This window comes from Atractosteus spatula, chromosome 11, assembly GCF_055471065.1.
Source record: "Atractosteus spatula isolate fAtrSpa1 chromosome 11, fAtrSpa1.hap1, whole genome shotgun sequence".
In the NCBI taxonomy this organism is placed as follows: domain Eukaryota; kingdom Metazoa; phylum Chordata; class Actinopteri; order Semionotiformes; family Lepisosteidae; genus Atractosteus; species Atractosteus spatula.
This window is the reverse complement of record NC_142716.1, coordinates 42,777,526-42,889,156: the sequence shown is the minus strand read 5'-3', so window position 1 is coordinate 42,889,156 and position 111,631 is coordinate 42,777,526. Positions and strand designations below refer to the sequence as shown.

At 40.0% G+C, this 111,631-nt stretch overlaps 4 protein-coding genes across 9 annotated transcripts; 3 read left to right on the top strand and 1 right to left on the bottom strand.

Moving 5' to 3' along the window:
* The first annotated feature begins 436 nt into the window (after positions 1-436).
* Positions 437-13,157, top strand: sstr2a (somatostatin receptor 2a). The gene is made up of 2 exons (XM_088928089.1): positions 437-1,032; positions 5,361-13,157. The coding sequence occupies exon 2, from the start codon at positions 5,409-5,411 to the stop codon at positions 6,531-6,533; it is 1,125 nt and encodes a 374-aa protein (XP_088784215.1). The 5' UTR covers positions 437-1,032; positions 5,361-5,408; the 3' UTR covers positions 6,534-13,157.
* A 2,929-nt stretch (positions 13,158-16,086) lies between these two features.
* cog1 (component of oligomeric golgi complex 1) lies at positions 16,087-29,466 on the top strand. 6 transcript variants are annotated; one of them, XM_088927858.1, is made up of 15 exons: positions 16,088-16,415; positions 18,009-18,253; positions 18,881-19,062; positions 19,454-19,624; positions 20,460-20,616; positions 20,913-21,123; positions 21,423-22,214; positions 22,854-23,000; positions 23,674-23,835; positions 24,003-24,127; positions 24,482-24,590; positions 25,149-25,258; positions 25,662-25,746; positions 26,250-26,287; positions 28,354-28,537. In XM_088927858.1, exons 1-14 carry the CDS (start codon positions 16,107-16,109, stop codon positions 26,256-26,258), a joined length of 2,814 nt encoding a protein of 937 aa, XP_088783984.1. In that variant the 5' UTR covers positions 16,088-16,106; the 3' UTR covers positions 26,259-26,287; positions 28,354-28,537. The 6 variants fall into 6 exon arrangements, with proteins under 6 accessions (XP_088783979.1, XP_088783984.1, XP_088783985.1 ...); XM_088927859.1 differs by having other exon boundaries at positions 26,250-26,291; XM_088927855.1 differs by having other exon boundaries at positions 28,326-28,425.
* Positions 29,467-30,130: 664 nt separating this feature from the next.
* On the bottom strand, positions 30,131-65,577 carry LOC148824098 (regulator of G protein signaling 9-like). The gene is made up of 20 exons (XM_088927269.1): positions 65,510-65,577; positions 64,800-64,892; positions 61,211-61,307; positions 55,910-55,960; positions 55,022-55,128; positions 54,617-54,668; positions 53,462-53,520; positions 52,335-52,411; positions 51,543-51,624; positions 49,888-49,950; positions 41,217-41,246; positions 40,270-40,331; positions 39,021-39,134; positions 37,518-37,633; positions 37,046-37,133; positions 36,278-36,416; positions 35,814-35,896; positions 34,776-34,899; positions 32,211-32,698; positions 30,131-31,401 (listed from the first exon to the last, which is right to left on the bottom strand). Exons 1-20 carry the CDS (start codon positions 65,513-65,515, stop codon positions 31,245-31,247), a joined length of 2,088 nt encoding a protein of 695 aa, XP_088783395.1. The 5' UTR covers positions 65,516-65,577; the 3' UTR covers positions 30,131-31,244.
* A 2,784-nt stretch (positions 65,578-68,361) lies between these two features.
* LOC148824097 (guanine nucleotide-binding protein subunit alpha-13) lies at positions 68,362-101,512 on the top strand. The gene is made up of 4 exons (XM_088927498.1): positions 68,362-68,713; positions 78,075-78,301; positions 89,921-89,971; positions 96,354-101,512. The coding sequence occupies exons 1-4, from the start codon at positions 68,431-68,433 to the stop codon at positions 96,924-96,926; spliced, it is 1,134 nt and encodes a 377-aa protein (XP_088783624.1). The 5' UTR covers positions 68,362-68,430; the 3' UTR covers positions 96,927-101,512.
* Positions 101,513-111,631: the final 10,119 nt, after the last annotated feature.

The window sequence follows — 111,631 nt, the reverse complement described above, 5'->3', positions numbered from 1 at the left end:
ACACAATCCTCCTACACTGCTGTTTGACCACATTATTTAATCGTTTTCTGTGTTGGTGGACATTATATAAAAATAGAAAAATGTAATGAGAACAGTAGTGTTTTAAGTTTAGGACGGTTAATTCGCGATTATGATCACATATGAACCGCAAATCTGTTACCCGTTTTAAAAAAATGTGTTAAACGAACTGCAGAGATAGTTAAGAATTTGCGTTGTTAAGCCTTGAGAATGAAATAAATAACTGATATTTACAAATAAATGTTTTTTTTTGGGGGGGGGAGCTGAAAAGGAATTAAGCCGCAGCGTTTGGACAACTGTGTGCACCCCACCCCCAAAAGACCTATAAAATGTATTTGCTTCTGCAGCAGGTGATCGAGCGTCCCCCGAAAACCTGACGTCAAGACGAACTGTGAAGGCTCTGGTGCTCTGGAAACAGATGAGGCTAGGGACATCGTGCCGGTAGCTCCATCTGCGTTTCAAGCTGGAACCTACTGTACCGCAGAAGCAGCCCACAGCTGTTTCCCAGTGCACTCTCCTGATGGCATCAGGTAGTAAAATGAGATGAGCGCGCTATCGCTCCCCTTCTTCACACGGCAGCATAGAAGGAACGTCTTCAGATCAAAAAGGCTTTGGGTACAGGCGGCTTCGGTGCAGAACGACGAGTCTCTTTTGGCTCCGAGCTTTTAACGGCTATCTGGTTATATTCATTTAGACCGGCAAGATATGTTCGGAAACAAATAGTGACTTTGACATTTTTTTCAGGGAAGAGCACTTGTTACTTTTTTTCTTGGCAATAGCGTACCACTTCGAAGAAATCCTTCTTTAGTGTTATAATACGAGCTTTTAGCGCACAGGTGTATGATAAAGTAGAATACATAGAACCTTAGGGATTTGAAGGCAGAATGCTGGCATTCTTCGGATTTTTTGGCTTTTCCATAACTGTTAACCAACCAAAAAATGTTCAATGTATATTTTTTCCTCACTAGAATGGATTCCATGTGGCAAGAGGGTTTTGCATCCTTTTAACTAAAGGTAAGAAGTTGAATAAAGCACTTTTATTGTGGCTGTAACTTCTCACTTTAACACTTGTCAGCATGTACTGAACGATTTTTTTTCTGTTGCTATGGTGAAATTAACATACCTTCAAATGCAGGCTTTGCTCAATTCTTTCCTTTATTTTCCTCAGCCTCCGCAATATGTTCACTTACTGTAGGAGCGCACATAACTAATTTCGAAGTGCTATTTAGTTGAGATGTCATACTACTACGTTCGTGGACAAAAGAATCTTTTGAATTTTATTTCAGTTATAACTGAACCAAGACTACTTCATTTTACTGACAGTTTTAGTATTGTACCGTAGTTCACTGCAATGGCTTGGCTTGACATAATGCTTTGAAATGAATCGCAACAGAGAATACATTTATATACCATTCTCAGGTAAGGTTTTAAGAATGGAATGTACAAGTGAGAATTTAAGAAGGTTTTTCGCTTTTAAGTGTCCATGTTATTTCATTGCACGACATCTTCGTTGTATAAGATGCAATTAAATGTAAAAGTAAAACCTGTTCATTAATGATTCAATAGGTTATGACACATGGGGTTAGACTATATACTTTACTCTTAGTTTTTTTGCGCGCTCTGTGTGAAATTTTCTGGTTAGAAATGCATGACAGTTTTATTTTTCAAAGGCTGATAAAATAATCTTGAAAATGAATTTCGTGCGTCATCTTATTGTTCTGAAATATATTTAAGATTCTATCTAACGGATGAAAAACAATAATAATACAACCTCACAACCTCACAAAGAGTTACAATGCACTGGTTTGATTAAGTCTGGACTTTTTTGGATCATACTACCAAGGACTTGAATGCAATTGTCTGGACTTGAAAATTATCAGTCGCTGAAGATGCGGTTTAGACGGTCGATTTCATAGACCACTGTTTCTAAGTCTGGTCACTCTTTTCCTGGTTTACTGATAGTAATCGTCTTTACTTTTATACTGCACTTAAATTATTACAAACCGCTTTCTAATCTCTTAAAAATCATGGATATTTCTGGTACAAAAACTGATACTATTTGGGTAGGTTTTTTTTCCACCATTTCTTGAACGTTTTGGTATTACATCAATCAAATAGTGCATTAGGTTCTGTTTTTGGTGTTACTGGAGCATAAATTGAACATAGTGCAGTCATATCTAGATAATAGGCTACAAATGGGCAGACGTTTTTATGTTAGTAAGACCCTGAGTCATCATTACGCACCAGAAGGTTCTGTACTATGTTTCTAATACAATTGCTTACTTCAGAATAAGCCACTTTGAGGGTTCCAAGTTCCATATGTCTTGTATTCTCTTAAACCATAATTTTTGTTCTGTATCTCTTAAGTGTAATTTATTACAATCTAACTCATACTGTGTTCATTATACTATATAATATTCTTTCTTTTCTGGTAAACTTTTGAAATATTTTTGAAAGTGCATATATTTGCATGAAAAGGATGGTTTAACGAGAATACAGTACGTACAGGAAGATTTTTACTAAGCTATGTTTGCCTTTAATTAGAATAAGTAATACCTTGACTTGATATATATATACGGTATTGTCCTGAAATTCTCAAATAAAAAACGTTATGTTAAGCAGATCTTAAGTCAATTCTCTAAATTATGCTTGTCAGTGGGAGTGGAGAATGAATGCAAATAGTCTTGTCTTCTCCCAGGAGATTTATAGATCCCATGGCACACATTTAAAAAAAAGCAATCAGTGCAGATCACTACCTCGAACATACATCAGAAAAGCCCTCAAATTTAGCCTGCAGCAGTTATTTTCCAGATCTCTACAACTGTGTACTCTATGCAAAAGAAATACTGCAGCGCACTAATGGTATGTTTTCTCTAATCTGAGAATCATTTTCTATTTCTACAATGATAAAATCATGAGCTAGTATACCATTTCCTTCTATATCCCTCATTTACTATAGCTTAAGAGAGCTGCCATACCACTGACAGATGCCTGTAGTTTTCACTTGCAAGGTTGCCTGAGCTAAACCAGGCATATCAATTAGAGACTCCCAGTTCATACTGTTGCCTTTACCTTATTCATTGTATAATTACTTAATGATAACTGCTACTAATTGGAATAAGTTTCTTTGTACACTCATGAAACCAGTCCTTTATCAAAACAATGCTAAGAAATATCCACACAACCAGAATAATCTATTACATTGTTTAATTTTAAATATTGAAGTATTCACTCTTGTACTACTAATATTAATAATATAATTAACATTGCCTGCTGATATACAGACATAAGTATATATAAAGAAGACCCTCTCTTCATCTTATTTATGCAATGTCATAAAGAAAGCAATTCATTGAGTTTCACTTGTATGTGATTTGAGAATCAGCAGTTCCATTATACAGTACTCTATTCACTACCAATTTGTTTTCTATTAAACATTCAGCACTGAAATTGCAGTAAAATCATGTTGATCATTTTTTATTCTTCTGTAAGCATCATCCTAAAATAAATCTATTTTGCCATACGTGATTAGAATCTTTAAGTGTTGGTCATACTCCTCTGATATGCTGATTCCGCTGCTTATCTCTGCAGATAAACTGCCATTTATTTAAAATCTAAAGTATTTAGCATTAAGTATTTTTTTTAATTAAGGGTAATCAAGAAAACAATAAAAGTATCTGTGTTTGAATTCTTCTGGTATAGCCTTTGTTCTTAGTTTCTACATAATTCATAGATAGTTAAAGGCTGTGATTATGGTGCAGATTTTGATATGTACAGTACCACTTGTAGACTGTTAACATCAAGAAGAAAATAAAAATGTCACGGTATAAATCCCACTGCTACAAAACAGAACTGGGAAATAACATCATAAAAAATTGACATCAGATTATTCTATAAAGGTTGTATGCTGGTTAATATTGATGAAACCATAATTAAGTTGAAAAGAGAGTGTTTAATCCTCTGTGTTAATCCTCACTGATTAATATAATATTTTATATACTGTACCTGTGCCCCTGTATTACACTGTTTAATATAGGTTTTACATAATAGGTTCACTGAACAAAAATGCTTTGAAGTGGACAAAGAAAAGGAACTAGTAAGAAGTGTTTGATCTGGAAACAGATGCATGGAAATATAGGAACTATAGGAAATCAATACCCGGTTGGTTCTATGGGCTCATTCATGAGAGAGATGCAAGGTGGGATCCTTAGACACCTTTCCCAAGGGGACAAAACTCAGAAGGAGAATTTAGAGTAGCCAGTCTAACCTAACCTGCATGTCATTTGCATTTTGCACCTGAAAATCCATACAAACACAGGTATAACATATAAACTCCACACAAGTTGTGCTTGGCAGAAATAATCTGTTAACAACTACTAGACAGATGTAAATATTATTTTCCCCTACACGAGCAAGACAAAATAAAATCAAAAAGCACATTAACATTAAAATTCTAAATAGAAGGAAAAGATACTGGAAATGTTTGTATCAAATCTAACCAACAGAAACACAGTCAATTAAAAAGATACACCATGTCAGAGCTCTGAAAAACCAGTTTGGAATAAAATGAAAAAGAGCAATTTCCTCAACCCTTAATTGCACCAATATTAGTAAAAATTCAGAAACCCACTGTTAATAAATTGATTTTAGTCGTGTGCAGATTAGGCTTTTGTCAATAACTTTTAATATCTAGAGCACTTGAATGAAATAACTTACTCATGCAAAACTTATAGGTTTTCTTTGATCTATCCATACATCACATTTTTTAAAGTCTTTCCAGATTAGCAGCATCATTTTGGTAGAGTAGTGACCAAAATTGAGTACAACTATAGAGAATATCAACACATTAGGGTTTGCCACATGATATAAAGACCTTCTGCAGGGAAATCAGTACCACACTTTACCTTGAAATATTTACATTATATCAGCCTTTCCATATATATTCCACTTGGTCTTATAACCTGTAGCTTTTATGGAAGTCGTTTATTGACTTAATTGTTTTACACCAGCATTAAAGACTGTTGAGTGATCAGGCAACTTATCAGTCTTCTCATAAAGTGATAGGGCCTTAGGGTTAAACCTTGTGGTTTACCAGCCCAGTTAAGGTTTTCATAATTCCTAATCTTCTTACAGTTACCTTCCCATATATATAGCGAGTAAGAGAATGCATCTTAATTTGGTTATAAAAGTCTAAAAAGCATCAGAAGGCATACATGCTTACGAATGTCCACTGGTATATCAGTTTGCTAAAGCAAAGTGAAAATATGTCAGATTCTGGATATTTACTTAACCAACTTTATGTCATATTGTATTAACGATCTTGTTTCTTACCTAATTCCTAGGCCAATGTCATACATGAAGTATATAAACAACTGAAGGAAATAGGCAAAATGGATCCTGAGACTTTCTCTGCATTCCCAAACCTAACAGACCCCTGGATGTATGATGGCTTAATCATGGGAAATGAGTCTACGAACAACACAGGAGGCAAGACTGAAATCTTTCCAGACCACAACTTCGACAAGACAACCACCATGGTCATCACGTTCATGTATTTTGTGGTGTGTGCAGTGGGGCTTTGCGGAAACACCTTGGTCATCTACGTCATCCTACGCTATGCCAAGATGAAGACCGTCACCAACATCTATATCCTCAACTTGGCCATCGCGGATGAGCTCTTCATGCTGGGGTTGCCCTTCTTTGCCATACAGCTCGCACTTGTCCACTGGCCCTTTGGCCAAGTCCTCTGCCGCATAGTGATGACAGTGGATGGACTAAATCAGTTCACCAGTATCTTCTGCCTGACAGTGATGAGCATCGACAGGTACCTGGCCGTGGTTCATCCCATCAAGTCCACCAAGTGGAGGAAGCCCCGCATGGCCAAGATGATCAACTTGGCAGTCTGGGGGATCTCTCTGCTTGTCAATCTGCCTATTATTATCTACAGTGGCTTGCTGACAAAGAACAACACAAGCAGCTGCACCATAATTTGGCCCAATCCGCCAGAGGCCTATTACACAGGCTTCATGTTCTACACCTTCTTCCTTGGGTTCTTTCTGCCCCTGATGGTCATCTGCCTCTGCTACCTGCTCATTATCATCAAGGTGAAGTCCTCGGGAATCCGGGTGGGATCGTCAAAGAGGAAGAAGTCAGAGAGGAAGGTCACAAGGATGGTCTCCATTGTGGTGGCTGTTTTTGTGTTTTGCTGGCTACCATTCTACGTCTTCAATGTCACCTCTGTGACCGGCACCATTAACACCACACCCATGCTTAAGACCACCTTCGATTTTGTGGTGGTCCTGGGCTATGCCAACAGCTGTGCAAACCCCATCCTCTATGCCTTCTTGTCTGAGAACTTCAAGAAGAGCTTTCAGAATGTCCTGTGTCTTAAGAAGGTGGGAGGCCTGGATGATATAGACAGGAGCGACAGTCGGCAGGACAAGACCCGGATGATGAATGATGCCACGGACACTCAAAGCACACTGCTAAATGGAGACCTGCAGACCAGCATCTGAGTGAATGGAGGATTGCTAAGTTTAAAATATGTTTCCCCCCCTCCCACCACCAGTATGGAAATGGTTGATTAAGTGTCAGAACTTTAGTGATGGAAGACTTGCTGTACACTTACTGCACACAGTGGTACTCTGGGACACTTTGAAGCCTTTGTGTCTGATGCACCAGGCAACAGTGCACACCGAATAAGCTGTGTCCGATGTGAATGGTCCTGTACCCTGTGGTTGTGTAATACTTTTTCCCAAGGACAGTAGGAGGTTATGGGTTTCAACACAGACATTTTAACTTATTTAGAAAGAAAGATTAATAATTTATTCACCCGTACTGCTTTTTACTGTTTATACGGAGAGGTGAGTCTTGATCATTCAGAAATCACGGACTGCACAATGAAAACTTCTTTCACTGAATGTAAAGCAGTAATAGCAATTTTGGAAGTTTAGTCTTTCTAACGTTCAGAAATATTTAAGCATTATAGAGGTATCTTAAGAAAAGAATGTCAATTTAATAGAAAAAATGTTCTCAGTACTGCAAATTCATTTATAGAGATATTCATTATTTTGGGTTTTTATCTCAGGCCCCTCTGTGGAAGACAAAAATATATTTTTAAATATTTCTTCTATTTTAAAGAATACAGTAGCACTATCACAGCAGAAGAGATTTCCAACACTTATTCCAACAATAAGAAACACTACTGTATCCATGAAGTGGCTCTAATTTCTACTGTTAGTGTCATGGACATCTGAAGGGTGCAGCATTTTACTTTGCCTGTGGGTCTGTGTTATGGTGCATTGTTCTGGTTTAATCTGCCACTGTTACTCATACTGCTGAGGCGTGTAATTCAGGTTAAAAGCATTTGATGAAACCTAGAAAGGGTATTACCTTTTGACAACCATTTGTGTTCTGTTACTGCAGTAGGGCTGTACTTGGTCTGTTATCTGACACTTTTTTCACAAGACATTAGAATGTGCTGTCATCTTGTTTTGTAGTAGAAAATGCTCTTTTTCAGGTGCACCTTACTTCATTACCAAAGTTAGTTGCTCATGTTGTGGAAATCCACATTTTTATCCTGGGCAGGAGACGCTACCTCCAGCCTGTGTTAGACTGCAGTGACCATCTGGAATTATTAAATATAACATTGACGCATTTCAAGTATTAGCAATTCAATGTGCGTGTCCTGGTGCTGTTCTATGGTTACATGTAGCAGCTGATTAATTTTGCCAGGTGATCCAAGCCTTTTGGCAATGTACAAATGAGCTCACCTGCTATCTGGATTAAATTCTTGAACCAGACTATACAACCAGTACTGCAATGTGGAATAACGTTTAGATTAAAATTCCATTCTCAGTTAGGGCTGCTCTAATTTGCCATTAATAACAATTAACATCTGGGAAAATTAAATCCCTAGTAATTACACACAACAGTAAAAACTGCAATTCTCCTGTTAAAGCTGTATAGATGTTATTTAATCATGATCATGTATCTAAAAGCAAAGCAATAGCATTCTTTTTTAAACACAAAAGTTTTGTTTTTTTGTGCATAGTTTTCTGATGTTTGTCAATATATTGATCCATCCCGAGCAATTCATAGAGCAATGTTTGGGATTAATGTGGAGTGATAAGTTACACTGTATCCATTATTATAAAACAGCCTTTTTGTTATTTTACATGTACACTATGCTTATAAACACAACTTTAAAATGCTTATTTAAATTAAAAAGCATACGTGGAAAACTTGATTGTAACTTATACTGTCAACTGTTAGCTTTTAATCCTTTAACTCTGTAGAAAAATAGTGATTATTCTGTCTCTCAGAATACTGAGGAACTTGCAAAGTATTATTATAATAATGCTAATGGATGTGATTTTTAAACATCAAAATAAAGGGCCTCCGAGAGAGAATCAGTCTGGAATAGAGGATCAAAATGTGCAAAGAATTTATCAAGCACAAAGTCAACAAAAAATGTACTTTGATAAAAAGGAATAAATGATGCCACAGGGCTTAAATGCTATTGATACTATACAAGTAGGCCACTTTATTTCCTTTGATATTATTGCTATTCGCTGGTGACCTCTCCACAGCAGATTGAAAATAGATGGATTGTTGCTATTGGTATTATACATATGGCTACATTTCTAAAAAGATGTAACCACAAACCTCTATCTCCTCGCTGTGGGTGAACATTCTCTTTTAAAATCTAGTCCTAAAAATGTAGTCTGTCCTGAGGTGACAAGTGTAAAATACTCCATGTATATAAAGCACTTGTATGATAAGTAGAATTTGGTTAATATCTTACTGATTTTCTGTTAAAAGATGAGTTTAAACCAGAAGAAACTGAAAGTGTGGACAGGAAAAGAAACCAACAGAAAGACAGTGCCGATTGTGATTCACTCTATGATGTACAGTATATTTACATCTTTGTCTAGCTTTTGACTTTTTATGGGAAGCTGGAAGTTTTAGGCCATCTTTCTGGGTGTGGAGAGGCTGGCAATGTGGAAAGATGTTTTTGTACAAGCTTGTGTACTAAAGGTATAAAAGAATGTTCCAGCCCAAAATGTACTGTTGTGTTCTCATGTCCCTGAGATGGTCTCCTCAAAAAACAACAGAAAGGAGAAATAATGTTGAAGAACAGGACTTCCATAGTTATGTTAGCATAGGTTGTTCTAGTAGAGATCTAGTTCACTCAGTAAAAACACTTTGCAAGTTCAGTTCTCTTTCTCCTCCCAATCCCTCTAATATTTGTGAAGGGCTAGAACATGTGCTCTTGAGTGCAGCGTTCCTACTTAACAACTATTTGTCAACTATTCTGCCGAACTTTGATAAATGGCAGGGACCTACAACTTGTAAATTGTGCCTTTTATTGTCTGGTACTCCTCCCTCAAGGAAATCCAGAATCATCACTTTTTTGTTTTGCTCCATTCCCCCCCTTCCGCATTGTTGCCTATTGTTTACACAATTATTGTGTTTTTGTGTCTGGAAATTATCATAATAGACTTGAGAGTATGACCTGTTTTCCTGCATTCATCATTATTCTGTTTCTCCGGCTACATCCTGCTCTTGGGTTGGTGTAAAATTCTTTACCTCTAATTGTGAAAACATGCTTAAATTATTTGATTGTTGCAAGCAACATAAGACTTTACACAATATGCTCTTTCCATCTCTAGTAATTGAAAACATTAATGATAATGCATTGCATTTAAATGCATTGAGCTCCATGTTCTGTCTCGAAGCTTGCTGTTCAATATCTGCTTTAATGTATATGTTGTTTGTATTTATTGTTTATTTAATCTTTTTGAAATTGCTTGTTAATCTGCCTTTTTTTTTAAAAAAGTGCATTGCCTGGAAAAACCTAATTGTAAATCCTAAAATCCTTCTAAAAATCATCGCACACTGCAAGTGCTTCTTCACTTTAGTTAAGCTCAAAGAATATATTTTAATAGAAACTTATTAAGAAATCATTTGTAATGAAGCTGAGTTGGAGACAGCAGAGTGCTACATGCCAGTGAGTGCAGCTGACTGAAATGCTGCAATATTTCTCTTTTTTTAATATAAAAACAAACTAACACTTTTTACTACTATTAACATTCATGTCATGGGAGAATTCTACATACTGTACCAGTCTATATATATTTATATATCCCAGAGGAACAGAATACCTGTGCCATGTAAACAAGTAGGATATAAGTATACAAAGCAGTTGGACACAGAAGTGAACTGAACAGGAACATTTTTTATGTTGCAAAAACAGCCTAACCCCTCTTTAGTACTCTTATTAGATTTCTTCTTTATCTCCTTATCAGGTCAAACAGCAGCTCTGCTTCCAACTCTCAAACAGAAGCATTCATTGTTTAAAGTCCAGTACAGAATCCAGTCTCTGCCGATCTCCTCCTTCCTCTTACCCAGAGGCCTTATTCTTCTCTCTGTCCTTCTCCCATCTCGCCCAGGGTCCTCCTTCCTCCTCTCCTCCTCATCCTCCAGGAAGACTGTCCTGCTTCTCTCTGATCAAAATACCACCAGGAATGTTCCATCGAGATCCAGATGTATTTTACATCTACATATATTTATATAGATACTTTTTCTAAAATAATTAATAGAGTGATAAGTTTATATAAAAACTGAGCCTCAAGGAAAAACATTGACTTTAATATTTACCATTTGGCTCCAAGATTGCAAAAAAATCATTGCAGGGCTGGCAATTCTATTTATTTATATTTCCCTCCATCACCATAGGAACAAAAACTAGTTTTAAAAGCCAGAGGACTGTGGCAATTAAAAAAAGGGCCAAGGATTGGGCCTGGATACCCGCAGTTGTTTGTGTAATGAAGTGTTTTCCATTCCTAATCCTAAATGAATTCTCCTCCTGACTAGGTGTTACTAGTAAGTATGAACTAGTCCCCTGGGTTGACCCCATCTGTACTTATCATTTTTAATTTTCATTATACTTGGACTCTCAGTCCTTAAGTATATAAACGGCATTGCCTTGGTTCTGGACTGAAGATTTTCCTTCTCAGTAGAAACTACGGGACCAACAAAAACATCAACATAAAAGCACCAGATTATTAGGATTTTCACAGGATCTATGAGTGAACCAAAAAGTAAATTGCACTCATATTGTAAACATTTCATTGTGTATTTTGATGCTGAAAATGCATTCACACACAAGAGAACAAAGATTTGTCCGCGATTATGTACAGGCTTTTAGCATCAAAGCAGAGCAAAGATTCAGAATGTGAAAATATCTTGGTTTTGTTCAAATCTCTCAAAGCTTCATTATTAGTGTGCAAATGGCATACATCAGAACAGTGGAGTGGGAAATGAGCACTTTATGCATATGTATGGAACATTTATAATACAGAACCTATTACTTGTGTTGACTTCATTTCAGAACTTGGCCAGGTCTGTGATCTAACCAGACAGGACATGTTTACTTCTCTCCTTTCATCTCTGTTTTTATTATTCTTTCATGGTTTAATGCACCACACTTAAAGGAATCACACAATTTACAGACAGGATGTCAGCTGGATTAGGATAGAAAGCCTTTGGGGAAAGCTAATATTGGTTTAAGCCCTTGTGGAGCGGAACTCATACATTTTAGATTTAGATAAGGACAAATCTGTTATTCTGACAGCTGACGGTAAGCAACATGCCCTAGGTTTATCATAGTATCTCTATGGATTTTGATTTTAAAAGACTTCTCTTTATTTTGCACATCACATACAGGGTATCGAGATCCACAAATGAATTTTCAAATTTTCCTGATCATAATCAAAATTCTTTTTCAGAATCTGTTTTTATTTCCAGCAACACATCAGAAGTACCCGATTCCCTGTAGCACTCTGCAATATTTTGTAAAATACCACTTTTCTTATATAAACTTTCTTTTGAAACTGTTGGAATAATTGTCATTTTTAGCTGTCCGTTTTTAACGGGCCAAATGTTATAGCAGAAAATATTTAAAAATGTTGTGTTTCAGTGTTTAAAATAATAACTTTTTTTTCGGTCAACCCAAAATTGATATGCTATATATATGGGAAATAAAATAAAAGATTACTTTATTTCTCCCTCTTCTATTTTCCATTCCACGCTCTAAAGGATGTAGGAAAGGTGGTAACTACATTCTACAGGAGACTACCTAGCTTATTAGATACTTCATTCATACTATATTGTGGAGCACAGAACTCGATATATAGTAATATAATATGCCGCATGATTTTTGATGTATTAAAGATTATACAAGAAAATCATACAGCATATGTCATACTGTATACTGTATGTATACTGTATTAACAACCTTGATTTGTGCAGACAGTGCTGTTGATCCCATCTAAAGTCTGTAAGACAATGGGAGTATTAGATGTTTATGTGTTTTTATTGGCTTGTTCACATTTCATGCAGATATCCAATGAAATCTTATGTTATTGAGGTATGCAAGCCTCCCAGATTGTTTAACTTGATCATAAGACTAGCTTTGGACCCCTGTAAATGCTCAAATATGACATACCGTGCTTAAATAAAATGGAAAATTACCCCGCCACTCATCTAAGAAACTTTAAATACATATGTACAATATATAGAGAAAGATTTTAAAACAAAAAATATTGCTGTATTTTGTTTTATTAAGCTAAGGGTTTAAACTATTGAGACTTTGGCCTCATTTACAAGGGAACATTGAAACAATGAATGAAAATGAAAACAATGAGCAATTAGATGTATAAGAGCTGTAAGACTCACATTGTGCAACCAGACAGAAGTGAAATAAGAAAATATAGATTAGTGCCTGAGCATTTAACATAGCCAAAAACATACATGAGGGAGAAAGCAATTTTTTTCTGATTTCACAAAATACAATTGTAATTGTAATCACACTGCCCGAGACACACTGCAGAGGCTCCAGGGAAAGGACAACTTGTGTAGTTCATTCTGTGCCCCTGACTCATTCAGCCCCTGACTGACTCCTGCCAAATGCTCATCACACACTGAACTGCGCTTCTGTACAGTGAAAAGAACTTACACACTGTAATTCTGCTTGTCTCCGATATGTGCTCCTGCCAAATGTTTTTGCTTTTGTAAATATGTGAAATGATTACGATTGTTATTAGTTGGAAATAAAAAGGCACTGCATATTACAGTTTGTGAGTGTCTTTTTCCTGTGGAGTTTTACATTTATCAGAAAGGACTTTGTTCAACATTTATCAGAAAGGACTTCTGATATTTGCCCAAGCTAGCAAATCTAAAAATCACGAGGTAAGCTACAGCACTTCCAGTACCAAGGTTAAGCACAGCTGAAAAAAATTGTATATTTGAGATCTTAAGGCTGGAATCATAACTACAGACTCATAATTAATATAGTATGTTCAGAGACTACACAAGGCACAGGCTCTGGAGTCTGGCTACTCTTTTCTTCCCTGAAAAACTTCATTTTATACCAGACTGTTAGTAAGCAATACTATTCTCAAGCAAACAGCAATCCAAGTGGCTGCTGTTTCTTTTATTATTTGTAATACCATCCAGAACTGTTCTGCGTCTGGATGTTTGCTTTATCGCAATATTAAAACATACTTATTTGAGGTTTGCCTGCTTCACAGTCCTTGTCATGCTCACAGGCTGATATTGTTTTCTGCTTACCTGTACGATGTAAATATTAAACAGCTATTATGCTCCCCTTTAACTGTGGACAGACAGTATCTCAGGGTCGAGGCACTCTTGCTGCTCATTGGGTTTTTTATGTTTGCATATTTTGCTCAGCTCAGTCTCTTTTTCTGATACACCTGTTATTTTTTATCCCTGAATAAACTTAAGACAGGCTTTCATCGATGCATTAATGCTTTGATGGAAATGTGCAAGTCAAAAGAGCAGAGGTAGTCCCTTGTGCTATCCATTATTCTGCTCTGGAAGGTTTCCAGGACTACTCCAGCAAGATACCAAGCCAAGTGCAATGCTCAGGGATGTTTGTAGCCCATTATTTATTTAAACTCCTATTATTGAATTTCTAGTGCCACCTATTGAACAAATGCAAACAGTTCAATTAGCAAAAACAAAGAACGTTATGCATCCAGAATTCTGAAAGATGTATATGATGTATAAATATTTCATTCCAAAATCACATCTTGTGGCATCTGTAGGTTTACGTAATGATTTTCCCAGATTGTAGTTTCACTCAAGATAAGGCAATACTCAACTTCTATTTATTTTAGCCCAGATGTTTTCTTAGCAAAAACAAACAAGACTTCGCAATTAGATCCATATTATTTGCTTTTTCTCATGTTTTAGAAAGCTAGACTTACATGATAATTTACATTAATTAATTTAAATGTAGCTGGAGTGCTGGCACCTGTGTCCTGGCTAAATCCCCCTTGAGACTAGCCAATCTAAATTCCCCTTTTAATTCACCTCTTAGAGGGAAACTGCAGAGCTAATTTTATATTCTGGGCTCAGCATTGATGAGTGTGTTTCAAACCACGGTAAATGTAAAATGATAATAGTAACTTGTAAAACTTCCAATTTATATCACCAAATTGACAAAATGTCCCCATATACACACCGCCATGTTCTGCGATACAGAACAAGGCAACAAAACCTCCGATGAGGTGAAGCGGCCCTGTGACATTGTAAAGAAGCAGACTTGTGATGACATCTCTCTTAATCCAACAGAAATATTGTTCTTTACTTCAAGACGGTTTTGCCGATAAAAGGAACTTACATGTTAACTATGTATGCAGATCCCGGTAATATATCTGCTGCACAACCTGTACTTTATTTGCTCGCACATCCCTTTACATTAGTCATTACAGTGACTAGCGAGCAGGAAGGGCAGCATCACGTCACAATTCGTGGGGACTCCTGCTCTCACATGTGGCAAGACCAAGGTTTGCAACAACATGGCGATCTATAGTGCTTTCACAGAGTTAACGATTTGGTGTTAATTCAAAATTTGTTACATTTTTCTATACCATCAATGAATTTATTTTGATACCAAGATATTAGGCCTGATATTTTGTGTTCTGACGTATTAACAAACTTACAGCATTGTAAAAAATGCTACTGTCTCGTGAAGAACTAAAAACTGTTATAAACTGTTACAACAGATTGGTTGCCATGGGTGTGCTGTACTGATGATTGAGAAAGTAGGTCCCCTCTTCTATATAAAGCACTTTGGGATCCATCTGGATAAAAAGAAACTGCTGTACAGATGCAAGTGATTTGTGTGGTTATTCGTATAATTATCTTTAACACACTCAACATTTTTGGGAAGGAAATACTGATGCACAGATCCAAGGGCACATCAAAGCAGGTAGTTTCCCCAGTAATTTTAGAAACCATTGAATGCGTGACAATTACAAGGTCTATTAACTGCATGCATCGATTAGATAAGTCTGCTTCTAATGAATGTGTCATCATTTGAAAAGGGCAGATCATTTCATGGCGAAGTGGAGTTAATTCAGAATGATTATCTCAAGGGATAGGACCCGCATAATTACAGGCCTGGACGAAATGCATATGTCATTATAACTAGAAAATTCCTTCAGTAAGTGTTTCATTATCTCAAATTAATATGATTTTTGGTCACGGTTCATAAATTATTTTAATTTAATTTGATCCTCAGTGACTAGGAAGACTGAAATTTCTCGCTTCCTCGAACAAATTTCATACTTTCAGCGTGGGAGGGCTTCGTGCGAAAACAAACTGTTTTCCTTGATCTTGATTTTTAACGAATCAAGATAATGTCTTAGACTTCCTTTAAACTCCCGTTTCGCAATGTCAAGTAAACAGATGTTTTGGAATCATTCAAAAGAATCAGAAAAAAACACCCAAAATCTATACAGTCTGATGCAGCGTTTTAAAACTTAAATTTTGCATCGCTTAGTGGTCTCGTAAATGATCATACATTTAACATTGTTAAATGCACCCATACCTACTGCAAATCCGAATCCTTACATTTGGGCTCCAACTAGTGGATTATGAACGATATACAAAGTCTTTACCCCTGTCACGTGATGAAGGTCTGACTGCCTGCTTTATGCATCCAAAATCCTGTTCTGAGGTCGGACCTTCCGGGTTGTCGGGTTGTTATTCCAGCAATGGCGGCTGTGCCAGCTCATTCGCTCCGGATCTCGGAAATCGGAGACCCGACTGCCCTGTTCGAGCGTTACAGTGCCGATGAGATTCGAGGTATAGAGCGCAGGGTGCGGGGCGAGATCGAGCAGAAGAAAGAAGAGTTGCGGCAGATGGTCGGGGAGCGCTACCGGGACTTGATCGAGGCCGCGGACACGATAGGCGAGATGCGGCAGTGCTCGGAGAGCGTCGTGCAGTCGATTCAGGACATGTATCGCTACTGTCACCAACTCAAACAAGGAAAAAATCCGTCTCTGCCTGTCAGCAGGTTGGAAGTAAGTGACGTGGCCGTCGTCGGGTATTTTAAAAATGCCACTGATCGAAGTGTCCTATCGTTTACAATGCTGCCTTACAAAACGGTTGCTTTTGATGGGTTTGCAGTTTTCGACTGCTTTCCGAAAAGGCGACTTTGCAGCTCTACTGTTGTCCGATGAATATTACTGTATGGACAGCTAGTGCACATGCCACCTGCCTTTTGTTGTGACCGATAAATCCACGGTATTGCACACACACGTTACAACAGGAGATCGTCTGTCGTTTAACAGCACTGAAAACGACACCAGATTTATTTGGCAGCAGATGTTGTCAAATCGGTAGTCGCAAAGGATGATGTTTTAAAAAATGTGAGATCTCTGTTGTTTTCTATTGGAGCGGCTGGAGATCGTAGTTATGAGGTTCAAATTTGTCATTGACAATCTAACATTCCAGCTGCAGCAAAAAATACAACCTGTATCAACACTGACTTGATCTTTTGACACGCACTAATTATTTAACTGACTATAACGTTGGGCAGAAGTACATTTGTGTTTGGAATACATGTAATTTGCAAATATTTCGCTAAGTGTCGCTGCTGGATCAGATTAAGTCTGGCGTTCATATGTTCAATATTTCTAATGATACATTTGGGTAATATTTAGCCTTTCAGTGTCACAGGGAAGCTAGCCTGGCACACTTACTCACAATCCTTATTAGTAATTTATTTAGTTACCTTAATCACAGCTAAAGCCACTAAAGTCAGAAATGGGATTCTATTCCCTTAACTATGTGTAGATGTAATTCAAGAAGATAAATACCTTGGAAATGCTACAGTATGCAAAGGAACAAGTAATTCTTTCTTGTTATCCCGCTACTTTACCTTTGCCTACTGCCCTGTCTCTCTCACACCTGAAGAAGGCCCCACGGCCGAAACGTTGTGTTCTCTTTCTTCTTTTTTTCAGCATGGAATAAACCTATTACTTGTTCTTTTGCAGCCTATGCATGCTGACGCAGCTACCCACCTGAAATGCTACAGTATGTCTTGGAGAAGTCAAATGAAGGTGGCCTGAAATAGCCTGCTGTCTTTTCATCTAAAGAAAAAACAAAGTTCCTGTTGAAGGAATGTGAACATTGATTCAATTAGGAACATGAAATCAGTTGCAAACAATAAGGATGCTGTTTGGTCCGTGTAGTCTATTTAATCATCTGTGGCTTATTGATCTGAGGACCTCATCTAGCTTTTCATTTAAGGGGATTCTTTAAGAAGCCATGGTATCGGCTTCAACAGCATGGCTGGATACTTTTCCCCATACTCCTACAGCCCTCTGTGTAAAGTGCCTCCAAAAAAGGGGTATGGAGATCTTTTTGTGTTAGCAGAAAAATCTCTATTATATTTTAAAAAGCTATAAATACAGTTAGTACTATAGCAAAAGCAAAGCTATATGAAACATTTTTGCCATAAGGAAAGCCATTAAGAGAAATATCGTTTTTTCAGAATGATCCATAAAAGCTCTTATACAGGAGAGGAACACTCGTGATCTGTTATCTCTATCCCTGGCAACGTTACAGTATTTGATAGATGGCCGTCTGTACCTCTGTCTCCTGTGCTGCAGAGCCAGCGCCAGTCTCAGGAGAAGTTTTACAGCATGGCTGCCCAGATCAAGCTGCTGCTGGAAATCCCAGAGCGGATCTGGAGTGCGATGGAGTCTTCCCAGTACCTCCACGCCACCCGGCTGTACCTGCTCTGCTGCCACCTGCACAGCCTGCTGCAGCTGGGGGGCGGAGGGCCGAACTACAGCCCAGTGCTGGCCCGCTTTCCCATCCTGGTGCGCCAGGTGGCTGCTGCTGGCCACTTCAGGTAAGCACTGCCCCCTCTGCCAGCTAGAGACACCATCGGGCACCAGTGTGCCCTGCTCGTTGCTCCGCTCCGCTCCGTTCCCTACAGGGTGCAGTCTTCTCACCAATGTCTGACTGGGAAAAAGGTGTCAGTTCCACCTTGCAGTGTTATATGCTCTTTGTTTTTAATGTGTTCATTTTGTTACCTCTTTTCTTTCTAAATCTTTTTTCTTGCCGTAAAGCGCTTTGAGAAGTTATTTTTTGAAGTCGCTATATGAAATCAAGTGTAGTATTATTATTTGCCCCTTGTTTGTTTTCTGTTTCAGTTTAATACAGTAAATATTGTTCTTTACTGAAAATATTGATAGTATGGCAGGTATTAAAAATAACTTTGGCTTCAGCACACAGTGAACATAATGTGCCAAAACTTCTCTGGGCATTTAGCCACCTAGTGGAATCTTTGAGTGTTTGATTCAGTTGTTTTACTTTATGGAATAGCTTATGTAAAGAAATTAATTTGAAGTAGAAATTAAGGATACCTTCATAACGATTTTTTGGCCTTTGCGCGTAACGGGTGGAAATCAGGGCTCAGAAGCTGACTGTCATTTTTTTATGTCCACTATTTTGCGACTGGTCTGTGTATTTTCAGGTCCACCATCTTGCTGGAGAGTAAATCTCTCCTGAAGGGCCAAGTGGTTTCAGACCAGGCCATTGCAGAAGCCCTGGTGTCCACCATGCTCCTAGAGGACAGCTCGCCGCGGCAAGCCCTTGCTGACTTCCTGTTGGCCAGGAAGGCCTCCATCCAGCAACTGCTCAACCAGCCCCAGCATGGTGCGTACCCGAGCCTGAGAGCCCGTTGTCTTTTCACTCTGCCTTTCAAGCAAACCACAATGTTTCTGCCCTCATGGTAGCTGTGATTGTAGTTAACATTGTCCAACTTCTCTGAATCCCTGTCAGAAATAAAAGAAGTGGTGCACATCTCAGGATTTGGAAGAGTGTGAATTTTCTCAGTGCTGAGGATGTTAGTGTCCTTGCGTATATAGAACAAGGCTTCCAAGTTCAAGTAACAAGTACAAAGTGGGTTTTCCCCCCCCTGCTGCTTAGATTGCATTATCCCTTTGCCTTGAATGAGCCCCTTTGCGTTTTCAGTATGCATCAAGAGGCAATTGTCATTGTCCTTTATCTTGCATTGATTGATTAAACAAACAATGTTGACCTCCAGGTGCTGGTATCAAGGCTCAGGTATGTTCTCTGGTGGAGCTGATGGCCACTACACTGTACCAGGCCTATGCCGTGTTTTGTACTCCTCCTGAGGGCAAGCCAATGGAGCCACCCCTGAGCTGCGGCCTGCTGTTTGCCACACTGGAGACTGTGACCGGAACTGCACCCGCTGGTATGCACCCCCCACCCCCCCTGCACTGGGAGACTAGTAATAGTAATTCATAATATTTCCTTACACTTATATAGCACTTTTCTGGACACTCCACTCAGCTATAGTGCGCCAGTATGCTCACCACACATCAGCTATTGTTGGGGAGGAGAACAGAGTGATGAAGCCAATTCATAGACGGGGATTATTAGGAGGCCATGACTGGTAGAGGCCAGGACACCAGGGTAGCACGCCTACTCTTTTCGAGAAACACCCTGGGATTTCTAATAACCACAGAGAATGGGGACCTCAGTTTTACTTCTCATCCGATGGACGGCACCATTTTACAGTAGAGTGTCCCCATCACTATACTGGGGTATTAGGACCCACACAGACCACGGGGTGAGCGCCCCCTACTGGCCCCAGTAACACCACATCCAGTAGCAACCTTAGCTTTTCCCAGGAGGTCTCCCATCAAAGTACTGTGCTGACCAGGCTCACACCTGCTTAGCATTAGTGAGCCGCCAGTTGCGAGCTGCAGGGTGATATGGCTGCTGCCTAACTAGTAATGTGCTGCAAAGACTGTATGAATGCATTAGAAAATAAATGCAAACGCATAAACTAATTTGCAGTGGGTAAGGTCGTTGCAGTTCATTACAAAATATCATTTGTTTTAACCTTCAGCCATGGAGATTTAGAATGCAGTTGGTCTGTGCCTTGTCTCTTCATACATCTGTGCAAACGTAAAGAGAGGAGATTCTGAGTAAGCCTCTGAGGCATTTGGGGCTCTTCTTCTTTGCAAAGCTCATGAGGTAACGGTAGGAAAACTGCTTCTGGGCTTTGCATCCTTGGTGTGCAGGGAAAGAGAAGAAGGTCCTGCAGGGAGAGATGAGCTCAGGCAGCTGGTTCAAGTACCTTCCGTCCTCTGTGACCGACTTCCAGCCGACCCTGCGGACCCTGGCTCAGCCCATCCAGCCCGAGCATCTCAGAGACACGCTGCGGCAGTGGATGGACACGTAAGGGAGAGAACATGGGCACGGGGGAGGTTTTTGGCAACTTAATAACATTAAACAGGGAACAAGGAAGAACTGGCTAGATCTATGCGATTTCCTTTGTGGTCATAAGAACCTATGGGTGGAATTGTTTTGTTTTCTCCAGTGAACATCAGGCTTGAACAGTTTACCTTTTTTTACTGTAAATCCATGAGGTGACCCAGCAAGCAATAGTCCAGTTTTAGGGAAGGAAGTCTTTAGAGGGGGGGGGCATACAGTTAATGAGATGGTCACCCTCTCGTGTAACGCGATGGCCGCAGGTGTAAAGAGGATATCTGCTGTGGAATCAGCGGCCTGCTGGTCTACGTGAAGAGCCTGAAGGGCCTGGCAGCAATCCGGGATGCTGTGTGGGAGCTGCTGACCAGTGACGCCATCAGCCAGCACTGGAGCGTCATTTGTCAGCGGCTCTTAGAGCGCCCCCTGTCCTTCTGGGAGGACTTCCTACAGCAGCTCTTCCTCCAGCGCCTGCAGGTTGGTTTCATTCTCTTTTTAAGTGCGTTGTCTTATGTAACATGAGCTGCAAATAAAGTAAAATCCTGATATTTTAATCGGTGTGCTGCAAGTGGTATTCTTCCAAACACAGACCATAGATCCGTCACCCTTCTTTGTGAGACAATTGGACGTGCTGCACCAGACAGGCATTTCAGCTTAACATGACCCAGAAAATGAAACCGGTTTTCCTCATCTTAGAATTGTCAAAACTTCAATGGATGATTTTACTTTTAATGGATGTATGAATGAAAATGGCGGACCTATTTCTCTGCTCCCAGGCTCTTACTCAAGAAGGAATGGAGGAGATCTCGAGCAGCTCCAGAATCCTGTTGACCTCATCCCTGCGGGAACTGGAAGGGCAGTCAGGTCCCGGGGGCCCCAGCAGGGCGACGCAGTTTGAGGGTGACGTAGCCTCCTTTCTGTGGTCCGAATCGCCCAACGACCTGCTGAGTGACGCGGCCTGGGTGAGCGTGTCAGGCCGCAGCCCCCTGCTGAAAAGTGGCCTGTCTATGAAGACCCAGGCCTTGACCCCCTGTGTCCAGAACTTCTGCTCCTCCCTGGACTCAAAGCTCAAAATCAAGCTGGAGGACCTTCTCTCCTACTTGCCCTCTGAGCAGACCACCAAGGAGTCTGCCGAACCTCTTCCTGTCGCGTCCTCCTCCTTTGACCGCTTCACTGATGCCAGCACTGTGGAAGAAACCGTGCGAGAGCACTGCCTGGTCTGCGTGCGCAATATCTTGTCTTCCGTGCGCTCCGAGCTGAAGGCTGTGCAGGACAAGTTGCTGAGCTCTGGCTATGCAGGAAACAGCTGCCTCAGTTCAGTGCTCTTCATGGCAAGACTCTGTCAGTCCATGAGCGAGCTCTGCCCCAGCCTGAAGCAGTGCATTCTGGGGAAGCAGGGTGGCCCAGATCACATGGTGAGAGACACTTCCCGTCAGGGCAGGAAGCTGGGCAAAGGCTCCAAAGCGCCAGAGATTAGCCCTGCACAGGCCAGGTGGGCGGATCTGAGGGAGGAGCTTCTGTTATGCAGCATGGAGGCTTACCGCATCTGGAGCTCCGCCCTCACCAAGGTTTGTCCAATCAAGAGAAAGCAATTGTGGGCGGTGCAGTGTTTGTTTATAGTTGTTTAGTTTAAGTTGACTATTTAGCTAGGCCGTTTTTTTTAAGGATTTCAGGATAAATGTCATAATTTTTTTACTTAAGAGGTTGTAGGGGTCTGGAACAAGGTACTGAACCTGCTGTCTATCCTGTTTAAGGAAACGCCTGAATGAGATGCTCCAATCAATTAGCTACTAGAAAGAAATAGGGTTAAAAAATGAAAAAAACAAACTTTCACCTTTTCTTATGAGACAAACTATTGTAAAACAAATCCTAGGAAGACTAACACATGGAGGTAAAATTATTTTTCAGTTAAATTTCTCTCCTGACAAGGAAGAAAGAATTCCATGAAGGGAATAGGTTTTGACTATCACATTTAAAAGCTTAAGCAGGAGGAACTCAGTTTTTAGAAAGCAGTTCAGTTCACCTCTAGTTCATTATAAAACATTTGGTTTTGCATTTATTTTAAAAAGATTGTGCAGATGTTTCTTTCATTTAAAACTGAAATTATTACGAGGCGGCAGTCCAGGAGAAGCAATACAGCAAGTGCATGTTTTGCCTTTGTTTGCGTTTCTTTTTCTTTTTGACCTGTTGTTTTGTGCTTCTCTCAGGCTCTGGTCCAAAACTTTGCTGGCAGACTTCACTCGAGCTCCGCAGGCTCCATCCTGGAAACAGCAACTAACTGGGAGGAGCTGGAAATTCAGGAAGAGACTGAATCAGGGAGCAAAGTGACCTCCAAAATCCGTCTTCCCGTTCAGGTGAATCAACAGCCGGTGACAGCTGAGCTGGGGGCAGGGATTCAGTCTAAAACTCTAGGAACTGCGGGCAGGAACTTGCAGTGCTCAGTCCTAATCTTTCCTTGTATATGTCTGTGGGAATATTGAATATCTCTGCATCTGTAATTCAACAAAGGTCCAGACAACAAAGAACTAGCATAAATTAGTAACCTTTCTCCACTGCTACAAAACTATTTAGCTGACATTTTTATCTAAAGTAACTTACCAAATTATACACTACAGCTGGGTGTTTTACTGGAGCAATCAGAGAGTAGTAACTTGCTCAGTAGTACAACAACAATGTCTCACCTGTGATTTAAACCCACAAACTACCAGTTATGAGTGCAGTACTCTGATAGGTGCTTCCCACAGAATGTAGTTTTATTCCACCCTCTTGCTCAGACACAGGTTTGTCATGTGGGTTAATATGTGCTGGTTAGTCTTATGCAAGTGTGCGTCCTCTGTGGATCTGTAAAAGATCTGAATTCCAGTCTTTTCAAAACCAATTATAAAAAAACTTTGCAGCAAACAATGTACATATGTTACTGTTTAAAGCTCTCTTTCTAGGATTTGATTCAGGTTTTTGATTTCCATCTTTTCCCCTTTAAAGGCTTGAGAGAGAATAAGTTAAAAATGCATGTCTGTGTCTTTGCAGCCCTCATGGTATGTGCAGACTCTTCTCTTCCATCTGTGCCTGGAGGTCAACAGGATTGGAGGTCACGCACTGCCAAAGGTCACCCTACAGGAGCTGCTGAAGGGCTGCCTGGATCGGGTCGTCACCGAGTACGAGAAGCTGGCTTTGGAAAAGCACAACAAGGTGAGCTGGACAATAGTCCAGGAAAGGGCTGACTGTCCCTGTGCCAATGAACAGAGAACGCAACAGATCTACTGAGTACGGCTACTCAGTACAACACAAAAATAAATCCATTTGCATTTTCTGTGCCACCTGCAGAACCTCTGACACTTGAACTTTCCCCCTTTCAGGACCCTGCCTTCCTCATGACTCAGAACCGGGCCTTGCAGCTGCTGTTTGACCTGCGCTACCTGTCAGTGATTCTCAGCGCCAGGCAAGAGGAGGGAAAGGCCTCTCGTTCCCACCAAGATCCCAGGTACCCAACACCTCCTGGGGAGACCTTCGCCGGAGCCTCTGCCTTGCAGAGCCGCTTCCTGAAGAAAGACACAAGTCGCACCTTGAGTGCTCCTTTAATACTTTTATTTTCAATTATTGCCTTTTACTTAATTGACATCCCAAGCCAACACTTCCTTATGCAGTTTAAAATGAAACCTTGAGTGGTTTCCAGTAATGTTTTGCTTCACATTGAAACCTGAGGCCTCTGCCCCGAGCCTAGGAGATAATTGTTCGGGTGCTCGGTCTACTTGTGCCAATTTGTGGAGGTTTTTGTGTGCTCCTCTCCTACCTCTCTCTCTCTTTCGCTAATCACTGCTCCTCTTTTCTCCACCAGGATCCAGCAGGTCTGTGATTGCCTGGAGGGCCATATTGATCCTTTTGACTTGGATGTCTTCACCCCCCCACTCAACACTAATCTGACCCGTCTCGTCCAGAGGACCTCTGTACGTACCTCAGCATGGCCCCGTGGACACTGCACTGGGCCTCAGGCTGCACATACGGTCTTTCTGCAGTTAGAAAAACTGCCACACGGCAATAACGAACCGAACATTTCATTTTGTGGGGTTATGTTTTTTTTTTGGTGCCATATCATAGGAAACTTTTTGTAAATTAACTGTAGACAAAAACTCGCCCTGAAGACCATTTTGGCACTATGTGATTGAGACGCCTAATATCCAGGGTTAGAAAGAAACTTTAAAATATATTTTGTCTATATTAATAGTACTGTTTAATATGCAGAACTAGCAGGTAGACAGGAAAGTATCAGATTGATGGAAGGTGGTACTTGAAGAATGCTGGTAAAGGTTTGTTACAAGGGGACAATTGTTGTCATTCATAGACAGTAACAAAAATACATTTGGTGCTGTTTGAACTGAATTACAGTGATGTGCATCCCATCCATTCTTGAGAGGGTATTATCAGTAGTGCAGCCTGCTAGATCGCAGGACTAGTCATGGGTCTGTAAAACTGGAATTTCATGCGCTGTGCTATCTCCTGTGCAGGTGCTGCTGGGGCTACTAACAGGCACTGAGAAGCAGTTCAGCTCCAGGGGGCCCAGTGTTGGCACACAGGAGCCGTACAACATCCTGCCCCTCGCCAGCAGTCAGATCCGGTGAGTGGAGCTCCGATACTGCAGCTTCGCCCTGGAGACACATTGGCCACTAACCTGCAGTGGAGCTTTTAGAACAGACAGCTAGAGCCCTGCATGGTGCCCATCAGGCCATCGTCTTAGGCCTGCTCTGAAAGGAACTAATAGAATTCAACTGAGTTGATTTACAAGGCTCACCGGGAGGGAACCGCTAAACCGCAGCAGTATATCAGAAATCTCAAATTCAAATGAGACTTCAGCACAGATCTAGATACATTTCCATGGATTCCCCTCCTGTTTTTACTTATTATCTATGCATGTCATGAAGGAAATCTATCAAGTTCAGTTGTGCCTAATCCCAGGTTCAGAAAGCATGGCTCGTTATGGAGTGGCGGTCATCGTGACCAAGGCTGTTTGATTTCCCCAGGTTCGGACTCCTGCCCTTGAGCATGTCCACTTCCCGGAAGTCCTCCAAGCCTGCGTCCCGGGGCTCTGAAATCTCCAGGACCCAGGTTAGGACTGGGGGAGTCAGGCAATGGGGGGGGTCTGTGGTAGAAAACATCCAGCATTTCACCCCAGATAGACTCTGGGTTCATTTATACATCCTGCACCTGTAACGGTGCTGTTGTTATACGATGCACATCTGTTGGGAAACCTCGTCTAAACTGATTAGTCAATACAAGGTATAACCAGACACTCACTGTTCACCACCTTCTGTACTCAGAAACAGCATCTCTGCCTCAGCGTAAAGATTGGAACATATCACACATTGGCTGCTTCTATTAAATTCATCATGGATATTATCAAGATGGCCAGTTCACAGTAGGTTTGTCCTTGACCTACGTTATTTTACATGAATGATTTTGTTCGAGACCAGAATGTGTGGCTCTTGAAGTGATAGTGCTCAGAGAAGAATAATTGCGTTTCTCCTCTGCTTAGTCAAAGTCAATGAGCTGTTTTTTGATTAGCAGCTCTGGATCACAGTTAAATGCTGTCTGCTTTTCTCTGGTTCCAGCTATTCTGAGAGCTCTGTCGGGGAGCCATAAAGGACTGGTGTGTGGGTATTTACAGAACGTGTGCAGTGTGCTCCTGCCTTGCCTCCGGCTTGTCGGAGTTTTCTGTAAACGTGTGTCATATGTAGTTTGTTTCTTCTCAGGTTATTTTCTATTGAAAATTGACAACCCAAACACAACAGAAGCTTACAAATGAGAAATGCAATTTGATCATTCTAGTTTATTTCATCAGCTGAAAGTGAATCCAACTTTTAAAACATTTCCATGACATTTCTTAATTGCTTTAGTGATCTGATCAGGGGGTGGGCAACCTATTTCACATGAGAACTTTTAATTCATTTGGTTTCCTTTTTATTTTAAATTGGTTTTAATCTTAAGCCCAGGGCTGTGTGCCTCTGTATTTACTCAAATCAGGAAAAGGAGAGATACATCATTGTGGTAATAGAGATGACTGTTAAATTTGGATTGTTTTGGAAAAAGTTTAAATTCATAGGCATCTGAATCCATTGGAATGCTGCTAGCAGCTTCCAGTAGGTTAGAAAATGAGTTTCTAATTGTTAAGGAATGTGTTGCACAGTGAATACGTTACACTAACAGTGAAGGAAGAGAAATACTTTAATGTGATTCACTGTGAAATACGAAGTCATAAGCCATGTAACAGGTCAAAGAGGAAAAAGATCAAGTCCTGATTGAAAGCCTGATTGTCAATGCTGCAGCACTGTTTCACAGATGGCTGGTCATTAACAGTAGTTAAAATGAAAGATCTGAAATGTGCACTCGTATGTGGTGCACTCTGAGGCAGAATCTCTGATCAGTCTCATCCCTTAGGATCGCATTCACAGACGTTCCTGTGGCACAGCTGGCTGCAGTATGTAGACTTCTTCACTTTCACTTGAAATAAAGTCTCAGGTTAAAAACATGCAGTGATTTTTAATGTAGATTTAAAATTGCATTTCTTATCTATTACTAAATAGGTCTATACACCTTTCAGCAGCCCCTGATACAAAATGATACAAAACAGAGAACCTTCTCTGCATGAGTTGTTTTTCTGCCTGAAATGTTTTGCATGAAGCTGCCTTGACGTACATCTTTTCTCTCCTATTTTGAGGAATTTTCGTAACACATTTGAAAGCGAGACAGCATTGAGAAAATATTTGTGACTAGTTGCGTATTTGCCTAAACATTGGAGAGTCATGAGCTTAGGGCAATGATATATTTAGACTGTAAAAATCAGCTGTTGAATTCATGTAATTTTGAAAAAAGTAGTGACATTGTAATTGTAGAAAAGCTGGTGGGCTGTGTTTCTAATAATGAACAGGGAAGAGTGAGTCATGCTGTGGTGCTTTTGGTAGAAGGATCTATAGCTCCCTCTACCGGACAGACTGGTACTCTGTCACAGTTGAAAATAGCACTTCCTAATTTAGACAGTAGGTGGGATAAACAACTTGTAACAATTTGGCATATACAGCTGTGTTTAAAGATGCACAAATGTCATAATTTGTGTATACAAAAGTTAGGTTGTGTATTATGAAGAATATTTTAGAATTTTTTATGCATATATTATTTCATAGAGATTTTTTCACTGTTAACATAGGTTAAAAATGTACCAGAAGTTTGTACTATATTCTCACAGAGATCCTATCTGTTCCAGCCAGAAGCAAAACTAGCTCAGTGCCTGCACTGCATTTTCACAGGATGTGATACTCAATGTTTATGCACTTTGCCTTCAGTCTTCATTTGCACTAAGCAAACTAAGTCTGATAAAATATATAACTGACCTTCAAGCTGCTGTCTTAGTTCTTTACCTCATTGAACGTAGTTTTTAGGATTTTAGTCGTATATGCTGCCATCTGAGAGCGTGAAAATGAGATTTGTAATCTGAGGTTTTCAAAGTAGTAAAACCACAAAGCCTGGACAATAGCAGTCTTAAAATCTGAGCCTACAAGTGTGATGAACATGGGCTGAGGACCTGTTAACTCTAACTCTTCTGTCACCGAGCTCATTCTGTTTTTGTCCACCCCTCATGGTACAGCATCGCAGCTCTAAATATCTTCCCCCAATGTTGTGTTCCATTAAAGGTTGTCCCTGCGTCTTCTGCCCTACCAGGAGAAACGTTCCGACCTGGAAACCTGTTCAGACAGCTGGCGTCTCAGGAGGAGGAGCCCACAGGCCCCTCCCTCTTCAAACTGGGCTGGCTCTCCAGCATGGCCAAGTGAAGCTTTTAGAAGATTTTTAACATGTGTATAAAGTTTATAAAAAATAAATATATATATATAGATGTATTACTAAACTTTGGTTATGTCATGTTTACCTCTGCAGACTTTAGCCCTGGAAAATCTTCACACTTTATACATGATCAAAGGCTCATTCTCTCACTGTAAATCACTTATTGAAAAATTTTACATTTTTGTGTTTCAGTTGTCCAACGGAAATAATGCAGAACTTGATACCATCTGAAATAATGGAGTGCTAAAGAAAAGTACAAAAATCCATGCAAGAAACCTCATTCCACTCTCACTGTTCCCTTAAAGCTGCGCGGCCGCGCACCTTTTGTTTTGACGGAAAATTTTTTGACTGCGACTGTGAATGTCGACCTTTACGTGTATCTACGGTTGTGGCTCTAGCCTTACTTATTTACTGTTATACATACGCACTATATAATGCTTACGCCATTTACTGTATACTATATGTGTACTGTGTTACTGTACTATAATGTGTAGCGTCATTGTGAGGCGTTGCGTAGAAAGACAATTGTATATTTGAACCGTCACTTTTCTTGCGACAAGCGCAGATTGCGAACGCGGATTCAGTCTGATCAACATGATAAAAACAAAGTCTCGAAGCCGGCTGAAAGAGTTACATTTAGACGTGCTCATGGGAATTTAATCGTACCAAAACAATGGGCAGAATATTAATCTCGACAAGGTGTACACTGGATGGTTGTCATTGAGAGACAGACGCCAGAAATGATAACTGAATAATATGGTTGTGTACAGCACAAGTTAGATTTAATTTTCAGTTGGTAGGATAGAAGTGAAGACTTCTATAATTTTCAGTGACATACTGACTTGCTATTTTTTATAATGATGAGTGAACTGTTTAACTTGACTGTCGAAGTTAAAGATATGCAATGCCTGATTTTCATTATAGTCGCAATGTTGTGAATAATAAAAGTCCACAGTCACGTTTTGCATTAGCGTGCAGTATACTAAGTGCGTAAGTAAGTGGTTTATTGCAATTCACATCAATCGACTGTTGAACAAACCTCAAACTAAATATCAGAAAATAAACATTTGCACATTGTAAATGGCATCTTCAAGAACTTCATAAAAGTTTCACACATAATTAATGACAATACCAAACAGCAAACAATCAAAAATTCAGATAATGTGGCAAAACAAATAGGCCTCCGTGGGAGTCATTCAAGACAACTTTGCGATAGATTATAGGTAGTACTTGAAAACGTCTCTTAAAACTACATATTGTAGGTACTTCCTTTAGTTTAGCTGGTAAACTATTGCAAACTTTCACAAGATCAGCAACAGCAGTACATGTCGTTATGCCCCATGGGCCTTGCCTGGGGTCTTTGAGTGGATCACTGAGCTCTCACATGGGACTGTTTGAAGCCGTGTGCCTCCTGCACTACAGCTTTTTTACGCTGCCCAGGTCATTAAATTAAATTAAATTATCTGCTCGGCAGGAAAAAAAAATTGAGGGAACATAACCCACTTTTCCTGCAACAGTACTCAAAAACACATTGCTTAAAAAGCAGATCATAATACTGAACTGAAAGTATTTTTTATGTACAGTTATGTCACAGTTTGGAGCAACCTGATTACAAACTAACGAGCAAGAGAAAAACGAGCCATTATGCATACACTGTTTTAATTATAGTTTTATTGAGGCACTTGCACAATCTAGATATCACCATGGTATCATTTTGGAAAATCTTCACATTCTTTAACTTGTAAATAGTTTATCTGTGTTAAGATATTACATTCAGGCAATATGATTTTCTTCCAAATATATATGGATATTTATTAAAAATAAGTGAGGAGATAATACAATGATTCTGTGCAGACCTCTATATAAAAAACTGTAAACAAATGATATACAAAAGCCCGATTTAACAGTATCTACTGGCAAGAATAAACATTATTCTATGTAAAAAGTCACATTTGTCAGCTATGAGTTTACACAGGAAACTTGTTGAAAATCTAAAATAAATTACTTGACGACAAACTTCTCAACAATCAACAGTAAAGCCAAAACGTTTTTTTCCAACCAGATTTTTTTCTACAAAACCCAATAGGAACGGCACAAATTCTAAAGAACTCTTTCAGATGTCATCTCTCATCGAAGCTGTACCAGAAGATAGCTGCAATCATTTTTACCGCAAGTGGAATTCGCAGGCAGGTCATCTCATTTGCAGCACTGGACTGGATTGGTTGGGGTGGCAGTAGGAAAGTGCAAAAAAAAAAACTGAATATTGGAATTAATTAATTTATACATAACAAAAAGCTCTACTGGTGTTAGGTCCAATTTACTTCTGTATTTCTTAGTCCTTAGTCTCACGGTAGAATGAAAGGGAATTAAAGGGGCAGTCTTGGTTCCACAACTAGACTATCATGCACCTAGACTAGACTGCAACTAGACTATCAAGCAAAGTTATCTGCTTTGGGTTGATCTGTCAATAAATAATGATCCTGTTGAGTTTCGCTGCAGCAGCTTTAACATACAGAATCACAACCAACCTGTTTGGTGGTGCGCATACACTGCCTACACTATTGTACGTTTTACAAACAGAAGGCTAAGGTTGAAGGTTGTTTTGGCTTCTGGGATACTGTGTACCTCTAATCCATGGAGCTCACACATGTGGATTTACCAGAAAATGTGCCTTTGGAAGAGTCAGTCCTGCCCCAGAGAAGAAGCGTTCAGCAGGAGTCCGGAGGCGTCCGCCAACACCTGCCCTGCTCTTCTGTCGTTGACCCTGCCTGTCATCCTGCTTTGCCTTCTTCAGTGACAGTCTCCCAGGGACAGATGACCTCCTTTACGGTGGCCCTTCCTACGCTGGAACAGTCCTCCTCCTCGTCCTCCGAGTCGATGGGGTAGATCCGGCACTCCGGGGGGATGTCCACTTTGATCTGGAAGAAGCTGGGATCGGCGAGGATCGTAAATCAGTACAGCCACCACTGACGGCCTACTGCTGCCATTGCTGTCATTTCAGTGGAGTTCTAACGAACGTTTGCTGGGGATGAAGGGTGCCAAGCTAATTCAGCTCAGCTGCCGCAACTTGCAACTTATCCTGACGTAACTGCCTCAGTCCCCATATATACCATACACCACCCTCTCCTCTTCCTCACTCGTTTTTGTATCCCTCCTCCACTCCTTGGTTGCCTTTTCACCAAGCATGGGGGTCCTAGGCTCCCCGTCCTGTGGCTGGGAAGTTGGCCAAATGGGTTAGTCAAGTGGGTTAAGCCAAAATCTCTGCTAAATCCAATAAATGATTCTACTGTCACATAATCTTCAGCTGCTGTCATTCCTTAAATTATTACCTTTAGGCTGAAGGGTTAGAAACTGCACCTTGAAAAATCATTTCAGCTGTATCAATGCTAAAACTCATAGTGGCGCTGTTGTTGTAGAAGCCAGTACTCTGTACCCAACTGGGTTTTATTTAAATATACTGAGAGACAAATCAGTATTGAAGCCAACAGCATTAGTTGAGTTTTTAATGTCTCTCAGCATAGTATAAGGTTAGTTTGTAGATTTGAAATAGAGGTGAGAAGGACGGAGTTCTTTCTGCAATTCATAAAAACACAAATGTAGCCAATTATATAATAATTCGTGATATTCTTGAACATAACCTAAATTCCTTAATTATCATAAAATTGATTTATATCCATTATGTTAGATGCATTTATTTAAGAGTTCTTCTGCCGCTCACTAAGGGAGAGCTGACTTACTTGGCAATTCTTTTTGGCTTCGGCTGGGGCTGAGATAGCGGCTCGTGGTTGAGGGGCTGAATCCGGCCACTGGCGACAGAAGGGCACTTGGGCGAGAGGGTGGCGAACACGGGCGAGGTGGCGCAGCCCCGTTTCAGGAAGCGGCTGAAGGAGAGCGCCACGCGAGATCTCTGGGCCGGCTGCCTGGCTTCTTCGGGTGGTCCGTTGATGGCACTGGAATCGGAGCCGGCCGACAGCTCCGTGTTCTCAGCAATGGAGGGGAACTGAGCCGACGCGGAGCCGCCGGTGCCATCGAATTTCCTTTCCGAGGCGGGCGTGCTGTCGATGGCCAGGCTGATGGGGGAGGGGCAGGCAGCACTGTTGGGCAGGGTGATGAGGCCGGGGGAGGGAGGCGGCAGCTCGCAGGGTGTGGGACTGCTGGGAGAGAGAGGCTCGCAGATTCCTGTGTACACAGCCAGGTGAGGCACAGGTGCAGTAAACTTACACAGCTGCAGGACAGTATGGGGAAGAGGAAAGGACTGTGTGAGGAGTGTAGGGAGAGGCAATCAAATGGGACTAGAACATGTTAAATGCAATATTTCCTGAGCATTGCACACCTCGACAAAGAGTTTAAAGGGGGATTTGCAGTCCCAATTTCTCATACTGGATATTAAGTCATGGTAACAAAATAAATTAACGGTATTGCAAAATTTTACAAATTCCTAATTTAGCACAAAAACATGACTTTTGTGAAAGTACTATAAGACGTCATGTTGTCACAAACCCCTTGTTTTGCCACGGGCGAGAACGAGGGTTTGTGCAAATTGAGACATGAAGCTGCCCTTCCTGCTCACTAGTCACTGTAACGACTAAGGGGATGTACGAGCAAATAAGTACAGGATGTGCGGCAGACATTTCACTGCAGAAATGTTCCAATATGATCTGCATGCAGAGCTAACAAGTTGTATTTGTCCACAAAACCACCTTGAAGTTGAGAACAATATTATAGCAATTCAAATGTGTCATGTCAGGTAGGAAAGGAATCTTGCAAAGTGCTGAGAGGAAACTTTCCTGTTGATCTACCCCAGCTGCCACGTAATACTGTGCCTTAACGTGCACACCTTCACTTGCAAACAAGCAACCCACCCAGTGTAAGAGGATAATGAGTTTACTGTACATACACAGCCAGACTTCCCATTCAACAGCTGTGGTTTGATCCCAGCTCCACATCTTTCCAAAGAAAATACAGTCAGCCAAATTTAGAAAAAAAAAGCACATGACATATGGGAGACAGACGACAGAGAAAATGGCACAGAAACACAAAAAACAAAAGTTTTTAATTCATGGATTTTATTGGACGGATGGGCACAGATTACACTTTGAAATTTCTTTTTGGTCCCTGAAGGAAAACAAAATCTTTCACAGCGAAATTGAAAGTAAGCCAGTGTAAATGATCCACAGTAACACAGTGAGTGAAGGACATACAAGGATGATACAGAGTGCTAGAATGACACTGACGATACTGCTGCAATGTCTGAAGCACAAATGTAAAAAATGACATAGTTAACAGTCTGAATTGTAAATCCCCTGGCAAGAAACACTGCTATCATATCTACCACGTCAATGACCTGTAAGCCTTGGGTTTTGAAAATATGTATTTAGAATCCCTGAATATAAATTAAGTTAACAAATGCTGAGTATACTCCAACTCTTGTTTTTCCTAAAACAATGTAATACGACTTTACTAAGAATCCAACTGAATTCTAAAGTCAGCCTTCTTCTGGTAAAAAGCCTCTGATTCTGAGGTTCTTTGCTGACAGCTCAGAATCAATTTGCATAGTCCTTTTTACACATTTTAAATGACCACCACAGTTAAGCAAACTTGCCCTTTTAAACAAATTGATTACAAATCAGCACTTAGCGGAGGTTAAAGTATGAATTGTGCCACCTGCTGATAACCAGACAGGCACACTAAATCATCTCCAAGTGTAGCTACTGTAAGTAGTGTTCTGTGGGGCGTTGCAACCCTTAGTGCCATACAGGTGGAAGATATTCTTAAACCCAGAAATCAAAGTGCTCCAGAACCCATTTAAGAATGGAGCCTGATGAAAACAACAGAAAACCTGTATAATCAGCTGTTTGCTAATTACCTAGTGACCCAGTTGACTGTCTTGGGTGCATTTTCCTCTATAAGCTGCAATTCTGAAGGAGATTTTTTTGTACAGCCCACAGCTTCCTGTGGTGGATCATGACTTCCAAGTGCTTGAGCTCGTACACAACAGAACAATCGCACCTCTTGCACCTATTCTTGCTCTCTTTCCACCCAGTGAAAATCCAGAGGAAAATAATGCATTTTTTTTTCTAGTCTTACTTTCGTACGCCTTTTATGAAGAAGAAAAGCAGTGCTTCTGACACCTTGGAGTCTCCCTACTGACAAGCAAACGTTTTGCTATTGATTGCTCTCCACAGGCATCTACCTTAATCTACCTTACTGCCTTTATCAACACAACTACGCTGTGGTCAGAACTAAGTCTTCTGGGGCGGCTCCTGCTTGAGCTGGTTACGGCGGTCCAGTTTGCTCATGACCTGCGTGATGTCCACAGGGGCGCTGGCCGCCGCCTTCGCCTTGGCTTCCTCCTCCAGCTGCCGCAGGATGACCGGGCTGGGGCTGGAGCGCCGGTGTTTCCTGTTGAACCCGAACTTGCCCTCGCTGCGGAGAGACGCGGGACAGTGAGACCCCCTCCCGCCCTCAACACGGGCACCAATGCACCAGCCTGCAGTACGGCTCGACTCGGGAGAGCCAACGCAAAATTCTTAGGAGGCAAGTGAGAAATATCAAATTCGTGGCACAAGCCTTGAACAGGCCAGCTAGAAAAAGGACCAAGGTGATCGTGTTGAATAAAAAAAAACAATCCTAAATATACTTTAATGTCCATAATGTGTAGTCTGTAAAATTCTGTAGTGAAAGCTTGTTTTTGATAATAATACAGTACAGTTGTACGCTGTCAGTAAATTGTTTTGACACATTTTTGAGCACTTGATAAATGCTGCAATTCACCACAGGTGCCTGACAAACGTGCATGTGAAGAATATGTTCCACATCATAATTTTAGATCAGCATATTTCACGGTTTCCATCATCCTGTCCATAAATAACTCAATAATTCTCATAAGACGTTTGTTTTCCGGAATTAGAAAAGCGCATCCCCCATCATCTTAAAGGAACACAGTGACTGCACCTCTTACTGTATGCCTATTGTTTAACAGGATGTGCATTAAGTAATCAGGCAAGCCCAAATGATCTAGATATTCAGCTACATTTAGTTGTACATTTCCCACCCTGCTCTATTTGTGAAATTTCTGAAGTCGTGTTTTATTCCTGTTTTGCCCTATTGTCAGCTGGTGAAATATACTAAATTAATTTAAGGAACATAATATGTCAGCACGTTTAAATCTTGAACATGCAAATTATTTCAAATGTACCCAGCCACTGCCCTGTCTCTGGTATCATGCATAAAGGAGAAGCTTTCAATCAATCAGTAGACCCATTCCTGAGGTTGTTATGATTTTAGCTAATGTCTGTAAAAATGGGGCTGAAGCCTGTGATTTGTTTGAGATATCTTACTTCAATTTCGTCTCATCTGGAATGATTGCCTTCTTCATGGTTTCTTTAAATATAGGAGACTTCATGTACCTCCCAAAGGAATCCTGTAATTGAGAAAGTACTGTAGTTAATGATTTGCCAATGGTTTCTGACTTTAGAGACTCTGCAACCATGGACACTTTTAATGTATCATTTAGTTTTACCCTTGTTTTTATTTGGACATTTTACAGTGTTATTTCATTTTACTTCTGCTGTTTGCTTTATGCATTTTCATATTTATTAGTACTTTTAAATCCTTTGAGAAGAAATAACCACTAGTTGTTCCTTTGTAGCTTGTGTGTTAATTCAGGCCTCTGATATAATGTCTTCAGCACTTTACCAGAATATAAAAATGGTGGAATCTAACTTTAGGCCACATGCAGAATTTGTAAGCATGAGCATTTGAAAACCATTACAAATCAAAATGCCAGGACCAGACTATGCACCTTCTTCATAAGCATGTAAATGTGTGTCTGCGCAGCATCCAGCACATAACGATGAGGATGCTTGAGGCCTTTCACTGTGATGTCCATCGTCTTTCCATCTATGTTAATCCAGCGCCGTGCCCCAGGAGCCAGGAAGGTCCTGCATTCATGCACACAAATGTAATGAACAAATACAAAAGGCACTGCTGCCCTTAATAACACACACAAATACAAACCAATTCTCCTGGACTAATGGTTTTTGCCAGTGAAGTTTTTAAGGTTTCTCTCATCTTGTATGTAAGTGCCTTTTAAAAATACACCATAACATTACATACCTACATACCTTTAATGAGAATTGAGAAATTGTTTACAGGGGTAAGGCAGGTATGTTTTGCTAGGGTTTGTGAAAGGTAGTGGGATACTACAACCGATGCCAAATTGGGCCAGATTTTGAAGATAACTTTCCTACATTTGGATTTGATTGTGACTGAATATTCTCTTCTCATAGTCTTTTTTGTGTTCTTATGAAACCTTCATATGAGTAAAAAGTAAATGTAATATTTCTCTCCACCAAAATTCAAAACTTCTGGTGGGACTGAATTATTTGATATATCTACAGTATGATAAAAAAAAGAAAACTGCATGGTACTCAACATGTCTGTCTCCAGATTATTTCGATCAGAACTGAGGTAGGAACGGGTTTGTATACTGTACAAATGTGGGGATTGACTTGGACAGTTTCACCCCTGTGTTTACTGGCTCCTGGCATGACGGTGTTGGCGAGCTCACTTGTAAATTTCCTCAGCTTTCTCTTTCACTTTCGTCTGATCACCAAACTTCAGGTCCTCGCAAGCTTCCCAGAAGGCCAAGTTCTCTCCTACAATCACATGGAACATCTAAAGTTAACTTTCCATGGCACTCACCTACCACCTTGGTAACTATTGTTGCATAACCTATAGGTCATTATCACAAGGTCTGTGATGGTATTCTGTCAGTCATATAATTAAAGCAAGTAACTAAATCAGCAAACCAAGATTCTGATAAAGAACCCTCTAGGATACAAATAGTTAAAGCATAGAGCATGTATACTTGACAAAGTCTGTCTTTTGCTATACTTCCCAGCACCATTATATCTCTTCCAACCAACTTGTTTAAGACCTCGACATGAGGATTCTTCAAGACATTCTCAGACACTTAAACACTGAATCAACAGCAGACCTAACCAGAACATTGATGGTGACCCCAAAGTCACCCCACGTACCACTGAATTCCTTCTTCAGGAAGAGCTGGAAGTCCTGCCGGCCACGGGGGTCACTCAGCAGCTCCTTGAAGCTGAAGGTCCAGCGTTCCACACGCAGCTTGGTGGGGTTCTCCACCCTGAGCCAAATGACACAAACCTTTCAGGTACCACTGTAACCTTCAAAGAGCATTTTAGACCCAATACCCACAGAAGGTATTGCCAGTGATAGTAGGGCAAGAACAGAGAAAGGAGAAAGTGGCCAGCATATCTTTATGGCTGCATATCTTTACTGCACCAACAAACAGATGTGTCAGAATCCATCTTTTATCATTCTCCAATACCACTTGAAGAAAAACAAATGCAGAACCTTGAAAATATTATATTCCGTAAAAAAGAATTGTTTTATATTAGCAAAAAAATCTAATAGCAAGACGGAGCCTATCCAGAACAGAGGGTACAAGAGAGGGACGGGAAGGTACTGAGTCTCTTCTCTTCCCTGGGATGGCACCTCAGTCCACTACAGGGCCACAGTTAAAGTGACAATATTAGAATAATCAGTCAATTACTGCTAGAAAATGCTGGGCAATGAAACAATATAACATAATCCTCAGCCCCTTCTTCTCGGTGAAAGTCACAAAGAATGAAACAGCTCATTTGATGACTGTGCACCAGTAATTATCACCAAGGTGCCTGATTTCAGCAGACATCGCTGCTCTTGTCATGGTGATTGCATGTCACCACCATCCAAAAAAAGAAATAGTTATCTGCTCAACATCTTCCACTCAGTGCTTCAGATGTTCACAGAGTTTGTTTGTTTTGTGTTTCATGTCATCACTTCTTTGGAGGAATCTAAAATTAATGGCCGGGGATGCATTAAATACGCCTTGCGCACCCAGGGCCAACTCCAGAAGTGTAGAAGAAAAGGAGGGACTATTCCTTGGACAGAGTGCCAGTCCATTACAGGGCACACGCTGGGGCCCTGTGTTCAATCCTATCTGCATGGTATTTGTATGTTGTCCCCATGTTCTTACGCTCTGGAGTAAGTGTGTGCGTGTCTGTGTCTGTCTGTGCCCTGAGACGGACTGGCGTCCTATCCAGAATGCATCCTGTCTTGCACCTGTTGCTTGCTGGGATAGACTCCATCTCCCCTGTGACCCTGTATTGGATAAAGCGGTTAGAGAACTGATGGATGTTTTGGGGTGGATGGGGGAATCCGAAGCATCCACAGAAAACCCAAGCAAACACAGGGAGAACACACACACCAGACAGGGAGTTCCAGTCTGTAATCAATGCTGAAAACCAGGCAGCCATTCTCATCACCACACAACCCAAACACTATGCCCCACAAATAAATAAAAAAACTAGCTCACTGAATGAGTCACGAAAAGGAAACGTGCACAGAGAGGCAATGGGTCTGAGGCTATTACAGAAATGAAGCTTTTGTGTGTGCACTGGGTTAGTGATCAATAGGGGCCTTAATGTTCTTTGTAATGTCTGCATTGCTCAGTGCTGAAGGGGACTTACATTGGCATATTGAGCTCCCAAAACATAGTGTCATCGGTTATCCAAGGGTTGCTAGGGAGACAGCCGGCCATGAAAGGATCATGGTTTTTGTACTGCTCGCAGTACTTGACAAGCCTGTGAGCACACAGAGACAAGAGATCCTACTCAGAAATACTAGTCCTGCATTATAAGCTGAGACAAAGACACCTTGTTCACTGAATTTTAATGGTTACAAGTTAAAAAATAAGGAAAACAGAGTGAAAGAGGAGGACCTTTGAAATAACAGTGGTCCGATTTGTCTGTTATAAATCTATAAATCTTGTGTTTTCTCATCAGACATGGAGCTTCAGATTTAGTCACCCTATAAGTGAACACAAGTATGTGTGACATGAAAAACCCATACGGGACTTATAGAGGACAGTCATTGCAGCTACATCAGTGTTCAGAACAGTGAATGCAATTGCTTTTAATGAAAAAAAAGTAGACGGGTACAAACTGGTCCCAAAAGTGCTTTAAAAAGTTATGGATGGATGGATCTTTGCCCGGTATGCCTTCCGGCATGTAGGGGCAGCAACATCCTGTTGCTGTTACCATAACATTAGTTTTTTACAGGACAGGGTTGTTAGCCTTGTGCCCAACCTCCAATATGGAGGACCTGGCACCAGACGTGGGACACAACCCACTACCCTGAGATTATGAGTCTCATGCTCTACCAACAGAGCTAGCCGTGGCACTTAAAAAGTTTAATTAGCTACAATATAATACAGAAATTACACCATGGTAAATAAAGGAATCAAAGCTCACAAGTCATCCATGCATGTAATAAGTATCATGAAATCATAAAGGTAACAGAACAGATAAAATATAACTATAGATGTACTGTAGTTGTGAATTAATGTATGAATTAAAAACTGTAGTTTGTACCTTCATATTTTAAATGTTGTGACTAATAAACAAACGCATTATCTTGCTGGTTAGGTCTAAACAAGAACTTTAAAGGAACTATAGCCAGTCATTTTATTTTTATTCATTTAACAGATTCATGAAGTTCTAGATATTCCAAAGCCTACATTTTACAAATTCAAAAAACAGTCAACCATAAAATACATATGTATTGGAATGCAGCCAAATATATGTTAGATATCAATGATAACTCATCATAATCTGAATGTCTTCAATGTAAATTATCTATATACCATGAGTAGTCACATTCTAACACCTACAGGATCTCTGCAAATAAACTCCCCAGAAGAGTTTGAAAAGGACCTACCCCCCAATGGAGACTGAAGACTTGACTCTTGACTTCATGAGTGACTGCTGACTAAAAATAATCTGTAAAACAGAGAGACAACACACTATGATACAGTAATGCACTCTCTCTCTTTCCTAGCGTTAATCCCGCATCAGCAGGGTCCGCTTGTCGTCACACCAGTCTCCATTTGGTGGTTTGAACCAAATCTTTGAGCTGACGTTGCCATTAACTGCAACCGAGAAATACTCCAACCGGCGCGTCGCTCCGCCTGTCGTCAGAGTGGGAGGGGGGGGGGAGGAGAGCAAAGTAATGTAACCAATTCATAGAGGGGGATTATAAGGAGGCATGGGAAATTTGGCCAGGACACCAGGGTTACACCCCTACTCTTTTCGAGAAACACCCTGGGATTTTTAATGACCACAGAGAGTCAGGACCTCGGTTTTACGTCTCATCCGAAGGACGGCACTTATTTACAGTATAGTGTCCCCGTCACTATACTGGGGCATTAGGACCCACCTGGACCGCAGGGTGAGCGCCCCCTGCTGGCCCCACTAACACCTCTTCCAGCAGCAACCTTAGTTTTTCCCGGGAGATCTCCCATCCAGGTACTGACCAGGCTCACACCTGCTTAGCTTCAGTGGGTATGATACAGTAATGCACTATAACGCACTATATCATGCTGTATTATATTGTGTTATTCTGTATCATACTGTACTGTTTTGTATTGTGTATTGCAAATGGTTTTGCTCTACCAGCGTAAGTGTCACACCAATAAAGCTGATTTTGAACTCTTTGAACACACTGGAATGTTTGCCTACTGTATGTGTTTTGGGTAACATCAGCAGTTTGCCCATACTACAGAAGTCTCTTCCTTGCTCCATCTTATTTTCAAATAGCAATTTAAAATAAATGAATCATTTAACCCGAAAAAAACTGTAATACGGGATTAGGAGAGACAACATTACCTCTCTTCTGTAGAAATCGTATGTTTTCTTCTGTAAAACAATAAACACAAAGAATGTGGTGAAAACACAAAACTTAATTTGAGCATTGTTCACATATTGTTTCAAAGCTTCACGCTACAATAGAAGGTGCCCCGAAATGCAGACAGCAGCATGGGTGACAGACAGGAATATTGAGCAGATACTGCAACTGATGCATCACTGTGAACCAACTAATCCATTTTACTATGGAGTTTGCAGTTTGCCCACAATAGAAATTAAGGGCTATTATCTCTAACTGTAACATCAGTATTACACTATGCAAGGCAGGCTTCACTTTCTTCAGTAAGCAACGGCTTGAAAAAACATAGATCCCACTGAGGCTGACAATGACTTAGTACAGGAAAATGCCATTTAAACAGTCTAAAAATGGATTCCTCTTTTCCTGTGACACGACAAAAGCCCATGTATCATAGAGGGTGTGATCTAGTTAAAACATGTTTATCTGAACTGCAGTTATATTTTCAGAAATTGTAAAGTTCCAACTTTTTACCCAGATAGGCAAAAGATTTGTTCTTACATAAGGCAATGTTTTGCATTGTACTTCACTAGAAATATTTAATTTGGTCTTACATTTATGGTAAAATGGGAAAGCATCTAAAATCATATAAGCTACCAATATATTGTATCTACAGTATATTGGATCTATCAACAGACATATATCTAAAGGACTAGATGATATCTGAAAAGATCAAAAACACAACAAGATGATGCTTTGATACTAGTGACAACTAATGAACTGTCAAGCTTGGGTGCAAGAGTATAACTATCTAGTAGATTGTCAAAACATGGTGAATCAAGAAATAATTAATTGTAGAAAACTTGTATTTTCTTAACTTTTGATAGGTAGAAAATGTAAGAAATAGCTTTAAGCACGACATCTATACAGAATTACTGTTCCTATGGGGCTTTTTCCAGATTTCCAGATTTCTACAGGAGACTTAATCTGATTCTCAGTGTCAAGTCACCTGATGAACAGTTCTGATGAAATCCCTGATTCTTTATGTACCTTTTAATTGCACTCCTAACTGCTTTTAACTATTTATCACAAGGGATCTAACAGAAACCAGTGACAAAAGTTAATATGCTGACTTACCCAAGTACATCTTAAAAAAAAAACTCTTAAAAAAGTTTTACTTAAAAACATTATGCTGTGCTCCCATTTCCTATCCTGCTCATCAATTAAATATTCCCAATGTGAAGCAAATGGCTTTGTGCCGCTTATTAAGGCTATCTGTATCATTTCCTGCTTTTAAGGGAACAAGCATGAGTTCATACTAAGACTCAATGATGTTTTTTGGGGAAAGGGAGGCATTATTCACTAGACAATAGAATTAACTGTTCTGTTGTAAAAAATAAATAAATGACACGTTTCTTGCACAACAATTATCTGAAATTCTGCCTGGACCTCCCCTGCTGTGTTATAAAACTATGGGATTCACACTAACATTCTGGGACAGATCTTACTAAAACTGTATGATCCAAATTACTTCAACCCAGTAAATCTCTCCAATTTCGTCACATAAAAAGGTATCTGTTTTTAAAAGGTCAAAAAGCTACTCTGTTACAACAAGTCTCAAAACACTGTCGCAGCCTCTGATCTTTAATAACTTACACAGCTTATAACTGAGTCATGGTAAGAGGCAATATATATACCTTTTTGAAAGGCTTGAGTGCTGTAGAGGCTACTGTTATTTGCTTTAAAAGCTGCCATCATGCCGGGGAAATTAAAACATATTTCTGATGAAGCTTTTGAAAATGAAGGAGCTCTCCTTTTTCATCTTGGGAACATACGGCACAATGAATTTTAAAGAGCAAGCCAGGAGAGGTTCAGGATTTGCATTTCACAAAAGTGAGAGAGCGCCCGGCCTCTTACACTGAGTACTTCCATTAGCATACCAAGTGAGCACGTCCTGCATTTAAAGAGGGGAGATTCTTTTATTGACTTTGGCTTCAGGATGGAAGGATGACAAGAAAAGCAAAAGTCCAATTAATAAAGTTTCAGATGCCATTAAGCCATCATCCTTGTTAGCATTATTAGCAGTAATTTGGACTCAGTATGTATTCAGCACAAAGGTAACCTGCCTGTGCGGAATAAGCCATTGCACTGTATTCTATCTAAACAGAGATGATTATGAAAGCAGAGCGGCACAAAACAAAGTATGGGCAACACAAAAGGAACTTAGAGATTCAGTTTAATCAAATGTAACCTTGGGATGGAGTATTCAATGCACTTAAAATGTATGCATTAAAAAGCATAATTTTTTTGTTGTTTTATTGCCAGAATTTCATATTCTAAGTCACAACATTGAAGTGATTCCCAATCAATGCCAAAGTCGGCACACCCCATCTTTATCTTCTGACTATATCCCAGGAAGGATATTCAGTTACTTGGATGTGGCAATGATTACGTTATGTCTGCTTTCTGAATTACATGGAATTGGTGATAACCTGCTCACATTTTTAATTTTACATCCTTGGAATTGTCTATAACCCCTCAATCCTTGACTTGCCTAGGAGTTTGGAATGCAGTCACGGCAGCTTTTGTATCGTTAACATGAGAGAGACAGCTGCAAGGATCTGCAATACAAGGATGTCCATGATGACTCTAGCCACCCAATCTTGACAGCCCTAGGCCAGTTCTACAATGATATGAACACACAGATTTCCTCCTGATGAGGTTGATGTACAGTATACAGGGCTACCAGCCTTTGACATTTATCCCTAACAAAAGTGCCAGTTTCTAAATGACTCTTGTGCCACATTAACAATGAAACTGTCTGCAATGAGCCTCTGACACCATGAACAGAAAAAGCATGCTTTCTGTCCCCAGTAAGGTGCAGATTTCTGTCGGAAAAAATAAAAAAATCAATAGCAAAGTCTCTAATAAATTCTGCAATTCACTAGACCTTGTTTCTAAAAAATGTCAGCATTTGTATGATATGTTAAATTTAGCAAGACCTGTCTCCAGAGAGAATGCTGTCTGTTAATAAAGCAAGAAGAGTGAACCGATCACATCCGCCTTCTAGTGACAGGTAAGTGATCAGATGTATTTATCAAGTCTCTAGCTGGAACAAAACTGCGATCTTTGAGAATATTTTTTTTTTCATAACCAGATAACAGATGGATGCAGTCTAACCATTCTATTAACAACTCAAAAGCCAGCTATGACATGGCAGAAATTAATGTCAAAAGCTGGCAGTCATGGATCTGTAGAAAGTGTCCTTTCCATCCCCAGTACGCTGTGTAAGCCCTCTGTTTGGAGATGACTGTGACAGTGTTCCAGCTGCAGTATGTCAGAATGAAGATAGCTTATTCTGGCTGAGGAACCCCCTTAGGAAACTGGTACTGAGCTGCCCAGACTGACGGGGGATGGAGGGGGGTTGAGTTTGTGGCTAAGCAGATGGGCTGCAGTACTGAGCGTCTTCTGTACAATGGCAGGCTCTAGGAGGGATTCACAGAAAACAGAAGGAACAAAATCTAAATGGAGAGAAAAGAAAGAAAAAAAAGATCAAATGAGTAATGTAGAAAAACACAACATCTGTATAGTCATGAGAAATTAGATTAACAATACCACATGCATGACTAAAGAAGGATGAATTTTTGGAAAGGTAAAAAATAAAAACAATACAACTACAAAACTAGAACTTTTATAATATTTTCTTATCATCAGTAATACAATTAAAAACACCTGAAATTCAAAACAAGATGAATTTGTAATTGTTTTCAGGAAAATAGGGATACCACAAGTCTTGCCCATCCACTCAACTACTTTTTATCAGTGAAATTGACATTGACAATTGACAATCATATTTCAAATGTTATAAAAGCGCTGACAAAACAGCTACCTCAGACCTCCTTCCATTTAACCAATTAATTCCAATTCCAATTCCAAATTAATTTATCCAATTCCAATTATTTGTCCATTTAACATTCCATTTAAAACGGGTTTGAAACAGGAGTGAGCTGTGTAATTTGACTTGTACTGCAGGCCTTTCAGAGGAATCTCTTGCCGGGTAACGCATATTTTTAGATTTATAAATCACCTGAAATTGTACTTCAAAATGTGGAAAACGTGTTCTGTGATCAGGAACACAGAACTTTAAATCTACCAATATGCTTATAATGACAGGCAAAGTTTCTCTAAATAAGTCTATTAAATGTAGTTATATTTAAGTGTGTCAAAGTACCACAAGCACAAGACTTCAGAGCTGGAGTGCAGCTACATACTGCATAGTGTTTAGCACAGCAAGTGCTTTGTTAATATAAATTAAGATGACATTAATCACTTATGGAGTTCTCTTTCCTGTTCTGATCAATGGCCTTTGTTTTCAAACAAAATACTAAATTAAAATTCAAAGGCTGCATTGAAGGAACAATATTCATGATTTTTTATTCATTTATATAAAGGCACCTTTTGACAATCCGGAATGTTTACCTGATATACTGCCTTGTGAATGTGTGTGTTTCTTTTAAGCAAGTCACCATAGAGTGAGAACTGCCAGCTTTTTGCTCTTCCTGATCTCTCCCCTACATCTCTCTCCCTCTCTCTCACTCTCCTATGGACTATGAGGTTCAAAGGAAATTCTGTGTGTCAAAGTCTTCTAGTAGCTCCTCTGTTTGGAGATAAGGCAAGCTGCCTCGCAAATGTAATGAACTGACGGAGCTGTCAAAGAACAGAAGAAAATGGATTGAGTCTGGAAAAAAGGGATGCTTTGTCTCTCCGTGTTTGTTCAGGTGCTATTAAGACAGCATTGACTGTACCTGCTGAAAAAAACAGTCAAAATGCCCTTTGAAAAATTGTTAGCAGTAGAAATTTACTCCTTTTTTTAGTTTTTCTGCTCCTTTTTATATCTACAAATTCGATACAGCAGCCATTTATTTCAGTTTGAAGTAATGCGTATTTCCCAGAATGAGAAGATTCAAAGAGAAAGATGGTCAGAGGTGCCATCTGTACAAATAAAACTTTAAAGAAAAGGCTACAGACGATTTGGTTTCTCCCTCAGTTTTCATGGCAACCACTACTCTGTGGGCCTACGCAATTATCTGTTGCTATGCATGGCCTGTTGACAGCTGTGACATTGAAGCACCTTCAAGTAAATGGAGAAATCAGCATGAAGGTGGTATGGTGGCTGCAGGCCTTAATGTCCCTGGAATTCCAATATAAAACATGTCACAGTTAATATAGCCAAGCACACATCATCTCATTCCTGCTTTCTGTGGGCATGACTGTGATTCAAGTGACAAAGCATTCACTGCAGTTATTGCTTCTTTTACATTTGGAGGGTAGTGCATTACAATGCATGTAATATATACTTTGAGCTTTAACCTCTGTGTGCTCATTCTGACGGTTTCTTTTTTATAATAGTTTCCCAAGGGTGAAGCTTGTCCTTCAGATGAATGTTCTAGTAAGTGTACTGGAAGAACTCCACTGTTTAATACACATATAGTATATACGCACATATAAAAAAACAAGATAATGTGCCTGTATGATCTTTCTCAATGGGGCTTTCAGTTGTAGCTTTCTGGGTTGAGTGTTGTCAAGGTCAAATGATGAAAAGCTGCTCTGGTAGTTTGTAGAAATAAGTGTGACACCATGCAAGCCCTTTATGACATTGTGCCTAAGAACAAACTCTGCTCTGACACTGCTCTCCATCGTTAAACAATCTATCGTTAACAAGTCTCTCAAGAAACACAAAGGCATTTTTATAAACTATCCTCTACCAAGGCATAGGTTATTGCACTATAAAGAAAAGAACTCTTGACTTTACAACGGCAAAATAAACTTTTTCACTCTATACCAATGTTCTCAACCTAGTATCCTTAAACATTTGGAAGATAATGTACAAATAAAGTGTGTTAATAAAAAGGGAACAGCTGTTCTGGTCAGTGTTCTATCAGTGTGGCCCAAATCTGAGCAAATCTGTAATCCCCCAGACTCAGAGTAGATCTAAGTGGCAGAGAGCATAGGGCCTCCTCTTATTCATATCTTCCTCTTATGTTTTTAATCTGGAATTGACATTTATGTATTTCTGTCATAGCACACATCGCCAACACTTGTGTCCATACGAGGAAGTGCAGTACTGAGACTCCTCAAACCTGCTCATCCACCACCCATCACGGTGATGTACAGGTGGCTCTGTGCTGGCTGGTATGGTCACTGCAAGCTTGCAGTCACCTGGAGAGTCATAGCAGTCTCTGCTCCGCTGGGAGCCAATACAGCCCTTGGCTGCTTTATCGCAACCCTTTGCGGAGAGTGACGTGACACACGCTCTAACTCACAACATCTGAATCATGATGAACAATTACTGAGGAGCCCCACTGAGCAGATGTGACATTGTACAATGGTATGGAGTAAAAGTGCTGAGGTTCTTAAGATCATAAAAAGATCACACTGTACTTTGGCATACAAGTCTGCACTACTGAGATCAACCAACATAGGTGGTTAAGAGTATTCAAAGACTTCACTACTAATGCCTTGCTTCTTATATTGGGGAGCTGATGATAATATGGGGCATTTGGATAAGTATCTAGCACAGCAGAGTTAATTCTCGGTCTACTCCACATTTTGTGCATCAGCAATAAGTGAGGAATAACGCAAGAGGGGAATATGCAAAACACCCACTTGGAATACATCTCATAGTGAAAGATGAGACTGTCACGTTGACGTCACTCTACAGGAGATTCAAGACGGCTTTTGCCAGTTTTTTAGTACAGATAAGATAAGATCACTTTATTAGCCATATACAATTTCTTGCATTAGGAATTTGTCTTTTTCGCAAATCCCAGCTTGCTCTCCATGAGACACACAGACAGGGAGAGAGAAGCTTGGGGTCAGAGCGCAGGGTCAGCCATTTATACAGCGCCCCTGGAGCAGTTGGGGGTTAAGGGCCTTACTCAGGGGCCCAACGGAGTAGGATTCCTCTGCCGGCCACAGGATTTGAACCGGCAACCTTCCAGCCACAGATGCAGAGTCTTAGCCACAGTGCCAGCGCTCCGCCCATTGGTGCTTGTCCGGGCAGTGCCAGTCAAGTGATGCACATTTTACATGATGGTGTCAAAAACAGTGCATACCAAAACAGACCTAATTTATTTCAAGACAAAAACAATTACAGGGCCCCTGCTGTTGCCAAGCTGTGTGCAGTGCACCCATGAGAGCACTGATGTTGGAAGCAGTGAGGTGTATGTCTGTTAATGGGGGATGGGTGAAGATTACCAGAGTAAAATCCTCTTAGAAAGTGTTAGACGACGGATGCAAGGGGCACAGATTCTTGTCCTTCACCTGCTCTGCGTGTATATGACGCTATCGTCTCACCTCAGAGCAAAGCAACACTTCTACAGCAAGAGAGAGACCAGAGACCAGAGAGGAACCTTCCAACAGCACTTTACCACTGAAGTACAAAAATACAAATCACTGCACTCCAAAGAAAATGAGTGACACATTGTTCACGATATTTATGGGTGATTTCTCTTAAGGACAGTTTACTCTGTTAAGAGCACAGTAACCTTGCAACTTATTTCTATAGTACATGATTATTGACATGGTTTGCATCACAGGTTGGCTTGACATAATATGGAATCTCACATTATGCTTTCTCTTCTCAGAGTCTTTTTTTTTGTTTACATTTTTGAGTGCTTGACACTGCAGATGAAATTACAAATGTCACTGTGCACAAAAATTGCACAAAAAATGAAAAGTCATTGCTTGTCAGTTTCTCCATTTTAAAAAATTCAGTTCTTTATCTGTAACACATCTCTTTACTTCACCCTTATCGTAACCGTCTTTGATATGCTGAGCTGCTCCTTGGGCTTGGTTTAACATAACATAAAAGCTAAAAGCATAAGGATCATGCAGCTGGTCCCCAGCACTAGTGATAAATATATGCTGCACACGTGTCTGTAAATGTTTAGAATATCCTTGCCAAGGACAACCGAAATGCAGTCAGCTGTCCTTTCTCAAGAGCAATAATACCATTCACACAAACCAGTTGCTCAAATAAAATTTGCATTTATATTTCTCATTTCACCATCTTAGGGTCCTAAATTGCACTGCAGATCATGCATAGAATATGAACATCCAAGTCCACTGCTGGCATGTGACTCATCCAACACATTGTGTCATTCATCCAGGTCTGCACAAGACCTTTTGGTTGATCTCCAATTTCAGGGTAGCATGTAGTCTTAAATGTATTACCTCACCAAATGCAAAGACATAGACATTACCTGACCAATGTGGTTTCAGTTGTCTTGAGAATGAATGGCTATTCTACTCTCCCCAGATAAGCTGGCAGTGTGGAAAAGCCTAAGTCAAAAGCAGTGAAGTGCAATAAGGAGGGAAGATGTTTCTAATTTAGTGTGTACAAATTAAGACTCACTTATGGGAACTGAACAATTCTTTTAGAATTTACAAGCAAATAGGAAGTGTTGCCGTTAACAGTGTTCCTGAGGACATCACACTGTGAACTACCACACAAAGGAATTATCCCTTTTCTCTTGAAAGCAATGCAAGTTCTGTCCATCTCACTGACATCTCCCTCTTAACTGAGGGAGATACCTTTTCAAAAGTCCTGGTTCCTCTATGGAGCTGTGAACAGTCTTGTGAGCAGAAAACAGGAAACGGACTCACCTCTGTTACCGGATTGGCATTGGGGTCCGTGAAGCGGTTCAGTCCGTATTCCAGTGCATTGACAGTTCCTGTCTGTTGAAGACATGAGACAAAAACCTTGTTGTAGGTTCATCTTTTAAACAAGGACCACCTTTTTTCATGGTTTAAAGTTCCCCACTTTCCTTCTGTCTTGCCCTGCATGTTCTTTCTTTCTTTTGAAAGGTTATCAAACTTTAATTTTGTTAATAATATTGCGTTTTTAAATAACTTCCAGACAAAAGAAGTTATGGAAGCTGACAAAAAGTAAAAGCAAATAACGTGTATTGCTCTGTTTCAGAGTGGAAGTATGAAAGTTTATTTTTACAGCTATAGTTACTTAAGGTTCAGTCTTATGTGTATAGACAGACTGTTTCTTTTGCAAATCACATTTAACTGCCACTTATGAGGTGAGTGCTCCCATCATTTTTCATATAGACTTAATGTTCTAGTTTATTAATATTGACTTTATTAAAATTATATTGTATTATATAGTAAATATTGCTTTCAGCTTTTCCTCAGTATTCATTCATTTGGCATAAAACTGGAATGGGTATTTCTTTTTAAGCATCAAAACAAAGCAGTGTAAAATCAGACAGTCTGTAAAACCAGGTGTGAGATTCTAGGTCTTTAAAATCTCAAGAGTAGTTAAGAAAGCCAACGGGGGACTTTTAAAGTAATAAAGGAAAGTGTGCCAGACGTAACAGGCTGTAACAACAATACATTTTAGACAATATGGAGGTGTGCATGTGAAGGCGTTTATTAATAATGCACTAGCCAGGCTGTGGGGGTTGACTGTAGGGAGTGCTTTTGTTTCCTCAAACTCAACATCTTTTCTGTGCACAGCATCTGAGATATTTACTGCCTGCTGCGCCCAGCATGCTCAAACTGTCACATGGTGATTACTTGCATAACTTATTTATAAATTCATTAAATCCAACAGAGCCATGGACGCTTATTAAATATTTAAAAAGGTGAACTCTTCTCTCTCTCTCTCTCTCTCTCTGATCCTACGGTAATTAGGCAAGAGTGTTAGTTTTGTACGTAGCAAGTAATGGAAAACAATAGTAAATTTAGTTTTACCATCAAAGGCTTTACATTAGCAACTCTGCTCTTCTGTTAACTTGCTTGTATACCTACAGGCAGCACATTCATTTATTTTCTTTGGAAAGACAGAGAAATTGGAGAACCTGCACTGAAAGACCAATACTCTTCATTGTTTCTAGAAAAGCAGTGATTTTGTCCATCGTAAAATTTCAAAACACCAAAAATGTCAGGCCACCTTACACAAGGTTCTCTAGAGCATTCTCTTAAGTAATTAACTTTTCTCTAAAATATAAATGAACATATCCTCAACAAGGTAGATAATACATTATTTTTCAGAAGAGACACCACAGAAGAGCCCAAATGTTTTCAGCCTCCACGGAAATCAGAAGACAGCACTGCTAACACAGAGACTGTCTAAAAAGATCTTCCAACTCAACTTATTATCTCTATGTTAAATTCAATACACATTTTTAGTGTTAGCATTGGGCATATTATAAAATAAGAGTAAATGGAACGAAAAAAAAGTGCAGCAGTTTCTATTCCAGGAGAAATATCTTTCCATTCACTAGCACAGACCGAACCGACAGCTTTTCAGCTCTTACTGGAGGTTTCTGGACCACCCAGTACGCCCTCTCCTGACAGTCAAACACCACGCGGTCTGCTTTCTTCCTCTCCTTCCCTGCCCTGTGGACACAGAGGACAGCACGGCAGTCAGCGGCCAGAGAACTCTTTCTTTCATTTCGGCAGTGGACTTCAATGCCCAGAAATAAACTCTGCTGCCTAATGAAAATGCTCCCAAAATTAATGACTTTTCCACACCTTCTGAGTGCCCCATTATGCTAATGACATAACCCACAAGCACTGGGCCATCACTTCAGATGGACACAGGTTGTGACTCATTGTTGACCAGTTTCAGGATTCCTTTTTACCCCTATAAACCCCCACTGGTTTCCTTTTATGTTGAGCCCTGTGTTTTTAATAATACCAAATTTTGCAGGAAAACTTAAAAGATAAAAAAGATGTTAGGAACAAAAAAAGAAGTTAGAAAATGTCACATCTGTACCAAACCAGATTTGGATGATTCCAATGAGCTATCAGTGAGCCAAACCGGTGTTGGTGGAGGCCATCAATTAGACAAGTCTTTGGCCCAAGTAGGCAACTGTACTTGCTAGCTATCTGGGTATTAGAAAACTGCAAAATGTGTCATAGCCTTTAGGGGCTCTTTAAGCCAGCATGATGAAATCTCATTTTCCCACCATAAGACACAATGGCACACACAGCACACATCTGTATTCACTGGAGCTGGAAAGTAATGGACAAATTTGAATAACATCCTATAACATGGAAAACAGTATTTTATAGAAAATACAGCAGACAGAACCAAATAAACTTACCTATACTGTTCTTTTGCCTGCATTACAACAAAATCCCATTTATGGTTTATTCGTTTGTGAAGCATATTGTAGTTCTCCTAGTGAAGAAAAAGAAGAGCCACTGTAGTCATACTCTGAAGTATTCAATGTTAAAAACTAATATTTACTTTTATGATCACACTTATTAATGCACTGAACAATTCTAATAAAACACTAAAAAATAAAAAAAATATATAAAGAAAGTCATGCAGTGCCTAAAATATTAGGACTTAGCAATGAAACATAGTCACAAAGATTCTGTTCAATTTTTACATATTGTGACACTTCGAAAGTTCAAGTCACAACTCCTTCTTGGTTGTCATCATGCCTCAGGAAGATACTAATTATGTCTAGAAGTTTTATTAACCAGAGTCCAAAATGGTTTATAAACAAGACATATAAACTAATTGCTACAGGTATTTGGAGGCCTAACACTTTCACACTGATTGTTCTACACTTTGGAGATCTACTGTACAAAATTTCTAGCCCCATCTATACACTCAGGTGACTATCCACTTATCAGATATTTAAAATAAATACACACTAATTCGGCATTACTTTAATCCACTGGCATTTTTTAAGCAATTCTTCAACTATTCTCTCTCTTCCACTATCAAAAGGAAAATTATGGGGACAGTAGGTTTTTTCTCTTCTTATAATTTGACTTTCAGTATCAACAGTGGGGGCACACTGGCCCATGATAAGGTCATTACCTCATTTCTTACAGATTCCGATCTCCCACAGTTGTGCTTCACGGAATGAAACTGCGACAATTTGACAACACCTTGTCTGAACACAACTGTCTTTTACAGGAAGAAGTACTGGGTGTGTTTTCTCCGGATATAATGGCTTTCAACAGACTAAACATAGCTCTGGTGAACTGGCCACTTACGTGAATCCTGTTTTCTAAGCACATTCGTCTTGTGTAATTTCCTGATGTTTCTCATTCTTAATATTCATAATATAATTATTATTTCCCACTGTGCTCTGCAATTGTAAATCTGGCTATGGGACATAAACTGTATTAAATAAAGCTTTCAAAAATATCAATATAAAGAAATTAGTAGAATGGTTCTTGCAGATAATTAAGCAACATTATTTATTTGTACCTTTTCATAGTCCTCTAACATCCCTTTCTTCCGAATGTTTTTCTTGGCCAGGTATATTGCTTAGAAAAGAGAGAAAAGAGGAGAATAACATAAAGGTTTGTTCACAATTTGTTCAGTAGAACTGTAAAATTATACTAAATATAATTTATCATTTAGTTTCTTGAATTCTCCTGTAGTATGCTAGGAAAACACAGAAGTTTCATTCACACAGAAATAGCAAGAAGAAAGAAGAAAAAGCTAACATTCTGAACAAGTCTTCTTCAGGTGTGTGTGTACCATATCAGAAAACAATTACGTCTAGCCCTTTGTCTGACCCAGAGTCATCAAAGCAATATCCCTTGGTAAATTTATGAAAGTTGTGATGGGTCAATAGAAACAGTCACTTATCCTGCTTATCCTGGTGAGGACTGCATAGGGTTTATGGACAGGAGGCCATGCTAGAAGGGACAATTAAGAGTAGCCAATCATACCTATCCAGAATGCCTTTGAGAGCTGAGAGAAGGGCGCCTACAAAAACATATCAGAACCCAGGAAGAATGAGCAAAGACCACACAGATACTGTAGATACCCTAGACTGGAATCAAACCCAGCACCCTGGAGCTGCGAGCTCACATTGCTAACTACCACACCACTGTGTTGTCCCTTAACCCAGAGCCATCAGACTAACACCCTATTGTCTGATTGCCCTCATATTCTTTCAAATGTAGTGGTCTATTTAGACAACTGACAGAAAGGAATAGGTTAACCTCTGCACACATGCTAGCCAGCACAATTCTTTTAGTTATGAAGTGTAAGTGACACCCAGAAAAAAACAAAACAAAACAAAAGGCACTTGAATTGCAAAGCGAAGCTGTTAAACGTCTACAATAAACAGTACAACTTTGCTGTTATATGTTATAAATAAAGACTTAATACATTAAGGCGTCTGGCCCTATTGCACAATACAAACTGCTGTGAAGTACACCAAGAATGCAAATTCTGGGTTGCAAAGTCAAAATCCAGTAAATGTTATCCCTGATCAGAGTGAACATACTGTACTGCACTGTCATTCCACCTGCTATCTTGGCACCTCTCACCAGTCTTTCCACAGCCTCTAATACTCAGTGAAGCAGCCTGGGAAACACGCGGCTGAAGTGTATGCTGATTGCCACTCACCATAATCGGTGTCTTCAGCTGGCCACTGCTGAGCTGGCCAGAAATACGGCGTCTGAGAGAAAACAAGGTCACAGCTCGGTTAGTTTCACTGTTTCACAGTTTCAGCTTGTTTCACAGCAAAGACTTGCATTGTTTTTCCTGTTCCAAAAAGTGTGTGTTGACTCCACTGAAAAATGGCCAGAAGAGAAGGAAACTGCTTTACTGTTGTGTCTGGAGTTTCTTATAAACAAACACATCCAGATCTTATGTTGAGACTGCCTACACATACTGAGGTTTAAATGGCCAGGAAAAGATATGAATAGATAATGGAAACTATTCTGTCAGTTTGTCTCAACATTTTAGTTTTAAGAGGTTAGGGCCTAATTAAGTTTGAGGGCCGAACCTCTGATGAACTTCGACACCCACCTGAAAGCGATAGAGGCTGCCGTCTGGTTTTAGGATGAGGTTCTTATGGTCCTGGAGAGGGTAGATGTATCCATACTGCACCACCAGATTACCAATGTTCTGAGCTTCTGAAGGAAGGATAAGGGAAGAGGAGAGTCTCAAAACACTGACAAAGCGCACAAGACCACCTTTCCAGTTAGCTCTGAGACACCACATTAATGCTATGGTTGTCTCTATCAAAGCAGGATTTTCTGTACCTCATCTTTCTGTAACACATCATTAGAAAGAAACTATATTTAGCCGCAATTTGAAACCTGGTTGCAGGCGTGCCTACATGATTATAGCTACAATGGCACCAACCATAAACAATCACCAGTTTGTAGTTTCTACATTACTTTTAATGATTGCTGAGATCTTAACTAACACCAACATGGAAGGTTTAAATGAACACATGAAAGTTTTCAGGTGAGAATCATACAGAAAATGTATGCCTCTCCAACTGCACAGGCTGAAAGCAAGGATGGATTCCACCTATTCAAAGGCAAGGTTCCAAAAGGAAGGCTAATTTCCTTTAAACACAAATGACCGCTATCTATATTTTGTTACCCAGATAAACAGTTTTTCACATTGCTGCTGGTAATGAATTTTTTAGGCAACAAGTTGAGTTGGTTGGCAGACACATTTACAAATGTGTTCACAGAGGAATTGGAGCCTAGAAACTGTCTGAAGGTCTTAAAAAAGCTGCCTTATGTTTTGTTTCCAAACTCTGAAGTTCTGAACATTGAATGGTGCCTTGGTGAGTTTGTATTCTCATGTTCTCAAACCATGATGGAAGTGAGTTTACTCTCACAGATACATTTTTTGGAATTTTGCTTTTAGCTGCTTTTCAAAAGACATGAGAACTCTTACCTTCAGTCTCGACCTGTAGTCGGTTAGCTAGCCACTGCAGTATGTCAAGACCTGGTGACAGAGTGAAAAAGAGCAAGTGCAGGGATGTAACTGATACAAACACGCAGGAGCATGACGTGCAACTCACTGTGGATCATCTCCAGTGTAGCCACCCTGGCTTGAGCGTTTTTGGCTTTTACTCTGAAGGAGGGCTATAAAGCCGCGATGTTGCTTTAGATTAGTCTCCGGCTGTGCGCTGAGCTGGCGGCTACACAGTGTGGGTTGAGCTCTGGGGGTCTGGGGGTGGGGGGAGGTTCGTGTTTCATGAGGTGTGTACCTGGCGGAGAGGGGCTCCTGCAGGGCCTGCCTGCAGTGATCGACTCAGGCTGCCAGTGTGAGGACACCACAGAGGAGTGAGTCACTCTCCTCATTAGGGTCTGTCACCGCACTATTAATAGAGAGGAAGAGGGAAGAGAAGTGGCTTGCTCAAAGCTCAATTTCCTATTCCTAGACAGTAACACAGCAAATGGGAGCAGAATTCCAATGAGAGACTGATGTGCACTAATACCATATATTGGGTTTGAAAATTCCAGCTCACTGCAAAAGTCAGACATTTCTTTCAGTAGAACAACTAAAACAACCAGTAGCCATGAACAATATTCTTAAACAATGTTCATAACAATATTAAACAAATTCTGTCAAGCAAATACAATGCTATTCTAATTTAATCGAGTGCAACAAACACTGTTGAACAACACAGAATAATTGTCGATTACAACTCATCTAACCCCTCATTCATTCCAGAAAGAGGCAGTTCACAATTCTGCAGTCAGTTCCAGTTCCATTTTATCATGGTTTCTGTCCTGTGGGATGTGAAAATAGCCAAGAATCCTTCAAGCCAAGCGGACATTTGGCTAAGATAAAGGGCTATATAAAAATATGATGGCAGTAGGTGTCGTGAAATTATTGGCCTTGCCAATGAAACGTACGGACACTCAGTGTTTTGAAGGGCCAATAAAAGAGCGCTCAACCCAGCCCTCTTCAGTTCTTAAAAGAGGTCCTTTCTTTCTGACAGTCACATGACGCAACATTGGAACTGACTTTCATCCCTGACCTTTTCCATTTCTGTGCATGGATTACTGGCCATCTTTAAGCACAAAAGCATCACATGGATCTCATCCAATTGAAGGCTGCCTTATGTGCAGAACACAAGCAGATTAGCATACCGACAGTCTGTTGTGGCTTTGAGGGTAGAGAGGGGGTGCCCAGCACAACTATCGATTTCACTCAAGTGAACTTCTTTCAGAGATTCAACATTCTTTCAGTATGAATACTACAGAATAAACCAGTACTGAGTACTAATTGGTTGGTTGGTCATTAGCTGACATTGGGATGTACATTTTATTTTAAAGGTTACAACTTCCTTAGACCCGCCTGCTAAGACACATCTGAACCTGTGAACTGACTCAACCATGAAGAATCTGTTACAGACCAGCCTAATGCAAGATCAGATACATTGCCCATTATACCTCAACTTTATTTTAAAATATTCTCACTTCCAGTCATCAACAAAAGGAAAACCATCTTCAGTCAATTGGGTTATATTGCTCATAATATGTAATCCTGTATTTTTTTTTACTTTAGGTGAACTGAATCGGAAAATGAACTTAATTGATACATGATATATAACCATATTTAGGCTATATAATAAATACATAAATACATACTGTAATACATAATTTTCTACCTAGACACATTTGGTAGATAAGTTACCAGAGGTAAACAATTAACAAAACCTATAAAAAACAAAACATTTTGTGACTCATACTATCAAAAGGAGCATATTATATTTCCAGTAACTTCCAATAACAAATCTACACCTGGCATGAGTTAATCTCAACTTATAGAAAAAATCACCTTGAAAGTCACATATGACTCCACTTCTTTCTTTTTTACTAATAAAATATTTGCATAGCACTCTGGCCAGTTGTACCAACATACTGTGACTCTGGATTTTAAAACAATTATTAAACACATGGTCACCAAACTAACACAACTGGTTACAGAATGCTGGAAAAAATACCAAATTGCTTAACGACTTATCATGCATACAGAACTTTTTTGACATGCATATGGCGTATAAACCTACATGTTATGTTTATGGAATATAATTTTTATTTCAACAGTGTAAAATGCATAGGTTCAGCTGCTGCAGCTTGATTATGTTCAACAGTGTGTGTAGTTCATGAGATATCTTGGTTACAGATAGACAGGGACACATTGATCGAGGCAGGAGTGCAGAGAGGTCTACATCATTGATTCTAATGAGCTCCTTAGCAGTTCCACATGAGTCATCAGCCCCCAGTGCAACAAACAATCAACTCCAGAAATTGCCTTTCCTCTGGAAAACAGAGCACAGATATCGCACAAGCTGACCAGATTAGGGTAGCAACAGCGACCTTAGCAACAAAGAAAGTCTGACCTCTGAAATGGAGTTATTCTGGGAGATGCAATCTTGGGTTTTAAAACAAGCTACCATGTTGTTGAAGCTGATATCTAACTAACAGGCTAGAAGGCCTCTCTTGTTTGTAACTGTTCTTATGGGCACAGAGATCAGTTGTAGTTTGGGCTCTGGAATCCTAAGTGGGAAGTTATAGGTTTGACTGTAATGGACACTGATGTTGTACTAGCTGGTTACTCCAGTCAACTCACTGCAGTTCACCCAGCTGTAGAAATAGGCACCAGCATTGTCGAGACTGTAGACTAGCCTATCCAGGTGGGAGTTAAGCATTCTTTGTATACTTAACACAGGAGATAATGTGATAAGCTCTGGGCTGATGAGCCTCTGGGCCTACTTTTCTTACTACTGTAAACATATCTGATGATTTGCTTTTTCTCACTCTTAAAATGTGCCTTTGGACTTTTACCAACCACATTTTCCAGCTCAAATCCAAATGAGCTACAGCTGTCTACTGGATCTATCTGGGTTTCACTTCTGGTTGGAAAATATGTTTACAGAATAAATTAGTCTTTTAATTTAGAGACAAAAGAAGACAAAACAGAAAAGACTTGCTCATCCCAGAGCCTTCAGTTATTTTTACTTATCTCCAGCCCAGACAAATCTACAACACGTTTATTGTATCTTTATTTTGTCATTATAAACTTTTCAGAAAATGTCCATCTGTCCTTAAATTTCGTTTACATCCTAAATACAGAAATACCTGTTTTTTTGGAGAAGTACAAATTCCATAATACAATAAATTTACTTAAAGCTTCCAAGTTGTTTAAGACAAGATGTGCAGGGTAGAAGCTAAGGTGCTTGATGTGAGGGCAAAGTATCTAGGGTTCAAATCCCTGGTGGATTGGTGATGCTGATACTGTACCACTGAACAAGGCATAGCAAATGTCCTGCTGTATCAATCAATGCTCTCAAGGACATGTAAATGAGATCTTGATTTTTTTATTAACATGTCTGATTAAACAATGGACTAAATATTTAAAGACTATGATTTAATACAACATTACTAAAAATCAATCTGGTGGATGGATGGATGTGTGATTGCAGAGAAAGAAACTTGTCCTGTGACCCTATGAATCTACCCTGCCTGCGGTATTCCTTCCCTACTTGATAGTGAGTACCGGTTTCCAAAGCCAATCGCCACTGCATACAAAGGAAGGAATCACCATAGCCAGCTCCTCGTAGGTTGCCATGGAAATGGCTGCTTCACCACACACATCAAAGGAATTAAAATATATGCATGCCAGGAGATGTCTCAATTCCATCTACTGCTCTACAGGATTGTGATTTCCAGCATGGACCAGTAGGAATCTGCTTCTATCTGCATGGCACTATATCATGCCAATCATTCCTGGCCTAGTCTTTATGTTAGTTTCTGTTATTTAATTGCACAGACAAAATGGCATAAAAAGTGACATCTTTTACAACAAACTACTGTAGGTTTTTCAGACAGCTTTTCAGACGATGGAAAGTTTGACAGCTGGAAACAGGGCTGTAGATTGACTGAGACATCTCAGTAAATGCCTGAGGGCATAAAATTCCAAAACTGACAATTTTCCATATTTACTCTTTGAATGTTTCTATTTCTACCTCCATTAAAAGCAGGAAAGTTAAGGACATACCATAAATCCATTGCTATTAAGCCTACAATTACATGCAAAATGTGAAAAAATACTTAAATATACTACAATAGAAAAAGATATTCCATCTTTGCATGCTTGCACTGTTAAACATTCATATTCACACGAAATGTATTGTAGGATGGATGATGTAATTAAACTTTTCACCACTATTTCAAACCAACAGTGGCATAACACATACTGTAGAGCAATGAACCACCTTTTTTACACTATAAACAAAATTCTCTAAAATATGACATCAGTACTGCAAATTTAGGTGAAAGCAAATATAATACAGTACATTTAGTAGATTTAAAAGTCATGAAAAGGTCTGCGTATTTGGGGTTGAATTCAATTAGGAAGACAGTATACTGGTAATAAACTTTGGTTGCACCTCGAATAGTGAGCTTGGGTATGAGTTATGAAATATGAGAGACCTGATCAAATGATTCCCCCAGCATGAGACTGGCTAAATGCCATGCTCTCAGTGTATGGTTAAACATTCAATCAGCTTGCAGTGCAGTGCCTCCCAGCTCTTAGTACTGTAAGCCAAATAAAAACATTGTTAGCTCAATTTTTTATTTTAGTTTTAATTCATCTACACAAAAAGGAGTTCAATTTCACATGGTCAGTGGTGTCAATCTGATGAATGGTAGGAGCTGGTTGTGCTTATTTTTAGTCCAGTCTAATGTTATGTGTGTCTTTCCTTTGAACAATCTAACCAGCAGGCCTTGCCTTCTGACACATGATGACTAGTGAGATGCACAGAAAAGATCTGATGCCATGTCTTACACTATTGTCTTCTTTCACCAGACTTCATTAGTTTAGTTCTTGCTTAATATTGAATGCACACTCAAAATATGTCCTTAATGCACTGTTGTGCATTTTACATTCTACCTATATCACTGTGTTTGTGTCCTTGTTCCTTATTTTGTTATTGATGGTTATTATTTGTTATGTTGCTTTTCGCTCTCATTAAAGTCCTTAGTCAACAAAGATCCCTCTAACCTGCACCACCACAGATATATTTTTTGTGACTGGGTATCTGTAGTCCTTAACAAAACAAATTAATTGTATTTGAAGGGGCTTCTCTTTTGGGATTGGCTTTGCAGAGAAAGACAAAACCTCAGAAACTGCTTGCTAGTGTGCTGCAGAGCACAGAGGTGTGGATAACAGAGGTCTTACCAGTGATAGCGTGTGGGATGGTGGTGATGACAAGCCTCTGGGTCTGAGTCTTTATTCCATTGTTAGGATCCTGCATCTCTACCACCAGGCTCTCTATCTGTGGGGAGAAGTGGAGAGTTCTTTTTTTGTCTTATTTCTTTTAAATGACTCTTAATAGGTCACTAATGTATCAAGAACAGACACAGAAGGGAATGACAATATAGCATATCCTCCTATTTACATATACCCCATAAGACAAGTGTTAAATTCAGAAGTTACTTCAAGGCAGATAGTGATTACAAACCCTATCTAGTTTCTTACAAGCAAAAAGGTTGGTCTAATAGACCAAAGGCTTAATGAGTCTAATTGAAGAGTTACCAGGACAGGCAAGGTTGAGAACCACTGCACTAACCAACAGGCCATCCTAAGGTAACAGAGTTTTACTTGAACCAGCTGCCAAAAGACTTTAAACACTTTACTTACTGCCTTGTAGTCACTCCATCTACTGTTTCAATTACTTTCAATTTGATATTTGAAGACAAAAGGTAATTTACAATAATCTTAGAATATGTGAGTATTAAGAAGTATTTTCAGTAACCTTTTTGACGAGTAGAAAATCTAAAGCACTTCCTCACTCTTTTATGTCTGTAGTGGTACATCTGACCTCTTTGAAATATTCTGACGATTGATTTTGTTTTTGGTTTTCTCACAGGCTGTCTGAAGTGGGTTCTCGGTAAGTTAAGCACCTTTGAAGTCAAACAGGAACATTACCCCCAGTCTGATATAAATCTGGATCACAGGAGGCTCTTCAAACACAAATTAGACAGACCATTCTAGGGGCCTTGTTACTAGACCTTTCCAAGCTCTGTGACTGAGGGAACTGCTTTTGACATATTTAGTAAACCAATGCACTTACAGAATGCATACTGAGAACCACACATGGAAAATGTTAAAATTTCCATCTTGGCTTCACATATCCACAGCAAAAGCTGGAAAGCTGGAAAGCTGCAGGCTGAAATGAAAGAATCTAACTGTACAAAGAAGAGCAGGCCTTGTCCAACTCTGCTACTGGCTAAGCCAACGCAGTAGCATGAGGGTTCTCTGTTTGCATACCACCTGCTATGTCTGCATTGCCTGCACCTGCTATTCTCTGCAGGGCCCATTTGACTGTGATAGACGGACTCATTAGAAACCCACATACACATAAAGAAGTACAGTGAGCCCCGTAATAAAGGGGAATATTGGAATAGCATATACGGCGCTCAATGAGGCTACATTAATATGGCACAAAGGGACCTCATTTTGTACTAGAAGAGATGCAAATTAAATTCCCCTTAAGCTGCAGACCTGCAAGCTCTGACAGTCAGCGGGAAAGCAGAGTAAGACGTGATGAAGGGGCATGAGGAACACAATACTGTATAGCTGTTAAGGAGAGGGCAAAACTAAGGGCTGTGCGTAGGAGGGTGATTAAATAAGGTTCAGCACCATGAACAATCCTGAGCTACTACTGACCTGTAGATCAGAAACACCTACACACTGCAGAGTAAGGCCTTCAGAAACTCTCCTTAGAACGTTTCTCTAACCATGCTGAATTCTAATTCATCTTATTTAGAATTTTAATGCTTTGGTCGCCGACAATAATGATGGTAAGGATGTGTATTTAAATTTAAAAGTAAAAGTTAATTCTGTGCAAAAACATATAAAGAAGAAACAGGATATTTGAGCTGTTCAGCTTTCTTCAGGGATGAGGAGGAGATGGTAAAGGGGCTGGAATATTAAACACCGGAGAACAAAGGACAGAATGCGTGAGAACGGGCACACGGGTGAGGAAGAGTGTCCAGACAAAGGGAACTCTGGGGGAGAGGTCCCAAAAGCAGAAATCTGTAAATATATTTATTAGGCAAGTCCCTGAGCCCAGCGATAGCTTTTGGTCCAGACGTTTCGAGGGAGAGTGGAAGTCTATAAATGCATGGAGAAGATTAAAAAAGCATTTAGTCATTCACGGAGAGAAGGGGGAGGCATGGGTTTTAGGATCATCTTAGCTCCTGACATTTTTCAGCAGTGGCAGTTCTGAAATCTCTGTAAAAGGATGCAAGCAGAAAGGTCAGTGAAATCATGTCTGGGAGAGCTGTCATGGGGAGCCATCAGCTTGGAGAGGTCTTTGATCTTTTCTGCTCTCACATTTTCCCCGATATGGCCATGTAGTCTTATAATGGTAACTGGCAGGGCATTTTCTCCAAGAGATGCAGTAAATCAGATTACCTGATGCACCTGATGGTTCCTGGGCTATTCTGAAAGGGGTCATGTACATATTACTGGATACATATTTGCAGGTGATGCTGTGGCTTCTGTTACAACATAAGGTTCCTAGTGTGGATGTGGCTGTGGGTGGGTAAGGGAGCTGTGCACACGAAGGTTGCACAGGTTAAGGTGATCAGCAGTATGAGATGACAGGGGGACTGGAAAAAGTGTTCCAGTTAAGGCATCATCCTGTAAAATGGAGCCGTTATCTTTGATGATCCTGGGAATGGAAAGGGTAATGGGGTGGAGGGGTAGCACCAGTGGAATACACTTTAACTGAATGAGGGAATTCCACATCGGATTGATGTTGCAACGGCAGATTATGGCTCAGATAAGGACTGTGTCAATACAAGATTACAAAGGAATATCCTGTCGATGAAGAAAGAGTGCATTTTAAGGGGCTTGATTCAGGGAGTGATCATGTCATCACTGAAAGGTCTAAGGAACTGTGGAAAGCTCTGTGAATTAGTGGATTTAAAATGCACAAAAGGTGATGTGTAAATTTATTTTCATAATACAACAGTTCCTTAACTTCAAGGCTTGGAAAAAAGATAAGAGATTGGGTAATTTTGAAAAGTCAAATAATGTTTATCAAATGCCGTTTTGAATGCCCTGTTGCTATTAATTATACCTAAAACACGTGGAATGGAAATTCGCATCCCGCTTCCAATAGGCGTGAAAGATCCCTAGTCCCATTATAGGTGAGAGAGATTGCGCATGGGCAAGAAAGTATTAGCTTTTGTACAAAAATAGATTAAGCATGCCTATATTTAGATGACAGGATTTTTACGTTTTATGTGGTGGATGAGAACAAAATTAGAATATGTTGCAGAAAAACACGCTTGTACACCAAGCCACACCTGCACCTACACCCGCATTTTCTACCACTGGAAAGACAGCAAAAGAAAAGTAAACATAACTGAGCAAGGGATCGCCTTCCTTCATATTTTACGGACATCGTGATAAAACTAAAACTACTAGAGCAACACAAGCACACTGCGCCAAAAACAAAGCCAGACAATACGAAAGGGTACTCTGCTTGTGCGTTCTAAACATCAGGAACATAAAAATCTTTTCAGACCAATTACTGGAAAGGATCATAACTTTCTCGGGTTCAAACTTTAAGCAAATTCATATACATGCACAGATGTTTAGGACGTGTATACATAGCGGTAACCTGATATGAATTTCTACTGTTTTATGGAATACAATTATAGAGATAAACAACAGGCTGTACCAATAAATGCACAATACTATACAACGCAATTTCTGATTTGTTACCAAGGTATTCCTCGTATGACAAGCCTACCTTTTTCAGACACGCCATCCGAGGTCGATAATGCTGGCTGTAATCACAGAGCTTGTTGATAGTCATATTTGCGTTCTCTGTCGCTGTCGTTAGCTGTGAGAAAGCAATGCGTTCAAAAACAACGATAAAGACAGCAAACTAACGCAGGGACAGACGGTCTTGGCGTCCCTCCTCATGCACACACGCCGCCTGTTAGAGCGATAAACCACAGCGAATATGAAGAAAGCGCTGGGATTGATATCCTAACCAATCACAACTCGGCTCTATTCTCACAACCTGTCACCTCTGTGAGCAGCATCACTGCACTTCTTAAGCTTGCCCGATAGACGGCAACGTAGAGTTTAACATTTAAAGCAGCTTCTTCTAGTACATTGTAAGCCACGTAATATTTGGACTATCCATTCCCGTTAACTGTTTTTAATATTGTGTACTTATATACTTCAAATTTGGTGGCCTACTTAGCCCTAATATGTCACAATAGTTCCACTTTTGCAAACCGCCAACCCATAATCTCCCCAATCTTTGCGTCAACTGCACATTTTAAGTTAGGAAGAGAAAGTTATAATACTGACCCCTTTAAGGTGGTCCTTTACTTGTGTCAGCTCAAATTTTACTCCTTGTTCTTACAGTTTCATTTCTATACAACTATGGAGATTCAAGAAATCGGTTTTTTTTTTCAGGATGTGAAAACGTCACTGCCTCACACATACCTGCATAAATTTGTTCTTTTCCTGAAATACATCTGCAATATCATATACGGTATTCGTTGCCTTGTTAAAGATGCCATCGATCGATAACACATTGCCCCCTGTTGGCGATATTTTAAGGTGAACTTCCTAATTGTCTTTCTTAATGTTGCCTTCAAGTTTTGTAGCTTCGTTCCATTTCATTTCTTCTTGGGAACATATCCACATTTGTTGACCATTCAGAGCACAGAACATTTGGTTTCCTGCGTGTCCTGTACAATGCTGGGTGATGTACTAGAGCCCAGGAAATGTTTCTTGGTTTTCAAGAAAATAATAAAACGTACTAATATGAACGGTATAATTTTTCATATTACAAATATATATATATATGATAAGCATAATATTCACACGAGGCACGATGGCACAGTGATTAGCATTGACTTGGTTAGCAAGTCCAAAAACATACTGGTAGGTTGATTGGCCTCTGGGAAAAGCAGCCCCGGTGTGAATGTGCTTGTGTAAATCCGCCCCATCAGCATGGCCTACCATGAGACTCCAATTTTCACCGTGACCCTGATTGGAAGAAGCGGTTTAAAAAAAATGAATGGTTAATTCATTTGTTATGAACAAAAAAAATGAAAGAAGATTGCTCAACACTTAAGAAGAAAATTTTACTGACTAGCGAGTCAGAAATTGTTCATATTATTTATCCGTGAAATAACTGATAGTCAGGCCACTGTGAAGAAAGGAATAGTTGAAGAACCAATCAAATGACTCAAAAGAAAGCAAGTAAATGCAATAATGATGTTATATGAAAAAATCCCATGTTGCATAATAGTGTGGGCTATTTCGGGGGTACTTACACAATCACAAAACCTTCATCTTTCATGTAACAATTGTAATATTCCTCTTTCATATGCATTCCATTAGAATTGTCTCATTTCTGATGAATTTCTCTCTTTCTTGTTCAACTAATCAAAATTAGAACATGAGCATTGCTGCAATGGAGACGAGACCATTGGGCCCATCTAGGCAGGTTGGCAATTAATTCAATTAGTCCAATTAATCCAACAATCAGATTCCGCCATTCCTCAAAAGAAAACAGGGTGCCGACTTCAACAATAGGGTTCTGTAGCTTGTTCCATACTCTTTCAACCCTTTTTGTAAAGAAGTGTCTCCTGTTTTCTCTCCTAATGCATTAGGCATGAATTCTCCAGTTCCTGCTTGTGCCCACTGGTCTGTGATTCACAGTTCATTCTAAAGAGTTCTGCTGCGTTGACTTTCTTTGTGGATTTTGAATATTTGTATCGGGTCCCCCTGGTTCTCTCCGAAAACGTTCAGTCTGAAACCGAGATCTTCAGTCTCTTTTCAGCTTTTAACAGAGAACTAATGCATAATATCCTCACACAGAGAACTGTGCATTTCTGACTGCTCTTGTACAGCACTTGACTTGTTCATAGCTGTAACAATTTCACTCATGAATTGATTGAAGTGATAATTTCATTACATTTCATAAATATGCCTAGGAGGCTCACCCACGTACAATAATCTTCCTTGATCATAGCAAAGTGGTGGATATTATCTCTCACTGACTGCTCCTCTCTTGTGAAGCCAAGCAGCAAAGGCTGTTCCTTGTGCGCCTGTGTGTTTTTTCAATTCTTGTGTGCTCCACAATGGAGATCCCTACCAACTTTCTCAGATATGAGGACACCACCCTGGGTTATGCAATCCTTGAACTCTCCTTTGGGTATGCCAGTATTGATTGGCTTGTACCTTGGAAATATGGGACAGAAGAAAACAGAATGGACACAGTGCACAGTGGTGCAGTGATCAGCATTGCTGCCTTGTAGTGCTGGGGCCCTGGGTACAATTCCAGCCCTACGGTGCTATCTGGGTGGAGTCTGTACGTTCTCCCCATGTTCATGTGGATTTCCTCCCGGTGCTGGGGTTTCCTCCCACAGATCGAAGATGTGCTGGCAGGCTGGCTTCTGGGAAAAGTGTCCCTGGTGTGAGTGTATGTGTGTCCTGGCCTGAGATGGGGTGGAGCCCTGTCCAGGGTGCACCTTGCCTTGTGCCCATTGCTTGCTGAGATAAGTTCCCCCCTCAAGCCAGAATTGGATGAAGCAGCTAGAATGCAGATGAATGAATGTGAGAAAACAAAACTTTACCTATTAATAATACATATACGATCAATCTAACAAACAACAATTTCTGTTTCTGATTCTTTTGCATACTATTAAGTCCGAGACTGATCTTAACTGAACTGTAGTGCTTAACTTTGAACAATTCATATTGTATAAACAAACGCTTATTGAAACAATAAACAAAGGATTATCGTTGTCCCTGATGAAAATGGAAATGAGTAATTACGCGTCTAGAATTTCGCAGGATAAACACCTACAAAAGAGCTGAGCTGTCCTTGCTGAAATGTGGGTTTAAATGCAAGTGACATTTTCTAAAACTATTAAATAATGTTTAATTTGGGACACTGAGGTTTTCGGTTTCAATCAGGGGCGGAGGATCCCGACAATTCCCCGCGGGGGTCTTCTCATTACTCAGGCAGGGGATCCCCCAAAACAAAAGAAAAACCTTGGTGCAGCAATAGCCTGTTAAGACGCTATAGAAGCTTATAGAAGCTCTGTCGACCTGCGCGTCTGGATGTAATAGTCTATAAGGAGTCGCATCTCCAACAGCAACGAGTTTCAATCTGATTTTATTTTTTATCAAAAATGAGCCCTTAATGACGGATTTCCACATCCAACCAAGTAAAGGCCACGCTTCTACGTCTCTTTCCAAACCCCACCCCCTATTAAAACCACAGTAGAAGTTACGCCGCGCATTCGTGCGCGCCCTTACAATGCGACTGCGCCCCGCCCGCCTCGGAGCTGAGACTCTCGGGGGCGCGCCCTTTCCCTCCCTGCTGTATCGATGAAGTTGCTTCAAAGATGGCGGATTTCCTGCCGTCTCGGTCCGTTTTATCAGTTTGTTTTCCTAACTGCCTTCTTAACAGCAGCGAGGCAGAGCAGCTGAGGATTTCCAAGGAGATCGACAAATGTATTTCCCGGGATAAAACGTACGTGAAGCGGCTGGTGAAGATCCTGCTGCTCGGAGCGGGAGAGAGCGGCAAGTCCACTTTCCTCAAGCAAATGCGTATCATCCACGGCCAGGACTTCGATCAGAGGGCCAAGGAAGAGTTCCGGGCTACGATCTACAGCAATGTAATTAAAGGTAAGTTCGAAAAAGAAAGTCGTCCGGCCCGACTGGGGTTCGTTTTCGGGGGTGGAAACGTGTCTTAAACGGCCGAGTTGCGCACTTGAGGAGCGGGTCAGAAGTAAAGTTTTGTTCTTAGGGAGACATCCCCTCGACCGTAGAGAGAAGAAACGCCCATGTTATTTGGTTGTATTAGACAAGGGAGGGGGGTTAATCGGGCGCTAATTCACTTTTTCGTCTTTCGTGTGTAATCACGCTTCTCTTTCTTTCCCCCTCCTTCGAGAAATCTGGCACAAGGAGTTGCTTTTTTTTTCTTGGTGGGTACTTTTTTTGGGGGGGGTTAGCCACTTAAAAGTTGCGGGAGAAGCCTGGCTATTGTAAACGGTGCACAATCAGAAAAGCTCTGCACGGTATCCACGCGTTGCAGCGAAGAAAAGCCAGATATCTGCATTTCACTCTGCGATGTAACGCAATCTGGGTAGAGGTGAAACGCCCAAGTTGGAGATGACTCTTTGAAAACAGTTACTATGTTTCGTTGGCTCGTTTTTTTTGTGAGAAGCGAGGGCACGGTTTCAGTTGTTTGCAGTGAAGCTGAGACTCTTCTTTTTTTTCCCTGATGAAACCTGGGCTTGGCGGTGCCGTTTTAAGTTTTCTGACGAGTGATTTGAGTGTTTTGCTTGGAAAGAAAAAAAAATATCCTGCCAAGGGAAGGTTAAAAAAGCGGGTTGCCCCTTCTCTCTCTTTTTCTTGTTTGTTGTAGAAGTATTCGAGACGGAATTCAGGAGTTTTCTCCTGTCGTCCGGCCTGTTCCCGGGGTTATCTCGTCTTCTCAGTTGCCTTGAATTTTTTCCTTAACTGGTGTTCAAACAGGTTTTGTCTACAGCGAACGTTAATAATTACTGGATGTGTAACTAGACGGCGGCGGGGCGATTCGCATCTACAGACTCTTCTGTTTGATTTAAGGTGATAGCTGTAGGGTGTTGTCCCGGTTTCAGAGGTCGCATGAGCAGTGTTAAAGAAATAGAAACAAATTTTTGAAGGGAAGCAAGTGGCCATATCCGGTGTGGGGGGAAGAAGGCCGAGGCCAGTGCAGACGCACAGATGATTCCCTATTTCCTCGGTGACATCAAGTGAGTCGCTTGTTCCGATGTTTATAAGCAACATTTCTGTCAGGGAGAGACCTGTTTTATAGATAATGATTGTACTGTATACTTGGGGAAAGCAGTGTCGTTGTGACGGAACCAAAAACTCTTTTAACGTGAATTCAAGGAGAGTAGTGCTTCAGTGAGGGTACAGTAAAAATGAGTGGTTCAGGGGAAAATAAGCAGCCGTGCATGAAGTACTAGTTTAAAAGGCTTTGTTGGGGAGTAAGAATTCTAAAGGGACTGGCTTGGCTTTGCTCAAATAGACAACCTACAGCATCTGTTCAGACCGTGTTTTTGAATGATTTTGTTTTCCCTTTACTGCTACATTTAGCGATGGGCAAGGTTTTCCAAGCTCTTCTATCTTTAGAGCTTTTGTGGTCACAGGACCGCAAAGGGAAGGTGAATATCTACTGTAGGTGTATTTTTCGTATTGGAGGTGGAGTTTTCCCTGTTAGAGCTCTGACTTGCCAAGATCCTCCCCCCCCCCCTTTGTGCAGGACCTTTCCATGTGTCACACATTGCATTATTGGATAGGTCAAGCTATAGCTTTGCTATGTGCTTCTTTTGCTACTCGTTTCTTATTAATTTTGGAGCAGAGCATAGTTTTTCTTCTTCCTAGCACAATAAAGTGGCGTGTGAAAGTGTAAAGTAATTCATAGCCCTTGAATGAGGAGATCATGTGTTATGACTCATGTAACTGTGTATAATTAATTTTGAATGGTACAAGTCTTGCAAAAGCAGCACAGTGGTATTGTGCTGCCTCTCGGTGCTAGAGCTCTGGGATCATTTCCTGACCTGGGGTGTTATCTGCCTGGAGTTTGTATGTTCCTTCTGTGTTTGCGTGGGTTGCTCTCACAGTCCAAAGACATATTGGTAGGTTATTTGGCTTCTGGGGCAAATTGGCACTGGTGTGAGTGTCTGTGCCCTGCGATGACCTGGCGTCCCATCCAGAGTGTATCCTGCCTTGTGCCCATTGCTCGCTGGGATAGGGTCTGGTTCCACTGGAGCTGATTAGATGAAGTGGTTAGAAGATGGATGGAGGGATAAGTAATGCAAGATGTTGCTTTGGAATTTATCCCTACTTCTCGAAATACAGCGTATTATTGATGAGTCTTTGACCTCTCTGATATGATCACACCCGAAGAAGGCTTGACAACCAAAACGTTGTTTTGCTTTCTTCTCTTTTTAGCGGGGAATAAACCTTTTCCTTGTTCCCAGGAATAAAAGAGTGAACAGTAGTTATTTGCTTGGTCTTCCTCAGTGGCTGGGATGGCTAGAAGGTGGTTGCGTGTGTGAGCGGCGCACGAGATCCTGCAGCTGGGGGTGGCCCCACACCCCCTCAGCAACAGCTTTGATGGGGGATTTCCAGACGAGCTGAAATGCTTGTATTGTCATCCTGTGATGGCAAGAGCGAAGGAGATTGGGTTCTGGGTCAGTCATGTGTTTGAAACGGGAACCCTGGTGACGCGTTTGATGCGCTGCGATTCTGTTTTTAAACTGCAGTTCATCTCGTACCGATGTGATTTTTTTTTTGCTAAACTTGAAGTGAAACAGGAAATATGGTATTTTGTAAAATGGCTGTTTGCACCTCACTTTAACTCGAAGGTAAATTTGATCAGCCTTAGCCTGCATTCATGGGTGATGGAAAAAGTGTTTATTGGATGTGCTACAGATCAGGTTTCGAGTAAAGCTGTTCATTCTGCTGTTGACACATTTTCTGAGGTGCTTTTGGTTTCATTGGATGTAGAAGATAGGCTCAGTAAGGGCAGTCTACTCTAGAGAGGAGGTTTCTGTATAATTAATAGTTTTCTGTTTGGTTATTAAATCCAAATTTACTGCTGCTGGTTTTGGAAAATCTGTTTGCTTTGAAAATATTGATTTGGCATAATGCAAAGGTGAATAAGTTATGCTAAATCCAATTTAAATATACAGGTTGGTTTCCTTGTGTACCTTAAAATGGTGCTTTTTTTGTAATATACAGTGCATACAAAAAGGACTAAGAAACAGGTAAAGGTTTATTCCATGTTTTTCTTTTCAGAATGGAATAAACCTTTCTCTGTTCCTTTGCAGCCTACATAATGCTGATGCAGCTACCTACTTGAACTTCTTCAGAAAAGGACTACTCAGCTATAAAACCTAGGAAATCTAAATTATAAACAAATTTAGTTATTCTCTCTTTATTTCTGTAGAATATGTAAACTTAATGTGACCTTTCTGAAAGTTCTTGGTATGAACTGTAATTCCCAGCAGAAATTCTTAAAGGGAATTTCCTGCTTTTTGTGCCTTTTGCTGATATAGCCTCTTATAAAGGCTGCTGTGCCTGTACACTTCGTTATCTGCTGATCATGAGGTGAAACTAGATGTTTTTGGAATAGATGGTCTTCTGTCTTGTTTGTCAACTTTTGAGATGTTTTTTTTTAGTCATAATATACAGCTATTGATTTCTAATCCAGATTTGTTTTTAAGGGGTTCCTTAAGTATTAGACGAGATATGCTTCATCAGATTCTTTTAGAGAGACAAGATGAGGACAGATCAGTATGAAAAAGTTACAGCCATCTGTAACTCAAAGTCATAAACGTGTTATATAGACTGTAATAGGGTCAACCAGTATGTGCACAGGCAGTTTGACTTCTGTCTCTTCATTATTCTGAAGGCTTTTGACATTGGTTAATCACAATCCATTTAATTTTGTTTTGGAAAAAGTCAAGTACCACGCTGGTTTATAGGATGGTAAACACTTAACCTCATTAACTGTCAAACATTATTTTAAGTATTTTTTAAGTAGTTGTGGGGTCATAGATGACTATCACGTTAAAATGTCTTTTTAAAATGTGTAAGTTACAAGAGCTGTTAAGTGCAGAGTGGTCCAATTTATAACTGCAGGCTAGGCTGTCATTTGAGATGAAAAAAACATTGATAAGATGTATAATGTTCATCTATCTGACAGGGGTGGGTCAGATATGAGTACAGTGAATTGGAGGCTTTGACACTGGATTATGGACAATTTCTGAATCTGTTCTTGCACAAATCTTAATTTGTGCAGATCTGAAGTGCTTTTAGTTTTATAGAGCGTTTCTATGGTTGTGCGTTCAGTGTACAAAGTTGATAAAATGAGTGTTTGGACTTCATAGATTAGTTGCTGATGATTAATCATAGCCTATGGTCAGATAAGCTATTTACAGATCATAATGGAAATGCTGTCATTAGAGTGTTAGCATAGATTCTCTTAAATGCTCATGTATAACAGGCATGGCTTTAAGTACAAAATGTTCCATTACATATATTGATTTAGCATTCTACATGCGTTGTTTAACCTTTAACAAGTAAGGTTACCAGAGTTTTTTTTTATAGGTGCAAAGTATTGTAAGGGAGCAACTCTCAGAATCCTCCCTATATGATGGCAAACAGGATTTGAATTGTGCCAGCAGGGCAAATCGGCTGCTGAATTCATTTTAGTTCCTCCTTGCCTTTTATTTGAAGATCAGATCTTTTGTATTAGAAGTACCTGATTCACCACTTTGATTTACTACCAATACCTGAGTAGACTTATATTATTTTGAAACAGTAATAGAGTAGCAGGTTTCATGAGCTCTTTGTATACTTGATTTTGTTTAATTACTTCTGTCATTTTATGATGGAATTCAAAATTTGTCAGAGGAAGAAACCTTTTCTGTGTTCCTTTTTGACATTGACTCCTTAGTGCACATGGTTATCACTGATTTTGATTCCTTTTGGATTGCTCAAGGTAGTTGCAAAATCATTAGAAAACCAAATTGAAAGACTTCTCAAGTCGGTTGATTAGATTAATATTCTTAGATTTGCTTCTCTTTTCCAGCAGCCAGTCTCTGGGGGACGAGAGTCCTACTGTCTTACTGTAACTTGTTTACTTTTTTCAGCTCAGACTAATCCTGTTTATAATAAGAAAAATTGGACTTTACAGGCATGGCATACATTTACATCCTGTGATTGTTTATATGTTTAATGATCTCAGACTGGTCGTATGCATTCAGAATTTTGAATGGTGATAAGGATGCTTTTCAAATGTCCACTGTATTCAGAAGTTTTTTTTGGTTTGTTTTTAATTTGAGCTCTGCGAAAGAAATCTTCTTTGAAGCCTTTTGTGGTAGCATTAAGGATAGAAAGCTCTAGTCCACATGCTCTAGTCTCTGGATTTCATTCACCCTCTGGTCTTAATTACTTAATTGAATTAATCAAAAACACCTATTTTTAGATTTTCTTTCCATGAGGTGGTAATTAAAACCAGCCTGTAAAACCTGCGGAACATGAGGCTGAGAGTTTCTCCTCCTTTTCATAGATGGTCAGTACATTGCAGAATCTCTGGTACAGGAATCACAACATTGTGCATTTCCTCTCAAGGTGAAAGCATCATGGTCAGTCATGTTTCAGATTTCCTGCCATCAGAATATTCATTTCTAGGTGAAAAATTTACACTTGGAGTCTTCACAAGTTGAACATCACAGTCTGATCAAATGTATATAGATTTTTAAAAAGTTGGAATGTATCAGTCAGTTTTCCCCTTTTAAAGATTTCACATTTTATTGTGAAATGTTAATTCAGGCTAAAATGAAAGCATCCTTTTAACCTTTTGTACGTGCATTTTATATTTTTATTCCTAGCATTCTCAGCTGAGTTTTTTTCTAATTTAGTCTTCTAGATAATGAATCTTTTATGTCTTATTTTATGTGCTGCTTATAGATCATATTACAGAGCCACTAAGCTATGTCTGTTGAAGTCTGAGGTAATTAAATTGAAAAGTTGGAGTGAAACCAGTGTTTGTTGCCAACATGTGGACTCTTTCTGTATTTAATGTATGAATATTTTATGAGAAGTAATCGTTTGCTTTGGTTAATGAGTGTTGAGGGAAGGGTTATTGATCATGTTGCAGCTTGTTCATTACTGGCCTTAGCATCTCTTGGGGTAAAGTATGTTTCATTTTAAACCTGGTTTTAATTTTTTTTGTGCTGCGCACTTTGTTGCTATCTCCTGGAGAAAACCTCTTCCTCGTGTGAATGATTTATTCATTTGCTCATTAAGTGATTGTGTCTGTAATCAATTACATATAACCCTCCAGCTGGCCTGATGCATATGGAGTGTGCAGCAGAATTCAGAGGTTTCCTGTCAGTATGAGCTTGAATTATTGACCCACAATTAAAACCTAAGAACTACTAACAAAATCATCAGAGCTGCCCTGATCCTGGAAAAGAACTGGATTGAAAGTGCTGTAGACACAGCAGGTGTTAAAGAAGGAAAACGTTTGTTCTCCATATATACATCTTACGAAATTTAAAAAAGTTTGATTTTAGAACTACAGGCGTGGGATTTGTCCAGGTTAATTATTTTGTCAGGACAAACAAAAGCAACGAGAGAATCTACAAAATAGACTTCTGCATCCTCTCACTGACAGGCTGAAAGCAGAGATGTATACTTTCCACATTGCCCAGAGCGTGGCTGGCTGGCTGGGTCTTGAATCACAGAACAGGTGGGCTGAGCATCAAGTGCAGCATGTCAGGTTTTCCATTCTCTTTCTTCCTTGACAGTCACCTTTGACAGTAGAAGAAACTGTATTCATTGCGCAATTGGCCTGTGGAGGCCTGGCTCTTTAATTTTCACAACTTTCAAGTCATTTCTTTGCTGAAATGAAGAGGTGTTGCCATTCTTATTGAATCATTTTCCAGTAAGTAAACAGGTTAGATATACATCATTCATCCTTTTGTGTGGCCTGACAATTGTGAGACATATGGGTTACTGAAACATAGCTACTAGTCTGTAGAATTCACTGAATATTTTTCTGATCATACCATATATAAGTATCTTAAGTTCAATTTTTATTTGATGCAATGACTCATTTGACATAAGTGACTTGAACACGGACTTCTCATCATTGCTTTTTACATTGGTTTTAGCCATCTGGCTGTCAAGACAAGAGTTTTGATTGCTGTGCAAACATTTGTTTTGTCACTTTAACAAGCTGAGACCCTCCTGACTCTCCAATCTGTAACTGTTTACCTTCCGTATTTTGTCTCCCTCTTCTCGGACACTTCGCAAACATTTAGATCAAGTAGCAGCTCACTGCCTTCACTTCTGGCATTATGTGGTTTTACTGGAGCCTAGCCTTTTTGTCCAAGAAGAGAGTCCAGCTATCTTTTCTGTACTTTTTGTGTTCCAACCTAGGGTGGTCATTTTAAAGTCAATGGACTCTGCTTTAACTGCTCAGTTTGGTTTATAACATTACAGAAATTGATTATCGGGGGAAGATCAGCTAGATCAAATTGATCTAATATCTGGCCATATAATGTAATTAACAACTGTTAAGAGTTTCAGGTACATTTATGCTAAAAACTACATTTCACTTTCTCATACCAGTTGGCTACTTCATGGCCAGCACACAAACTAGGACCAAAAAAAGGAAATTATCTCCATATAGATTAAAGATTCCCTTAAACTTATGTGGGCCAAGTATGGTCCTGATGTGTTTGTTGGGTTGATGTTCTCTTAATTAGCAGTTCCTGATCAAGATTGTTTCAACAGCCCTCTTTGTTACGGCTTATTGGTGTTCTTAGTAGTTTTAATGTACAATTGATGATTCCAGGGTACACATCCCGTACCTTGTTTAGGAAGTGTATTGGAGCAGTAGAGATTCTAGCTAAACCTTTCTAGGTACAAATGTATTTTTGATGATGGTCCAGCCTATGAAGACATTCAGCATAAATTTTCTGTATTCTAATGGTACACGAAAACATTTGAATGCATTAACCTTGAAATTTAAAGGGTACGTTGTTGCTGTTAATATTCTGTTTGGCTATGTTTGGTTTTCATACCAGATAATCAAAGTTTTCTTAAAAGGAGTTTTCTTTCTTTCTGTACTAGAGGTTTTGCTTTTTTTAGGATGTCTTTAAATGGTACAACCTTCTGTCCATAAAAGGATTACTTATTCATAGCCATAAGAATGTATGTTAATGATGAGAACAAGCAAATCTGCCCACGTGAGTTTGACATTTTCCTGTTCTTCCACTTCAGCAAGGTTAGGTTTGAAAGATCCAAGTGATTATTCCTATACAAAAAGGCATTACTTAAAACAGTAACCTAATAGTGTTTAAATGTGTTTTACTATTTTTATCTTCCCATTTGTAATTGCCAGTTGCTTTGACTTTTCATCTCATTGCTGTGTCCTTAATTCTAGTACAGGGAGATCGGGAACTTTTGCTTCATTGATTTGGTAACTTCCAAGCCCTGGTCATGAGCTTCACCATTTGAGAAATCTCAATTTGATTGGGTACTAACGTATCCCGAAACAGAATAGGGTTCAGCCTGTGCTCAAGATGAGCACCTTTGTTTTGGTCACTTAGGATTCCTGAATGATCCCATTTTTAAGCTTACTTCACCGCTGTACAGAATCATTTAACTCTCCTTAAATCTTTTTATCTATACACACTATGCAAGAACACAAGGTCACTGTGCCTTCATACAGCCTTTGAACCTCTTACACTTATTTATGTTAAGGCAGCAAACACTTCTTAGAAAATAAGATTCTTTAACTTAAATCAGCCCAGTGCTGGGCCACCATTGATCATTTATGAAAGTCATGATTATGTATGTGTTAGAGGCTGCTATCTGGTACAGTAGAATATAAACTTCAGGTATTAACACTAAATTATACCCACTTTAATTTAATTTCAAACCAGTAGCTAGGGTGTTCTTTTAATGGCCACATTAATTTCGTGCAGTCTGTCAAAGTGAGAAAATACTATTTCATTTAGTGATTTAAAAATGCGTTGGTATAACTGGGAAATCCTTGGAGAGTGTGGTGTTGACTCTCAAAATCTTTATAAGTTGAGGAAGCTCTTCGTCTTTTGGCAAGGGAAAAGGCAAAGGAGAATTATTTATATATTGGTATATTCTAAGAATTTTTTCTTCCAATACAAAGTAAAGATTAGTCTACATATTGGATTATTTATCCTGTTTGAGTGGTTTTATGTGCAGTTTGAATATTGAACTGTTTAATTGGACTAATTTCACATTTCACACTGGTTTCTCTGGATCTTAAGTAGCTTGTAAATTAAAGTTGTACTGAATTTCAGAAATTGTTTCACTACCCTGATGTTTCCCATAACTAATGTGGTGGAGGTCATCTGTAGGCATGAATGGTGGTGTACAAATGATGTTACGGTATGCAACAAATCCTAACTCTTTCCTTAACTTTGTTTCTGACCAGGGGTTCGAGTATTGGTAGATGCCAGAGAGAAGCTTCACATCCCTTGGGGTGACCCCTCCAACAAAGAACGCGGGGATTTTGTGATGGGCTTTAACACCAGATCAGCCATGGTTACACAGGGCATGGTGGAGACCAAGGTCTTTCTTCAGTTCATGCCTTCGATCCGGGCACTGTGGGCGGACAGTGGCATCCAGAACGCTTATGACAGGCGGCGGGAGTTCCAGCTGGTGAGTGAACTACACTCTTGAAACTTTTCATAAGAACACAGGAACAAAACTGCATGCGTGACACTAACAGATCCTTCAGCGCTTCAGATCTGTGCTGTCTCCCATACCCTTAGCAACTCCATCCCTGCTTCAAGCTTAGTTGTACAAGCTCTGGTGTCTGTGTGCTCTGTGTAAAACAGCAAGGGTAGGCCAAAGGTTTAAATTCAATTGCTGTTGCATTATTATCTAATGATTAGACATAATGCTAGCCCCAGTTTGCCCATATTGTCTTTAGAAGTCTTTGTGGAAGTCCCCATGTCTGACTGCTTGTTCTCTCTGTATACTTAGGAATTAGGCAACAATAATGACAATGAGTTTTTAATTTTTTATATCTATACTAACCGTGTTGAAAAACACTAGACTGGAATATGGCAATAATAGAATGTTTTTATTCCGATGTTCTGAGAGGAACACTTCTACGCCTAGGTGATCTCTCATATTGCTGTCATTAACCTTAATCCAACTCTACTATGAGGCATGTTTACTAGATACCTAAACAGGATAGTGCTGTGATCTAGAATGGCACATCTCAAATCACATGTCTTTACTCTTAGTTGTGGGGCTGAGAGGGAATGTAATGATTTTTTTAGCATGACCCTCTGATGTCCACACCAGATTGTCCAGAATATTTTTTGTACTAAATTTGGCATTTCTAAATCTTATTACATTGTATGTTAACACATATACAAAACCACTCGTAATCCCATCATGTCCCATCATGTGCATGCATTTAACTCCATTGTTATAGCAATATAATACAATGTACTTTTATGTTGCGTTTTCTGCTGTATTCACAGGATCCTCTGTAATTTTTAGCTTCATTGTCTCCTTTATAAAATGTCAATTGATTTCTCTGTCTTAAACTAGCAATAGTCCATTTTATAAGTATAACAGGCTTTGTATCAACTCAATTTTGCTGATAGTCTGAGGCTTTGAATCAACAGATTTTTCTCTTAGTGTATGGCTCATATAGATAAATGTAATTTAAGAAATAGTCATAAATTACGTAAGTTTTTAATAACAAAAAATCGTACCTGTAAAATATTCATCTTGCAGTATGCGTTTGATTAGTTGAGGGGTTAATATTTTTAACTGCAAATGTTGGCATTGTCAGTTAGCCTGTGGTACTTTTAAATACACTGATCCCAGTGACATTATTGTGAATCTCACATGATACAAGTATGTATTTGGCAACATTGTACATTCAGCAGTTTTCTTAGTTTTAGCTTTTTTTTACTTCCTCTGCTTTCTGCTGGTTTGGCTATTTGTCTGTTTTTCTAAACTGTAGTACATTTTATACGCAGAACTGGTTTCCTTGCATCAGTCCAGACTGTCTTTCAATGGAAAAATAAAGATTTCTGAAACCCAAATTCAGCTGAAGCTTCTTTCAGTATTGCAGATGTTTTTTTCAGCCAGGATGTATAAACCACATCGGTTCACTGAAGCGTATTTTCCAAGTTTGGGCACCAGTTGCAAACCACAAGAGCACAGCGTACAACATTTTAATTGTAAAACGACATATTGATATTCTCATTCTCCTGTGACAAGTTGTTTCTACCTAATTTTCCTTATTTCAGCCGTGGGGCTTTTATTCTTTGTTTTCGAAAACAGCAGCACTAGGTGTTTACCTTTTAAACATTTATTCCTCAACGATGGCAAAGTGTCCATGAATTTGTTTTTGAATTTGGCAGTCTGGATTACTTTTGATGACATATGGGCTTCCAGGTTCAGAAAGTAGCAGGCACTCCAGGGTGAGGCACACTACTGTTTTTAGAGCCAGGCTGTTATGTGGTGTGTAAATCCCATAGATGTGCACATTCAGGACTCATTCAGATAATCAAGTATGATAATGGGCAAGTTGAGGCTTCTGGATTGCAGACAAGGCATTCTGTCAAGACAAGAACAAACACGACCCTGCATACCCTCACCTGCCTTCATCAGCTCAAGGTTACGCTGGTTAAAATCATAGCAATTCCCTGAGAATTCTGTTTCTCCAGTCCCAGCGAACAAAATCTGGATGTTTTGTGCCTATTTATATGTGTACCTGATGTCATAGGAAGAATCAATACAGGCTCGGTATTTTACTGTCCTGGCTTCGAGCTTTCATTATACAGAAGTCTTGGATGTCTTGTTGTGTAAATGAAAATTTATCTTGTAGGTGATTTTCTTTGCTAATCACATGTTTACCTCAGTTTTAACAAGAAAGGCTGTACTATCACCCTGAATCTTGTAACTTTATTGTACCAACCTTGACCCAAAAATATATATATAAAATATATTGTTTTTAACGAGGTTGTTTTATTTAGAATTGTATACTCATTTCTAGTCTTTCCAATATCCCAGCTTCCTGATGGATTTCTTTTGTTAAGAAATGGTATGCAGCCATGTGACACTACATACAAAGCAAAACTTGTCTTATACTCCAAAGCAAAACATTTCTTAGCTGTTGCGTAATGAAGTAGGTGGAAATGTAGATGTAAGTTTGAATGATTGGAAACATTCCATAGTGAAGGATGTGTAGAGCACTAGTTCTCTTTAAAATTGTTTTGAGTTTGGATTTTTTTTGTCGTTTTTGTTTGGTATGCATAATTTGAGCTTTACTTGACTTCTGCAAATGATTGAGTGTACAGGAATCCAGACCAGTAGCCATGCTGATCTGACTGCTTAGATGGATCCTCTTCTGTGGAGCAGATCAGTTGGTCTTCAGTGGATGTTCTGACATACAGGGCTCAGTGTCTTAAAACTATAGAGAAAAGTACATATGGGGGGCTGGAGGGACAGTCTCTTAGAAAAGTAAAAGAATGAGTAAAAATGCAGCCTCGCTTTATAAAATAAATGTACCTGTGAAGAATCAAGTAAATGTTCAGTAAACTGTTTTCGTCCTCACAGTGCGTTCTTCCCTCTTAACCCTTCTTGACTAAGCTGCAGTGTCAAGTCACTCAGCTGACTGGCTTGATCTAGGTCAAAGTGCTAGTGTGCTAGTCCAGCATAAAGAGTCGTGACTTTTAGTCTTCTCTGTTTTGATTTATTTTACTGTGATCTAAATTTTGTCATTCTGTCAGTGGGCTGCTCTGTGACCTTCCCAGGGAGAAAGATAGGGGGAAAGGCAGGAGCCCAGGCCTAGACAGGGTTCCATAAGCCTGTGGTCAACATCAGCATGGAGAGCAGGGTCAGGGAAATAAGCAGGAACTCGGTAGGTTTCATTTCACTGTTCTTCTGCAAAACCTCTGCCAGAGCTTTCTTGGTCATCAGAGTCTCAAGTCTGGGTGCAGCAGTTCTGATGATGGGAGATGTTTTCATAGACAACTTAGTATCAGCTAGTTGTCTTTAATCTTTTAAATGCAAGTTTCATTTATTCCTAATTGCAGTGCTTAAGAGTTAGGGAAAACAAGCAAAATAATTATCTAAGACGAAGAGTCGTGATCTGAGTGGAATGTTTCTTCATTCACTTTCCATGTAGTGCAGAAAATCTGATATTCCATGCTAAATCCTATCCAGATGAGTTTATTGCAGTGTGCTGTTGATTTATCTCATGTTGCCAGTGGTGCTCTGTAGTACATTCTGCGTCCTTTTCTTTCTCTTCATCCAAATACAACTTGAGTACCTACTAATATTTTACCTTTTAGAAGACTAGAAGACTAAATCCTTGGTTTGACACCATTCAGGAAACCGCTCGTTCTTGGAAAAGTGAACAGTTATGGCTGCTCTCTGATCGCACTGTAGCAAAGATTGCAGTTCAGGAAATTCTTAATAGGAGCTTGCTCTGTTTGGGGTTCTGAAAGGACTGTCCCTCTCTAACAGACAATTAGATCAATCTTATAGGAATGCCCGAAGGGTTTCCCAACATCCTGAGCCATTATCTGCATGAGGGCCCAGGATTGTTTCATGAAAATATTCTAGATTATACAAGTTTGAGTGTAATGCTGTGAATTCACAGGATTCTCCACCTTTTCCATCAGCTTGTGATCTAACTTTTTGCTTTTTTGTGTTTTAATGAAATTCATCGTGTTCTGTATTCCTTGTAAGTCATAAGATGCCATTAGTGATGCAAAGTGATTAATGATCCCTATGCTGTTGGGTATGCACACTTGGGCTCACTTTTGAAATGCAGTGAATTTTTCAGATTTTTTTTAACTGTTTGCATTCCCAGTGCAATTAAGTGGTAAGAGCCAAAGAATTTTATCACCTAGTGATTCTCCTGATGATAATCGGTAAGTGCAGAGCAGTATCCCGCTTGATGGTATTGTGGTCTTTTCTAGGCTGTTGTATTCTCTAGCTGTCACTCAGACTCCCCTGGGACTGAGTGGGGCCAGTCTGCAGAGGACAGTACACACCTGCCATGCTAGAGTCTCCCAGTAGTGAAGAGCAGTACTCGCGCCGGTGGCCATTTCTCTTTTGAAGTTGGTGTTGAAAACATGTTTGGCTAGACAAGGTGTACCCGAGGATAGAGATTCTGCTTTAGTCAGTGCTGGACAGCAGTAATTATATTAGTCATATTGAAATAACAGTGGTGATTCCGAGTTGGAGTCAAGTAGAAAAAGTTGTCATTTTCTGCAGTCACCTTATTGAATTAGTAGTGATAAAAAAGGGCATGGGGTTCATGTTTTGCAGAGTTGCAGATGTTTCAAAGCGGTCTTTCTAAGGGGTGTTCTGAAAGAACCGGCGTGTGACACTCCTGCATGGGAATGAAGATGATGTAAGGAGAATGATTGATATGGGTGTTTTCTGGTTCAGCTGGGTGAAACCGGTGCCATGACACCACACTGACGCCTTTGTGATTTGGTCCTGATGTCATTGATCTCGGTGGACCTGGGGGTGAGGAGATGAACTGAGGAAACATTTTGCAAGTGTTTGGGCTAATATTGTTTTGTACAGTTTTAATCTGAAATGTCACAGCTGTGCTATTTAGATTCTTCTTGCTAAATATTGAGTACTTATCACAATTTAATAGAATTTGATAGTGTAGATGGAAAATTTGTGATTTGTGCTTTTGAGCTTCCTTTTTAACTCTAAAAAAGAAGTTAAGTCACAGGATTTAAGAACATTTACACCCTTTCTCCAATCCAGGATTGAGCCGAATCTGTGTATGATCCCAGTAGGAATGTTTAGCTGGGATTAAAGCACTGATAACAGGCTGTTCTATGAAAGCATTTGGGTTCAGTATTCGGGTGTGAATACTAGCCCCAGTCAGGAGTTCTGCTAACGAGCACTCATTACATCACATAGGGTCATTAGCCATGTCCCAGTCGCCTGTCTCTAATGAGAGCTCCGTTTTTAAACAGCATTGCTTTGGACTGTGGCTTGTGAGGCTGAGCTGGAGGTCAAGTGAAATTGCTACACATTTAGTTCTCGTGACCAACATTGAGTGCCCTTTACCTTGAGGTAATTATAGTTATTTTAAAGAGACCGGTATGTTGTACCACATTCTCTGCCTATTTGCTCAATGTTTCTGAATTTGTTCATTGTCAGTTGTGGTCTTTTCCCGTCTCATATGTTCTGTTATTTGAGTGTCACAAGTTAAGAGTAGCTGTGTAGGAACTATTTATTAGGCTCCCAATCTTGTATAAACTAGACTAGAATTAACTTGGGGCAGTGGCCAGCTCAAGGAGTTGAATCAAAGATTTGTGCCAGAAAGCTAGTCCATTTTTTTTTTGTGGTACAGATTTTTAAAATGGTCCCTGCAGTTGTTAGTCAGTGTTATACACATGATGTCAGGGCCCGTTGCTGACAAATCAAGTCTGTCTGCATTCCCATGATTCCCATGTGACGGCACTGTTGGTCCTTGAAGAATAAGATATAACCACCTTAACTGGGGTTACAGATCGTGTCACTGTGTATGTGTAAGCAACATGCCATTACCGCTGTCCTCTAATTCTGAATCCTCCTCGCACTTCACATGATCTGGTCTTAAAAAACAGCAGTGTGATCATCTTTCAGGTGGGAAAGTGACCTTTTCAGGAACATTTGTCCTTCTATCACCGAAGCACTGAGCAGTATGGAGGCCGTTTTGCATGGATCTCCCCCCAGTCTGTTAACTCTCTGTTGCTAAATAAAAGACTAATGTGAATCGCTCCCTCCCGCTCTTTAATCATGGTCCCTCTCTCTGGGGACGGCTGGTTACAGGAACAGGCTTTGGGAAAGGGAGGCTGTGCTGGGCTTGGGAAACCTGACACCGCAGACTGCAGCACGGAAGTGAAAGTACAGCAGCACAGGCTGTCATGTTTCGCTATGACTTCAGTTTCCAGGGTGGGAATTTTCCTAAAATATTCAGTTTGACCATGTTTAGAGTTGGTGTGTTGGTGAAACGCCTTGCCTAGCTACTGTTGGTGGGTTTAGTGGGGGAAACTTAAAGTTCACACCCGTTTTGTTTTTTTCTACCCTCTATGTGAGGGTATTAAAAACTGTGCACATCCTATCCCGTCATCACATGAGATTTCTATTACCACCATACAAACAAATTAAATTACTTTTTGGAGATACTCATTGTATAGCATTCAGTTCTTTGCCAGAAAAAAAGGGCAGGCTAGTGTCTATGTTGGGGTGGAGAACTTTGAAAGCATTTCTTGTGTAAAGTTACCATGTTGAGCACCTTTTAGGATCACAGGGCTCTTTTAATTTTATGTTGAAGGTAATTGGCTCAGAAGAGGGCATTTTCTGAAAGTTCTGAAAAGTTGGTTAGAAACGGGCCATGTTGGTTATTTGCACCAAAAGCTTCTTAAGCCTTCTTTCTGTAGAACGTCAGGAGTAATTGAAAAGCCCATGATGAAGCAGTGCCCTGGACTTGTTTTTGAGTGAAAGATTGAAGACCAGACAGAGTTTGTAACAGTTTGGTTGGTGAACAGAGTTATGTAATGTCTCTGCGGTAAACAAAGTGACAGTTTACTTTAAACCAGAGACAGTATAGGACAGTAATAAACCTGCAGGGCTTTTTGAAAACCATGGAGCAGCTGCTGCCTAATACTCATGATGGCTGTCCACGTTGTGTAAGACATACCAGGCTTGTCTACTCAAATGATTTTTATTGATTATAAACCTATTTGACTTGGGGTTTGTAAATCTGTGTGTAAAGCCTGCAGTTGGTATATAATCTGCTGTGCCTGTAGAGTAGTTCCTTTCTTGTCTGGGCATGTGGTTTACCTGCTTAGCGTGGTTCCCTCATTAATGGTAAAATCCAGTGGCTCGTCTGGTCTTAAGGTTTTACTTTTTTCCAGGGGAAGGAGGAGTAATTTGTCATGGGCTTCATCCAGTCATTTCCTTGCCTGTCCTGCTCTGTATGAGCTGAGTGATTCTGTACTACTTTGTACTTGGATTATGTGCAAATGTAACTGTTTATGGAAAAAACCTTGAGCTTTCCGGCAAACTTGTGTGACACAACATATCGGTGACCAGTTGGCAAAACATAGGTAAAATTCCAGTATTTATCTCAGCCATATGAAGGTGTCTCTGGTTTTACAATCAGTGGTTTTGAGTGCAGATCCCACTAACAGCATTACTGTTGATCTATGTCTTAAATTAAGACATGCAGGACATAAAAACATTGACATGGGAATGGAGGGGAGGGCACCTCCTAACGGTCTCCCAACACTATGTAAAGTAGGAGCATGGTTTTCCTTAGAAGACTTTTAACCTAGTATTGCCCAGATCCAGCTTTCCTTAACTTCTGAGAGCTGCTGAGACAAGGCTATGTAATATAAGGTTATCTTTTTTACTTAATAGAATGCAAGTGTCTGTTAGACTGCTTTACTTATGCTTTGATCAATTGAATGAAGTCTCTTGGTATATGTAAATACATGTTTTTTTAAGGTGATACTTTATTTAGTCTTATTGATATGCTGTGAATAAGCCATGCAGCCAAGTAGTAGCAAAGGTAGGGGCTCAGCTATAATTCCAGAATGTTGGAGGGATTTGATGGATTGATCTTAAAACATGTGATAGTCACTCAGAACTGCTGGTCAAAGGTCAGAACTGTTCCTAATGGCATTAAATGACCCAGACTTTATCACATTTTTTGTTTAGTAAAACTGCAGGAGTTAGCTTATGCAGGCAGTTACATTTCTGAAACTTTCTATAAGAAAGTTTCTACAGCAGTAAAATGCCCAATCTGCCTTTGTATCTAACTTATCTGTGCAGTTCATACTAGCATTTTTATTAGCGTGCCTCATTTAAATTGTTTGAGAATTGTAGCATCTTTTCAAAAAAAGATGATCATAACTGCAGGCTCAGAGAATGCTGCAGTTTATGGCTATCTTAGAAATCACTAGTTTTGTTTTCTGTATTAGTCATAAAATGCTTTGGTCATAACAGTAGCATACATTTGCAGTTAACCTTTAGGTTGAGGCAGAATAACCCCCTAAGTCAGCATTGGCTATTCCTGTAGAAACGAGGTACATGCTCTTAAAGTGTTATTGCTTAGAGTTGGCAGTTTAAATTTTACAGCAGTTAAATTTTAATTAACTGCTGTATTGCAATATATCAAGAATGACCATTGTGGTTATTATGCATTTAGTCTAATCAGCTAATATGAATGGAGAGCACACACTAGAATTTAAAAGTCCAAAGATCCTGGCTCTAGGTTATTACAGTACTTCCTTAGAATAATTCAGGAATAAGTGACATCCCCACACACTAGACACATGTATGTTTTCTTGCTGTTTATCAGGTACTACCTGTTATAGTCGGTGTACTGCCAGTTTCTTCGTCATTTTCCAGTGCATTGGATTTTATGAATTGATCTGCCTGTTGCTGATAGGCCTGTCAGAATGTGACTGATTTCTTCTCTGGGAGATTAATGACCCTAATCTGTTCAGGGGGCTGCAAGTCTGGGTTTCTCCCCTCCTCTCACTTAGTTGACCAGCTTGTTTATTATTGTTTTCACCACAACACCACCCCAGTGACAACCCCCCCCCTTACTGTGTGGGTTGCCATGGTTTCAGCGGGGTGTGAAGGGAAGGAAATGGAAAGGTTATAGATTTTACAGACCACCAAACTGTGCCACCCAACTAAGTGCTGAACCTGCAAACTCATGGCAGTCCACCACAAAGGGAATCACAAGATAAAAAGGTGTAAAACTGTCAATTTGAACTCATTTTACCAGTTTACTTCTTTGAAAGCCCTGTGCCATTTAAACAGGATAGCAATCCTCAGCATTCCTCCAGAAAGTTATTTTGCTATTTCCTTGGCAGTGTATGTTTTATACATTTGATTCTAATGAAGCCTATGGTGTTTGATCTGTAAGGCTCCAACTAATTGTGTTCCTTACATCTCTTGAATTTGCTCAGTGTGGTTTAAAATATAGGATAGGGACCATGTGTGTGGGGGGGAAAAAACATGACAAATTGAAAAGGACATTTTCTAATCCTGGCCTAACTCAACTGTTTAGGATGTGGATGAAGCTAGTTGGTGCTGGAGGCAGTCTTGGCCACCTTCCAGCTTTTAAGGTGTGGAATAAGATCAGTCTCTGCAAATTGAACTGCAGGATTCCAGTTTATTCCTCTCTGGGCTAGTAGCAGCTGAACTGTGTGCTTTGGGTCAAGTGCAACAGCCTTCACTGAATTAGATGTTAACAGAATTTCAAGGTCAGGACCAAGGTACTCCAGTAGAGGTACAATTCTCATTGACCTTGCTAGTACATGAGTCTGACAGTCATACATGGTAGAATATTATAAAGGACAGGGAGCCCAGAGTATCTAAACCAGCATGTGACTTTCCAGCTGTAACTAGAGCCGTTGCTTTCATCTCCTCTGCTGCTCTGAAGAGAAGGTGCAGCTCGCAGAGCTGGCAGGGCAGGGCAGGGCCTGCAGTAGCACTTGCTGCTGTGTCCTTCCTCTGCAGAGCAGCAGATAAGTGCAGGAAGTGTACATCAGAGGAAATGCGCTAGTATGTCTTGATTTTAGTGAGGCGTTTGTGTGCTAATATGAAACAACCTGAGGAAGGGGTTAACCGAGAATTTGCATTGAGAGTCATTACATAATGAAGGGGAGATCACAGATGTGTTGTCTGCGTTTGCAGATGTAACCCACTATACTAATAACTTTTGTCCCAAGGCACGTTGACTATAGTGCTGGTACAGCTGACATCTGGCAAAGTTATTGTATGAGGTTGCATTTATTCTAAATTGAAGGTGAGCACTGACATTTAAAACAATCATACATGAGTTAAGGATGACTAGTACACCTAATTTTGTATTATTTTGTCCTGTCATACAGCTGTTGCTTTACTGTCATTCTAAAGGTCTGTTTTCAAGTCCATGTGTTCCTTCAGCCTATAGCTGTTCACACAATCCCAATTTCTCATCCCTTTAAAATCCTCAAGCTATGACAAGCTTGAACATAATTTGAACATAAAAACTGATGGTACTAATTGCTTTTTATGCAGTCTCATTTACTGAATGAGTTTACTGTGTGTGTTTTCCACAACATGTGTATGGAAGTTCACAACACCCCAGTCTTAACTATGGTAGTGTTGTACTGTCATTCCAACCTCTAATTGTTTAATGGGACCCAATGAACCTCCTGCTGGAGTATTTAATGGCTTAATTGCAGTTAAAATTGTAATGCGATGAACGATTTTAGATCTTGACATGCTGCCGAGTCTTTGGAGAGACGTACGCTGCAGCTTGGACTATCCTGGAGCTGTACAGGGCTGCTACATAAAGTGCTTCTTATTTGATGTGTTTTTTTGTTTTGCCTGAGATTAGCTTGACTGGTCACTGCCTATTGTCTGTGTGCCTGCTATGTGTTGTGTTTATCCGTCCTCTTTATCACATCAGTGCTAGGCTCCGACTCTTTAATCGGGTTTGATTGTAGTTTAGTGTGGAAGATTGTTGCAGTGCCTGCAATAGATAACCTGTGTTTAGATTCCATTTAACATAAAAGCAGTAGTTTCTACTGAATGGATTTAAGACTGATATTTAAGTGGCTTTTCACTTTATGAACATTTATTAATTTGTTCTACAGCTTATTGAATTTTAACTTCTTATCTTCCTTAACAATAACACCTTGACCTCTTGCATACTCTGTGCATATACTGTCCCCAAGACTTCACCAATTCATGTTATTAAACCTGCCCCTTCCAAAAGAATGTAGAAGTGACTTGTACCTGGGACAGTGTGTGATTGTCTTGGTCAAGGAAAACATGACATCCTTTTCTGGCACTTAAGTTTCTACAATTTTGTATTCAAGGCTTTTGAATTTGCCAGTTTTGCATGTACTTGTCGGTTTAAATTGACATTTAAATACAGCCAAGTTTGTTTTTGAAGCACCGCACATTTGCTTTCTTTTGTACTTTATTGAAAAATTGTATTTGAGAACATGCTTTTCTCAGCTTGAACCTTCTAGGGAAGGTGGTATGTAATCAGCTGTGTCATTTTTGTGGGCAGATATCTGTAAAAGGAGCATGCATTCATAAATTAGGTTCTGGCTCATTTTTGGCAAGGAACTGCAAAGGTTATTTCATTATCAGAATCATCGACGTGTAACATGAGAAATGAGTTAAAGATTCCACTTCCATGTCTGAGTTTTTTTCAATTGGCATACAAATTTTGTCACTTCAATGAGTCTAATGTCTTTCTCTTTTTCACAGGGGGAATCGGTAAAATATTTCTTGGACAATTTGGATAAACTAGGGGAACCGGTAAGTACTTTATTTTGAGTTGATTACAGATTTTTTTAAGATTGTACCAATTTTTACATGGTAGTTTTTTGGTTGAAAAAGTTCTTTATCCTGCCATGGGTCACATACTGTAATGTTGGTGGTTCTGTATAATATTGAAAGACCCTGATCCCTTTGATTTCAACATTTGCAAACTATGAAGAGTACAGGACAAAACACACAATTGAATGAGAATTTAACACAAATGAGTAACCGGGTGATTTAATTGTGATAACTGACCACCACCACTTGGCTTATCAAAAGTTCTGATCTAAGCTGTCCGTGTGAAGCCTGAAGTGTAGTGTGTGAATGACTGTATTTCGCTGTGACAGTTAAAAACATTTGAGGTTTAGCAGCAACACTGAGTAGTGGAAAACAGGCTTTTCTACAACAGGGTGTGTCAGATTTTTGCAGGGTATTTAATTGCACCTTGCCTCACTAAACTGTCCTCAGCCCAGAAAGGGAACTGAAACTTGTTACTATGTACACAAAAGTGCTTCATTGCATTGCTTTTTTTATACATAAGCAAATTTTAAGCATGTCTTCCCCTTCTGACAGCGTCTGTTTAGAGTTTCCCAGTTCCTGTCTCCAGGTGAATGGGGTAATAAATTCAGTGAATTGCTGCACCTGCCAGTTCAGTCCACAGGATATGCTCTGGTGATCACAGCAGTGCAGGAGCTTCCAGTTTCCACTGAGGCTCAGCTGAACGGTGTGATTTCCCCATGTTCTGTAGGTGCTTCTCCATCTCGATTGCATTCCATTTGTCCCTTGCCTTTGATTTCCTGCCTTTTAATTTGCTAGAAACAGAAGAAATAGTTTAACTGTAAATCCACAGGTTCACTAAACAAAAACTGGCCGATTTCTTAGTTCTGCCTGTGGGTGTGTAGTTGTAATTCCTAGGTGACCGTCATTACATAGGAATCCGAGTACTTTCTCTTTTCTCTTCGTCTGCCAAACTAACATCTATGTGTATGCAGACGTCTTTCAGCTCAACATGTTTTTAGAGTGAATTTATAAAGGCCTTATTCATTCACTGCACAGGTTAATTTGGAGAAAAGGTGTTCACTCTTTAAACACAAGTTAAGGAGTAACTGTTTAAAATAAAACTGACTGAGTGTCTGCTGATTTGTTCCAGGATATGATAGACTCCAAACTTGTCTGTGGCTTTAGTGGAAAATGTATTCATTCAGTGGACAGTCGGGGGGGAGAAAATCCTGACCAGCTGTTATTAATAACCTTTTGTTTTATGTGCTGATTCACACTTCCTGGTGTGTTATGGTTTGTTTTTTATCATAGCTACGGGAGCTTTGTAGCTTTCCCATGATTAGGAAATATACAGCCTCTATAGCTGAACAAAAATCTGTGCTGATAAGAGCCCATCTTTCAAACTTGGTCTATGCTGTAGTCATGTTGTCCACTTTATTTGTTTTGTCTTTAGTAATGGTTGTGTGCAACATATTGTCAGAGGACAGGAAATGGTCTCTGCAGGTTACTAGCCTGGGTCAGTTAATCTTGTTTATACACACAAGGCTAAAACTCTCATTGTGTGATGTTTGAAGTAAACCAGGCTGATTCTGAAATCCCAGCTGCACTGGCTTTAGGAACAACCCTGAATGGAGGAGGTGTAATTATAATAATTGCTTACACTTATATAGTGCTTTACAGGTAATGGGGTCTCCCCTCCACCACCACCAATGTGCAGCATCCACCTGGAGATGCAACGGCAGCCATAGTGCGCCAGAATGCTTACCACACATCATCTATTAGTGTGGAGGAGAACAGAGTGATGAAGCCAGTTTATAGAGGGGGATTATTAGGAGGCCATGATTGATAAGGGCCAATCTGGCCAGGACGCCGGGGTTACACCCCTACTCTTTTCGAGAAAAGCCCCGGGATTTTTAATCACCACAGAGAGGCAGAACCTCGGTTTTACATCTCATCCGAAGGACGACGCCTTTTTACAGTATGGTGTCCCCGTCACTATACTGGACATTAGGACCCACATGGACTGCAGGGTGAGTACCCCCTGCTGGTCCCACTAACACCTCTTCCAGCATCAGCCCTAGTTTTTCCCGGGAGGCCTCCCATCCAGGTACTCACCAGGCTCACACCTGCTGAGCTTCAGCGGGTTGAAAGTTGCAAGTTGCAGGGTGATATGGCTGCTGGCACTATACACCATACACTGTGTACCAGGCAATCACACAGCCCTCATAAACACTAGTAAACTGCCTTGAATATCATGATACCAACTCTAGGTTGGGGGAGAATCTCATTTGTGAATGTTAGGTGTGATGTAAGGCTTGAGAATGGTGTTTTGGTGGTTTTATGAAACTCCTCATCATAAAAGAAAAATGTTTCTATGTGCTAGCGAGACATACTTTTTTCAAAGCACCAAAGCATTTGAGTGAATGGTAGTATATATATGGAAGACATTCATAGATCTGTCTGTGACTTTATAGCCTACAGTTATGGAGGGTTCATAGATTCTTTTCAGTCTTCTCCTGGATCAAACCCTGTCCAAATTCCCTATATCAATATTGTCAGCCTTTTCTTTGGCATCCTTGTAAGCTTCTTTAAGCTTCTTAATTTCATCCCATGAGGCCTTCCTGTTGATCCAGTCATTTTCCTTGGAATCCCTTTCATTTTTTCCTTTTTCCAGTAGTAACTCATTTTTGTTTCTGTGGCCAGCCCATTCTCCTAACCAATCTTCTAACTAATCGGGCTGAAAGTCTATCAACAGATTCTAATAGTAATGTTACTTGATCTTTACTGATGAGATAGAATTTGCTCTCTTATGCTCATCCATGTGGCTTTTTTTAATAATGTGGCTGGCAGGAGGAAATGAAAGTATTTCATAATACCGAGCCGACCATTTTAAAAACAGCGTTGAGATAACTATTTTGATGCATTGTCATCCAATATGTGAACTAAAAACCCACAATTGTTTATAGTACTGGCATAGTAGGACACGTTACACTTATGTCTGCCTGTTCATTTAATTTAATTCAGAGCTTCCTGTTCCAAGATCTTGATAAGTTGTGCATGGAAAAATACTTTCACTGTGTTTTTTAGTTGCACACCTTTGTGACTTTTGTTAGTTGTTTGAAATGTCAGATTTTGCAATCATTTTGAGGATCTTTAGATTATCAACAGCCCTGTGAATGCTTCTGTACAGATATCAACCAAGATCTGTAGCATGTATTTAATTAAATACTGCTACCTTAGTATTTCTGTGTAGTTGGGAGTCTTAGGCATTGACGATTGGGAAAGTTCCCTGAGTGCTTAAGCTCTCTAAAAAGTGTTCCATTCAGATTGTGTGCTTACAATTTAACTGACTTTCTGTGTGCAGCTCTTGTTGTTTCTTCCTAATTTGCTGCGTGATTTAGTGACCCAATGAAAAAGCTTCAGAATAAAAGTTTCCCTCCTTAAAAGGTCCCATTTTCAAAAGTCTGAAAAACCTGCAGCAGTCCTATTAAACCTTGGTAGGTTTGTAGATGAAAAAATCATGGAGTTGCTGCACGTTTTACTTTTAGGGAGACATGATGGATATAAGCCACACTTAAGAATAAAGACATGTCAGATTTAAGATTTCAGCACAGAGTTTTAAGGAATGAGAGAGTAAGCATAGAAACTAGTAAGCAAAGTAGACTGAGGTGAAAAGGTGGAGTGGAAAATTCTTACCATGAACTAGAGTAAAAAGAAGTGAGTTGGAATTAAAATGTAAAGTGAAAGGACTGGGGAGTAGTCAATAAGGAGTTAAGGAGAAATGGAAAGAGGGAGAGTAAAGGTTGCAGATATGGTAGAGAAGGGGAAGGAGCAATTTGGCCAGGTGATTTAAAAGGGAGAAAAAAGCAACCTTGGTCATTTCCATTGTAATACATGACAATGGATTCTCCATTGCCAGGTGGCACATAGCTCATCATTCGGGTGGCACGGTGGTGCAGTGGATAGCATTGCCGCCTCGCTGTGTTGGCACCCTGGGTTCAGTTCCTTGGGCTTGTCTCCGTAAAGGTTCTATGTTCTCCCCGTGTTCGTGTGCGTTTCTTCCCACAGTCCAAGGCCAGAGTGGTATGTTAATGGGCTTCTGGGAAATCTGGCCCTTGTGGGTGCCCAACGAGGGACTGGCATCCCATTCAGTGTGTGCCCTGTCTTGTGCCCATTGCTCACTGGGATAGTCTCCCAGCTCGATCCTGACTTGGATAAATAGGTTGAAAACTGTTCTGATAGAAGATCCTCAGTCTAGTGGCACCCAGAGCTTGCTGCAGACTGCTGGAGTGTTTACAGGGCTCGTCGTTCTGTCGCTGCCTTGCTGGTTGGGTGGAGTCAGGGCTGTGGGCATGTCACATGGTGCTAGTGGTGTCGTATTAGTGAGATCAGTCTGTGCAGCCAAGCTAGACCTCAGCTGAAGTGTGACAGGAGCTTAATTCTGTATCATATTAATTTTCATTCTGGGTTATGTAATTAGACTGGTAGCCTGATGGGACCAGTATAGTCTGTGCTGACTCAGAATTCTGTCAAGAGCCAATGGAGATTTTTAAGTTTTGGGCATGGCAAATTGTTAAAATCCTGATTCATTCCTCTTTAAGAATAAATATCTGAACTTCCCCAATACATTTCCCCAACTTTTTTACCCGTATCTTCTTATAGGTAAGAAGCAACTTAAGGATGCACTATTCTGTATTTCTGCTTGCATTTTTCTAGTACACAAAAAGTACACAAAAGATAAAACAATCTGTCAAGATCAAAACTTTGCACACCAGTTCCCGTGAATTGGCCTTGAGATCAGTGCCCATTCTCAGCTCATGAAATACTAGTTCATTCCTGTGACTGACTACATTGAATTTAACACATTACAGGAAGTCATTATTGCTCTTTTATTTGCCGTTGTCCGTATTTTAATTCCGATTTGACAAGTTGTTAAAACTAGTTATGTAGAAAAACATTTTGCAGTTGGTCATTTTGATATGCAAGCAGGATTCCAGGTATCAGTTCCTACATTTTCCTGCTTTCATATCTCTCTCGCTTAATCTGATTCTGGTCTCATTGCATTAGGCTTGTTGGAACTAGCTTCAGATAATTCCTGCAATGGTGTGAAACAGCTATTTTCTTTTTTCCCCTCATTAACACTTTACAGGCTGTTTCTTCTCTTACACAGGGGAATCCTTGGAAGCTAGCAGCAGGGGCTGATCCAGACTTGTCTGGTTTATTTACATTTCTTTATAGGAAGCTGAGGGTTCTTTGGAGAGGGGGCTGTGGCATTGATTCGATAAACCTAGATCAGAATTTGCAGAGGCTGCATAATAGGGGGGGCCATCTTTGTCTTGACAGATCTAAACTGATCTGATCTCACCGGTTTGTCGAAAAAATTTATTTCTCAATGGATATTCTGACCATAGAGCTGTAATATTATGAAACAGTTCTCTTGTAAGCTCAGTCTTAAACTAATGTGCATTCAATTTGAATTTTACTTAAGGCCACTGTCTCTTTCCGTTTCAAGTGTGGAATCTTTTGTAACCAACAAATTAGTTTTGCTTACCACCCAGACTTCCAGTGCCCTAATGAATGCCTAGCTTAGACAGGGCAGGGCAGCAGAGAGAGACTATAGCACAGCTACATATGATTTTTCTGGAGGGGTACCAGGGTGAATTTAATATTTTTGTGCAGATATAATATTGTTACTCTTAAGGTGTTATCTAGAATGTTACGTATTCTATGCATTTATCTTGTGCTTGTTAGATTTCACATATGTCATAATAACCAAGTGACAGAGCACGCTGACTGGTTTGCCGCCTTGCCCTGAGCAGTGACCTCAGTTTTCATAAGTACAGTAGTTTGCAGCCGACATCACTGTTATCTTCGCACGATATACATAGTTTTGTGGTAATGTGGACATAGTTTATACCCACAATATCCTGCCATTTCCACATCACTGGAATGTCTGTGGCCTAAAATATGTTCTGTTTGCTCCAGTTTTCATCATTGTATCCTCTTGAACCATTTTACTCTAAATGGGAATAGATGTGGATGTTCCACTTGCGTCTCCGGTGTTCATTAGTCAAGCACATTTCAGCAAAATGAGCAGTGTGTGCTTTTTGGTTCACATTTTCCAGTTTTAAGTCATTGGAGATGCCGACTTGTTTGTTATTATGGAGTTATTTTCCAATTAGGAAAATTGGCGTGCAAAGTTTGATGTGCATGTTGTCGGGCTTCAATACTCGTGGAACATTTGTTTGCAGATGAAGCAGACCGACACTGCTGTGAGAGCACCTGGCTTTGTGTGTGTGCACGGACGTGAGAGGTTCACTCCTTTGTCTTCAGTACCAGATCTCTCACTTCCTGTGTCCCCTCTCTTGCTTTTCTGCAGGATTACCTGCCATCACAGCAGGACATCTTGCTGGCCCGGAAACCCACCAAGGGGATCCACGAGTACGACTTCGAGATCAAGAATGTGCCCTTCAAGATGGTGGATGTGGGCGGGCAGCGGTCGGAGCGTCGGCGGTGGTTTGAGTGCTTCGACAGCGTCACCTCCATCCTCTTCCTCGTCTCCTCCAGCGAGTTTGACCAGGTGCTGATGGAGGACCGGCAGACCAACCGGCTCATGGAGTCCCTCAACATCTTCGAGACGATAGTCAACAACCGCGTCTTCAGCAACGTCTCCATCATTCTCTTCCTCAACAAGACGGACTTGCTGGAGGAGAAAGTCAAAACTGTCGCCATCAAGGACTACTTCCCCGAGTACGAAGGGGATTCTCACAGCCTGGCCGACGTGCAGAAGTTCCTGGTGGAGTGTTTCCGCAACAAGCGCCGGGATCAGCAGCACAAGCCCCTGTACCACCACTTCACCACGGCCATTAACACAGAGAACATTCGTCTGGTATTCCGCGACGTCAAGGACACCATCCTACACGACAACCTCAAGCAGCTCATGTTGCAGTGATGCTCAGCTAGGACTTTTGTTTTGGTCTTTTTACTCCATTTTCATTAACCTTTTAAAATTCTTTCATGTGGGGGAGGAGGGGTGGGGGTGGGGAAGGGGCTTGTCCTGGAGGGGAGAGTTTTCATCTACATCAGCCTTCAGAATGTTTAAAGTTTGTACGCCTTTGCGACCTAGTGATGTAAAGATGATACTCCCCCTTTTTATTTTTATTCTTTTAGAAACGTCTATAAAAATGGCCTTTATCGATGTTTTATGCTTCCCTTCTCTGCTGATTCAATTCAAACCACTGATGCCTCATAGAAGGCAGTCACTTGTTATTAATAACCTTTGTAGTTGAAAATTGAGAAGATGGTTCAGGATGGGGGCATAGGCAGCAAGAGAGGTGTTCTAGGACAGCAGTGCAACGGTATCGGCACAGCCCTCGTCTTAACTCATGGAGCCTTTACTGCTGTTGAAATAGAAAGGGCTGAAACACTGAGCCTTCAGATATTTTTCATTAGGAAATGTTTTTGGGCCAAAAGATTTCCAGTCCGTCAGGCCTTAATTTTTGTATGTTTCTTACAAAGTTCTTAAATAGCAAAGGTTTACACTTTTTGCCTTGTGACTTAGTACTGCTGCTGGATGTGAAAAACAAAAAACCCAACAAACAGGGATTAGGAGAGCATACGCACAGACTTGCACCTGGTCAGACTTGTACTGAATTGTACCTGTGCTGTAGTGTGCTGTGCTGGAGTGTTGCAGCTACAGTACATAGCTTAATCTCAGGGCTGAATGTAGACCACTTTATGTATAAAAGAAATAAGTTTGACAGATTTCAGGTCTCCAATGAAACCCATTAATTACGCCCATCCAACGGTAGTATTAAATCCTTATGGCTTGTAAAGGTTTTATATATATGTTTGTATAATGCCTCTGTGAATTCTTACCAGTTCTTCTTATTTGTTTTTTTTGGGGGGGAGGAAAAAAGTTTTGTTTTTCTCCTTAACGGTTTTGCAGCCAAATCAGGATCAGAATTTCAGTATTCTACAACGGTGAAACAATCATGTTTGTCGACCACAGTGCCATTTTTTAAGGTACCCATAAAGGTTTTTATTTCTCTTTTCCTATTTAGCCACTTGCTTGCAAAAGGGATAGAAATCATTTTATTAATCTTGTAAAGATCTGTTTGTTTATAGATGTACAGAAATTATTTGGGATTTTTTTCCATTAATAGTTTTTTTAGAGGCATTATATATGAATCTTGAATTTGGTGTCTGTGATGTTTTTCCCCACTGTTATTAAACCCATACAAATCATGTCCCTTTTCTGAGAAAGATATCTGGGCTCTTGAGTACAAGTGACACTTTATGGCTTTTCTTTGTTTTCTGTTGTAAGGACAGACATGATTTTCTGCCTGATGCAGTTCTTTTCCATTTTTAACTCGGTCTGAATTAGACTCTCCCCAGCCTCTCCTGATACTCTGACTTGTTCCTTTCATGATGTCAGTGCTAATCATACTTAACAAAATGTCTTGCATTTCCTGGTTCATCTCATGATAATTTGCAATAGTACCTCTCATCTGACTGTTTAGCTCTGTTAAAGGTCTAATGTGGTGTCTTCCTTTAGGATGTATGGATTTTTAGCTTAAGGAAACTCACTCTTCTTTTGCTAATGCACTTCCATGTAATAGGAAGCTGATTCCTAACAGCTGCTAATCGAAGTTCAGTCTGCTAATAATGGAGGTAGTAATATATAACCTAAACGTTTATTAGCATTTTCCCTGGAAGCTCATCTTACCCCATTTATCTGTGGCAGTGCAATAAGCTTTAGAGGATTTTCCCCCAATTCTTTCTGGAGAATCAGTAATAGTTTATTTTTAGTTTTCCAAAAACAGACAAACACTTCCAGTTAAGAAAGATTTTAAAAATGGCTGCCTTTATTAAGTAATTTGTTGTCTGGCCTGGGGGTTTTAGAACAGACCTTCCAGTGGAGTGCTGTCCAGTGTTGTTATAAGATAACACTGTATCTCCTATGTAATCTTGTTGGCACACAGTTGAATCTTGGTGCTCTGTACCTCTTGCCTCATTTCTGTACATTCTCTACTGCTGGGCTGGCAGACCATGTGAAAGACTGAAGTAACAGTATTGATGCAGAAGGAAAAATGAAATACTCGCAGGCAGTTCTGGCCATGCAGTAAGCCAAATGTAATTTTTGTAGATCTTAAATATTGAATCAAAAGCTAACTTGAAACTGGCCTGCCTTTAAAGAAGGAAACGTTTTCTACATTGACAGCACCTCACAACTAGAATCACTGTAAAAGATGAGCCAGTGATGACTGTAGATCCTTCTTGCTCTGTATCCTGCTGTTCCAAAGATGTTTTGTCCTGCACAGATCATTTGTGTGCTTTGGCAAGTTCGGTGAACATGAGGCGGTGGGGTATAAATAAAAATGTAATACTTTTAAGACACTTGATGCCAAAAAATTTCCAGAAGTCCCCCCCTGGGGAGCTCTGAAATTTCATAGCTGTCTGGATATTGAAATAATTGCTTGGCAGCCTATTGACTGTATTTGATTTTGGGCTTGTGTAGACCAGACTGCCTTATTCTTTTGAAAGCTAATGTATTCATCTCCAGCGCTGAGTAGCGAGACTTTCAGAATACAAGCAGCAGTGGACAGAGGGGTTCTGTTGTTGAAGTGGCCTTGTGAGAGTGAATCAAACAAGGGCACTTGTATTTTCTTTTCGCATTGAGGCAGTTTGTATGTGCTGGTATTTTCCTTTTCTTGACAGATTTAGCAGACAGGATATGCTAGGAACTGTAATCCTTTTTTGTCATTAGATGAGCAGTTTATTGGCCTAACATCATTTTGTGACCTATCTAGCTACATTCTGGTGGATGTGTGCTGTTTTTTCCCATACAAATGTAAATAAAACTCATTGAAAAACGTTTCTAAATTCTGGGCAGTCAATCTTGTAAAATCGTTTTTTTTTAGTAAAATACGGTGTCAGCCTGTGGTTTCATTTGAAGAATGAATTCCGCCCTGACTAGAAAGTGTCCAGTTCCATTTCATTCACATTATCCGACATGCTTACTGTTTGTATCAGGGCAGGTGCTTTTGCAGTCCCCTTTGCACAGAAATTGACTAAGTGTTAAATGCAAGTGGTTTACTATACCCTGCATCCCTTTGTAATTAATAGACTTATTAAAGCCAAGCACATGCCGTTTTTTTGGACTGACTCAGTAGCATCCTGCCTGTTACCTGTGCCTTGGCTGTTTTATTATGAATTCTAATAGGGTTTTTTCATACGCAGGTTTTAATAGTGTGTACTGTGCATACGTGAGCGTACTCAGCCCTTGCCTGTCACTGGAACATACTGCCATAATTAGTTTCGAAAGCTCTTTGAGTTTCTGCGAGTCAGTAGATGAATCTTGAGTCCCTCTGGACGACTTAAAATGCAGACGCCACATTACCAGATCATCTTTAGAGATGAGGAAGACTGACTCTGGTAAAAAGCTATCATCTTTATGCTTAATGATTTCACTAAGTAAAGTCTCGGGTACTTTTTCTTTAACTTGGGGCATGTAGCTTAAGAGATAGGAGACATGGTATGTTCACAGTCTAACTTTAAGCAGACACTTTTTTGTTAATCATTGGTTTATATTGAGGGGTGTCACACTGAGGGAGGTGGTGGAGGAGAGAGCCACTCTTAGCCACTGAATGGTGGTGGGGGTTGTTAATGTGCTTCCCAAGTGCTGGGTATTAAAAGGCCAGGAAGCAGTTTTTCATGCCTTGGATGGATTTGCTGTAGCTATGTTTTGTGCCAGACAGTTGGCAGCCCCTTTGGCTGTCCACTGGCTGTTGTCTGTAATGCTGACCGTGTAATGCATGGTTGGCCAGTGTTGATAAAGTAGAAGAAAATAAATTACTAATTACCTGGTATACAACGACACTGTAATGCCTTTCTTTGTAATGACTATGCAATGGTTTTTTTTGTAAAAAGTTTTTGACTCTTGTTCATACTTTTGTGAGGTTGGGAGTAAATGTTTCCTTCATGATAAACATTTGGATATTGTTCCCCAGGGCAATTAATGCATTTCTTAAAGTTATGCGATTGGTTTTTCCTAAAGGTGAAAATAAAAGATACAGGCCTTTCTTGAAATATTCATTTTTAGTGTTTGTTTTTTTTTAGTGTAGGTTTTACTTTTTGCTTTAGAGAGGTCTGTGCATGCCAGGTAATCTGTTAGTGTTTTTTTCTAAAGCCAGTGTATTATAATACATTAGACACAAGGAGGGAAAGCTGTGTATCTCTTTTTTTACTGTACTGAATTTTTACTGTAAAATACATGTCATTTGAGACATGTTTGTATTTTGTACATCCCCTTGAACTTCAGAGATTTTTCTGCATTGGCCAGACCTTTCTACACATCCGTGCCAAACCGTGTTTCGATGGGATGGGAGAGGACTGGGATCTTGTTCACATAGTGCAAGCGGATGTTCACTGTAAACCATTTGTTTTATAGTAAGTTCTTTTATAGTAAAGCCCCCAGCTGAACTGCTCTGCTGTCTTACCCCTTTCCATCTTTTCAATAAACTTTTTTTAAAATGACCTGTGTTGGATTGCATGTCTCCTCTCATGATAGTGCTCTGTTCTTTTTGAAACGTATTCAGTGTTTAAAATCTGCACTGCCCATTCAGCTTAAACACACCTGCTCTCATCATTCCCTAATAGTGCAGGAAAACAAGGCGTCATGTTTTTGGTTTAGCATATTTCAGGGTGTTATTAGAACAGAAGCACTCTTCTACACCACAGGAGCAATAGAGAGAATAATTTCACTCTGAAAAGTAGAGAGAACACACAACGTTTCGGGTGAAAGTCTTCTCAAAGCCGAAGGAGGCTCAACATTCACATCTTTCTCCTCGTCAGAATGGCGCTAACCTTTACTTGTTTCTGTGCTGCCAACACAAGCTGACACGGCTCCCCACTCAAATGTCTTCATTGAAAAAGCAGACCTGTTCATTTCAAGAAAGTCCCACAGCTAAAAGTTGGGATTTGTTTTACTTTACCTTTTAACCAAACATTACCTCACTTATGGTTAGTAATCATTTGTTTGTCAGTGGTGTTACTGTCTGAACCTTTGGTATGTGTGCCTTGCAGTTATGCAGCTTGTTAATGTGCTGCTCTAACACTTGTGCACCGTGCCCAGTGACTGGGGTAGTAGGTGGCTTTAGTAAATAATCACCTAGGCCTTTGCTGGGTTGAATGGACTTCATTGTTTTTGTGCCATGCAAATAAAAACTGTTAAAAGACATGTAATGAGTACATTTCAGCTCTGTCCTTTGTTGCTTCAATGAATGTATTGTATATAGTTCAGGTGGGTAGCTGCGTCAGCATGCGTAGGCTGCAAAGGAACAAGTAATAGGTTTATTCCATGCTGAAAAAAAGAAGAAAGAGAACACAACGTTTCGGCCGTGGAGCCTTCTCCACGGCCGTGAAGGCTCCACGGCCGAAACGTTGTGTTCTCTTTCTTCTTTTTTTCAGCATGGAATAAACCTATTACATGTATTGTATATAGTTTCCAGTCCAGGGGAATTCGGAATTTAAGTTTCCACTCAGTGCACACTTTCCTCGTTTGTTACTGTTAGAAGTAAAATGAAAGCAAACCAAATGAACAAGGTTGTTAAATGATATCTATATCTCAATTAACCTGATCTGTGAGAAATGTCCTGTCCTCAGTAATTGGAGCTATTCTTTTCCAATGTACAGAGTCCAGCCTTCTGAGCAAGCAAGTGAGAAATACTCTCAAAGCCAAGCTGACAAACTATCCAATCCGTTCGAAGTCTTCAGATGTCAGAGTTTGTCTTCATGGATTTGTGTCTTGTCTTCTCCCCATTTCCAAGATTACTGTGTGCATTTTGATGGCGAACCAGCTCAACAGCCTGTTGGGCTGCCAGGATCTATGTTGTACTGGTGCCAGACATCCATGCCACACAAGAAGTAACTTCTCATGTGAACTGGACAAAGGCTGCAGAGTACACGTTTACACATGCAGTATCATTTCTGCTCTTCTCCATTTCCCAAAAGTAATTTATTCATTGTAATATGTTTTGTTAAGCTGCTCTTATTTGACAGTGCTTTCTCCTGTACCTTTACTCAATGTTCGGTCAGCTCAGTTATAGCTATGATTTCTACTGTATTCTTCTGTCTGCAGCACAATGGTCTATAGATGTATAAGAAATTAAACTGCTCCTTATCAGTATGCTGGATTTGTTCAACAAAATAAGTGTAAAACTGTGTAAATTGGTACATAGAAAAAAATCATAATACAAGGCATTGATAGTACAAAGATGTTACTTAGTATTTAAGTAATTACTGCACTGCTGTACATAAACTATGATGTAAAATTTTATATTTTTAAAAAATAACTCCCAGAGGTTGCTCTTCGGTTATGTTTGTCCTCCCCGCCCACCTTGATTTATGTTTCTTAAGCATTTGCCCAACCTCTTGCTTCACAGTGTATGCAATTAGACAAGACTTCAAGCTGAGTTACTAAAATAGCCATGTTTGATAGGTACAGTAAGGGCTGCAATAGAATGTGCAAAGCTCATTTCAGTGTATTTTATATAAAATATTTTTGTATTCAGAGACAAGAATTGGCCCTGCAGTGATTCTGTGGAAAATATGAATACATCATGAACTGTGGCAGCAACACTGATTTCAGGTATTTGTACAGTACTGAGTACATTTGTGTGGGCTCTGTAATCTGTGGTGTAGGACACATTAACAGTGAATGTTCTCAGGGTGTCAGTCATACATACAGCTGCTGCTAACATACATCTAGCCCTTTTATCAGCATTTCCTATTTCCTGCTTACAGCTGCCACACCAAATGCAGTGTTGAGCTCTACACAGTCTTTCTGTGAAATAGTGATTAATATCAATCTGTCGATGCATATCTTGGGCTGCTTTGGCAAGCCACCCAGAATCGTGAACCTCGGAACACCGCTCGAGTCCTGGAGGTCGTTTTTGACTTTGAAAACTACAAGAAAAACAAACCCGAGGCGGCAGACTTTGACAGTGGCAATCCTGCTCTGAGTCTTAGCGGGGCCGCTCAAGCAACTGATGCTGTGAGCACAAAAGAGCAGAGAGAGGAGAGAGGAGAGAATTCCCAAGGTGGGTAATCTGTCTGTCGCCCAAGACTCAGCGCCGTTGAGCTTGCAGAGTTCAACCAAACTGTTCAAAACTATTATTTACCACAGATTTAAGTGATAATTCAACTCAAATGTTGCTTTTTGAATGCTGGAAGAGTATACCTTAATAGGCTATTTCTTTGTGTGTTAATGGACAAATGCATACATTAGCCTTTAAATAATTTGGTCACTATCAATCTAGAACACCCAGTAATTGTGACGGGCACTCTTTACAATTTCAGACTGTTAGGAAATCAGGATGTTGGATAAAATTATGCATAAGGATTTAGTTAATTTCTTAAACCTTTTTGATTAAAAGGTCATTTGTGCAACCTCAAATTAATTCAGCACTAGCTGCACGCTCAGAAATCAGCTAATTAGAAGTGACATTAAGTGATGTGGTAATTATTTGCATATTGATTTAACGATGTTTTTAGGAGTTTCCGAGTCCCTCACTGTTTTCTAGTATTTATTGAATCCAGGCTTTTTATTTTGCCTTAAGAGGCATGTCTAGTGTAGGATGTTTCAGTGTTATGCTTTGCTTGGCTTATTGACTGACAGTCCCTTTATATTTGTAGGCTGGTTATTCACTGAGTCCTCCAGGACTCAGAGCCAAGCCAATTCATACCTGCCTACCAGCCCTGCATGTGTACGGCTGGCTCATCTACACCAAGAGAAATTCACGTATCAGTTCATGATTAACTTGGCAGGCTAGTCTGTAGGAAGCGTCTTGAGAGAAAAATTTAAGAAAGACCTTACCCAGTTCTTCTGTGTTTCTTTCACTCTTTAGTTTGCTCCTGGAGATTACATGGTTAACTGGGAACAGACCCAGCTTGTTCCAGTTTTTAGTTTGGGCTTCTTAAGAACTGCATTAAATGTGCCTTAAGATGTGGAAGGGGTAATTGGAAAATGGATTAATTATGATTACTACTTGCGTCTTCAACTTTAGAATAAGTTTTGAATTGGGATACATGTGATTTGATTTGATTGTCAGGTTTTATCAATGCATTTTAGCCTCTGCATGTTTGCGGAAGGAGATGGATGGATATCAATTAATAATTGTAACTGTAATAATTGTAAATATTATTAATAATAACATGTTTTCTTAATCAGGAAAGGCAACATTGATGAAAAATCTAATAACAGCGCATCCCAAAGCAGGAACAACATGTACTTACCAGTCTCTGACAGAGGTGTAAAAGAGCTGAGAAACAGAGGCAGGGAAAATGACAGTATCAGAAAAGGCACCAGCAGTCTGAAACCCAGAAGAGATCACTTCCTCAACACTTCAGAGCCTAAGCCTGTATGAGCACTATAAATGTAACTCAAAAAGCAGAGTAGCTGATATTCAGTTTGTACATCTACTGCAAAATCACAATATAGCATTTGTGATGTATACAGTATATCGTATGTGACTGTTATTCTCTCCATCCAGCGCTGGAGGTGATGCTCAGCAATGATTCTGGCTTCACTGTTTTAGCAGGAAAAAAGCATTCAGCTGATTTATGTTACACACAATTAATTTAATCAGAATAAAACTGATTCGCGCTGATAGCAAAGAAATAGTGTTTAGTCATCTTTGGTGTACACAAAGCAAATCCGAATGAAAATGAAAGTAATGATCATATGTTCCCATCTTAATTAATCTCCCATGGGTTTACATTCACTAACGGAAAGAAAATGCCCCTCAGACCTGTCTAGCTGCCAGCCCTTAGACACAAGCATTTTCAAAACTCTGGAGTTGTCATTGATCGGTAGCAAAAAATGATAAAATGCTATAGAAGTAAGCTGAACTTGCTGTATAATTTATTATTAATACAAACTTGTGTTCATATAGATCTGTATATGTGCTGGAGACTATCTGTACAGTATACAGTATGTGCGAATATTCATTAATATGTGATTTTTTGTAATGGTCATTTGAGAATGTCTGGAGGAGCAAGACAGTCAATCAGACATATCACATTATGTGACTGAAGTCGCAAATTTAATATGCAAGCAGACAGCTTCTAAATTATCAACATAGCAACTCGTGGAGCTCTACTCACAATGTAAACAGGTATTTTTTTTGTATTAGATACAGATATTTAAATATCCCTTCCTGTGCCCATACAACCTGTATGCACCAGGCCAATGATGCCAGGAAGTCACTTTGGCTGGACAATGATTGTGACTGGTGAGTGGTCGTTGGTTCACTGTTGACTTATTTCAGGCTTAATTTTGAATGTCCTGTTTTCAATTAAAAGGACAATTAGGCATATTTTTTATCCATTCATTTTCTAAACACTTTGTCCATTACAGGGTGAAGGGGGAGCCAGGGCCTATCCCAGCAAGCAATGGGCACAAAGCAAGGCACACATGAACACACACACTCACACCAGGGCCGGTTTTCCCAGAATGCCAACTAACCTTCTTGTAGTACAGCTAACAGTACATCTTTGGATTGTGCAAGGAAACCCACACAAACACAGGCAGCACCCCGGGAACTGAACCCAGGACCCTGGTGCTGTGAGGCAGGAATGCTAACTACTGTGCCACCATGATGTCTGCCTATTTATTAGATCTCATTTATATATCCATGCTGAGATTAGTGTCTTTAAAAAAGAAGCATGTTAAAGGGTGATTTTAAAGGAAAAAGAGAAAAATTGAAATTGAAAAAGAAAAATCTCCACAGTGCACCACAAGGCTCTAAGAGATGGTTGTCTTTTTAAATTCATATGTATAGACTGCCTCTATATGAAAATCTATATTGGCAATCTTCATTGGCCCATGGTTTGAGATGTATTATTTCAAACATCAAAATTACTCTGGCTCAGAGTAAAACAAAAGCTTTCCAGGTAACACATTTCTCAAAGTGAACAAACAAAAAATTGAGAGAAATGTCAGGATTTGTCCATGTAAAACCTGCTGTTGTTGTGTCATTTCACCACAATATTCTCTCCCTCTCTTTCTTTGCCATCTTACATTATAAAGCCTGTTACTAGATTAATCCTCCTCTGTTAAAAATGAAAGGAACAAACAGCTGTTTTTGAAGAATCACAAGAGAAAAGATCTTCTCTGCATCGTGATCCCAATCTCATTACCATCTGTGCAATCCCATTGCTACACGTCATGTTGATCAGTACTGAGGGTAAGTCAGATTAACCTTGTGAAGTCCACTGTCCTTCCTGAAGGACAGTCTCCACAGATGCAATCTGGCTAAGCTGGGAGGAGAGGACAAGTAGAAGGGGTAGATAACTGGTAGGTAGGTAGGTCCCTTTGCAGGCCATAAAGGCCCATGGGGGGATGGGGGGCAAGGGCCGCCATTTTTCTTTGACCATCCGACACTGGAGGTGGTGATGTGGTCAGCATCACGCTCCGGCCAGCCTATTACCCCCGGAAGGATTAACCCCTGGTACTCATTTGGAAAGCAGGCTGAGTGGACCTAGGAGCCGTCTGGAAGGAATTAGAGCAAGATAAATCACTTTAGCCCCTACCTGGGATTGAACCCAGGACCTTCCGGTCAGGAGCTAGACAACTAACTGACTGTACTGTTTGTTTTTTTTATTGATGTCATATGACTACACATAGTCACACTAAAGAAGACAGAAATCAAAGAATTTCTCACTTGCATTCTTGTTTTGTTTTTTAATGGCTTATATTGTTGCGTATTTAAAGTGACCGTCTCAAAGCCTTTACCTTTTGTGTTCTTCTGTTCGGAAGAGTGTTCACTAGGCCAACTGTGGGGAAGTTTCTCTAGACCGAACAAAAAATAAAACAAGTATCTTACAGTGCATAATTTGATGCAATGGAATATCTAACTATGTACACTGTACAATATATATTTGCACATCTGTAATTTTCCAGAGACGCATCTAAACTGTACTTCATAATACTGTACTATACACGTCCTTACTGTTAAAACTGCTTGCAATATAACAGACCACATATAACATTTGAAAACATCAGTGGGCTAATATTCCGTGTTGAATTTAAAAATGATTAACTATTATATAATAAATAATACAGTTTACATATTATAGTGGCGAACAGTGATGGTGCTTCACAGATCCTGGCTCCTGAGTTTGTTTCCAGACTGGGGCTCTTGTTTCTGTGGGTTTTGCCTGTTCTCTCCATGTGTTTTGTGCATAGATTTCCTTCTTCCTCTCAACAACTTGCTGGCTGGATTAAAATGTGTCTCTAAATTGCCTGTCTGTGCAAAGATGAGTGCCCTGCACTGAACCAGTATTGTGCCCAGGAGGAGACCCTACCTTGTGCCCTGTGCTTCCAGAATAGGCTCTGATAGTGATAATTATTAATTACTGTTAGAATAGTCATCATCTTTTATTTCATTTTCATTTCTTTCTGTTGCCGTAATAATTGCAGTGCTGTTGCTGTAGAAGGTGCATGAGATGCAATCAGCTCTACTAGGAACTGTGCCTCAGCTTCCCAAATTGACCTCCCAGCATCCACTGGGAGATTTAGAGCCCCTGGAGCACAGAAGCAGGAAGGAGTTGAGTCATCACTCACATGAATGCTCAGGAGACTTCACTGTGACACCATGTCCAGCTGAACAAGTGTCTTCAGTTTGCCTATGACATGAAATAGTACCTATACCTTCAGAGCTGACTTCTGCTCAGCTACACAAGCATTTGAATTTATTACAGTTTGTTTGCATTGACGTTCTAATTAGTTAATGTTTAAATAAAGCCACTTATAACTAGTATGCGAATTCCTGATTTGCTATTCTTATTGCAGTTAGGATTCTCATTTCCATTCAAACTCGGGAGCTAAATTAATCTTGACAGTCGAATTAACATCGGGGTTAATTTGGGATGTATTATTAAAAATCCTGTTTTTCAAGTAATTGAGAAGGTAGATTGTATTTGTTTCTGTAATAGTCTTTAAAACATCACCTACAGTCTCAAGAAATGTTTTCAGGGTCACTGTTAGCCGTGTTGCGCGTTTTTGCCTGCTTAGCTGTTGTTCAGGATTATTCAGGGCTGGCTGGGTTTTCACCTTTCATTAAAGCGAAATCAGGGAATGGGGGAGATCATCCCGTCTTCCACGAATGAACGTAATTGATTCTGGGAGAGAACTCAGATTCCCAAAAGACTTGTGTAGAAGTCGGGAGAGTTCCTAGCCGTAATTTTCCGTAATAAATCCATATCTCACACGATAACGCGGATCATCTAAAGTCAGTACGTTGGCCACTTTATCAACATAAAGTACTAGTGCGTGGAAAATCTTTGCCTTTAATAATGCTATTTGCATAATATTCGCAAGGGACCGTCTGAAAATATTGATTTTTTGTCTAATAAGCACACACCAACCGTTGTTATCATTGTCACTATATTATTACTAAATTTACAAGTTAATTACAGTATTAGTCGGTGTGGTATTATTAGTAGTATCATTAGTATTGGTCAGGCGGATGTCTTTTTTCAAGGTGATTTACAGTTTTTAGTACAACTGCATGACGCAAAATGAAGCGATGTCATTTGAAAGGTTAGCTGTAAAAGCGCCTATGAAGCAAGCGCAGTGGTCTAACTGGGAGGAACGTGGAACATGGGAAACAACATTTCAGATAGCTTCACAGAGAATCAAAAACGGAACACAGGATACACATATGGCAAACAAGGTGCATGATTATAATATAGCACACATTAAGACAGAGACATGTAGAATAACTACGGGCAAGCTGTCCTTTAATGGTTCCAAAGTATTCAGCAATGTAAAATTGGTAAAAGAGCCCTTTCTTGTTGGCAGAGCCTCTTATCATCATGTTTCAGTGATTAGTATTAACAGTGATTAGTATTGCTGCCTCACAGTACTGGGCCCCTGCCTTCAATTTCAGACCTGGGGTGCTGTCTGCGTGGAGTTCGCATGTTCCCCATGTGAGCAGGAGTTTCCTCCATGTGCTCCAGTTTCCTCCCACAATGCAAAATCATGTTGGTAGGATAATTGGCTTCTGGGGGAAATTGGCCCTGCTGTGAGTCTGTGCATGTCTGTGTTTGTGTCTGTATGTTTGTCCTGTGATGACTGGTGTCCTGCCCAGGGTGTACCCTGCCTTCCACCGCTTGCCAGAAAAGGCCCCAGCTCCCTTGTGACCCTGAATTGGGAAAAGCAAGTTAGAAAATGGATGGATGGACTTTGTGGACCCATGGACCCTTTGTGCAGGTTAAGTTTTAATGAATCACAAAATAAAACGGACATCTTCCGTATTCCAAGCACAAGACATGGGAGACATTACTGACATCATCATAGATCAGAGAACAGAGATGACTGCACTGTGGTCTGTTTCTCTACCACATTTCATATGAGAAGGACTCATCATTCCATAAATATCTTAAATCAGAGTGTTTACCCGTTTGGTGTACAGGCTAAACTTCCCCCTGGGCTTTACCACTCATGGTCTCCTAATAATCCCCATTTATGAACTGGCTTGGTCACTCTGGTCTCCTCCCCACTGAGAGCTGGTGTGTGGGGAGCGTACTGGTGCACTATGGCTGCTGTCGCATCATCCAGGTGGGGGCTACACTGGTGATGGTGGAGGGGAGTCCTCTTTACCTGTAAAGCGCTTTGAGTGAAGTGTCTAGAAAGGCACTATATCAGTGTAAGGAATTATTCTTATTTATTATTAAATCACTCAGTTCCATTTCTGAGGGTACAAGTGTGGCTCTCAGAACCTCAGAATATGTGTGCAGTTTAGCTGCAGCTGAGGCCCCAGTAACCAGGCTTTCTCATTTGTTTTAACATGTGCAACTTCCTTCAGTCATGTTCTGTCCTTTCTCCTAGGGGCGCTAAAAATTTGAGTGCAGACAGAATATGGAAAGCTAAAAAAAACAGGATCTAAAAACAATCCAGGAAACTACCTTAGTAGCATATGTTGTTGGCAGGTAACAATGATTACTTTAAAACCTCTTGGCCCTTTTGAGAAGCTCAGATTATTTTCAGTTAAATTTGTGCTTTGTTCAGAATGTGTTCCATGACCTGTGATGCAGAGCTAATAATGATTCATACTTTTAGAGATAGCCATTCTGTACTTGGCACCATTGACTACAACACAGCCTGTCACTGAGCCATCTTTCAAAAACATGAAACTTCAAAAACATGGTCCCAGTAATTCCAAGAATAAAATATGCAGCCAATATGAAGTGTTGGTAATCCATCACATTTTTAAGCAAATTAATTTAGGCTCGGTATTTCTCATCATTGTCATAATAAGTTCCCCCATACACAACCATAAAGCTAGAAAGTAGAACTTTTACTGCAAAATAGAGATATACTGTATCACGACTGACTGTTCCAAATGTTTAATAGAATAGAATTGTTTCCGCAAAAAGACAAAATTATTGAGTGAAAAACGTAGAACAATGTAGAACGTCTTAGACACCATTATTAACTTTTAACATACTGTATATTTCCGCCTAATACAGATCGGACTGAAAGCATAAACCATACAAAACTTCCATCTCAAACACCAGAAGCGTGCGACTCGCTGTAAAAGCGAGACTTGGTGGAAACGAATACGCGTCTAGGTGTTATGTGCTGAGGTA

Bases quoted from the DNA above. Each gene is read 5' to 3' on its own strand.
- sstr2a (XM_088928089.1), top strand. From the start codon at position 5,409: ATGGATCCTGAGACTTTCTCTGCATTCCCAAACCTAACAGACCCCTGG.
- LOC148824097 (XM_088927498.1), top strand. From the start codon at position 68,431: ATGGCGGATTTCCTGCCGTCTCGGTCCGTTTTATCAGTTTGTTTTCCT. The intron at 68,714-78,074 runs GTAAGTTCGAAA...GTTTCTGACCAG, and splicing joins CTACAGCAATGTAATTAAAG to GGGTTCGAGTATTGGTAGAT. The intron at 89,972-96,353 runs GTAAGTACTTTA...GCTTTTCTGCAG, and splicing joins TGGATAAACTAGGGGAACCG to GATTACCTGCCATCACAGCA.
- cog1 (XM_088927853.1), top strand. From the start codon at position 16,107: ATGGCGGCTGTGCCAGCTCATTCGCTCCGGATCTCGGAAATCGGAGAC. The intron at 16,416-18,008 runs GTAAGTGACGTG...CCTGTGCTGCAG, and splicing joins TGCCTGTCAGCAGGTTGGAA to AGCCAGCGCCAGTCTCAGGA. The intron at 22,215-22,853 runs GTTTGTCCAATC...TGCTTCTCTCAG, and splicing joins GGAGCTCCGCCCTCACCAAG to GCTCTGGTCCAAAACTTTGC.
- LOC148824098 (XM_088927269.1), bottom strand. The intron at 54,669-55,021 runs GTGGGTGTCGAA...GTTTTCTCTCAG, and splicing joins GCAGCCTCTATCGCTTTCAG to ACGCCGTATTTCTGGCCAGC. The intron at 36,417-37,045 runs GTGAGCTCGCCA...GCATGAATGCAG, and splicing joins AAAGCTGAGGAAATTTACAA to GACCTTCCTGGCTCCTGGGG.